Raw genomic sequence first — 123,520 nt, 5'->3', positions numbered from 1 at the left:
CTGCCCTTGTCATGCCCTTTTGATGCATTTCTATCTTATAGTCCAGTGCCCCACCTGTGTTTAAAGGCACTGCCGCACAGACAATGCACAAGAGCCACTGAGCTGCAGTCACAATGAGCTTTGCTATTCAAACAGTACCAGGCTGCTATTCAATTCTCAGTTGAAAAATAAATTCCAGTTTCATGAACCTAAACCTTTAGTCTTGCACAATTGCATGCTCTTCAACTGAGATGTGTTCACAAAGGGATTTCAACGTAACCATACGAATTAGCCTGTTCCATAAAACTGGAGTAGTAGTCCTCAAATAAAGTGGAGTCCAACTTTAAAAGCATTCATATCTTTATTTATATGAACACCCACACCCACACCACAGCTAAAGTCCAGTCCAAGACTATCAGTTTGTATATGAGGAATTGAGCTGAAGCTCAGAGAAATCCATTCCGTCTGCCTAAGGTCACTCAGACAATCAGCAGCAGGGCTTGGATATTGAGGGTGCTTTTCCACTGCTTTCTGAGGTCTCATATTACAAATAGGAACCTTAAATGTAAATAACTCATTTTGCTAGGCAAACAAAAGCCTTGCCCCACCCCCACTCCCCCTCTTTTTCTGTTTGCTTTTGGGCAGTGGAAGCCAGGCTAAGGTACACAAAGTCAAAATTTCCCATCTTGCTTTTTAATTCCTAGTGTCAGTTTGATATAAGTGTTTCTTAAGTACGATAGCTGTGCTATCATATTCCACACTGTTGCATTAAAAACAATAATTTTTTAATTTTGTGCAAAAATGCCCCCAAAATGTATTTTTAGAGGAGATGGACTTTAAAGGGAGCCATTGTTGGTTTGCATGGCTTAAAGAGCTTGCTAATTTCACAGCTGCTGAACCACTTATGAAATAGTGTTGATGAAGTGGAAGTTCCCTGTTCCTTCAGGAGTGTTTATATTTTTTATTTGTGTTAAGGAAGAAATTTACGGTGATCGCCAGTGGAGTTACAAGTAGATAGTATTGATATCACCAACCTGGAACTCAACCTTTTTGTCATTAATAGACACTGTAGGCTTTTTGTTAATTGCAGTGAAGAGAAAGAGCTGCTTAGCAAGTTTCCATTCATAACACCACATTTTGCTACCGATTATGTTATGATGAGGAATGAGTGTAAATCCCTGAGATCTGTTAAAATGTAGATATTTCCAGGAGGGACAACATATTAAGGTTTATTGTTTTCTTATCGATCCTTTCTATCAATTTTGGGTGATGCTTTATCAATAGATAAAGACCTCAGCGTGAGTGAGTCTACTGACCTTTTCCTGTGTCCAGGTTCTGCCAGAAGACAGTAGTGGAGAGAAATGGGTAGGTAGGTGTGGAGACAATTTTCAGAAAGAGACAGCAGGAGGTGAGCTAACCGGTATAAATGGCTCATTGATGATTCAAAGAATAGAACTAGCTCTGCTTGTGGCCTCTAGTTCTGCTCCATTTCAACAACACTGGAAAAGGATTTTGCTTAGAAGCAGGGCATGATGAACCAAACCCTGCCAAAGGTCAGGACCACATCCTCAATCTTTCACGGAACACAAAAGTCTGATTTTGGAAAACTGTTTCAAAGGATGGATCACTCTTGAGCCATCTAGACCACTGAAAACTGTTCTGGAGTCTTTCATGCAATACGCTTGAGTGCTTTTGTATAAAGGGAAGGTCAAATTAATGCAGAGAGGGGGAGAGTTTCGGGGGGGGGGTGAGAGCAGTGGGGGTCTTCAGAAGAATAGCAGGGCTAATTGCATTTTGTTACCTCCTCCTCTGGATGCTGATTACTTCTTTCTTTCTTTTGTGCGGGCAAATCCACTTGGAACTATTTTGGGCTCAGCGTAGGCATGATTTTTTGTTCACTCTGTTCCATACCCCATGGTTTCAGTACTGATGGGTGATTGTTAAAGAATGAAGATAGGAACTAAATGAAAATGGCCTTTGTAAATTAAATGGCTCCATGTGTTTCCATTGTATTATATATTTTCAATAACATATTCATTAGTTATGATGTAAGATATTTTGGGATGTGTCTTGTAATATCAACACTATTTCTTCTATGATTATGACAGTCAATTTACTCTTTGCCTAACAACTTGCCAGGTATACACTTCAGTGTATCCAGTGGGTCTAGGCAGAAACCAGAGCCCAAGTCAGGTAATTCAGTTGAGGGAATTTCATATTAGAAGCTAGTTACAAATGTGTTGAAAGGGCTGGGAAAGCAGATAGGGATGGAGAGGCACCCAGAAAATGACAAGAGTAGGAAACCTTGACCATCCATCCCCAATGCTGGAGAGATCAACATAGAAACTGGGTTAACAGAGCTCTGGAGCTGTTGTCCCTACTGGATCTAGAATGGGAATGATGGAGGAGAAGCAGTGGCTAATGGGGAAGCTTTCCAGATTGGAGAAGGGGGAGAAATACCTTGACTTCTCTTCTTCTGCTAGTATTCCTACTTTTCATCTTTCATTTTTGCTGTTCTAATTCCTCATGGACATTGACAAGTGAGTCAGGAAATGTATTTGGCAGGAATCTGCTTTCCGTGATGCAGACAGACAAAAGAAGGCCAAGGAATGGATCTGAGAGCAAATAGGCAAAGGATCAGCACGTTAAAGCTAGTGCAGTATGCTATATTGCGTTCTGGGTAGCAAAAGGTCAAAGCAGGTCCAAGAAGGCAAAACTAGGGTTTGGGCAGGGCGGGAGGATGGGGTGGGCAGGTGTAATGGGCATTGCGTTCAATACCTATAAACAGAGTCATAAATAGGAGTTGAGCCAACATAAAGGATTAGCATAAATTATAAGTAGAGAAGCATAGAGTAGACTACTGGACATCAGGGGAAACAGGGAGTTAGAGATTTTCAGGATAATTGGGCCTTCTCAACATCAATACACAGGGAAGTAACGAAGGGTCACATAGACTCAGAGAGGTACAATTTCCTAAAAAAATGTAGGATTTCATTCAACTAGTTTGAAATGTAGACATTAAAATACAAAAAAGGAATTTTCTTAATTTCCCCCAGTATCTTTATCATTGTACACTTTTTTATTTGAAGTTAACTGCCACATATGCTTTAAAATTGTATTTCGAAATCACCTATAATAGCTTGTTTAATTCTTATTGCTCTCTTTCTCATGAGAGTAGATTACAAAGAAAAGTTATAACTATTTGAGTTTTCTGATGATTTGAAATCCCTATAAATAGGACATTGTGGGTCAGTACCCAGAGCGTGTATTAGTTTTAGCTGCTGGAATGCAATATACCAGAAATGGAACGGTTTTTAAAAGGTGAATTTAATAAATTACAAGTTTACAGTTCTAAGGCCATAAATGCATCCTAACTAAGATATCCAGAGAAAGAAACCTGGCTCAAGGAAGGGTGGTTTGGGAAGGCACGTGGCTGGTACTGCTCTTTGTTCCTAGTTCTGTTGCTTCTAGCTTCTGATGCCAGTGGTTTCCTTTCTAAGTGAATGTGGCATTCACTTAGCTCCTCCAGGAACCAACTCTGGGTTTCATCTCTTAGCTTAGCATCTGCCAGGGCCAGAGATTTCTTTTCTTCAGGTTCTTCCTATTTCTGTCTCGATCTCCAAATGTCTACATTCATTCTGCCTGTCAGTTCTGACGTAACAGTTCTCCAAGCGTCTGCATCTGCGTCAGCTCTGAGTTCTCTCCAAAATGTTTCCTCTTTAAAAGGACTTTGGTAAATTAATGAAGAACCCACCTTGAATAGGTGGAGTCACATCTCCGTCTAATCAAAAGGTCACCCCCACAATTGGGCACACCACATCTCCGTGAAGATAATCTAATCAAGTTTCCACCCTACAATATTGAATCAAGATTAAAAGAAAAAGCTGCCCCCCACAAGACTGGATCAGGATTAAAACATGGCTTTTCTGGGGCACACAATATTTTCAGACTGGCACAGAGGGCACCTACTTTACTTGTAGAAGTGAAGGCAAAGGCAATGGAGAGTAAACAGAAAAGGAATCATTCAGTCAACGTACACAAGAAAGACTGATGGAATTGATAGGTTAGTCATATATTTTCTGCACTTTGATTATTTATTTATCTTTCAGGGTAGCTTGAACAAAGCATGTCTAATTTATTCCAGGTAGCACCTTATGAGAAAAAGATAATAGGTACTTTAGATAAATAGTTACTTTAGAAGTAATCATAAAAACTCTAACATTAATCTTTCTGACTCCATACAGGCTTATCTCAATAACTGATGAAAATTATCCTTTGTCTTTAATTAATTAGATTGAAAATTTTTAAAATAATTTTTTATTCATCAAGTGCTTTTTGGTGTAATCTAAATTAATATGGAGATTCCTACTTCACTAATCGCATGGGCATCTTACAGTAATTAATGTTTGGCAGAAAGTGATGTATTTTTCTTACTCTTACTCAATAAAAATGTGCATTTTGGAGAGTAATAATAGAGGCATGTAGAATTGCAGAAATATGAGTTCATATAATTATCACCAAAAAAATGAGGCCAAAAGATTTTATGGATATAATGTTGTAGCCATAATTACTTAGGTAATTAATAAAATTTATTCACCTGATAATGTTTAGTGAGCATCACAAATGTGCAGACATTAGAGACCATATAGACAAACCATTGTTCCTGGCTTTAGGGAGTTTCTAGACTACAGAGAAAGCCTAAGAGGTTACTGATAGGGGCTAAGAGAAATGACAGGCAGGGGGCTGCAGGTGGGACAGAGAAGGGAGGTGTCCCCAGATGAGGGATTGTCAGCAAGTCTTCAACCTCAGGACTCCCAGATGTGAGACTCCGGATCTTGGACAGTCCAACCCTAAGCCTTGGCTTCCTGCCCATAGCAAGCGAACCGCAGCCTCTTTTCTCACCTTGAGTTAACCTCATGCTGTTGTACATAGCCACACCTCCTGCTTATCTCTCACTCCCCACTCTCAAGGGCACTCTTTGCAAATTAGAGCCTGCACACTTCATGTCCCACATCAAACAGATCATCTAGTCCTGTGTATAATATTTCTCAGAAATGTCTCTGAACACTCGCCTTCTCTCCATCCTCACTCACTGCCTCTGCTATAGTGCAGGTACTTGCCATTTCTTATTTGTTCTATCACTACTGTCTCCTTCCAGGCCTCTTCACCTCCTGTTTTGACTTCCTCTAATGCTGCTTTCTACTGCTGAAAGTTATCTTTTCAAAACAGGGTACTATCTTTCCTAATGTCCCTGATGGCTCACCATTGGCTACATATAGTGGTTCTCAAAGTTGGATGTGCTCCAGAATCATGTAGAGAGTTTTTTGTTTTGTTTTGTTTTAACACAGATTTCTTCCAAACCAGGAGTGGGGGCTGGGCAGTCTGTGTTTCAGCAAGTCCTACTGTTAGCTCTTGCAGTCAGCCTGGTTCTGGTTGGGGGACCAGGGTTTTGGAACTGCAAAGTGAAGACTAAACTTTTTAACACACAAGGTCATTCACACGCATCCTTCTCTGTATGCATCCTATACCAGAGCCAAGCACAATGGTAACCCATTTCTTAAATGCCCAGAATTCTTAAGGGTCTATGTCATTGCACATTATTTTCTCCAGAATTGCCTTTCACTCCCTTTTCAACCCTGAACGTATTTCCTCATCCTTCTTCTTTGAGGTCTCATAGTGTATTTTAATTTTCCTTGCCTATCTATTTCCCTTACTGTATTTTGTCTTTCTCAAGGGACGGGATAGCATCTTATTCATCTCTTTAATCTTAGCGTCCAGACCTGTTCCTGCTTCATAACTAGCACATAACATAGATGAACGAATGAACAAATTGACAGATGAATGACCAGAACACTAGTTACACTATGATAGAGAGTGTATGAGGCCATTGTACTTTATGAACTGAATAATTATATACCTTCCAATAGACTATATTAAGCATCACTAGGGCAAGTTCATCAGCATTTGGAATGAAAAGAAAACCAAAATAAACAAATGCTATGGCAAAAATATAATGATTACTTTCCCAGTGCAGGAACCATTAAACACTTAGATGAATATAATGTCTGACAGATGTGCAATATTTTAATTTTTCGTTTGGCTTTGTGCTCATTTCTGGACTGGCAATATAAACACACATGCATAGTACATCTTTTTTTTGCTAAGTCAATGGTGTTTTGTTATCTGTTTCTATAGTATCCTCTTTCTTAGTGTTGGTGCTTTTGTTTTTGCTTTTTAAGTTAAAATGGCATGAATACACAACCACTAAGCAAGAAATTAATGATTAGTTATGTTAATTTATAGTACAATGTAAATGTAAATGGCGTTTTTCATAAATTTTGTTTTGTTGTTGTTTGCCTTAAATTCCTTATTCTTTTCTCTGATAATAAAAATTTGTTTTCTTCTCTTTTGACCATCCCTTTTTCACTTTCTGTCCATGTGGTTCTTCCTGGTAGGGATGATTGGTAGGGATCTGACCCAGTCTTGGCCAACTGGAGTCACAGTGTTGGGTTCAGAAAGAACATCCTGGTCTTGGTTCCCAATTCTATTGCTTCCAGCTTCTGATGCCAGTGGTTTCCTCTCTAAGAGTCTGTGGGCCTTCACTTAGTTCCTCCAGGACACAACTCTGGGTTCTGGCTTGGTTAGCATCTCATGGGAAGGCACATGGCGATGTCTGCTCTGCATCTCCAAGCATCCATGTCTAGGCATCTGCTCTCTCTGTTGGCCAGCTAGAGTTTGTCCCATGATGTTCTCTGTGACCATTGAGAATGAGGTGTGCTCTTTGCCCTGGAGTTCATAAACTGTTAGAACAGAAGCCATCTTTGCCACCATGAGAATAAGGCTGCCTGAGAATGAAGCCAACATGTTGGCAAGCAAAGCCAAGAGAGAAAGAGAGGAAGATTCCAGTGATATTTTCAAGCCTCTAAATCCAACCATGCCTGTGTCTAATTAGCCCCCAGGAACTTATTCTTTTGAGCTCCACCCATTCTAAAAGCTATAATTCTTAAACTGGCTTGAGATTGGTTTCTCTTATTTATTACCAAAATATCTTGACCACTAGGACATTAGGCCTGAATATATCAGCATCATTGAATTGATTAATTTTTTTTACAAGAACTGTGTAGATTTTCAATGTAGCTTTTACCTTCTATGACTCTGATGACTCTGTAGAGATACATTTGTCTTTTTTTAATTTTTTTTTATTATGACATATAACATATACACAAAAAAGCAATAAATTTCCAGGTACATTTTAATAAGTAGCTATAGAACAAATTTTAAAGTTTGGTGCCATTACAGTTCCATGATTTTTTGTTTTTCTTCTAGCTGCCCCAAGACACTGGAGACCAAAAGAAATGTCAGTATAATGATTCAGCAGTCATACTTGTTTGTTAAATCCTATCTTCTTTGTTATACTCCTCCTTTCCTTTTTTGGGAAAAATAACATACATGCAAAAAAGCAATAAATTTCAAAGAACATCACAACAATTAGTTGTAGAATAGATTTCAGACTCTGGTATGTGTTATAATGCCACAATTTTAGGTTTTTACTTCCAGCTGATCTAAGATACTGGAGACTAAAATAAATATCAATATAATGATTCAGAATTCATACTCAGTTGTTAAACCTGACCTTCTCTGTATAACTCCACTATCACCTTTGATCTTTCTCCCACACTTTAGAGGCTATGCCCATTCTAAATATTTCATATTGGAAGGGGCTATTGATAATATGGGATAGGAGGATGGAACTAGTTGATGTTCTGGAAAGGCTGGGCCCTCTGTGTTTCAGGATTTATCTGGTCCAGGGAATCATCTGGAGGTTGTAGGTTTCTGGAAAATTATCCTAGTGCAGGGAACATTTGTAGAATCTGTTTAAGTCATTTTTAAGCACTCCACTAGTTTGTTGTGAGATATTAAATAAATCACTTAACGTCTCTAAATCCTAGTGTTTTAGTTTGCTAATGCTGCTGTAATGCAATATACCAGAAATGGATCAGCTTTTATAAAGGAAATTTATTAAGATACAAATTTATAGTTCTAAGGCCATAAAAATGTCCAAAAGGCATCCAGAGAAAGATACCTTGACTCAAGAAAGTCCAATATCTGTCACATGGGAAGGCACATGGTTGGCATCTGCTGGTCTTTGTTCTCAGTTCTGTTGCTTCCAGCTTCTGATGCCAGTGATTTCTTCTCTAAGTGTCTGTGGACCTTCACTTAGCTCCTCTGGGATGCAACTTTGGGTTCTGACTTGCTTAGCATCTCACAGGAAGGCACATGGCAATGTCTGCTGGACTCTGTATCTCCAAACATCCAAGTCTAGGCATTTGTCCTCTCTGTTGGCACTTTAAGCATCTCCAAATGTCTGTGTCTCTGTCAGCTCTGAAGCAACTATTCTCCAAGCATCTAAACTTCCTCCAAAGTGTTTCCCCTCTTAAAGGACTCCAGTAAACTAATCAAGGCTGACCTTGAATGGGCAGAGTCACATCTCCATCTAATCAAAAGGTCTCACCCATAATTGGGCATGCCACATCTCCATTGAAGTAATCTAATCAAAAGTTTCCACCCCACAATATTGAATCGGGACTAATAGAACATAGCTTTTCTAGGCTACATAATAGTTTCAAACCAGCACACCTAGTTTTCTCATTTGCTGAACAAGGGAGATAATATTAAGTCCCTTCCACAAAATTATTATTCTATAAAAATCACTGTTATGCTGTTAGAGAAATTGACTGCTATTTAAAGATAATAATTCCCTAGGCCTAAATAATACAGCAGCATAGGGTGTGTGAGCATAAGGGGTTAGGGGGTGGGGTGGGGGAAGAAAGTTTGATAAACTTTGTTTTGTATAAACCTTAGTCAAATAATAAATTCTGTATTATATCATCATTATTAGCTTCCTCTATAACTGGGAGACTTGTTCCAGAAATGTGAGAACTGTCGCAGGCTGTCAAATATACAAAAGGATGAAAATAGATGATATGTCAGAAAAAATGTATTCACAATCCAGTTTCTTCTCATAAAACTGGAACCAACTGTGCAGTATTAGATTGAAATGAGAACCTTGCACATTTTTCAAATAAGCATTTTGAAAAGGATAGCAGGCCTGAAGACAGAAGTAGAAAAAAGCAATGAATATTTAAAAATCTAAGCTGCTCTAAAACTAGAACCTATTTTAATAAGAACATGATGTGCTAAACTAAACACAATGTGTATATTGGGCCACACTGCAAAGAACTAAGGATGCACTTCCTTCTATTTTTTATTTAAAAAATAAGCAATAGACTATTTCTTGAAAGATGGTTTTCTCTATAAACTGTCGAGTGCACATATTTATTCTTGACTTCCAATTCATCTTCAACTAACGAGTCACTGAAACCTACAATTTACCTGTGTTTTCCCTAACAAATCTGTACATTCAAGTTGGGGTATTAATGCTTAAATTAATAGAAAGCTTAAAGTTCAACAGAATGGACTTGCTGTAACTGAGTTATCCTAAAGGTTTTCTACCATTGACCTTGGATCAATCTATTTGACTGGATTTCCAGTTTCAGTAACTTCTCAGCAATTTCCCCCTACATCATTAGATTTTTTAAATCTCATTATAACAAGACAGACAATACAGAGTTGTACTGAAACAGTTAATATCTCTCTCTCCAATCTTATCCTTCTTAGATTTCCATTGTTTGGTGTAAAGCCTTCCATAGTCTCTCCATGTTTTTACCACATGTAAATATATACACTTTTAGGGCTCTTCCTTCCTTCCTCTGTGCCCCATATGGGGTCTACCCCCCCAATATTAGATCATACTACAAATCAAAGGTCACAAACTGATGGCCTGCAATCTAGATATAGCCTGAAAAATGTTTTATTTGGAAAACATTGGGAAAAAATTTAACATGAAAAACTGGGAGATCTGAGCCAATTTGTAGAATTGGTAATGATATTTATACTACCTGAACTTTCCAGTTTAACATAGTCTTCTCAATTCCCTTTTATTTATATTAAGTTGGCCTTATGTCACATTTAAGCTTATGAGTTTATATCCTTCTGGTATTATTTAGCAACTTGCTTTTTGCATTTATCATTATATCATGGTATTATCAATTAGAATTAGTTTTAGCCACATATAACTGAAAACCCTGAATCACAATGGCTTAAACACTAAGGATTTATTTTTCTCATGCATAAAATAAGGTGGAGGTGGATGGTCTAAGGCTGATATGGCAATCCACAGTCACGAGGAACATGGGCTGCACATGCCTTAGGTTATGGCTTCTGTTCTCAAGGTCAGTCACCAGTCATGGCTGAGGACCTCTCGTCACCTTACCTGTGGGTTTTTTTTTCTTACCTGTGTTTTAAGCAGGAAGAAAGGTAGAAGGCAAAAACCAGAATGGCATTCCTCTTAGTTGAGTCAGCCTCTTTAAAGATATATTTCCAGAAGTTCAATCCAACTACTTGTACTCATCGGCCACAATTTAATCATACAGCCACACCCAGATGCAAGAAGGATTGAGAACTGTAGTTTTTTGAATGGACACGTTAGCAGTTGAAAAAGCCCAGGTACTGCATCAGAGGAAGTATAAATATCAATCTCTGTCATACATCCTTCCAATGTTAATGCAGGCATATGAAAGAGATTGCTAGTTGCCCCTCAAGATCCAGTCTTCCTTTCTTCCAAGCTAAGGGAACCTCTGGGATTTATCTGGCCACAGAGGCATTTGAAGTAAAGGATATATTTCTAAATCTCCTAATTTTTAAATAATCCTTCATGATCATATTTTCTCTCTCTCCAACAGCAGAACTTTTTTCCTTTAGGATTCACCACAAAGGAAATACTGAGTCTAATGTATATGGATTCTAAATTTTAGTATATAGTGTTGGATAACTTTCCAGGAGGTTGTGGCAATTCCCTTCTCAGGAGCACTGTGGCATGTCCATTTTTCCATATATTTCTTCATCAGCATTGGATATATTCTTCTTTTTCTAAAATTTTCTGAATTGCATGGGTGAAAAATGGTACCTCTTTGTTTAATTTGCACTTCCCTTACCACCAGCAATGAAGAGCCTCTTTTCATGTTATTTATCATTTTAAATTTCCTTCTAGGGAGTTTGTGTTAATACCCTTTGCCAGTGTTTCTATTGGATTATTTGTCTTCTAAAAATCATTTTGTATGTTATTTCTAACTATTAGGGATATTAAGCTATATTGTGTGATGTAAATATTGTCTTCTAATCTGTTTAAAATATCTTTAGTCTTTGGAAAGCCCATTGTTTAAATAACCAAATTGTCCCATTAATGGTTTGTGTTTTTTGTTTTACTTATAAAAATGTCCCTCACTTTGAGATTGTACAAATATTTTCCTAAATTTTCTTCTAATATGTTTACAGTTTTGGTTTTTACAACTTGACACATTCGTTTAGTCATTGAATAAATATTTGTTAAGCATTATTATATTCCAGGCCTCCTTCAAATTTCTAATTGGGAGAGAGAAACAAAATCAGTGATGAATAAATAAACAAGACATTTCCTCAGAGAATCAAAACACAGTGAGAGGGTCAAAAGTGATGGGATGAGGCCAGATTGGGTGGTCAGGAGAGGCTTCTCTGAGGAGGTGAGGTTTAAACTGATTGTGAAGTAGCTAATGATCAGGGGGCGAGGCTCAGGGACAGAATGGCCTTGCTGGACAAAGAACAGCAAGAAGGCTGATGTGGCTATTGCATTGAAAGAAAAGAGGAGGTAAGTTGGGAAGGAGGTGGGCACCAGAATACAGAGAAATTTGCTGGCCACACAGCATATGGATTTGACACTATGCTGGAGATTTGTAGTCCATCTGGAATTTGCTTTTATAAATGTGGTGTGTGTGTGTGTGTGTGTGTGTGTGTGCGTGTGTGCGCGCGCGCTAGGATTTCTAACTTTTATTTTCTTTCAAACTGGAAGTCATATTTTAAATGAACTATTCATTCTTTGCAGGCAGTGGGGAGATGAGTGTAATATTCCACAGACTCCTATCTCATTTCCAACATGTTTAGAAAATACAACAATATAAAATATACTTTCAGTTGAAATCATACATATAATGAGTGTAATATTTTTATCCCAGGGAAAGGACCACTGAGTAAAATTTTTCTAGAATTCCCCTTTAGGACCATGGTGAGAGCGGTTTATAAGTTATATAGGAAAGCCAGTTTTATTTCTTTATAGCCACTCAGAGCTTTTGATCAGAACCTGGAGCCCTGGTTGATTACCCATTTTATTCACCGGACTTGGTTCTGAAGAAATGACTTTTAGCCAATTCCAAAAATCAATAAAAAATCAAATCTATCCACAAAAGGCCAAGATTTGCTACCAAAGAAGATATTTAAAGACTGTGCAATAGACTCCAAAGGCAAGCCTAAAGGGGACCTTCTAAAAATATTTTGAGCAATGGTAGCTTTATAAAAGGAAGCACACAGGTCCTATGTGAAAAAGGAGGGGAAGTTTTGGATGCTTAAGTCGATATGGCCAAGTAAAGAGTAAAAACATCATTACTTTTAATTAATCCATATACCTCCTGATCTGTCCATAATAAGATCATTCTATAACATTCTATTTTACAATATGCTTTTTTTTTAAAAGTCAAGTTTACCAAGCTCTGCCAATTTTACAGATGAAGAAATAGATGAAGTGGAAGAGCTTGTTTCAACTCAGCAATCCTGATTCCTAGTCACTGTTCTCTCCACAGATTAAGTTAATGACTAAGGTCACAGAGCTTGTGAGGGCAGGAGCCAAGAGTCACAGTCAGCTGTTCTAACCCCAGCACTTGGACCACTAGGCTACTTGGAGATCGTGACCATTTACTATCTTCCCTTAACCAATGCTCTTTGTGGATCTGATCAGTCTACCAATTTGCAAATAGTCATCCCAGCAGCAAGTACCTAAGTCAGTTTTTTAAAATACAATTTCTCTTTTTAAAATAATGGAGATTGAATGACATGGAGCTTTTGGATACTTTTTAAAATCCAAAGACATTCACAAGTTGGCCTTAAAGCAGAATAATATAGGAAATCTAGTGGTAAGCATTATATCTGGTAAATGAAACAGATCTTATGGTGTTATAGCTCAAGACCTCTGAAAAGGGGTTAAATTGGGTTTCAGTTTGTAGTCTGTTCTTTAGTTTCTCTAAGTTCTTAAGAAAATCACTCCAAATCTCTGGCCTTCTGTATCACTTAAGGTGTTAAATTTCAAGCACATAATGGAAACTAAATAATTTAAGCATTGAGGGATTTACTGGAAGAATACTGCCAAAACTGAAATGCTTGAGAGATTGAAGGACTGGGTTTGGAAGTTGACAAGAAGCAAGTACCTGGTTGTACTGTACTAAAAGGAAATTGGGGAGCTATTAGGTAGAAATGATGCTGGGCAAAGACCCCTGTTCTAGTTTGCTAGCTGCCAGAATGCAACACACCAGAGATGGATTGGCTTTTAATAAAAGGGGATTTATTTTGTTGCTTCTTCAGAGGAAAGGCAGCTAACTTTCCACTGAGGTTCTTTCTTACGTGGAAGGCACAGGATGGTCTCTGCTGGTCTTCTCTCCAGGCCCCTGGGTTCCAACAACTTTCCCTGGGGTGACTTCTTTCTGCATCTCCAAAGGCCTGGGCTGAGCTGCTAGTGCTGAGATGAGGAATGCGGAGCTGCTTGGCTGTGCAACATTGTACTCTCTCATTTAAGCACCAGCCAATTAAGTCAAAGTCACTCATTGCAGCAGACACGCCTCCTAGCCAACTGCAGATGTAATTAGCAACAGATGAGGTTCACGTACCATTGGCTTGTGTCCGCAGCAACAGAACTAGGTACGCTCACCTGGCCAAGTTGACAACTGAATCTAACTAACACAACCCCTGTTTTGGTTTGCTAACTGCGGGAATGCAATATACCAGAAATGAATGGCTTTTAAAAAGGGGAATTTAATAAGTTGCTACTGTACGGTTCTAAGGCTGAGAAAAAGTCCCAATTAAAACAAGTCTATAGAAATGTCCAATCACAGGTATCCAGGGAATGATACCTTGGTTCAAGAAGGTCTATGAAGGTCCGGGTTTCTCTCTCAAGTGAAAAGGCACATGGCAAACACAGGGTTTCTCTCTCATCTGGAAGGGCACATGGCGAACATGGTGTCATCTGCTAGCTTCTTCTTCTGGCTTCCTGTTTCATGAAGCTCCCCAGGAGGGATTTTCCTTCTTCATCTCCAAAGGTCGCTGGTTGGTGGACTCTGCTTCTTGTGGCTATATCATTCTCTGCTCTCTCAGAAGTCTCTCTTTCTCCAAAATGTTTCCTCTTTTATACAACTTCAGAAACTAATCAAGACCCACCCAAATGGGTGGAGACATACTTCCAGCTAATCCAGTTTAACAACCACTCATGATTAAATCACATCTCTAGGGAGATGATCTAATTACAGTTTCAAACATTCAATACTGAATAGGGATTAGAAGAAATGGCTGCCTTTACAAAATGGGATTAGGATTAAAATATGGCTTTTCTAGGGTACATACATCATTTCAAACCAGTACAGCCCCCAGCTCCCAGCCCCATGATTTCTTTTCTTTTCATATCTAACAAGATAATCTCTAAATGGCTTTCTAGCTTTGACTTTCTCTGCTTCTCTGTGTTTGGAGAAGCCCTTTATGAGGGAACTATTTTGGAAAAAGCTTTAGAGCCCACGCAGCCAGAGACCTTTGGAGATGAAGAAGGAAAACACCCCCAGGGGAGCTTCCTGAAACAAGAAGCCTAGAGAGAAAGCTCCATGTTCACCATGTGCCTTTCCAGTTGAGAGAAAGCCTGAACATTCATTGGCCTTCTTGAATCAAGGTATCTTTCCCCGGATGCCTTAGATTGGACATTTCTATGGCTTTAATTAGGATATTTTCATAGCCTTAGAACTGTAAATGTGCAACTTAATAAATTCCCTTTTTAACAGTTGTTCCATTTCTGGTATATTGTATTCCAGCAGCTTGCAAACTAGGACACCTTCACACCTGATTTATCACTTGTAAATGTTGGGAGCAACCATTTGTTCTCCTTCACCAAGACTCATTTCTTTCTTCTTTCAGAGCCAATCTTTTGGCATTACCCCCCCTTTTGGGGAAGTTACCTGACAATGGAGGTGGCAAAGAATCCCCATCTAGCATCTTCTTCTAAACTGTAGGAAAGTTAAAAACAAAAAGAAAAACTATGCATTTAAAAGAAGAACCACTTCTGTTTGACTTCTTGAAAGACAGGCTCTGATAAATGTCTCTCTTCCCCCAACTGGATTAATTCTTTGTTTATTTGCTGTTGAGTAACAGTGGATATGCTGAACCCTAATTGATAAAGATGGTGACTCCTCTAAGTGAGTCTCCAGTGAATGCATCTGACCCCACCTGTATGCTAGCCCTCACATATCTCCATCCCTGAACTCCAGTTGTATTTCTCTTCACTCTTGACCTTGATGGATCCATTTTCTACAAAGCAACCACAAAAAATCCTTGCTTAAATCCCTTTGATGATTTCAAATAGCTTTTTGAATGAACTTTAAAATGCTTAAAACCATCTCCTAGGCTTTTTATTATTTAGCTCTTCCTTATTTCTGATTCACTCCCCATTGTATTTCCCTTAGATCATTTCACTTTGTCTTCTCTAGTTTGTGGAGCAAGTCAATATCTTTCTCACCTCAGGTCCTTGATGCTTGCTGTTCCCTTTTCCTGGAGGGCTTTCCTTTCTCCTAACTCTTTCCCCTAACTCCTATTATCCTCAGGCTTTACTTATCTTTTTTTTTTTTAATTACATAATGCCATTATTTATTTATTTAGGGTCAATAGCATATGACTAACTGGAGAGGTGGTGGAGGAAGGGAGATGGAAGCAAAAGTTTACTTAGGTTCTAGTTTTGTTATGGGAGAGGCTATAGATGCTGATTATATTCAGGCATTAACACAGTAGATAACATTAAATATGTGTGTTAAAGTTTTGTAGGTAACCAGTACAAGCATAAAAATTAGGTATATAGCGAAAAAAGAAAAAGAAAGAAAATTAGGTATATAACTATTAAGCCACTCTTTTGAAAAAATAAGAAAAAATAAAAATATGTTAATGTGGTAACTGAAAACCCAAATTAAATGTTCAAAATTTGCATAGGAGAAGTTCAAACTATAAATAATTATAAGTATGATGGATCAAACTCTACTAGAAGGCAGAAATTTTCAGGGTATAAATAAAGCAAATAAAACAGAAAATCTGGTTCAATGTAAATAACAAGGAATATTTAAAAGAAAAATTACACGGAGTTGAAAATAAAGGGGTAGAAGAAAATATATCAAAATACATCAAACTGTAATGATGTTGCATTATTAATGATAGATAAGTTTCAAGGTAAAAAGCAATATATGAGACAAAATGAATTTTTCTACAGGTAAAAGTATAATTGACCAATAGAACACATTATGGACTTTCAGGCACTTAATAGGATCAAAATATATATGTTACAGAATCTTGACTAGGACTTTAGATTTTGTTGGTTTGTCCAGGTTAGTGTGATGTCCCAATAAATCCCAGAGTGATTTGGACAGTGTATAAAGAAGTATTTGTAAAGTCCCCTTGGGGGAATGGGGAGAAAGGGGGAAATATTCAACTTCCCCATTTGGAGAATTTCTGACATTCTAGCAAGCAGTGGGGACAACCAAAGAGGCCGAGCCCTCAATTTTGGGGTTCCTCCCTATGAAATTTATTCCTGCAAAGAATAGGCTAAGCCTACCTAAAATTAGGCCTAAGAGTCACCCCCAGAAAACCTCTTCTGCTGCAAAGATGTGCCCTCTCTCTCTAAGCTGACACAGCAAGTGAACTCACTGTTCTTCCCCTCTATGTGGGACATGACTTCAGAGGGTGTAAATCTCCCTGGCAACGTGGGACAGAAATCCCGGGATGAGATGGGAACTGACATCAAGGGATCCAGAAAACCTTCCCCAAGAGAGAAATGAGAAAAAAATAAAATATTAGTGGCTGAGAGATTTCAAATAGAGCTGAGAGGTTATTCTGGAGGTTATTCTTATACATTAAATAGATATTCCCTTTTTTATTTTATGGTGTACTGAAGTGGAGAGAGGGAAGTACCTGAAACTGTTGTGCTGTGTTCCAGTAGCCTTGTTTCTTGAAGATGATTGTATAATGATACAGCTTTTACAATGTGACTATGATTGTGAAAATCTGTGTTTGATGCTCCTTTTATCTAGGACATGGACAGATGAATTAAAAATGCACAAATAACAGAGGGAACAACGTTTAAAATAAATTGGCTAGATGGAAATACTAGTAATCAATGAGAGGGAGGGGTAAGGGAAATGGTAAGTACGAATATTTTCTTTTTTCTTTATTTTTCTGGAGTGATGCAAATGTTCAAACAAATGATCATGGTGATGAATACACGACTGTGTGATGATATTGTGAGCTACTGATTGTACACCATGTATGGAATATTTATAAGTTTGTATATTGTTTTATCAATAAAAATATTAAGAAAAGAATTAAAAAAAGAAAATATATATGTTAAAATGATAAAAATGCAAAAGAAAATAAACAAATATCCAATATAGTGTCTTTAGTCCACCTTTCTCATAAATTCATAGGTCTATTTGTAAAAGAAAAGTGTAAATACAGAAGATTTGAATAACACAACACATATATACACAGGTATATATCTGTTTACAGCTATGAGGCTTTGTGCTAAAATCAGGGATTGATTAATCTGGAATTATTAGAAAAATTCTCATTAAAGCAAAAAATAAAATTTAAACTGCTATACTGTAACATTGCACAAGAGACCCTAGACTATGCAATAAGAGAAGACAACACAGTAAGAAAAGCCCATATTGAAAAAAAAATGAACCATTCACTATATAAAGATAGTTGATGGGAAATTAGAAAAATCCAAGCTACTCTACTGAAAAACTGCTAAAACTGATAAGAGCTCACCAAGTTAGCCAAATATCAGGTCAGTATATAAAAAGCAATTGTTTTCTTATAAAATCAACTCTCATTGCATATACATAATGATATATATATATATACATATATAAAAAGATCCCATTGACAACAGTAATAATAGCAACAACAAACAGGTACTGAAATATACCTAAGTGGAAATACGCAACCCTTTAAGGAGAAAATCATGAAACTTTACCCAAAGACTCAGAAAAAGTGGAGGGACAGGCGATCTAAATTAATGGAGCCACACATTTGTTCCTAAAGAAAACATTAAAATACTTAAAGGTGTTGACTATTCTCAAATTATCCTAAAAATTCATTGCAGTCCCAATCAGAATCCTACTAGGATAGTTTTATGCTTTTCTTTGAATTCTTACATGTTGTTTAGATCTTTCAAAATTAGAATATTCAAAAAAAATTAGAATGTACATTAGAAGTGGATAAGGGCTTGACAATCAAGGGGGAAATAGGACTGCAACTACATAATGGAGGCAAAGAAGAGTTTTCCTAGAATACAGGAGATCTTCTAGGGTGTCTCTTAGTACTACCATGCCCTGTGATTACAGTTAATGGAAAACTGCAATAACCCAATCCAGGCAAGAGTACCAATGGCCCAGAAACTTCAGGAATGAAGGTCTGGATCACCCCACTAGGCAAAAAACCATGGCCAGCTTAAGTGCTTGCTGAGGGTAAAGGGAACATGGAATGGGTAGGAGAAGAAGGTAGTGATAAATATGAACTACAACCATGTGACCAGTTACAGAACCAAGGACTGTGATTGTATGAATATTTATCCCTGTTTTGAGTATGTTTGCATTTGCGCATGAGCAAGTATCTTATTTTCCTCTTATGATATGACATAAGTTGTATTGCTCATGTTATAGTATTTAAGTCATAGAATATGAAGTTTAAGAGTGAATTTTACCTAAGGAGTTGCACCTTACTCTGGAGACATGTAGTACATTTCTGGTTGTATGGAGGACAGTTGAGTATTGTTAGGCAAAACATTTGTCTGTTATTGTGTTCTATTTGGAAATTAAATGGGTTTCAATGTGATGTGTATAGCTGCCAGGTTGACATAGGGTGAACTGTTATGGTTAGGTTCTCGTGTCAACCTGGCTAAACGTCCATACCCACTTGTCTGGTTAGGCAACAGACTGTTGCCACAAGGATATTTCATGGGTGGTTGATAAACCAGAAGGCTGGTATATTAAATCATCAGTCAGTTGATTGCATCTGTGCCTGATTACATCTGTGATCAACTACAGTCTCCCACAATGAGTTAATCCAATCAGTTGAAGGCTTTTAAGGAAGAAGAGAAACTCTTTCACTGCTTCTTCTGCCAGCTAGCCTTTCCTGTGGAGTTTGTCCAGACCCTTCATCAGAGCCACCAGCTTCACAGCCTGCCCTGTAGATTTTGGACTCTTCCATTCCCATGGTTGTGTGAGACACCTTTATAAAGCTCATATTTACAGATCTCACCTGTTGGTTTGATTTCTCTAGAGAACTCTTATTAACATACACACAGTACATTTTAGTATTTTTAAATGTTAATTCTGGGATTAATTCTCTGAGGCGTCTGGTTTTTTTTTTAAAAGTTGTAAACCAACTGGTGATATGAGAGATTTTTTTGAGCATTAGCTCTTCTATTATGAAGGTTTGCCCAAGTTGAATGCAAATTGAAGGGTCCTCCCTGTCTTTTCTGGGCACATGTCCTGTTCTGGGCTTGTGCTTGCTAGTGGCTTAGAGGTTCTCATGTTTACAGGAGTTTCAGTGTCTCTCTACTTTCCAGGAGACAGATTTTCTCCTTCTTAGGTGTTCCACCATGGAACTCAAGCCTTTGCCTCATGCTGTTTTGGTCAATGGTTTCTTATACTCCTTTCCAAGTGTGTCTCAAGCTGCTTTTGCCTGGAGGGCAAATTCTGGGAGAGTAAGGTGCACAGTACAGGAGCTGTTTTTCTCAGCTGCAGAGACCCACAAAGGGAGAGCTAGCTGACTTCGAATTGTCCTGGAGAAGTATGATGAGGAGCCAGGAGCTTTTTCCATGGCTCCCCAGAGGTGTGCTTTCTTGAGCTGCCCAGTAAATGTAGCCCTTTAACCTCTTCCACAGCTCTGAGCAATCATCCTGTTTGTCTCCCTGACAGTCTTTGTTTGAGGTTGATTGGAAAGACGGCTGCCCCTTAGTGATCCAAAGCTGTTCAACAAAAGCAGTGATCAGCAATTGGCCCATGTCCACCCTGGATCATGAGGTAGAATTTTTATGTCCTTTTCCGGCACCAGCAAGCCATGGCTGGGGCTAGATCCCATTCTTGCCAGCCAAAAGAGCAGGACTATAACCACTGTGGGAGAGGGGAATTTACTGGTATTTTCTGTAACTCGCCAGTGTCTTCCTCCTGCTCTTCCCTAGATGTGATATAGTGTTCTATAGTTGATACACTGTTCCTGCCTGTATAATAGTTGTTCTGGTGGAGGGACTGATTCCTGGAGCTTCCTATTCTGCCATCTTCCCACAATCAAATATTTACTTAGCTTTTAGAAGCCATTTCCTCAGAGAAGACGTCCCTATTTTCCACTTTCCCTCAATCTCTCATCCTTTCCCCCATTTCTCACAATCTCTGGCTTCCTTTCTATTGCTGTTAACACTTTTTTGGGGGGTGGGGGGCATTCCATAACTGTAAAGTTGATGAGAGCAGAGACTGTTCTTTGCCTATTGAATATTCGGGATCAGCACATTCCACTATAGGGTAGGTGAGCAATAATTACCTGTGAAATGAATGATTGAAAAACCCGCATTTCATGCCCCAGGTCCACCTAACACCAGACGATGTGATCTTCTGGGGCCTCATTTAAGGAAATCCAGGATAGTTTATCAAGATAAACTTGGTGGAGGGAAAAGTTATCATGAAACTTCTAGGTTCCAAAATCTGCACATCAGACCTGGGAACTTGATAGAAACGCAAATTCTCAAGCCCACTCCAAACTAACTAATCAGCAAACTCTGAGGGTGTCGACCAGCAAGCGTGGTCCCTCCAGGTGATTCTGATGAATACAGTTTAAGAACCACTGATTCAGGCTTTCCAGTTTTTCACTTTTATTTTAAAAATTTTTGGTTTTTAATCCCTAATATTATTCTGCAAGTAGAATCTTACTACTCCATATTAAATCCTTTCCCATCGTTCCTTCACAAAGGTCTATCATTGTAGAGTATATTACATAGAACAAATTCTTGGGATGGTTGCCGTCTTTGCAGCCACAGGCCTGCCCTCTGGATAGTCTACAATCTAAAGCCCTATAACAATGTAGAAGTGTAACTGAATAAAAGCTCCGAACAAAGGCAGAGTAACAGCCATGGTGCAAGCCTTTGTTGCTCAGTTTCCTGATTGCTCTACCTTTCTGAAATCCCTTCTCTTCACACGGAAATGCAGCCACTCAAATCCTAAGAATAGTTGTGTGCCGCTGACAACGTTTTCAATTAGGCGATTTTCCCCTGAGCACTGGCGAAGACATTCGGGATTGCGGGATGCACCTCCACATCTTCCCAAATCCAGCACAGGAATTACTGAAACTAAATGGAAGGGTGGAACCGAAAAGCCCCTTCAAGCTTCAGAAGGAGAACTGGTGGCTCGGCACACTTCCTCTACTCTCTTGGAAAACCCGTAGTGGCACTCGCTAGCGTCAGGACGGGAGCCGCGGCCGGTGGCCGGTTGCCCACTGCGCATGCTCCGTCGCCCCGCCCGCTCGGAGCAGGAAGAGGGAGCGCTCGCGGCCTGGTCCTGGCCTGGCCCGGGCGTCGGCACCGGCGGCCATCTTGGTTTCCCGGGGAAAGGCGGTGTGAGGGGTAGAAGTTGTAGGGTGGGGGCAGGAGTGAGGGGGAGGGAAAAGAAAGGGGGAGGAGGCCGCGGCGGGACAGGGCGGGGACTGCCTGCTTGGGTTGCGGAAGTGGTAGCCGCTGACCGAGACTGCCGCCTTCTCGCTACTGCTCTGGCTTCCCAGTTCCACCCGGACGGAGAGGGCAGCCCGGCTGTGAATGGTCAGATAGCCCCCATCTCGCGCCGCCAATCCCCGGCCCCAACCAGCACGGAGCAGACGCCGGCAGTGGCAGCAGCAGGCGAGGAGGAAGATGGCGGGACGGCTGCCGGCCTGTGTGGTGGACTGTGGCACTGGGTAAGGGGGCTGAGAAAGGAGGGAACGAAGGGGCTTGACGACCGGGGGTGGGGAAACTGAGGCGGAGGAAGGAAAAATGGCGGGGGAGGGAGGAGGCCGGAGACTGGGAGATGAATGGTGCGGGGAGGTGCCGCTGCCGGCTGTGTCAGTCGCTGCTCCTTGGGTGGCGAGGGGTGGGGCTCGGAGCCAGGGGGCCTCCCTCACCCGGTCGCTTCACCCTCCTGGGATCTCAGCGGGGGTTCGGGGCTGCTGAATCCCCGGGGAGCGTCTTCCTTCGCGCGACCCGCTCCTACCCCTTTTCCCACCTCGCGGACGCTGCTGGCGGGCGGTGGTGGAGGTGGTCGCCTAGCCTGGCCCTCCCGGGGTTCCTTTGCCTCCGCGCCCCACCCTGCCTGTGGGCGCCGGGACGGAGGGGACAGAGCACGGGGACCCGCTTGGAGGGAGAAGAGAGAAGCGTCCCTTGGAGGTTTTGCAAGATCGCTGAGACAACGCTGCCCCGGGTGTGGGTGGGGATAGGGAAGGATCGGACTCTTAAAATGGGAACCTAGAACGGGGCTTTCATTAGACTACCCACCTCCCCTTCCTTTTCGACTCCCGGTCTTTTCCATCTCCCTTTGCGTCTTTACGGGTGAACCAAGTCACATTTTAATTTGAGGGAGAAAGATGTCATGTGTTACTTCTGCTTCAAAAAAGTCCCTCAGTGAGCAAGCGCGCTACAACTTCCTTAGTTTTGTCAAAGCCTCTTCCTGCTTTCAGTCTTTTATACCCTTATAAGGTAGTTTTTCGTTTCCAACCTGAGCATATTTTATCAGATCTTTGAAAATTAAGCAGGTTTTGAATGGACTGAATTACCGGTGCTAGGTGTTAATTTATGTGAACTTAAAAAAATGTATGTTCCACTGGGGAAGAGGTAAGGGGGACACCAAGGAAAATAAACCATTAAGTTGTATGCTTTCTGTGGTGGTGACTTGAGAAAAAAGGTATAGAGGTTATTACAAAACCGTTGTGCTTAATTTTCAAGGAGTTGATTATGATAAATTTGTAGTTCCCTTTGTATTTTAAAGCGTTCTAGCACAATGTATAGTTAGTTATGTAGAGAATAGACTTTATATTTTTAAAATGTAGACTTTTATGTTAAATATTGAACTATCTTTTTTATTTGTGATGCTGTATTATTACACCTCTTTATTTCTGAAAACAGGCTACATTTTAGGGGATAGGGAGGTATTAAAAGGGAGGATTACCAGCCTTCTGCCCCCCCCCCCCCGTTTATTATTCAGCATATCATTAAAAGTATTGGTGGGCCACTCTTACTTGCTATTATATGAAATTTCATCTGTTTTCAAGCTCATAACTTAATGCTAGTGTGGTAATTTCCAAAGATCCAGCAGCACACAGGGAAACAACTGACATCTTAATATTTTCGCTTGGAAACATCACCTAGTTTAGCGATGGCACTTCTCTGTATTTGTTTGATGGGCAGTTTATTAATGTTAACTTCTTCTTAAGGCAGACTTATTTTCCTGATGAGCATTTTTTTTTCCTCCCTACTTAGCCTAAATTGTGAGTAAGTAGTTTTATGTTTAGGGTCAGTTTTAAAATAAGATTTGGCTTGACAGAGTAGGTTTCTTTTCAGGTGTGTTTTGTTAAAGTGAAAAACACTGCCTCATAATTAATATGTGATGATTTAGGAATAACTGGCGTATCAATAAAAATAATGATTATATCACTGTTGAATAGCATGCCAACATCTTAAGTAATAAATTACTTTTTCTTTCTCCATCTCCACTTTTGAAATACAGTTTTTGTTATCTTTGAAGTAGTATAGTAGGTTAACTGACCTTACGAGACCTCATTTCTGAAAGGGCCATCTTAAATTTAAACAAATGCTGAATAATTAGGAATGGGTTTAGACTATACCTAGCTTATTTCTATTCCACTATAGTACATTTGTCACTGCTCTTCTTTCGGTCACTAGACAAGGAGAGGTAGCTAACTGGACACTCATGATTTGAATGGAACTGATTAGGAGTCCCACTGTCCCTTCATTATCTTTTACCATCTGCTACAGTAAAAAATTCCGCCCTAAGAAATTAATTTCTTTTGGTTCCCACAAGGCATTCTTGGTCTTTCCAGTTGCCTGTTGAATCCAGTTCCTGGAAAGTTACACCTTTGGCTTCATTAATGTATTGAAGATAGCTAGTTGAGATTATGATAAGCATCTCTAAGTAAGGCCTTAACAGGGATTTTTATGTTCCAGAATACTGTGGTCCCCAAATACAAACTGTATTTAATTATCTGTGTGTTCCTTTATGCTTTAGAGAAGGCATTCACCTCTTGAGTCACTAATTACAATTAACCACTTAATGTAAATGAAAAATTATAACCTGAGTCAAGTTGCTCATTCCATTTCATTATATAATTTAGGCAAAAATTGGCAGAAAAATTATTATGAAACTTGTTAGTCTTAGGATAAGAAAAGCTGTGTGATTTAGGAAACATGATTATCAAAACAAAATTAGGGATCCTCCAGCAAAACTCAACATAAGTAAAAGAATTACGTAGGCTCATCATAAAAGAAAATACTTATTTTGAAAAGTATTCAGAAAGAAGTACTCCCTTCACGTTGATACACATTTTCTTTTGGCTTGTACTGGAAAAGCAATATAGAAAATAATTGGGGCACAGAGAAACCCATTCATAGAGCTGGTTGCCTAAAATCTAAATTGCGGAATTTAAGCCTGTAGTGATGAGGAAAGTATATACTTTTAAAAACATTGTAACACTTGAAAGGAAAGAATATATCAAATTACTTTTTGCATGTTTTAACTGAAAGTTCTCCAACACTCAAACCAAATAAGGAATTTTTATGTTGTAGCTCGGCTATAGAGCTTTGCAGTGTGAAGTTCCCTTTTCCCTTTTATGTCTTTTTTATCCCCCTGCATTGGTGAATTATGTCCATTGATTATGCTATCAGTGGTTAATGTAGCTATGTAGTAGAATCTTGGATCTTTGCAGATTTAGAGTGAATTACAGAATTTTCCCGACTGACTTAAACATCTTAGCCATCTTAAAATGTAAACATAAATGTTTTGTTGGAGTTAATGAATGAGAAACTTATTTTATTCATCTTGTGATCAGTTTCATCAGTTGGTAGGGATAGTTTGATCTTGGTCTAAGAGCAGTGGGGAAGAGCTGGGTGGGTGAGAAAAATCATATTGGGAAGTTCATGTTTCTTACATGTATTCTGTTAATAGTATTTTAATAATAATGCTGTTTCTCCAGCCATCTTCAAAGGACAAAAACATTAAAATTCTTATCCCTTGATGGGTCATGTTTTTGCATGCTATTTGAAATAAGTATAATAGACATGTCTTGCGAAGTCAGATTTTTGCTTATATTTACCTAAAGTCTCTCTCTTCTTCCTTTTCTGCCTGCCAGTTTTGTGCTGAAATATGTCTTTGGATTATATATTTAATATCTAATGAACTTCCCAGCCTTATTGTAAAACGCAGTTCAAAATTTTTATTTTTAAGCTCAGAAGGGAAAGGTTCACTAGCTGAGGACCTGCTGGCTAGGCCTTTTATTTGTTGTCTAATTTAATGTTATGGTAACTATTATTTCTGTATTTTACAAGTGAGAAAATCCGATTGGAAACTTTAAATTACTTTTTTTTTGAGGGGGGGGGAGTGCATAGTCTGTGTATCAAATCTGGGTCTCCCGCATGGAAGGTGAGCATTCTACCCCTGATACACCCATGTGCCCTTATATTACTTTTTGAAGGTCTTGACATTAGCAGGTGGTGTGAGTTGCTATTTGGACTTGTTTTTTGTATTTAAGCCCTGTGTCTTTCTCTTGCAATTTAAGGCCCCTGTCCCGACCTCACAGTTGCTTTATTTTTACTCGTGTTTAATCTGCTTATTCCTGTGTGTAGTCTTGTTTTAAGTTTTTTACTCCTAGCTTTATGAATTTGATTTAATTCATTAGAGAAGTTTTTCTGTACACATCCTTTTGACTTGGTTTAGATTCCCCCCCTCCCCCACAGAATATGTGAATACCTAGACCATTTCCTTGTCACTTGGCTTAAAATGAATATCTAGAGAAAATATTTACTCTCTAGGTTTTGTTTATCAGGAAATAATAATAGCTGACATTTATCAAGGATTATTATGATGCTTGTGCTAAATACTTTATGTTATTTCCTTTACTTTTCAAATATATCTGAGAAGTATCTTTATTTTGTATATATATATATATATATATATATATATATATATATATGGCAGGCAAGAACTCTGCCTGTTGAGCCACCGTGGCCTGCCCAAAATAAAAAGATAAAATAAAAATATATTTTTTATTTAAATAAAAAGATAAAATATTTTCTGTTCTTTGCTCCTTGCAAATAAAAAGATAAAATAAAAATATCTTTTTATTTTATTTTTAAAGTAAAAAGATGTTTTATTTTATAAAATAAAATATCTTTATTTTATAGACAGGAAGAATTAGACTTATTTGAGGTTTAGGTAATTGCTCAAGGTATCACAGTAAATAAATGTGGCAGGCCACTACACTACATAGTCGTCTTATATAGAGAATGATCTTGTGCCAATTTTAATAATTTAGATATCTTTGGAAGAATTCATTTATAATATTTTAAAGGCAGAAAGCAGTGTTAAGAACTTAAGGATGGCTTGCAAAAGTGGAAAAAGTGGTATTGTTAAATCAAGGCTCATTATGTACTTAGCAACAGCCCAGGCACTCTTGGAATTATAATGAAAGTGTATAATACAAATGAAAGTGTATAGTACAAATGAAAGTGTATAATACAATCTGCTCTCAAAAATCTTAATGAAATAAGAGCTAAGATGATTTAAAAATTAGAGGAGTGTAGAGATCTGCATTAAATCAGATGTTAGGGTATGTACTTTTCAGATGTAGTAGTCCTGTAGGTTGTAAGGAAAGTTTTATAGGGCACGAAGAGTCTGGCAAGTTTTAGTATGGGTAGGATTTGGTCTTTCCCTTTAAGGCTTTAGATAGATATACAGGAGGGATCATTTTAGGCAGAGAAAGGAAAAATATTTGTAGAAGAAAGGGAAGTGTAGGCACTTTTTTGTGTTTGGCCCTCCTAACATGATACACTGCACTATTCCCTTCATTTGTGAGTTGAGGATCCTGTAATATAATGTGGCTGTAGATTATGTAAGGTGGAAGAGAATTAACACTTATTGAATATCTACTGTGTACCAAGTATATATTATATGCCAGCAAATCATTGATTGCAGAGGAATTTTACTCAGTAAGGAGTAAAAATCCTTGAGTTAAAAACAGGAGTGAAATGTTGAAAATAGGGCTTTTCGAATATTTGAAGAATTGATTGTAGCAGGATCAGATGTAGGAAAGTATTTGTGATGAACCCATGAAAGTTGGCACATAGTAGGAACTCATTAAATCTTTCGTTGAATAAGTTAATGAATAGAGATTAGGGTGTGATTTTAAAAATTGTGTATCAGAAATACTCCATACCCAGTGACTCAGAATCTCTAGGGTCAGACCGAGGAATGTGCATTTAAATAGTCTTTCTAGATGATTCTTAAGTAGCCCACTTAGTGCCAGCTTTGCAGAAATTCTGAAATAGGGTATTTGCCATGGAAATGGAGCAGAAGAGATACATTTGGGCAACATTGCTTCTTTTGTTTAATGGTACTTTTCTTCTGACAATTACATTGTTTTGTACTGTTTTATTTATGGCTAGCAGGGGCTCTGTAGTCAGATCTCTTTTTGAGTTTAAGCTCTATCTCTTTAATAGCTGTATGGAGGTTCAGATTCTGTAGGTCTTATTTTTCCCATCCGTAATTTGGAGATAATGGTATCTGCCTTATGGGTTTCTTTTCTTTTTTTGTTTAATTTTTTGAATTTTAATTTTATTTTTTAAATACAAAAAAAAGAACAAATAGAAACATTCCTATTTTGATCATTCTGTTCACATATATAATTAGTAATTCACAATATCATCACATAGTTGCATATTCATCATCATGGTCATTTCTTGAAACATTTGCATCTATTCAGAAAAAGAAATAAAACAAAAACAGAAAAAAAGTTATATGTACCATACTTATGGGTTTCTTTTGAGATAATACATAAAAATGGTTCTTCATAGAGCCTGGCACGTACTAAGAGCTCAATACATTGCAATTATATAATGATCAGTTAGCTCCCTTTTTATTGAACACAGTGTTGTATGCTTATTTTCCTATCTCCTCCAGTACCTGACTTAACAGTAATTTGTGCAATCAAAGAATATTTTTTTTTTGCTGATTTGGGAGATGTAAAGAAGGTATAGCTAGGACTTTGTAGTTGATTCTAGTGGACAGCAAGTAGGAATCAATGAAGATTTCAAGATTGTGAGTTTGAGTGATTTAAACATGAAAGAAGTTGGGTTTTGAGAAACTGAGTAAAATTGGAATTTGTTGTTGAATTTGAAATGATCTATAATCAGAAATGTCCTTGAGGAAATAAAAAATTCAGGAACTTCAAGAATGAAAATGGAGAGTTGGGAATCATCATTATAATTTGTGAATTGAAAAGCTAATAAATGAGAGAATTAAAGGAGCAAAGAACAGAAAGATTGCATATCAGGTTTCCTCCTTTTGAAAACTGTGGATATATACCCTCCTACAAAGGTGTGTCTGTGGTTCCCTTTCCTTCGACACATAAGAATTGGAGGTAAAGAGCTGTGTGTGGACTTGGAGAAGTCTGGAGCCAGCTTGCACCCTACAGGCTCAACATCTCCCTTCCCGGGTTGGAAAAAAAAATTGTGGATATTTGACCTGGCTTTTGAGCATTTCAATGAGAAGAATGGGTGCACACATGTGAACATTTATAAGTACCTTAGAGTGGTGAATAATCAACTATTCTGACAACCCGTCTCTTTCATCCCACTTTCCAAAAGGCAAAATCCTTAGGAGAGATTAGCTCAAGATAGGCCTAAATTTCCCTCCACAGTGGTTTTCCCTGTCAAGCAGGCTTTCTGTCCCCCAGCAAGTGAAAACAGCTAAATGCTTAGACTAGGGGCGGAAGTGTGGAATGCTTAAAATATAGCTTCAAGCAGTGTATTTCTTAACAAAATTCCAGTATAATAAAAGCATTTGAATGCTCCCCTGTAATTCTTTTGGAGCGTTTAGCTTCTTTTATGACACCACCATCACTAATAGCCACGGATATAAAGAGGCAAGAGCAAAGCCGTAAGTAATAATAATACTAAATTAATGTGCTTTATAGCTTACCAAGCAGTTACAGCGTTCATGAATTATTTTTTAATTTATTTTATTTTATATTTTCATGACTTATTAAATAACAGTGTGAGGTAAGTGATGTTACTGGATTAGTGTTTGAAATTTGGTCTTTCAAATTCATGATTAATATTTCTTTTGTGCTGTTTGTTTTATAACTTTATGTGGACCCTTATATCATAAAACATAGAAGACACCTACATAATTAATACCAGAACAAAAAGACAAATATTATCTTATTTTTTCCACTTTGTAGAATTCTAAAAATTTCATTTCAGAACCTTCAAAATCCATTACAAACAGTTGATTTAAACTGAAGTAGTTTTTACGCACTCATTGCAATCAGGAAAGGAATAGCTTTGAATTTTTGTAGATTTAGAAGTATCCTTTTTCTCTTCTACCTCTCCTCTCCTTCCTACCCCAACACACATTTCAAAATAATATTTTTATCATCTGTTCTGATGCTAAATATTCCGTCTTTAAACATTTTCTCTTTCGTTTAAGAATTCTTGCCCTTTCTAAAAATTAGTACCTTTTTGAAAATTCAGTAAAAAAGAGGAATTAGGCTGCCAACAACTTTATAGTTCAGGATTGGTTTGAAACTATGTAAACATATAAACTATGTTTTTAGTATTGATCCATGCTAGACCACAAGTGTTTGCTTACTTAAAGCTTTAGAGCTTATTATAATTAACTTTTTACAGTGAGCTTTTCTTCTGCTATATGCATTTTTAAATTCAGTTACTTTGAGGTTACAAAAACAGCATTTAATGTATATTCACAAAACTTGCTTTAGTGACTTAAGGGAAATGTCTAATGACTCAAAATTATAAACCTGAAAAAGACGTTGGAGATTATTTAATCCACTCTTCATTTACAAATGAAACCAAGGTCCAAAATTAAGAAATAACCTTTCAGAAGTGTCCCTAGTTACTAATTGACTGCATTGTTGAATTTTCATAAATTTTCTTATGCGTTCACATTTATCAATTATAGTAGAAAATTTTCTAGGTGATGTTGCAGTTAAAGTAGTTTTGCCTGAGGCCTTGTGCAACATACACGTCAGAATTCTTTAGTGTTACTGTTGTAGTTTAGAGGCATACTGTACATACAGCACAAATAAAAAACTAATTTTATATTCCCCCAACATAACATTTTAAACCAATTTTGTTTTTGAGATAATTATAACCTCTGTAGAAACCCTATAAAGTAGGTACTATTATGTAATTTCCGTTTTAAAGATGAGGAAACAGAGAGAGAGTTATGTAATGTGCCCAAATAAATTGTGGGTATAGTTAAATAGAGAATCTAGAATTTGAACTCTGAGAGGGTCTCATTCTAGAGCCCATTTTTATAATGTCCCCTCCTTGGGCTATTATTCAAAAAAGGTGGTGACCTTTTTAACCCAATTTATAAAGCAGTGTTCCTCTTAAACATGCATATCTAAAAATATGTATCTTTAGAACTATTAACTTTTTGTTTAAGATATATAGGGAGGTTTTATTGACCATGGTATTGGTGTGATTAACATGGAATATGTACACTTTATATTACATAGAATTATTTGTTGGCTGTTTGAATATTGTAAGGATAAATATCTAAATTCTGATAAAACTGAAAATTGCCTGTTAATTCAGGCAGCACAATTAAGAAAATGATGTTTAATTACATACAACTTCAAAATGAAAGCATATGCATTTCTGAAGCAGCAATTTGAAATGAGTAATAGTGGACTATCTCTACTGGTGCGTTAAAAAAGTCATTCTTCTCTCACTAATGTTCACACAAAGCACAGAAATGATTAGTCAAAAAATAGAAAAAAGGAATCTATATCTATAAATATTCCTTTGAAAAAAATGTCTTTTTAAAATCATAGGACTTCTGTTGGGTATTTGCTTCCGAAAAATAATAATATATATGATTTCAAGGAAACAGGTAGATTTTTAAGAACAGAATTAAAAAGATAGCTATTTTTGGAGTATGTGACCATTTTGGATGTATTTTATCTAAAAAACCCTCAAAGTTTAGTAGTAAAAGCTTCTGTGTTTCCTGTTTGAAAGTCTTTATTTTACATTGTTGCGTCATAATAAAAAAGTAGAAATGACAGAGTAAAGGAAAGAGACTAGTTAGGGTTTTTTCCCCAACCTTTTGTTTTGTTTATTTGTTATTTATACAAAAGATTTATGGAGACTTTTACTGTTTTCCAAAATACCTTTCGAAGTAGATATAAGCTATCTACTGATTTTGGAAATTAGTCTTTATGGAAATGAGTTCTTTTCCTAGCTTTTACTGTGTATAGTAGTGTAAAGGCATTTTCCTTGATTTCCATGGCCCTGTATATGTAAATGACCTACCTTACTTGTTTCAAGTTGCCTTCCTACCAGGAAAGTTATTTAAAAAACAAAACAAACTTTTGATTTTTAAAAAAGTGAAAACAATAAACAGATTTAATTTTATGTATTATATTATATGAAAACTATAACATTGATAAGTAGAAATGAGAGGTGTTACTGGCTGTTTCAGTAAGAAATCTTGGATGCAAACAACCACAAAATCACTCTGGTAAAAAGGGAATTGTTGACTGGATATGTTGTAGATCATAAAATTGAGACAAAGACAGAAAAACCAGGCTCAGTAAAGAAGCAGAGACTAAGGGAGGCCCTAGGCAGCAGAAGTCACACCATGTTGCAGGAAGTCTGGCCAGAGCTGCAACGACACACAAGCAATATGAATTCCAAACTGTCTTTTCATCTTGTAGTTAGTCAAGATTCAAAGTTCTGACTAAGTTCAGATTGACTGGGTGTAGGTCATGTGTTGTATACCAGCTGACAGGAGTGAAATGGCTAATTATTAGTTCTCTCTTTCTGTAATGGGCTTATGCTTCCTACCAAGACTTAGCCAATGGTGGGACCCTCAGAATAGAAATGGAGATTATATTCCGACAGCAAAAAAAATGACATTGTCCACTTCAGGCAGAAACAGTGGAGATGAGGAAGTATGTTGCCCATTCTCTTTATATAGTCCAAAATTCTTTATTTCAACTTTAAAGCTGCTTGAACCATTAATAACCTTTTGAGTTAACATATTCTTTCTCAAAAGTGTAAGTAAATGTAGGTCCTTCATGTGTTTCACATAGTGTTCAAACCAGACACCTGAAAGATCAATTTTTTCTTAAGAATAATTGGTGATGATAGAAATAAGGAATTTTTCATTAGGATAGAAATGCAACTGATTGTGAAATTGTGGCCTATTTTGGAAAGTAGGACCCAATCGATAGTGCAGTGTAATGAAAGGCTGTTTCTTTAAGTTTTAATTTTTTTTATATTAAGCCAGAGTGATAAGGAATTTGAGCTGCATTCTTTTTTGCCCAATAAAATTATGGGCTATATATATAAAGTAAAAGTAGGAAAGAAGTGAATAGCTTATGCACTGTTTATTTTTCATTGGAGAAAGTAGTCTTCAGTAAATTTCTAGTGAACTGCTTCTATGCAAATGGTACTTTTTTTTTTTTCCTTTGGTTGCTGTACTTTTGATTATAGAGGTCTAGAGGTCCTTGAATTCCATACCTATCAAAAGATGAATAGGATAAATAGGAAATGTTGCCTGCTTTTAGGAAATTCACATGTAAATAATTATGAGAAGTATGGTAAATTCTCTGACAGGTATAACTGAAACTTTTTGGAACCATAGATGAAGGAAAATTTACATTTTCCTGGAAAGATGAAAAAAGGTTTTATGGCAGAGATAATAACTGAAGTGGGCCTTAAAGAATGAATCAAGTATTGATAGATAGAAATAAAACAGGTATACCAGGTAAGAGGACAGTAGCAAGAAAGTGAGAGGGGAAAAGTAAAGGTTGAAAAATAAAGGCTAAGGTGTTAGTATAGTACAGGTAAGTAGTGAAAAGGCCTGATTTTGTATGGTAGGTGTTCAGTAAGTGCTTTTTTTAATCATAGTAAGTGCTTCTTAAGTTGAATTAAAAAAAATATATATATATGTCAGAGCTGTATTATAGAGATCCAGAGGTCCTTGAATTCCACACTCATTTTGGTATTTATGTTGAAGGCACTCTGAAGGCAAACCTTCTTTTGGAGTAGGCTTGGAGTCGCAAGTCGATTTGATGAATTATTGATGGTGATTTATGTTGATAATAATTAGCCAATAGTTATATAGTATTACTATGTGCCAGGCACTGTTTTAATTGCTTTACATATATTAACTCATTTAATACCTGTTCTAGTTTGCAAGCTGCCAGAATGTGATATACCAGAAATTGAATGGCTTCTAGAAAGAGGAATTTATTAAGTTGCAAGTTTACAGCTTCTAAGGCTGTGAAAATATCCAAATTAAAGCAAGGCTATAGAAATGTCCAATCTAAGGCGTCAGGGAAAGATACCTTGGTTCAAAAAGGCCGATGACATTCAGGGTTTCCCTCTCAACTGGAAAGGCACATGGCAAACGTGGTGATATCTGCTAGCTTTCTCTCCAAGCTTCTTGTTCACGAAGCTCCCCTGGGAGCATTTTCCTTCATCTCCAAAGCTCTCTAGCTGCCTGGGCTCTAAAGCTTTTTCCAAAACAGTACACTCTTAAAGGGCTCCAGTAAGCAACCCCATCTTGAATGGGTGGGGATGCATCTCCATGGAAACCATCTAATCAAAAATTACCACCCATAATTGGATAGGTCACGTTTCCATGGATAATCAAAAAGCTCCCACCCAGCAATACTGAATGAGGATTAAAGGACATAGGTTTTCTGTGAGACACCACACATTCAAACTGGCACACTCCACCCTTTGGGCCCCCAAAAAGACATGTTCTTTCCAATATCAAAATACATTCATTCCATCACAATATCACAAAGCATTAAACCATTTCAGTAACAATACAAATATAATACAAAGTCATAAACTGTACAAATCTCATCAAAGTCAGCTATGGACAAGTTCTGTCCGAAGACAGAATTCTCCTCTGGCTCTGGAACTGTAAAGCTGAGGATAATTTATCTGCTGCCAGCATACAAAATAGGGACAGTCAAAGGCTAAATACCCACATTTCCATAGGGAGAAAATGGAAGAAACACAGGGGTCACTGGATCCAAGCAGTTTCAAAAACTTCCATTAGATTTCAGAGTCTGAGAGTTATTTATCATTGGGGCTTTAGAAAGCAGCAGTTCCACCCTTTCAAAGGGCCTGTGCAACGGCCCGCCTCTCTCTGAATGCAACCTTGGGGGACATTGGGGAAACCACCTTTGTCGGCTCCAGCCTCTCCAAGCATCAGGGCTGTACCCTGGCTCTCTGCCATCACCGGGGCACATGCTCAGTCCCTCCATTTGGTGGCAACCAGGCTCTCTCCAATCCCCAAGGGATATGCTCCACCCTCTGCAAGGCCCGGGGCTGCACAGCTCTTCCACTGCAAGGAGATGGAAGTCCCATCCTCTGCCTTTGGCGCATACTCACTCTCTCCATGTGCTTGGGTGGTTCTGTTCTCCTCACCTGTGGTTTCATGATTTTGAACCTTAGATCCCATAAGTCTCAGAAGAGTTCTGCCCCTGAAGTTATTTTACCTTCACTTTGTCCTTTTTCTGAGACTTTTAGTTCAGACTGGCAGTGGTTGTGTTTATATAGATCCCACAGCACTCTTGTTTTCTATGCAATAGGCTTGGGTCATGCCCATCAGACAGAAGGAGTTTCCACAAATCCTTCCTGAACTCCCATCTTTAATCCTGTCTTTTTCTGAAATCGCGGGCTGGTTCCACAGTTACTTAAGTCCTCACATGGAGCACTATTCTCTGTGTTCTCCCTTCCTGGAAGCCCAGAATTTTCTAGAACATCAATTTCTGGTTTCCTTCTACCCAAGAGTTCAGTTCTCAGCTTATCTCTTTCCTTTCACATTTTGCTATAAGCTGCAAGGAGAAACCAGGCTGTACTTTCCACATTTAATTTGGAAATCTTTTCTGCTAAATATCCAGGTTCATGGCTTTTAAAATTTGCCTCCCAGCCAAAGCCAACTAGTCAATTTTGCCAGATTATCTGCCATTTTAAAACAAGGATCACCTTCCTTCCAGTTTGCAGTAACACATGCCTCATGTCTGTGTAGAGCCTCATCAGAAATATCTTTAGAGTCCACATTTCTACCAACAGCGCCTTACAACCCTTCCAAAATCTTCTCCTTACAGTTTAAAAAGCCATTCCAACATGTTTGGTATCTGCAAACTGCAGCAGCACCCCGTTTATCCAGTACCAACATCTGTTCTAGTTTGCAAGCTGCCGAAATGCTTCTGTCTTTGTGTCAGTACCATGCTATTTTGGCCACTGTGGCTTTATAATAAATTTTAAAATCAGAAAGTGTTAATTCTCCCACTTCATTTTTCATTTTTAGGATGCTATTCTATTAGCTATTTGGGGTCTCTTTCCCTTCCAGATGAATTTGGTAACTAGCTTTTCCAAGTCTTTGAGGTATGTTGCTGGGATTTTGTTTGGTACTGTTATGAATCTGTAGATCAATTTGGATAGAATTTACATTGGCTTCATAAAGAGCATGGGATGTCTTTCACCCTATTTAGATCTTATTTGATTTCTTTTTGCAATGTTACGTAGTTTTCTGTGTACAAATCCTGTACATCCATAGTTAAGTTCATTCCTAGATACTTGATTCTTTTAGTTGCTTTAGTGAATGGAATTTTTTCCTTAATTGATTCCTCAGTTAGGTCGTTGCTTGTGTATGGAAATATTCCTGATTTTTACGTGTTAATTTTATAACCTGCCACCTTGCTGAATTTATTAGCTCAAGTAAATTTGTTGTAGATTTCTCAGGGTTTTCCAAGTACAGTATTATGTCCTCTGCAAATAATGAAAAATCTACTTCCTCCTTTCATTTGGATGCCTTTTATTTCTTTTTCCTACTTTATTGCTCTAGCTACAACTTTTCTAGTACAGTGTTGAATAATAGTGTACATAGAGGGTGTCCTTGTCTTGTTCCTGATCTTAGGGGAAAAGCTTTCAGTCTGTCTCCATTGAGTATGATGCTGGCTTCGGGTTTTTCACATATCCCCTTTATCATATTGAGGAAGTTACCTTTTGACGAGTTTTTATCAGAAAAAGATGTTGGATTTTGTCAAATGCTTTTTCAGCATCAATTGAGATGATTATATGATTTTTCCCTTTCGATTTGTTAATGTGCTGTATCACATTAACTGATTTTCTTGTGCTGATCCATCCTTACATTCCTGTTTTAAACCCCACTTGGTCGTGATGTATAATTCTTTTAATGTGATGTTGGATTTGATTTGCTGATATGTTGTTGAGGAATTTTGCATCTATATTCATTAGAGAGATTGGTCTGTAGTTTTCCTTTCTTGTAGCATCTTTACCTGGTTTTGGTATTAAAATGATGTTAGCTTCATAAAGTCAGTTAGGTAGTGATTCTTTTTCCTCAGTTTTTTGGAAGACTTTGAGCAGGATTGGAGTTGGTTCTTTTTTGGAGTGTTTGATAAAATTCCCCTGTGAAGCTATCTGGCCCTGGGCTTTTCCAGAAGATTTTTGAGGACTGATTGAATCTGTTTACTTGTGATTAGTTTGTTGAGATCTTCTGTTTCTTCCTGAGTCAGTGAGTGTAGCTTGTTTGTGTGTTTTCAGGAATTTGTCCATTTCATCTAAGCTGTTGTTCTAGTTTACTAGCTACCAGAAATAGAATGGCTTTTAAAAAAGGAGAATTTAGTAAGTTGCTAGCTTACAGTTCTAAGGCCATGAAAATGTCTCAATTAAAGCAAGTCTATAGAAATGTCCAGTCTAAGGCATCCAGGGAAATACACCTTGGTTCAAGAAGACCAGTGACGTACATGTTTCTCTCTCAGCTGGAAACATGGCATACTTGGCGGCATCTGCTGGCTGTCTCTCTAGACCTTTTGTTTCATGAAGCTCTCTCGGAGGTGTTTTCCTTCTTCATCTCCAAAAGTTGCTGGCTGGCGAACTCTCTGTTTCGCAGTTCTGCAGTGTTCTCTCCTCTCTCAGTATCTTGTGGCTTTCTCTCTTGTTGTTCTCTAGCTTTTTGCCAAAGTGCTTCATCTTCTAAAGAATTCCAGTAAAACCAATCAAGACCCACCTGGAATGGGTGGAGACGTGTCTCCACCTGGAATGGGTGGAGACGTGTCTCCACCGAATCAAGTTTAATACCCACACTTGATTAAGTCACATCTCCATGGAGATAAGCTAATTAAAATTTCCAGCATACAGTACTGAAAAGGAATTAGAAGAAACTGTTGCTCCCACAAGGTTGATTAGGATTAAACATGGCTTTTCTAGGGTATGTAAACCTTTTCAAACCAGCACAGTTGTCCAGTTTGTTGGCATATAGTTGTTCATAGTATCCTCTTATGACATTTTTTGTAATTCTTCGTGGTCTCTTGTTTCTGATTTTATTTGCAGCATCTGTTTTCCTTTGTCAACCTTGCTAATGACCCATTAGCAAGGTTTTTATTGATTTTCTCAAAGAAGCAACTTTTGGTTTTATTGATTTTTTTTTCTGTCCTTTTGTTCTCCCTTTCATTTACCTCTTTAATCTTAGTTGTTTCTCTTCTTTTTGCTTTGAAGTTAGTTTGCTGTTCTTTCTCACATTCTTCCAGGTGAGCAGTTAAGTCCTTGATTTTTACTCTTTCTTCCTTTTTAATATAAGCATGTAGGGCAGTAAATTTCCCTCTAAGCACAGCCTTTGCAGCATTCCAGAAGTTCTGATACGTTGTATTTTTGTTTTCATTCATCTCCAGATAGCTATTGGTTTCTCTAGCAATTTTTTCTTTGACCCACTGGTTAAGAGTGTGTTATGCAATCTCCATATTGAATTGTGAGAATATTTGTGAATATTCTCATTCTTTGGTGATCATTGATTTCCACCTACATTCCATTGTGATTAAGGAAAGTGCTTTGAATAATTGCCATGTTTTAAAATTCATAAAGACCTGGTTTGAGCTCCAGCATATGATATATCCTGGAGAATGTTCCATGAGCACTAGAGAAGAATGTATATCTTGGTGTTTTGAGTTGTGATGAGCTATGTATGTCTGTTAGGTCCAATTCATTTATCAAATTGTTTAAGTTCTCTATTTCCTTTTGTTTTTTTGTCTGGTTGTTCTGTCGATAGAGGAGAATAGTATTCTGAAGTCTCCTACAATTATTGCTGAAATGTTTATTGCTCCCTTCAGTTTTGCCAATGTCTGTCTCATATACTTTGGAGCTCCTTGATTGGAAACATAGACGTTTATGATTGTTATTTCTTCTTGGTGAATTGTACCTTTTACTAATACATATTTTCCTTCTTTGTATCTTATGTTGTCTTTACATTTAAAGTCTATTTTGTCTGATAATAGTATAGCTACTCCTACTTTCTTTTGGTTACAGCTTGTGTGGAACATCTTTTTCCATCCTTTCACTTTCAATCTATTTGTATCCTTGTGTCTAAGATGATTGTCTAGTAAGCAGCATATAACTGGATTATATTTCTTAATCCACCTGCCAATCTGTATCTTTTAATTGGTAAATTTAGTCTGTTAACATTCAAAGTTATTACTGAAAAAACATTTCTTGAATCTATCATCTTATCCTATGGATTTTATTTGTCAGATGTATATATCATTTTCCCTTTCTCTTTCTAGCCTTTAAATTACCCTTACTGATACTCTTCATATGTCTCTTGTTGACATATTCTCTCGGCCTTTGTCTGAAAATTTTAATCTCTCCTTTAGTTTTGAAGGACATTTTGGCTGGTACAGAATTCTTGGCTGGAAGTCTTCCACTTTCAGGATCTTAAATATATCATATGACTGCCTTTTTATTTTTTTTATTGATAAATCTTAACACACAAACATTCCATACATGCTGTACAATCAGTGGGTTATAATATCATCACATAGTTGCATGTTGATTATCATAATCAGTTTTTAGAACATTTACATCACTCCCAAAAAAGAAATAAAAAGAAAAAGGAAAAGAGTCATACATACTATACCCCTTACCTCTCCCTCTCATTGATGAGTAGTATTTCTGTCTACCCAGTTTATTTAACCTTTGTTCCCTGTTTTATTTATTTATTTTTTATCCATATTTTTTACTCATCTGTCCATAACTTAGATAAAAGAAACAAGCTGTTCACAATCAGACAGTCATATTGTAAAAGCTTTATCATTAAACAATTATCTTCAAGAATCAAGACTACTGAAATACAACTCAACAGTTTCAGGTACTTCCCTCTAGCCACTCCAATACACCATAAACTAAAAAGGGATGTCTATATAATGCATAAGAATAATCTCCGAGATAGCTTCTTGACCCTGTTTGAAATCTCTTCGCCACTGAAAATTTATTTTGTCTCATTTCTCTCTTCCCAGTTTTGGTCAAGAAGGCTTTCCCAATTCCTTGATGCTGGGTGCCTGCTCATCCCAGGATTTCTGCCCCATGTTGCCAGGATGATTTACACCCGTTGGAGTCCCCATGTTGGAGGGAGGAAGGCAGTGAATTCACTTGCCGCTTTGGCTTAGAGAAAGAGGCCATGTGTGAGCAACAAAAGTGGTTCTCTTGGGTGTGACTCTTAGGCCTAATTTTAAGTAGCCTATCCATTGTAGGAATAAGTTTCATAGGGGCAGACCCCAAGATCTAGGGCTTGGCCTTTTGATTTGGTTGTCTCCACTGCTTGCAAGAATATTAGAAATTCTCCAAATGGAGTACTTAAGTATTTACTCCTTTCTCTCTAGTGCCCCAAAGGGACTTTGCAAATACTTCTTTATTCACTACCCAGATTACTCTGGGATATACCAGGTTGTCATACTAACCTGGACAAACCAACAAAATCTCCACCCTATTCAAGATTCCATGTACTTTTGGTGTTGGACTAAACTGACCGTACAAGTTAAATTAGGAAATGCACTACCCAAAATACAAATTTTGCACCAAATAAACATCTCTCCCTTTGGTCTCACATGGAAGTTGAAGTTTTAAAATATGGGTAATAACGTTCTTGTTCTAGTTTGCTAGCTGCCTGAATGCAACATACCAGAAATGGAACAGCTTTTAAAAAGGGAAATTTAATAAGTTGCAAGTTTACAGTTCTGAGGCCTTGGGAATGTCCACATTAAAGCAAGTCTATAAAAATGTCCAAATAAAGGCACCAACAAAAGGTTACCTTCACTCAAGGCCGAAGAAGTTCAGGGCTTCTCTCAATTGAAAAGGCACATGGCAAACATGGCGATGTCTGCTAGCTTTCTCTCCAGACTTCTTGTTTCATGATGCTCCCCTGGTAATGTATTTCTTCTTCCTCTCCAAAGGTCCCTGGCTGCTTGGGCTCTCTTGGGCTCTCTTGGTTCTTGTGGCTCTGAAGCTTTTTCTAAAATGCTTCCTCTTTTAAAGGATTTCAGTAAATTAGTGAAGACCCACCTGGAATGGGTAGAGTCTCATCTCCCTCTAATCAAATGTTAATACATGCATTTGAGTGACTCTCATCTCCCTGGAGATAATCTTATCAGGTTTCCAAACTACAGTGCTTAATAGGGATTTAAAAGAAACTGCTGCTTCCACATCATGGATCAGGATGAAAACATGGCTTTTCTAGGGTACATAATCCTTTCAAACCGGCACATTACACCCTCTTGTCCTGTATACAAAATACATTCATTCCATCATAATATCAGAAAACCTTAAACCATTTCAGTAACAATACAAATGCAATACAAATTCAGAAACAATACAAAATCTCATCGAAGTCAGCTACAGGCATGGTATGTTCTAAGGCAAAATTCTCCTCTGGCTCTGGAACTGTAAAACTCAGAACCAATTATTTGCTGCCAACATACAAAGGAGGGACAGTCATAGGATAAATACCCCTATTTCCATAGGGAGAAAATGGAAGGAACACAGGGATCACTGGACCCAAGGAGTTTCAGAAATCTACAGGGCAAACTGTATTAGATTTCAAAGTCTGAGGGTCATTAATCTTTGGGGCTTTAGAAAGCAGCAGTTACACTGTTTCCAAGGATCTATGCAGCGGCCTGCCTCTCTCTGAATGTGACCTTGGGGGACATTGGGGAGACCAGCTTTTTCTCTGTTCCACCCTCTCCAAGGCCTGAGGCTGCACAACTCTTCTACTGCAAGGGGGTGGAAGGCCCATCCTCTGTGTTTGGGGCAAACTCACCCTTTCCATGTGCTTGGGTTGGTCCGTTCTCCTCACCTGTGGTTTCATGATTTCAGACCTTAGATTCTGTTGTTCTCTGAAGTTATTTTGCCTTCACTGTGTCCCTTCTCTGTCCCTCTCAGTCCAGGCTGGCAGTGGTTCTTTTAATACAGATCCAGCAGCACTCTTGTTGGCTTTCTATGCAGTAGACTCAGATCATGTCCCTCAGACAGAAGAAGTTTCTTCAAATACTTCCTGGATAACTCCCATCTCCAATCCTGGCTTTTTCTGAAACGGCTGGCTGGTTTCACATTTGATTAAATCCTCACATGGAGCACTATTCTCTGGGTTCTCTCTTCTTGGAAGCCCAGAATTTTCCAGAACATCAATTTCTGGTTTCTTTATACCCAAGAGTTCGGTTCTCAGCTCATCTCTTTCTTTTTGCATTTCACTATAAGCTGGAAGGAGAAACCAGGCTGCACTTTCCACATTTAATTTGGAAATCTTTCCTACTAAATATCAAGTTCATGGCTTTTAAAATCTGCCTTCCGACCAAAGCCAACTAGTCAATTTTGCTAGATTATCTGCCATTTTAAAGCAAGGATCGCCTTCCTTCCAGTTTACAATAACACATGCGTCATGTCTGTTTAGAGCTTCATCAGAGATATCTTTAGAGTCCAAGATTCTACCAACAGTCTCCTCAAAGCATTCTAGGCTTTCTCTATCAAGCTACTCGCAACTCCTCCAAAATCTCCTTACCATTTAAAAAGCCATTCCAACATGTTTGGTTTTTGTAAACTGCAGCATCATCCCACTATCCAGTACCATAATCTGTTCTAGTTTGCTAGCTGCCAGAATGCAATATACCAGAAACAGAAAGGTTTTTGAAAAGGGTTATTTATTAAGTTGCAAGTTTACAGTTTTAAGGCTGTGAAAATATCCCAATTAAGGCACCAGCAAGAGGTTATCTTCATTTGAGAAAGGCTGATTCAGTTCAGGGTTTCTTTCTTAACTGGAAAGGCACAATGCGAATATGGCTACATCTGCTAATTTTCTCTCCAGGCTTCTTATTTCATGAAACTCTTCCAGGGGCATTTTCCTTCTTAATCTCCAAGGGTCTCTGGGTGCTCTTGGCTATCATGGATCTTGTGGCCTAAGGCTTTTTCCAAAATGCTTCCTCTTTTAAAGGATTTCAGTAAACTAATCTGGATCCACTTGGAATGGGGGGAGTCACGTCTCCCTCTTATTAAAGGTTAATAATACGTACAATTGGATGAGTTTCATCTCTCTGGAGATAATCTTACCAGGTTTCCAGACTAAAAGTGCTCAGTCGGGATTAAAAAGAAACTGCTGCTTCCATATGATGGGTCAGGATGAAAACATGGCCTTTCCAGGGTACATAATCCTTTCAAACTGGCACAATCCTTTACCCTGTATTCTGATTTACCCTGGTTTGATCCAGATCAGCTACATTCATGTCTCTACTCAAAGAAAGATCCCTTTTTCAACTTTTTAAACACTTCCTGCATAGGTTAATGCTGACTTTCATAGCTTCAGAGCTCTAATTCTGAGTCTGAGGTGTCACATAAATAGCCGAAGTTTGTGGGAATGACCAGGTTAATAAAATACAGCTCAGTATCTCAGAATTCAGGATTAACAGTCATAACTCGATACCGCTGCCTTCTCGCCTCCTTCGTGCCAGTTGAGTAGTCCATATTCCATACTGTCTTATGTGGTTTCCTTTGTATATAAGTAGATTGTTTTTTGCTTGCTGCTTTCAGGATTTTCTGCTTCTCTTGAACATTTGACATACTGATTAGTATGTCTTGGGGAAAATTTATTTGGATTTGTTCAATTTGGAGTTTGTTAGACTTCTTTGTTTTGCCTATTTATGTCTTTTGTAAAAGTTGTAAAGTTTTCCCCTGTTACACCTCCACTGATCTTCCTCACCCTTTAGTCTTCTTTTCTCCTTCTGGGACACCAGTGATTCTTAACAGTTGTTCACTTTGTTTTGTCCATCATTTCCATGAGATCCAATTCGAATTTTTCTCTTTTTTGTCATTTGCTCTTTTGTGTGTTCAAAATCAGTTGTCGTGTCCTCTGGTTTGTTATTCTTTCTTCTCTCTCTTCAAATCTATTGTGATGTGTCTATAATATACTTTTGATTTGGTCTACAACATCTTTAATCACTGTGGTATCTGCTATTTTCCTTTTTATTTTTTCAAATTCCTTTTTATGGTCTTCTTGATCTTCTTTATGTCATTTGCCATCCCACTGATTTAAAGTCAGTGTGCCTCCTGGGTTCTGGTGTAGGTATATGCATGGGTTGTGGATTCTGCATTGGTCCCTGTGTGCATTGGGTTTGGGTCACAGAGTTGTGGAGGTGTGATGCGGGGACCATGGAAGTGAGGTGCAGCTCAGGCAGGACTTGGAGTGCAGGAGCAGAGTGTTACGGGGGGGGGGGGGGGACACAAAGATAGGGCATGGCAGGAGGTGAATCAGGATCTGAGCGGATGTGCTGTGACTGGTATGTGGTCAGGATGCAGGTGGGCTTGTGAAGTCTGTGGGTGGTGGGTGTCTGTACAGGGCACAGAAGTTGGGGTGCGGATGTATTCTTGTGCAGGGGGAGGGGTTCAGGGGGCCGGGATGCAGATACATGAGTATGTAGAGGTGGGGCACAGTTTGCTGAGGTTGTGGGACATTTGCAGGGGTGGGTGATGATAGGTGAGTGGCGCCCTGGTGTGTGTGGGCAGGTTCAGGGGGTGGGTAGGGGTTCTCACTTGTGCAAGACAGAGGCTGTGTGGCACAGATGTGAATGAGAGCACCTGCCAGTTGTGGGTGAAGGGTGCTTTTGCTGTAGGGTGGATCAAAGGTGTTCATGTGTATGGGGTAAGGGAGCTGGGGTGCAGGGGTCAAGAGGTCAGTGCACAGATATGTGGGTACCCAGCCATGAGGATGTTGCTATGCTGGTGCATGGGTCAGGGGGCAGGGCCCTGGTGTGCGTGGGTTTGGAGGCCATGACAGTAGTGTGAGCATGCACAGAGCTTAGGGGTGGTGGGGTGTGATTGTGCCTACATGGGTTTGGGGTCGTTGTGGCCCGGATGCACAGGTCAGCACTTGCCCAGAGCTGAGGGAGTGTGCCATGTCATGAGTGTGTGTGCACGGAGCTTGGGGGCTGGCATGGGTGATGGGCTGTATGGGCTGGGTGCAGTTGTGGCTCGGATATGAAGGTGAGTGCCTGCAGTCCGGATGTGCAGATGACTGTCTCCAGGGGCTAGGGGGAGGGAGTGGGGGTTGAGGGGCTGGACGTGAGTACATGGGTCTCAGTAGGGGGAAGGAGAGACTGTGTCCTTGAGCAGGAGAGGTGTGTTGGGTTTGGGCAGGCTTGTATGTGTGTGTGGGGTGGGAATGTGGCATGTATAATGGGGAGGGGCTTACGGTGAGGTGGTTGGAGTGCGAAATGGGGGCGAGTGACTGGGTTCAGATGCATGGAGTGTGGGAAGCATGGTGGGTTGCAGGGTGGGGGTGGCACTTGTGTGCATAGCACTTTTCAAAGAACACAGATTGGCTTACTTCCTTGTCCCTGCCTCCCTGTTTGTGCGCTTCTGAAGCCTTCGGGTCTCTATTTGGAGAGAGACTCATTAGGGTATTTCCACCAGGTGGATAGTTTCTGGTTCTCTGTTTTTCTCAGTTCTTCTGCTTTTTCAACCAGGGCCTCCCTATGTGGTAAAGACAACCCTCCCAGGTCACTTACCCCCTGAATCGCTCTCCTGGTCATTTTTCTGTTACTTCCCCTCTATCTGTTCCTTGGAGCAGATGTGAACTCAGCCTATCCTATTCTGCCATCTTCCTGGAACCTCAATACTTAATTATTTTAGTTGCTGTTATAAGTGAAATTTTTTTCTTGATTTCCCCCTCAGATTGCTCCTTACTAGTGTCTAGAAACACTATGGATTTTTGCATGTTGTGCTGTACCCCACCACTTTGCTTCATTTATTTGTTGCCTCTAGTAGCTTTGTTGTGCATTGTTTTGGGAGTTTCTGGATATAGGATTATGTCATCTATAAAGAGTGAAAGTTTTACTTCTTTTCCAATTTTGGTGCCCTTTTTTCTTTTTTTTGTCTAACTGTTTTGGCTAGAACTTCCAGTACAGTGTTGAATAATTTGGTGACAGTGGGCATCCTTGTCTTATTTCATATTGTAGAGGGAAAGCTATTAATCTTTTACCATTTAGTATAATGTTAGCTGTGAGTTTTTCATTTATGTCCATTATGTTGAGGAAGTTTCTTTCTGTTCCTGTTTTTCTAAGTGTTTTTATCAAGAAAGGATCCTGAAGTTTGTGAAATGCATTTTCTGCATCAGTGGAGATGATCATGTGATATTTTTTCTTTTCACGTTGTTGGTGTTGTGTATTACTTTAATCAGTTTTCTTATGTTTAACCATCCTTGCATACTTGGGGTACAACCTGCTCGATCATGGTGTGATATTATTTTACTGTGCTATTTGATTCATTTTGCAAGTATTTTGTTGAGAATTTTGCATCTGTATTCATAAGAGAAATTGGTCTGCAAATTTCTTTCTTGTGGAATCTTTATCTGGTTTTGGTATTAAGGTCATGTTGGCTTCAAGAATGAGTCAGGTAGTGTTCCCTCCTCTTAAAGTTTTTGTAAGAGTTTCAGCAGGATTGGTGTTCATTCTCTTCATGATTTCTAGAATTTACCTATGAAGCCATCTGGTCCTGGGCTTTTCCTTGTTGAGTCATTGTAGGTTGTTGTGTGTTTCTGGAATTTGTCTATTTCATCTAAGTTGGCCAATTTGTTGACATACAGTTGTTCATAGTATCTTTATTTACTAATTTTTTTTTCCTTTTTGTTCATAGTATCTTTTTATGATACCTTTTGTTGCTGTGGGGTCAGTAGTAATGTGCTCCCCCCCCATTTCTGATTTTATGTAAAAAAAAAATTCTTTTTTATTCTTTTGTCAGTTTAGCTAAGCATTTGTCAATTTTACTGATCTTTTCAAAGAACCAACTTTTGGTTTGCTAATTTTCTTTAGTTATTCTGAATTTCATTTATTTTTTATCCAATCTTTGTGGGTTTTTTCCTTCTGCTTGATTTTAGGTTAGTTTGCCATTCTTTTTCTAGTTCCTCCTGGTGTGCAGTTAGGTCTTTGATTTTAGCTCTTTCTTCCTTTTTAACACAAGTATTTAGGGCTATAAATTTCTTTCTCAGCACTGCCTTTTCTGCATCCCATGCATTTTGATATTTGTATTCTCATTTTCATTCTTCTCAAGATATTTACTGATTTCCTTTGCAATTTCTTTATTGACCCACTGATTGTTTAAGAGAGTGTTCTTTAACTTCTTTGTATTTGTGTATTTTCCAGTTCTCATCCTGTTAATGATTTCTACCTTCATTCCATTATAGTCAGAGAATATGCTTTGTGGATTTTCAGTCTTTCTAAATCTATTGAGAGTTGTTTTGTGACCTACCATGTGTGTATCCTTGTGGTAGTTAGGTTCAGGTGTCAGCTTGTCCAGTTGAAGGGTACCTAGTTCCTTTGCTGTGAACATGAGCCAGTGGCACGTGAAGCTCATCTGTTGCTGATTGTATTGCGGTCTGCTAGGGGGAGTGCCTGCTGCAGTGAATGATGTTTGATTTAATTGGCTGAATGTTTAAATGAGCGAGATCAATGCAGCACAGCCCAAGCAGCTTAGCATACCTCACCTTAGCACTCGCAGCTCAGTACAGGCCTTTGGTGATGCAGAAAGAAATCACCCAGGGCAAAGTTGTTGGAACCCAGAAGCTTGGAGAGAAGGCCTCCAGAAATTGCCTTGTGCCTTCCCGCGTAAGAGAGAACCTCAGATGAAAGTTAGCTGCCTTTCCTCTGAAGAACTATACTTTTTAACTAAATAAATCCCCTTTTATTAAAAGCCAGTCCATCTCTGGTGTGTTGCATTCTGACAGCTTTGGCATACAAAAAAATCCTTGAGAACGACCCATGTGTACTTAAAAAGAATATATAACTTGCTGTTTTGTGGTGCATTGTTTTGTATGTGTTAGTTGGTCTAGTTCATTTATCTTATCACTCAATTCTGTGTGTCCTTATTGATCTTTTGTCTAGATGATCTGTCTATTAATGAGATTGTTGTATTGAAATCTCCATTGTTCTAAAGGTGTCTGTATCTTCCTTCAGTTTTGTCAGTGTCTTGCCTCATTTATTTTGGGGCACTGTGGTTAGGTGCTTGAATATTTATGAAGTTATTTTTTCTTGGTGGGTTGCCACTTTTATTAATATTTAGTGACCTTTGTTTCATATAACAGCTTATGACCTAAAGTCTATTTTGTCCAATATTAGTATAGCTTCCTCAGCCAATATAATTGGATTATGCTTTTTAATCCATTCTGCCAATCTTTGTCTTTTGATTGGGGAGTTTAATCTATTAACATTCAGTGTTATTACTTCATTCATTTTGTCCTTTGCTTTTTTTTCTTTTTTGCATGGGCAGTCACCAGGAATTGACTCAGGTCTCTGGCATGGCAGGCGAGAACTCTGCCCGTTGAGCCACTGTGGCCCGCCCTGTCCTTTGATTTTTGTATGTCATATCTTTTTTTTTGGTCCTTATTGCAACCTCCTATTTCTTTTGTGATGTATCAGGCTGATCCTTTTCTCATTTCTGTTTCTGCAGTTTTAAAATACTTTGTTGTTACCCTGGGATTTTTATTATACAACCTACATTTGTAACTTATTAATTTGAAAAGATACCAGCTTACCTTCAATAGCATATATGTTCTCTACTCTTACCACTGTTTCTACTCTTTGTTTTTGTCCCACTTTACGTTTTTCATGTCCATTATCAGGAAATAATACCCTTTCTTGCTCACTTATATTCTGACTTTTATAGGAATTAAAGAGTAGTGTTGTGTATATTGAGGATACAGTACTATTGGGTTTTGCATTTACCCTTTTTTAGTTACCCTTATTCTTTTTTTTACATGAGCAGGCACTGGAAATCGAACCCGGGTCCTTGGGCATGGCAGGCAAGCATTCTTACCTGCTGAGCCACCGTGGCCCGCCCAACCCTTATTCTTGATATTCATTTCTTCACACTATTCCAAGCCACTCTCTCCTGTCTTTTCCTTTCAACCTGCAGAACTTTCTTTAGTAGTTCTTCTGGGGAAGAGCTTTCGTTAATAAACTCTCTCAGTTTCTGTTTGTGAATATTTTAAACTTTTCCTCATTTTTGAAGGACAGTTTTGCTGGATAAAGAATTTTACCTGATGAAGTTTTTTCTTTCAGTAACTCCAATACCAATGCTGCCTTGCCTTCTTGGTTTCTGATGTGAAATCAGCATTTAGTCTTATTGAAGATGTGTTGAATGTGATAAATAGCTTTTCTCTATTGCTTTCAGATTTCCCTCTTTATCTTTGGCACTTGACATTCGGATTTGTTTGCATCTCAGTGTAGGTCTATTAGGATTTATTCTTTTTGGAGTATCCAAAAGATATACATATTTATGTATATAAATTCTTGGATATACATATTTATGTCTTTGATAAGTGTTAGGAAATTTTCAGACATTATTCATGTGTAGATCTATATTTTCATTTAAAATTTGGTAATTTATATCCTAATGTAATAGAAAAATATATTTGATGTAAGGTTTGAGGCAGATCATTCAAACTAGGGTTGCATTCTTTCAGCTTTAACTTAGTGGTTGTCAATCGTAAGAAATTTTGGAAAATGGGCTATACTAAATCATTAAAATCCCTTCCAACCTAAAATTCTAGGTAAGATCTTTTAATCATTTTATTATATAATTTGAAATTGTTGAAACACTGACAGTCAAATTCCTAATGCCATTCTTCCCTTAATGTAGATTCCAAGGTCGTACACTGTATTGGTCAGTGTAGTGGCTTCAGGATATGCTTCTTTTCTAGCATGATTTTCATCATAGCTTTTTATTCCGGTATATTTGTGAAATATAATTGGTTTCTGTAGGTTCTGTTCCCACTTAATGTTTCAGTATCAGTGGCCTGTTGGTATATTCAGGTAGCTTCTTTGCTGTCAGATGTTTTTCAAAGCAAAAAAGAATATGACCTGTTGAACAAGTGAAAGAACTCTATCACATAACTTTACTAAGGAAATATTTGTGTTTACAGAATTAAAAGTATCTAACATAAGGGATTCTAATACTGTTTCATTGTAGATATAACTGAATTTACTATTTTAAAACATTCTTTTGATAAAAGGATTTCGTTTTTTTTAACAGAAGTACAAAATATAATATAACAAAACTCCATATTTTTGAGTATTACCTGCTAACATTTTATCATTGATTGAATATTTTTGTTTTTTAAAAATGAAATAGCATCATTTATTACCATGCCTAAATCCATTTTCCCCTTCTCCACAGGCAGTTACTACCATGGCAGACTTATAATTTTTTGTGTAAAAGTCATCTGTCCTTTGCCATTCATTCTACCAAATCAGTTTTCAAGATTTTTACCTCCACTGATAGCCAGAGTTAGCATTGTTGGTTTTTTCATTGCTACCATATTCCAGAGTTTCTGTATATTTAACTTGTTTCTCTCATCCGTAAAGGGAACATGTTTGTTTTAGTTTTCAAATTGTTATATTGCCCTTATGAATTTCATAACATTAGGGTTTTGCCTTTTCCATTTTATGAACACTTTTTAAAAACCATTTTAAAAATGAAGGTTCCTTTTTTAAGTGATGCTTTTTTATACATGAAAGCATAAAGTGCACATTCATAATTTCACTGCCCAAATAACTCTGATAAATATGCTTTAAATTAAAATAACATATGTATGTGAATATCATAAAATATCTCTGATATACAGTAAACCTAATAGTGGTTTACTCTTGGGATGGCAACCAGGTGGCTAAGGGATAAGAATGATAGGGAGGCTTACCTTTTAGTACCATTCTGTGCATCAGCTATTAAAATTTTTACCATGGTTATATGTTACTTATTCAAAATTTGTTAATTAACAAAAAAGAATATATGTGAACAGTTGGAAAATTTAAGACAGGATAGTATTAAAAGCAAAATACTCCTTTCTCTCCATCCTGCTACCTAGAGATAACCACAATTTTTTGTTTGTTATATAGTTTTCCATAAGAGACAACATAATACTTATTACAGAGTCATATAACAGAGTTGTTATTGGTGGGTAGTTTTATTTTATTTAAAAGTTGGTGTTTTTTTTTGCGTGGACAGTCACTGAGAAGTGAATATCTTTGCTCTACCCGCACACACAAACATACACATACACACATATAAGTTGATATCACAAAAATATTTGATATAAGAATATTGTGCTAGTTTGAAATGATGTATGTACCCTAGAAAAGCCACATTTTAATCATGATCCCGTTTTGAAAGGCAGCCGTTTCTTCTAATTGCTATTCAGTATTATATGCTTGAAACTGTAGTTAGATTATCTCCCTGGAGATGTGATTTAATCAAGAGTGGTTGTTAAACTGGATTAAGTAGAGGTGTGTCTCCAGGGAGGGTGGGTATTGATTAGTTCTTGAAGTCCTATAAATGAGGAAACATTTTGGGAAATGAGAGATTCAGAGAGAGCAGAGCAGAATGATATAGCCACGAGAAGCAGAGCCCACCATCCAGCGACCTCTGGAATTGAAGAAGGAAAATGCCTTCCAGGGAGCTTCATGAAACAGGAAGCCAGGAGAGGAAGCTAGCAGATGATGCCATATTTGCCATATGCCTTTCCAGATGAGAGAGAAACCCTGATTGTGTTTGCCATGTGCCTCTCACTTGAGAGAGAGACCCTGAACTTCACTGGCCTTCTTGAACCAAGATGTCTTTCCCTGGATACCTTTGATTGGACATTTCATAGACTTGTTTTAATTGGGACATTTTCTCGGCCTTAGAACTGTTAACCAGCAACTCATTAAATCCCCTTTTTGAAAGCCATTCCGTTTCTGGTATATTGTATTCCAGCGAAAGCCATTCCGTTTCTGGTATATTGTATTCCAGCAGCTAGCAAACTAGAACAGATATCTTTGAAATATTTTAAGGTATTCACAAAATGTAATTCCATTTCTATTCTAGTTGGCATAAAAAAAAGATGTTTGAAAGTATTTTCCAGATATTTCAAGGTACAACAAAACAATTTAAGCAATATCAAAAATATTTGGACAAACAAACTCTTCTTAAGGAACTTATTTTAAGTTGAAAGGCATTAGGACTTTTCTGATTTTGCCAAAGGAGTCATACTGTGAAAATTAAACATATCCAAAAAGAATGTTGAAAGTGGTAGATTTGAAGAGGGTTTATGGGGAAAGAAAAAGGACTAGGGTCAAATAAAACAAAAACACAAAAGGAAAATAAGTGTTTATGTATACTAAGATTTACTATGCTTTCTGTTTTTTTTTTTTATTTTTTTTTATTTTATTATTTTTTTATTAATTAAAAAAAGAATTAACAAAACAACTAGAAATCATTCCAATCAACATGTACAATCAGTAATTCTTAATAACATCACATAGTTGCATATTCATCATTTCTTAGTACATTTGCATCAATTTAGAAAAAGAAATAAAAAGACAACAGAATAAGAATTAAAACAATAATAGAAAGAAAAAAAAACAAAAACAAAAAACCTATACCTCACATGCAGCTTCATTCAGTGTTTTAACATAATTGCATTACAATTGGGTAGTATTGTGCTGTCCATTTCTGAGTTTTTATATCCAGTCCCGTTGTACAGTCTGTATCCCTTCAGCTCCAATTATCCCTTCTCTTTTTTTTTTTTTTTTTTTAATTAACGGAAAATAAGAAATTAACCCAACATTTAGAGATCATACCATTCTACATATGCAATCATTAATTCTTAACATCATCACATAGATGCATGATCATCATTTCTTAGTACATTTGCATTGGTTTAGAAGAACTAGCAACATAATCGAAAAAGATATAGAATGTTAATATAGAGAAAAAAATAAAAGTAATAATAGTAAAATCAAAACAAAACAAAACAAAACAAAAACCTATAGCTCAGATGCAGCTTCATTCAGTGTTTTAACATGATTACTTTACAATTAGGTATTATTGTGCTGTCCATTTTTGAGTTTTTGTATCTAGTCCTGTTGCACAGTCTGTATCCCTTCAGCTTCAATTACCCATTGTCTTACCCTGTTTCTAACTCCTGCTGAACTCTGTTACCAATGACATATTTCAAGTTTATTCTCGAATGTCCGTTCACATCAGTGGGACCATACAGTATTTGCCCTTTAGTTTTTGGCTGGATTCACTCAGCATAATATTCTCTAGGTCCATCCATGTTATTACATGGTTCATAATTTTATCCTGTCTTAAAGCTGCATAATATTCCATCGTATGTATATACCACGGTTTGTTTAGCCACTCGTCTGTTGATGGAGATTTTGGCTGTTTCCATCTCTTTGCAATTGTAAATAATGCTGCTATAAACATTGGTGTGCAAATGTCCGTTTGTGTCTTTGCCCTTAAGTCCTTTGAGTAGATACCTAGCAATGGTATTGCTGGGTCGTATGGCAATTCTATATTCAGCTTTTTGAGGAACCGCCAAACTGCCTTCCACAGTGGTTGCACCCTTTGACATTCCCACCAACAGTGGATAAGTGTGCCTCTTTCTCCGCATCCTCTCCAGCACTTGTCATTATCTGTTTTGTTGATAATGGCCATTCTGGTGGGTGTGAGATGATATCTCATTGTGGTTTTGATTTGCATTTCTCTAATGGCCATATGCTTTCTGTTTTTAACTGTAATTAGCAAGGCATTAAAAGAGTAATTTTTTTTTTTTCTCCTTTAGGTATAACAGGGTAGGTTGCAGGGTTTGGGAGTTTTGAAGGTGAACTGGGTATTTGGATAAGTTTGAGAAGGTAGACCATGCATAACCATATAGCATATTAAGGATTGGTATTATTAAGTCATCAAAGTATTTTATTCTTTTAAGTCAGTTAATTACATTAATTGAGTTTTCTACTGTTAAATCAACCTTGACTTCCTGGGATAAATTTTACCTGGCCATGATATATTGTCTTTTTTTTAACGTGGGCAGACACCAGGAATCAACCTGGGTCCTCTGGCATGGCAGGCGAGAACTCTGCCTGCTGAGCCATCGTGACCCTGTCTTTTTAAACATGTTTTTGTATTTGTTTTGTTAAGGGCTTTTGCACTATGTTCATAATGGATATCAGCAGTTGGGGTGGATTACCGCCTCTATTTTCCAAAGAAGTTTACATAAATTAATGTTATTTCTTGCCAGGACAAAACCATCTGGGCCTGAAGTTTGCTTTTCAGAAAGAATATTGATAATGAATTTCTTTAATAACTATTCAGATTTTCTGTTTTGTCTTGCATATATTTTGATAAATTGTGTTTTCAAAGTAATTTGTCCATTAATATCTAAGTTGTTGACTTTGATGTCATGAAGTTGTTTATAATCTTTTACTATCCTTTTCTTTTAACTTTTTTTAATTGTGAAATATAACATACAAAAAAGCAATAAATTTCTAAGTACATTTTAACAAGACTGCAAATCTAAAACAGATTTTAAAGTTCAAAATGGCCTCTAGTTCTACCATTTTTCGTTTATTCTTGTAGCTGCTCCAAGACACTGGAGACCAACAAAAATATCAATATAATGATTCAGTAGTCATACTCATTGTAATACTCTTCCTTATTTTAAAATAATATATATACATAATAGCAGTGAATTTCAAAGTACATTACAACAGTTGTGGAACAGATGTCAGAGTGTGGTTTGGGCTACAGCTCCACTATGTTAGGCTTTTATTTCTAGCTGCTCTAAGGTACTGGAGGCTAAAAGAAATATCAGTATAATAATTCAGCACTCATACTCATTTGTTAAACCCGGCATTCTCTGTATAACTTCACCAATCACCTTTGATCTTTTTACTACTCTTTAGGGGTTGTTGGGCTATGCCCATTCTAACTTTTTCGTGTTGGAAGGGGCTATCAACAACATGGGATAGGGGAATGGAACTAGTTGATGTTCTGGAAGGGCTGGCCCCTCTGCATTTCAGAACTTATCTTGTTCAGAGACCCATCTGGGGGTCATAGGTTTTGGAAAGTTGCCCTTGGTGCATGGAACCTTTGTAGAATCTTATATGATGTCCTAGGTATACTTTCAAGGATTGGCAGGAATGGTTTTGGTTGGGGTTTGGCAAGTTATGATAGGTAGCAATGTTTAACTGAAGCTGGCCTAAGAATAACCTTCAGTGTAGCCTCTCGACTCTATTTGAACTCTATCAGCCAGTAATGCCTTATTTGTTATGCTTCTTTTCCCCATTTTTGTCAGGATGGCATTGTTGATTCCACGGTGCCAGGGCCAGGCTTATCCTTGGGAGTCATCTCTCACATTGCCAGGGAGACTTTTATCCTTTAGTGTCATGTCCCACGTAAGGGGGAAGGCAATGATTTCACTTGCAGAGTTGGACTTAGAGAGAGAAAGGCCACATCTGAGCAACAAAAGAGGTTCTTGAAGTGACTCTTAAGCATACCTATAGGTAGGCTAAACATTTCTGCTACCTACATAAACTTCACAAGAGCAAACTTCAAGATCCAGGGCTTCGCCTATTGATTTAGGTGTCCTTGATGTTTGGCACAGTATCTGGGGTTTAAGAGTTCTATAATTTTTCTCCCATTCCTCTCTTACTATCCTTTTAATGTCTGTACGATCTATAGTCTATAAAATCTATAGTGTTTTTTTCCTATAATGTTGGTGTTTTTTGTACTGTTATTTTCTTGATTAGCTTAGCTGATCTTTACAAACAACTTTTAGCTTATTTTTCCTTTGTTTTCTATTAATTTGACTTCTGCTCTTTACTGTTTAATTCTATTTATTTTGGGTTTACTTTTCAAATTCTAGCTTTAACGTTGGAACCTTAGGTTATTGATTTTAGAGGTTTATTTTCTTTGAACATATGCATTTAAAGATAGATTTCCTTTCAGGCAGTGCTTTAGGTGTATCCTACATTTAACATTTTCATTATTATTTAGTTTGAAGTATTTTCTAATTTGCCTTGTGATTTTTTCTTTGATTCATTTGTTATGTAGAAGTATGTTGTGTTGTTTAGTTTCCAGATGTTTGGGATTTTTGTAGATTATCTAATTGCTTTTGATTTCTAACTTAATTCCTTTGTAGTCATGGAATATGGTCTTTATTATTTGAGTCCTTTTTCATTTGTTGAGACTTGTTTGTGGCCTTGCATATGGTCTAAGTCAGAGGATCCATAAAGGACTAGATAAAAAATATTTTAGTGGGCCATATGTGATCTTTGTCACAATTTTCATTTTTTTTTTAAACAAACCTTTAAAAATGTAAAAACCATTTTAAGCTCATTAGTGGTACCAAAAATAGGCTACATGCGGATTTGACCTGTGGGCCATGGTTTGCTGATCCCTGGTCCGAATTAATTTATCATGTGCACTTAATAAGAATGCTTATTCTGCAGTTTATGTGTATATATTTTATAAATGTCAGTTAGGTCAAAGTGGTTGTTAGTGTTGCTCCTCTGTGCCTTTTCTGATTTTTCTTTTATCGATTGCTAATAGAGGGATGTTAATGTTTCCTACTCTAGGTGTTGAATTGTCTCCTTTAGCCTTTAATCCTGTTACTTTTCAAGTGTATGTTGAAACCTATTAGACACATATATATTTAATATTATTATTTCTTGATGAACTGAGCCTTTTATCATTATGAAATTTTCATTATCTTTGATATTACTCTTTCTTGCAGTTGTTTTATTGGCTATCAGTAGAGCCATTCCAGACTACTTATGCTTAATATTTTCATAGTATACCTTTTTCTATCCTTATTTTTTCAAGTATCTGCATCTTCATATTCAAGGTGCATCTTATGAGAACAAGATAGTTGGGCCTTCCTCTTTTTATTATCCAGTCTGACTCTCTCTGCCATTTAATTGGAGAGTTTAGTCTGATACATTTAATGTAGTAGTGGACATGTTTGGATTTGAGTATGCAATTTATTATTATTAATATTTTAAAATTTATTCCTTCTGTTTTATATTCTCTTTCCTTATTTCTGCTTTTGTTTGGATTTGAGTCTTTTTTAGAATTCCATTTTTAATTTATGTTTTGATTTTTACTCTATACCTATTGGCATTTTTAACTGGTTGATCTAGAGATTATAATATACATCTTTAACAACAGTTACTATTCACAGTTTATGTAAAGTTAATATTTTAAAACTTTATGAAATGGTAGAAATCTTGCAACTCAGTAGGTCTGTTAATACTACCGCACCTGCCCAAGTTTTCTTTTAGCTATAATTTTTATAGGCATTATTTCTATATGCATTATAAATCCCACAGGAGTCTTTGAGTTTTTCCTTTAAACAGTTGCATATATTTTTAAAGATAAAGAGGAAAAAAAAGTCTTTTGTATTTATCCAGCTATTAACTTCCTTCTTTGGTATCATTTCCCCTCAGCCTAAAGAACTTCTTTAGTGTCTCTTATAGTGCAGGTCTGATCAGTATGGGTTTTCTCATATCTGTAAAAGTACCTTATTTCTGTTTCATTACTGACAATTGTTTTTGCTGGCTACAGTTCTAGATTGACATTTTTTTCCTTTGAGTCTATAATGCTCTTCCGCTACTCTCTGGCTCTGATCTCATGAGAAGTTTGTGGTCATTTGAATTTTGTTGTCTTTTTAGTAAGTCATATTTCTCTGGTTGCTCTGAAGATTTTCTTTTATCTTTGATTATTAGCAGTTTGATTATAATGTGTCTAGGTGTTGTTTTCTTTGTACTTATTCTGCATGTGTTTTCTTATGCCTCTTGAATCCTTAAATTTTACTTAATTGGGAAGTTTTTAGTCATTATTTCTTCAAAAAAGTTTTGCTTCCTTTTCTCCCTTCTCCCTCTGTGATGTTAATATGTTAACTTTTTTTAAAAAACCTTTTTATTGTGTAGTATAACATATATACAAAGCAAAGAAATAAAAAAGCAATAGTTTTCAAAGGACTCTTCAACAAGTAGTTACAGGACAGATCACAGAGTTTGTCATGGGCTACCATATGATCCTTTCAGATTTTTTCTAACTGCTCCAGAATATAGGAGGCTAGAGGGCTTAAAAAATATTTTCTTATAATCACAATAGACTTTTTTTGTGAAAAATAACATATATACATAAAAGCTATCAATTTCAAGGCACAGCACCAGAATTAGTTGTAGAGTATATTTCAGAGTTTGTCATGGGTTTCAATTTTACGTTTTGACTTCTAGCTGCTCTAAAATACTGGAGACTAGAAGAGATAACAGTGTAATGATTCAACATTCATATTTATTTGTTAAATCTTGTCTTTTCCGTATAACTCCACCATCACCTTTGATCTTTTTATCCCTCTCTTTAGGGTTGTTTGGGCTATGGCAGTTCTAACTTATTCATACTGGAAGGGTCTGTCAGAAATATGGGATAGGGAGATAGAACTATCTGATATTCTGGAGAGGCTGGGCTAGGTTTCAGGACTTATCTGGACCAGGGACCCATCTGGAGGTTGTAGGTTTCTGGCAAGTTACTCTAGTACACGGAACCCTTGTGGGATCTTATATATTACCCTAGGTGTTCTTTAGGATTGGCTGTAATGGTCCTGGTTGGAGGTTAGCAGGTTATGATAGCAATGAAGCTTGCCTAAGAGCAACCTCTAGAGTAGCCCTTGACTCTATTTGAACTCTCTCTGCTACTGATACTTTATTAATTATACTTCTTTTCCCTCTTTTGGTCAGGATGTTATTGTTGATCCCATGGTGCCAGGTCTGGATTCATCCCTGGGAGTCATCTACCACGTCATCAGGGAGACATTCACCCCTAAATGTCACATCCTACGTAGAGAGAAAGATAGTAATTTTTCACCTGCAGAGTTTGGCTTAGAGAGAGTGAGGCCACATCTGAGCAACAAAAGAGGTCCTCCAGAAGTAACTCTTAGGCATGCCTGTAGGTAGTCTAAGCTTCTATGCTACCTACATAAGCTTCATTAAGAGTAAGCCTCATGATTGAGGACATGGTCTATTGATTTGGGTACCCCTAAAGTTTGACACAGTATCAGGGGATTCCCTGATGGTAAGGTTTAATAGTTCCATATTCTTTCTCCCCTACTTCAGGGGACTTTGCCAATACTTTTTGATTATCTGCTTAATATACTCTAGGATATATCCAGACATTACAATAATCTATACAGGATTAAAGGACCTCTTTCTTATCCTGTGCTCCCTGTGTTTCAGTTGTTCAAATGAGCTATACAGATAGGTTGAATTAAATTATGTACTACATAAAATTTCGGTTCCAGATCAAATAAACCTTTCTTCCATTGGTCTCAGAGTATGTGTGGTTCTAAAATATAGGCACTGTCTTCCTTACCCCTATGTTCTGAATTACTTTAACCACAACCTGTTCAACTTTGTTTTTATCTCTCAATATCAGGTTATATATATAAAACAGCTTCTAGAAATCCAGAAATAATAATCCCCACTCCAGAATTAATGTGTATGTTCTAAAAGCTTGCAGTCTAGGCCCTTGTTTTCTTATAAGCGTTTTCTAAAGGTGACCGTACCATTCTCGTTCTTGTGTTTCTAGCTAATTTTGTCTCACCAAATGTCCCACATGCTCATTCATGTTGTTGCATGCCTCATGATTTTATTCCTTTTTGTAGCAGCCCAATCTTCGTTCATAAGTATACACCATTGTTTGCCAGTGTACTTCTCTGTCAGTGCATCCTTCAGCCACCTGCATTCATCAGGCATCATGTAGATGGCCTAAAGTCCACAGTCCATGAACATTCTCAATTTTAGATCATTTCATTGTTCCCAAGAGAAAGAAAACCAATAAACGTACCCTTGCCAAATAGGAAATCTAAAGCTCCTCTTAATTCTTGTCCTTCTCCCCATTATTTACCTCTGCTGTTGCTGTAGTAGTGCTGATGGTTTCCTTTTGAACATAACTCATAGCATACTATAGCAATTTTCCCCTGTACCCTGGATAGTTTGTACAAGAATATCTTTGATGTTATTCTTGTGAGAAATAATTCATATTTCTATTGTTAATCAGTGGGAAATGTAGGCCTATACAACCCCTTTCAATCTTGTTCATCTTTTATGTATTACTTATAGACCCACTAGAGAGCCACCCTTCATTCCTATCTATTCCTTTACATTGGAGTTCAACCATATTAGACAGCCATTCACCCATCTCTAGCTTCTAGGTATCTCAAAGTCCCCTATATTCTGTAATATAAGCCTTTGATTATACCTTTATGCTGATCATAAAAGTGGAAACATACAGTTTCTATCCTTTTGTGTCTGCCTAATTTCTCTTAGCATTATGTCCTCAAGGCTCATCCATCTTGTCATGTGTTTCAGGACATCAATTTGTCTCACTGCTGCATAATATTCCATTGTATGTATATAACACATTTTGTTGATCCACTCCTCTATTGATTGGCATTTGGATTGTTTCCATCTTTTGGCAATTGTGAATAATGCTGCTATGAACACTGGTGTGCAAATGTCTGTTTGTGTCATTGCTGAAAGCTCTTTTGGGTATATACCAAGTAGTGCTATTGCTGGGTTATAGAGCAACTCGATATTTAGTTTCCTAAGGAACTGCCAAACAGTCTTCCATAGGACACCATTATACATTCCCACCAGCAGTGCATAAGTGTCCCAATTTCTCCACATCCTTTCCAACATTTATAGTTTCCTGTTTGTTTAATTGCCAGCCATTCTTATAGGTGTGAGGTAGTATCTCATGGTAGTCTTGATCTGCATTTCCCTTATAGTAATGAAAATGAGCATCTCTTCATATGCTTTTGAGCCACCTGTATTTGCTCTTCAGAAAAATGCCTATTCCTTTCTTTAGCCCATTTTATAAGTGGGTTGTTTGTTTTGTTGTTGAGTTGTATGATTTTGTTGTATATACAGGAAATTAAATCTTTGTCTGATATGTGATTTCCAAATATTTTCTCCCATTGAGTTGTTTGCCTCTTCACCTTTTTGTCAAAGTCTTTTGAGTTACAGAAGCGTTTGATTTTGAGGAGTTCCCATTAATCTATTTTTTCTTTTGTTGCTTGTACTTTGGGTGTAAAGTTTAAGAAGTTACCTTCCATTACTAGGTCTTGAACATGTTTCCCTACATTTTTTCTAGGACCTTTATGGTGCTAGTTTTTATATTCAGGTGTTTGATCTGTTTTGAGTTAATTTTTGTGTAGGGTATAAGATAGGGGTCCTCTTTCATTCTTTTGGCTATTGATATTGAGTTCTTCCATGCCCAGTTATTGAAAAGACTATTTCGTCCAGTTCAGAGGATTTGGGGACTTGTCAAAAATCAGTTGACCATAGATTTGGTGGTCTATTTCTGCACTCTTGATTTGATTCCATTGGTCAATATTTCTATCTTTGTGCCAGTATCATGCTGTTTTGACCACTGTGGCTTTATAAAGGGTTTTAAAGTCAAGGAGTGTTAATCCTCCCACTTCATTCTTCTTTTTTTAGGATGCTTTAAGCTATTCAGGGTCTCTTTCCCTTCCAGATGAATTTGACAATTAGCTTTTCCAAATCTTCAGAGTAAGCTGTTGGAATTTTGATTGGTACTGTGTTGAAACTGTAGATCAATTTGAGGAGAATTGACATCTTAACTATGTTTAGCCTTCCTGTCCATGAGCAGGGAATGTCTTTCCACCTGTTTAGATGACCTTTGATTTCTTTTAGCAATGTTATGTAGTTTTCTGTGTACAAATCCTTTATGTCCCTAGTTAAGTTCATTCTTAAGTACTTGATTATTTTAGTTGCTGTTTTGAATGGAATTTTTTCCTTCACTGACCCCTCAGCTAGGTCATTACTTGTGTATAGAAATGTTACTGATATTTGCATGCTTATTTTATATCCCACCACCTTGCTGAATTTGTTTATTAGGTCAAGTAACTTTTCTGTAGATTTCTCAGTATCTTCCAAGTATGGTATAATATCATCTGCAAACAATGAGAGTTTTACTTCTTCCATTCTAATTTGGATGCCTTTTATTTCTTTGTCCTGCCTGATTGCTCTAGCTAGAACTTCTAGCACAGTGTTGCATAATCGTGGTGACAGTGGGCATCCTTGCCTTAGGGGGAAGGCTTTCAGTCTCTCTCCATTGAGGATGATGCTGGCTATCAGTTTTTCATATATTCCCTTTATCATATTGAGGTACTTACCTTTGATTCCCGTCTTTTGGATTGTTTTATCAGAAAAGCATACTGAATTTTGTTGAATGCTTTTTTAGCATCAATTGAGATGATTGTGTGATTTTCTCTTGCCATTCGTTAATGTGCTGCATTACATTAATTGACTTTCTTGCATTGAACCATCCTTGCATTCCTGTTATAAACCCCACTTGGTCATGGTGTATAATTCTTTTAATGTTGGATTTTAAAATTGTTGTATTCAATTTACTAATATTTTATTGAGAATTTTTGCATCTGTGTTCATTAAAGAGATAGGCTGTAGTTTTCCATTCTTTTAGCGTCTTTACCTGGTTTGGTATTAAAATGATAATAGCTTCATAAAATGGGTTAGGTACAGTTCCTTTTTCCTCAACTTTTTGGAAAAGTTTTCACAAGATTGGTGTTAGTTCTTTTTGGAATGTTTGATAAAATTCCCCTGTGAAGTGTCTGGCCCTTGACTTTTCTTTGTAGGAAGATTTTTGATGACTGATTGACTCTCTTTATTTGTGATTGATTTGTTGAGATCTTCTGTTTTTTCCTTAGTCAGTGTAGCTTGTTTGTGTGTCTCCAGGAATTTGTCCCTTTCATCTAAGTTGTCTCGTTGTTGGTGAATAGTTGTTCATAATATCCTCATATCATTTCTTGAGGTTCTGTGGTAATGCACCCTTCTCATTTCTGATTTTGTTTATTTGCATCCTTTCTCTTTTTTTCTTTGTCATTCTTGCTAGTGGCCCATCAATTTTATTGATTTTTCTCAAAGAACCACCTTTTGGTTTCATCGATTCTTTGTATTGTTCTTTTGTTCTCCCAGGCATTTAACTCTGCTTTAATCTTTGTGATTTATCTTCTTTTTGCTTTGGGGTTAGTTTGCTGTTCTTTCTCGATTTACTCCAGGTGTGCTGTTAAGTCCTCGACTTTTGCTCTTTCTTGCTTTTTAATATAGGCATTTAGGGCAATAAATTTCCCTCTCAGTACAGCCTTTGTTGCATCCCATAAGTTCTGATAAGTTGTATTCTCGTTTTTATTCAAGTTCAGGTAACTACTGATTTCTTTGACCGATTGGCCGGTTAAGAGTGTGTTAATCTCCATATATTTGTGAATGTTCTCGTTCTTTGGTGATTATTGAGATCCAACTTCATCCCATTGTGATCAGAGAAACTGCTTTGAATAATTTCAGTGTTTTTAATTTATAAAGACCTGTTTTGTGCTCCAGCATATGCTCTATCCTGGAGAATGTTCTATGAGCACTAGTGAAGAGTGTATATCCTTATTCTTTGGGGTACAGTGACCTATATATGTCTATTAGGTCCAACTCATTTATCAAGTTATTTAACTTCTCTATTTCCTTGTTGATCTTCTGTCTGGTTTTTCTATCTATAGAAGAGAGGGATGTATTGAAGTTTCCTACTATTTTTGTTGAAATACCTATCACTCCCTTCAGTTTTGCCAATGTCTGTCTCATGTACTTTGGAGCTTCTTGATTGGGATCATATACATTTATGATTGTTATATCATCTTGGTGAATTGACCTTTTAATTAGTATGTAGTATCTTTTCTCTCTTATTATATCTTTATATTTAAAGTCTATTTTGTCCAATATTAGCTTCGCTATTCCTTCTTTCTTTTGCTTACAAATTGCATGGAAAATCTTTTTCCATCCTTTCACTTTCAGTCTATATGTATCCTTGTGTTTATGATGAGAGTCTTGTAAGCAGCATATAGCTGGATTATGTTTCTTACTCTATTCTGCCAATCTGTATCTTTTAATTGGTAAATGTAGTCCCTTAACATTCTAAGTTATTGAAAAGGCATTTCTTAAATCCACCATCTTATCTTTTTTACTTTATTTGTCAGATCATTTTTATTTTATTTGTATTCTTTAAATTACCCTTAGCGATACTCTTCAATTTTGTGCCCTTCTCCAGACCTCTCTCTTGTGTCTTTTTTTTTTTAGCTGGTAGAACTCCTTTTAGCATTTCTTGTAGGGCCAGTCTCTTGTTGACAAATTCTTTCAGGACTTCTTTGTCTGTGAAAACTTTAATCTCTCCCTCAGTTTTGAAGGACAAATTGGCTTTCAACAGAATTCTTATCTGGAAGTCTTTCTCTTTCAGGAACTTGAATATATCATACCACTACCTTCTCACCTCCAGGGTACTAGTTGAATAGTCTGAACTCAGTCTTATTTGGTTTCCCTTGTATATAGTAGAATGTTTTTCTCTTGCCACTTTCAGGATTTTCTACTTCTCTTCAACATTTGATGGACTGATTAGTATGTGTCTTGTGGAAGGCCTGTTTGGATTCATTCTGTTTCTGGTTTGTATTCTTTGACTTGCATATTTTTGTCCTTTATGAGGGTTGGGAAGTTTTCCCCCATTATATCCTCAACTACTCTTCCTAGCCCTTTACTCGTCTCTTCTTTTGGGACACCAGTGATTCTCGTGTTTGTGCACTTTGTTTTGTCTATCACTTCCCTCAGATCCAATTCAAATTTTTTCCATTTTTTTTTTGCTGTTTGCTGTTTTGAGGGTTCATAGTCAGTCCTGTCCTCTATATCACATTCTTTCTTCTGACTCTTCAAATCTGGTGTTGTATACCTCTTGTATGCTCTTTATTTGGTTGACAAGAGTCTTTAAGCTCTATCTGCCATTTTTCCATTTATTCTTTCACATTCCTCTTTATGCTCTTCTGTCTCCTTGATCTCCTTTATGTCATTTTAAAATTTTAAAGAAATTTAGAAAACTTCCTCCACTCCAGAGCTATAAAGAAATTATACCACATTTTCTTTTAAAACACTCTGCCCCCTTTTAATCTTTAATACATCTGGATTTATCCTGCTTTAATATGTGCAATATGGATTCAGTTTTATTTTTTCAAGCTTACATACTTTTATGTAAAGTATGTAAAGATTAAAAGAAAAGACATAAGGCTCATGATGAAAACAAAGAAATAAAACATTTCTAATTAGAAAATATAATGAAGAATTTTGTAGGCAGTAGTTTGTCATTTAAAGATTTTTGTGTTCAGAAATTATTTTTTAGGGGGCTTATTTAGTACTTTATGGAGGTTTAAAGATAGCATACAGTTGGAAGCAAGGTGTCCTGTTAGGGTATTGTTAGGTAATGATATCTTGAACTGTTTTGGTGACAAATGGTAATGGAAATGAAAGTATTAATATGAGGAATCATATGAAGGAGTAATTGGATATCGGTAAGTGATGGTAAGAGAGTACCATCACTTCCAGTAAGTGATGTTAAGAGAGTAGACTTAGAGTAACAGAGTAGATTTAGATAAGATATCGTGGTTCAGACAGTTGTTGATGGTTTTGTTTTAAACAGTGATTTATTTTAGTATGTTTTAATTAGCTCCATTCACCCACTGGGGAGCAAAGTATACTGTTGGGACTTCTGTAGCTGGTACTTCTAAAAACTGATACTATAGTCTTTTATTTCAGCTGAGTTGCAGTTAGTTTCAATGTGGGAACAGATTATTCATATCAGATGATGGTGATTTTGTTCATTTGAGTAATAAGTTCTAAATTTTTTTTTATCTCCAGAATAGAGTGCATCATGCTGACCTCTATTATATTTATGTTAAGGTGAAACTCTGGGTTGGAAGGATAGAGAGCTGTTTAGCAGTGAAAGTGTGATAAAAATATATCAGAAACAAACTACAAATTTGATATCCTTCTACAGTCTGACATTTTTTTTCTTTTTTAACATGGGCAAGCACTGGGAATTGAACCCGGGTCTCCGGCATGGCAGGCGAGAACTCTGCCACTGAGCCACCGTTGACCACCCCTACAGTCTGACTTTTGTATGTGTGTTAGGGATAATGTGTTTCATAACTATCAGCATTTAAAAGTTTAGATTTCTGTAGGGCCTTATTTGATTATGCGAAAAATGGAAAAGTTGGAGAGAATGGATGTAAAGAATAAGAGTTCACATTTATTGGGTGTGTTTTGTTTCAGGTACTGCTCTAAATGTTTTATGTTGTTGTTTAAGTACTCTGAATTATCTTAAATTACTTCTCTTTATTTTGCAGATTAAGGAATCAAAGCTCAGGACTTATAAAACTTATATTTAAAGAACAAGGATAGTTATCTGGGGAGGTTTTGTAAATTTTCTCAGAGGCAGTGACACTTAACCTGAATTCTGAAAGATGAGTAGGCATTTAGCAATTGCATGCAGGGATGGAAGGAGAGCATCTCACATAGTAGAACTTTGTTAATTGGGGTCAGTGACGTGAAATGAATTGATTTGTTTAGAAACTGTCAACAGTTTTTATGACTAGGGATAGTGATGTGTTGGCAGGGCAACTGGTAGATGTGGTTGGGGTCAAATATTAAAAGGCTGTTGTACCAAAGCAATAGGTGGAGCCCTCAATCTGGGGATTGGTGCATAGGAAACTTAACCCTGCAAAGGATTAAGTAAAACGTATAGATTAAAAATAAATAACGGGGAAAAATTTTAAAGTTAGTAGGATGAAATGCTAGTGATGAATGAAAGGGAGGGGCAAGGGGGTATGGTATGTATGAATTCTTTTCTGTTTTCTTTTCATTTCTTTTTCTGAATTGATGTGTATGTTCTAAGGAATGATCATCATGATGAATGTACAACTATGTGATGATATTGTGAGTTATTGATTATGTATCAGAAATGGAATGATCATATGGTAAGAATGTTTGTTATATGTTCTTATATATAACATATATGTTATATGTTCTTATGCTGAATTAAAAAAAAACAACTAAAGTTTCATAGAAAAAAGGATTTAAAAAATACATGTATAAAATGTACCACACCAATGCGAGGGGCTAATAAATCATGTAAATGTTGATTATATAAAAAAAAAAGCAACAAAAAACCGCTGTTATATGCTTTGTAGTATTGTTTGGTTTTTTCTTTTTTAAACATGGACAGTGGAGAACCCTTAGAAAGGGTATAATCAGAGCAGTATCACATTTCAACAGCTTGTTTTCCTCTTATTTTTGATGGTTTAAACTATTGGCACTCTTGAACTTAGTTCGGGGCTAAAACATCCCTTTTTTCTTTCAAGTTAGAAAAAAATTCCCACAAATACTAAATGTCACAGCAGTTTACTTACCTACCATTTAAGAGCACTTTTGAATGTTGAATACTTTAAATTATTGTAGTTACTTTCTCTTTAAAGCCTGCTCATAGTAGCTTTCCTCAGATAGCTACAAAATGTCCTGCTGTCTCCTAAGTGGTCCCCAACATGGTGTTTGTCAAATTTCAGGTTTTATAGTCTCCAGTTGTCATTATTATTACGATGATGATGTAAATGTAAGAACAGAATGGAAAGCATAGTGGCAAAAAATTCTAAATTGTATTTCCTTTTGAATAATCATGCATTCAAATGGGGTATGAAACTGTAGCAACTAAGAATTGCCTCTCATCCCTGTTCATCATCCACCCAGTCCCCTTCCTTGGAAACAACTAAAATTATTGATTTCTTGTATAGTCTTCTAGAGATAATTTTGTGCCTATGAAATCAAATATGTTTTATATATTCTTACTCCTTCCCCCTTTCTTTAATACAAATATAGCATATTTACATATTGTTCTGTATTGCTTTGTTCAATTAAAGGTAATTTCTGGAGATCATTCAATATCAGTATATATAGAGTTTATATAATTTTTTTATGGCTGTATCATATGGTATAATACAGCTTAGTTTATTTAACTAGTTTCCCTTTTGTTGGACATTTAGGATATTTCCAAGATTTTGCTATTATAAGCAAGACTGTAACAAATGACCTTGTAAATGTTATTTCACACGTATCTACATATCCCTATAGAAACAGTATCTTGAGGTGGCATTTCTGGGTTGAAAGCTATGGGCATTTATAATTTTGTTATACTTTTGAAAGTAGAGCTGTTCCAAATGAATTATATGTTATTTATATATAATTTACTCAAAAATGGAATGTCCTTTATAGCAAAATCTCAGAATGAAATTAAATTCATAATTACTAAGATATTAGTGAAATCTGTCTAAAAGTCTTTTTTTTTTTTGCAGGTATACAAAACTAGGATATGCTGGAAATACAGAACCACAGTTTATCATCCCTTCCTGTAAGTATTTCTTTGATTCCATAAGTGAGCTGATTTAAATATTTTTTCCTCATAATTAAAATAAAAGAAATAATTAGCTCTTCAAGATATGTTTTGCCCCTTTTCTGTATTTCTGACCACCCATTTCAGCTTTCTCTCAAATACCTCTTTAACAAAAATGGGCTAATAATTTACAAAAGCAATTTTTTACTTTGAGGATATTGCTCTTGAGCGTGTCAGTGTTAATGATTAAGTAAGGTTTTTGATTATGGAATTTTTTTTTTAACCTGATGAGTTTTAATGCTATAGGCGCAGTGTTTGAAGAGATTGAATATAAAGAACACCATCCAGTTTCATACCCATACCTCTAGCCCATAAGGTCAGCCTGCTTTTCCGCCATGAAGAAGTTAAAATGGTCCTTGCTCAGATATCTCTGAAGATTGATAGAATGTTTAATCAGTGGGAGGAGATGTAATGGAGAAATTTGGACTTAACAAATGATGATGATTACTTACTCATTATATAGTTATTTCCTTTTAGTTTCTGGTATATTAGAGTAGCTAGAAGGAAATACCAGAAATTGTTTAACTGTAAAGCCCTGATCTTTGATAATGATTATATAGCTATATAACCAAAAAGAAAAGAAAGAAAATAAGTTGCCCATGTCTGTATGGAATTGCTTCTGGATTTTTTATTTTGTCCCATTGATCTTTTTGTCTATCTGTGACAATACTACACTGTCTTAGTTAATTGCCTTTATTGTAAGTCTTAAACTGGGTAAAATGCAATACTAGGGGTCAATAAAAGGAGTAGAGATAAGGGGTATGGGATGTTAGGGGTTTTCTTTTATTAATATTTTGAGAAATACCCATATATGTACAGTCCAGCCATATTTTACAGTCAGTGGCTCACAGTATCATCACATAGTTGTATTTTTCATCGTTAACATTTTTAGGACATTTGCATCATTCCAGAAAAAGAAAAAAACCTCATAATTCCCATACCACTTATCCCTCCCTCTCATTGACCTACAGTATTTCAGTCTACCCAAATTTTACCCTTTATTGCCCCCAGTTATTTTTTATCCTTATTTATTCATTTATTTTCTCATCTGTCTATACCCTGATTAAAAGGGGTATCAGACACAGGTTTTCAGAGTCACATATTCTTATTGTAAAAGTTATATGGTTATACAGTCTTCTTCAAGAATTAAGTCTACTGGAACGCAATTCAACAGTTTCAGCTATTTCCCTCTAGCCACCCCAATATACTATAAAGTAAAAAGGCGTATTTATATAATGTGTAAGAATAATCTCCAGAATAACCAACCTCTCAAATCTGTTTGAAATCTCCCTGCCACTGAGACTTTATCTCATTTCTCTCTTCCCCCTTTTTGTCAAGAAGGCTTTCTCATTCCTATGATACTGGGTCCCAGCTCATCCCTCGGAGTCAGGTCTCATGTTGCCAGGGAGATTTATATCTTAGGAGTTGTGTTCTACATAGGGGAAAGACAATGAGTTCACCTACCAAGTTGGCTTAGAGAGACCATATCTAAAGGCTCTCTGGGGTTGAATCTTAGACATAATTATCAGTAGGCTTAGCTTCTCCTTTGCAGGAGTAAGCTTTATAATGGTAAGCAATAAGTTTGAGGGCTCAGACTATTGAATTGGTTGTCCCCACTGCTTGGGAGAATAACAGAAATTTCCCAGATGGGGAAGTTTAATATTTCCCCCCTTTTCCCCAGTTCCCCAAAGGGACTTTGCAAATTCTTCTTTATTCCCTGTCCAAATTACTCTGGGATAAATTGGGACATCACACTTAACATATACAAAACAACAAGGTCTCATGCTCCATTCAAGAGTCCATGTAGTTAGGTGTTCAAGTAAACTGACTGTACAAGTTAAATCAGATAATGTGCTACCCAAAATATAAATTTTGCATCAAATAAGCATCTCTCCCTTTGGTCTTACACAGAAGTTGAAGTTTGGAAATATGGGCCATGTTATCCTTTACCCAGTATTCTGATTTGCCTTAGTCCTATTCAGATTAGCTTAATTCATATCTCTAGATAAAGTATGAGTGAGTTGTCTGAAGTGAGTCTTCTGTAGACTGCGTATAGATGGGTCCTGTTTTTTAATCCATTCTCTCAGTCTATGTGTTTTGATTGGGGAGTGTAATCCATTAACATTTAATGTTATTACTGTAAAGCCTGCATTTTCTTTTACCTTTTTATCTTTTGAGTTTTTTATGTCATATCTAATTTTTCCTCTCTTTTTACCTGTACTGGTAGTCTTCACTTCTATACTCTTCTTCAGACTCTCTCTCTTGCCTTTTTTTATCTGACTGTAGTGCTCTCTTTACTATTTCTTACAGAGCCAGTCTCTTAGTCACAAGTTCTCTCAGTGATTGTTTGTCTGAAAATATTTTAATCTCCCCCTCATTTTTGAAGGATGGTTTTGCTGGGTATAGAACTCTTAGACAGCAATTTTTCTCTTTCATAATCTTAAATATGTCATAGTACTGCCTTCTCACCTCCTTGGTTTTTGCTGAGAAATCCTCACATAGTCTTATCGAGCTTCCCTTGCATGTGATGGATTGCTTCCTTCTTGCTGCTTTCAAAATTTTCTTTTTGTCTTTGACATTTGACAATCTGATTTGTAAGTGTCTTAGAGTGTTTCTATTTGGATCTGTTCTGTTTGGGGTATGCTGCACTTCTTGGATCTGTAATTTTATTTCTTTAATAAGAGATCGGAAATTTTCAGTGATTATTTCCTCCATTAGTCTTGCTCCTCCTTTTCCCTTTTCTCTCTTGTACTCCCATAACATGTGTATTTGTGCACTTCATGTTGTCATTTAGTTCCCTGCTCATATTTTTCCATTCTTATACCTATATTTTGTGTCTGGGGTTTCAGATGTCCTCCCTTCTACTTCACTGATCCTTTCTTCTGCTTCTTCAAATCTGTTTTTTTTTTCCATCTCTTATTGTGCCTTTCATTCCCATAAATTGTTAATCGTTTTTTTTTTTTAACTTTCACATTCTTCTTTATGTTTGCCTAATGTCTTTATAGCCTCCCTTGAAGTCACTGATTTGATTTTTGATGAGATTTTACATGTTTGTTTGAACATCTTGAGTTAGTTATTTCAACTCCTGTATCTAATTTGAAGTGTTGGTTTGTTCCTTTGACTGGGCCATATCTTCAATTTTTCTAGTATAACTTGTTTTTTTTGTTGTTGTTGGAATCTATGCATTTGTTTTCCTTAACTAGTTTATTGTGCAGGTTGTTTTCTCTCTTTTACCTAAGGTTTTCTTGCTAGATGGCTTTGTTCTCCATCTGTTCTTTGACATTCAGTTCAACTTTTCTAGGCTTCTTGCATAGGTTCTGTTTAACTGATCCAAATTTTTCAGTTCTTGTTTTTCTGTTTCTTGCCATGCCTCTATGGAGCCTTTTCTTTTGAGGAGGATCTTCTCAGATATTACAGACCCCAGTCAGATTTTCCCAGAATAGTATTCAGCATCATTTTTCCCTGAGGATGAGACCTAGCAGGTCATCAGATTTTCCTTTGAAGCCTCTAGAGTCTGTGCTTTTCCTGTTCTGCCCAGCTTGTGGTGCTTGTTTGCCTGTGCCCCAGCTTAAAGTGATGTGCTGCCTTTAATTTCAGCAGACTCTCCCTACCAGAGTTTGGTTGATCCTCTAGAAGGAGGGCTTTGATTGTTTCTGTTTTCCAACCCCTGGTGCCTGAATTCCTTGTGGGAGAGATTCCACTCAAGCTTGGCCCCCATCCCTTTTTTCTTGGGGAAGATATGGCCTTTAAGGCATTAACCCATTTTCACCTGACTTGTACTTTGTGTCTCAGACATGCCTTAGTTCTGTCCTGCCTGGGACAGTTCTGGAGCATGAGAGTGCTGCATTTCTATCCAATGAGCTGTTTAAGAAGTAAAAAAAAAAAAAAAAAAACATTTTTCAAAGCCAGGACCCTTGCTCAGATTTGCAAGTCAAGAGCTTGAGTTGATATGTGGCCTTATGTATCTCCAGGTTCTATGTGCCTGCTTTTCTTGGGGTCCAGATCTTTTCCAGTATTTTGTGCTATCCAACTTTAAAAAAACCTCTTTTTCTTTACCATCAGACCCGCCCCCTCTTTGCTAGGGCAAAAACTCCTAGTTCCTTTAGTCCTTATTCAGGTTTATGTGTTCCAGGGGCTTGTTTTCAGTAGTCAGAATTTGTTAATTCTGTGGAGCTTGGTTGAGCTATTAATAAAGTCTGTTTCCTTTCCTCTTGGGTAACCTGCCTGCTATACCCATGGGGGAGGGGCACCAGCCTCTAGGACTTGGGAAACTTACAGTTAATTCTTTGTGGGGTCTTAACCATTCCATCTGGTTCAGACTGGCATATGCTCTGTGTCTGGTCACTGATGCTCCCCAGCAGTTGTTCTGTACCATTCCTGGGTATTTACGAGCTACCCTGGAGGGCAAACTAAATTCCACACCTCACTATGCTGTCATCTTGCCCTGTCTCTCTCTCTTTTCTTTTTATATCTCTTTGTGTAGTAATGAAATGTCCTAAGTTGGATCATGGTGATGAATGCATAACTATAAGATGATAGTTTGAACCATTGGTTGTGTGCTTTGGATTGATTGTATTGTGTATGAGTATATCTTGGTAAAATTACATTTTGAAAAAAAATGGCTGGGTATAGACAGTGTCACCATCCCTTACTGATGAAAATGGATATTTGATCGGGAAAGCTTGTAGATGAGGTTCAGAGTTGTTTTCATATATCTGTGCTTTCCAGGAGCTTTATAGTGAGCCTTCTGAAGTCTATGCACATTATAAATAAATAATTAGAGAAAATTTCTAACATTCAGATTATATAAAGTACTAGTGTTCCAAAGATATCTGTGTCATGAAATCATTAGATTTTTAAATATTCAAATAAACCGAAAATGTTTAAAGAGAAAAATCCTTCGATAAGTTTTTTCTGCCTTTGAAATTTTTTTTAATAGGTGTTTTGTTTGGTTGTATAGTGGTACCTCATTTTGGTTTTTGGTTGCTATCTAGTAGTGGTTGTTGGATTTCTCTGTTGCTATTCTTCTTTTGTTCTCCTTCTTTCCAGAATTGTCTTCAGAAGAAAAGTGATTTATAATTCATGGTCTAGTTGATATTGAATATAATTTAGAAGAACTATTTTTTTAAAGTAAGGAAATAATACCTGGTATTGAATTTTAAAAATACAGTTTTGTTTAAACTATTTACTACAAGTTGCATTATTTTAACATGTTTTAATATTAAATATTTAATTAATAAGATCTTTGTGAAACAATGCACGTAGAATATACTTCAACATTTAATACTTCTTAAGGGCTCAGTAGATGTTAGGTACTTCTAGTTCATTTCTGTGCATTGACACACAGATTTAATCAAAACATACTTGTCATTGTTTTATATTACCTCAGAATAGTTTTAAGTTTTATCCTAAGTGTATGTACAGTTTCTCTCTTATATTGGTCATTTTACTAAGGATGAATGTAAACTATCAAACTATCACTATCACAGAATAATATGGAGATAATTTAGATTAGCAAAGTTTCTATAAAGTTATTACCTTGGGTATATTTTTTGATAATATTTAGAAGCACAGAGTATTTGAATACCTTTTTTACTTAAAAGACTTGTTATAGTCTAGTATTTTTTTCCCATCAAATGTAGGGGTTGATTGTAGATTTAGAATGTTTTCTTTTCAGTTTTCTCTATTCAGCTCACTAAGAATATAATTGTATTAAATGGAAGTGTAGTGTTTTAGTTTGTTAATGTTGCCAGAATGCATTGTACCAGAAATGGGCTGGGCTTTTTAAAGGGGATTTATTAAGTTATAAGTTTACAATTCTAAGAGCTTAGAAGTGTCCAAACTAAGGCATCCAGAGAATAATACCCTGACTCAAGAAAGGTAATTGGCATCTGGAAAACCTTGTTAGCTGGGAAGGCACATGACTGGCCCCTGCTGGCCCTTTGGCTTCTTTTTTCAAATAGCTTCCCCAGGGGCATTTTCTTTCTGCAGCTTCAGAAGTCTCTGAGTGCTTTGCCTGTCTATGAGCTCTCTTAAAGACTCCTGTAAAGTAATTAAGACCCACCTTGAAAGGTCAGATAGATATCTCTATCTTATCAAAAGGTCCAACCCAAAATTGGGTGTGACACATCTCTATGGAAACAATCCAATCAAAGTTTCCACCCTTAATAATAGGTCTGTCCCCACAAAGATTGGATTAGGAAAAAGAACATGGTTTTTCAGGGGTACACAGCTGTTTCAAACTAGCACATGTAATAACACTTAAATGCCTGATAGACTTAGGTCCATTCAGATAAAAATTATTTTGAATAAAGGACTACTTAAGGAATCAAAACTTCATAGCCAAAATAGAAATAAATAACAATTAAGTTTTAGCTCTAGAACTGTATCCTGGATTATTTAATGTGTTGTTTTACATACATTATTCAAGATTTCCTTTTGTATATGTGATCAAAGTTTAACAAATCTCCGAGCTGGTTATATTAAATTACTAGTCCATAAGAGTATAAATAGGATAGAAAATATGAAAGTTTTTTTTTTTAATTCTCCTTAGAGTTTTCTTTTTCTCATTCTTTAACATGCTTTACTTTTTCATTTCTTAATATTCATCAAGTGAATGTTCACTTCGTAGAAATATAATTTTCTTCATAATCAAAATCTTTTATAATTTAAAAAAGTATAACTGAAATATTCTCTTAGTAGTACTTTTATTTTTAGCTTTTACCACTGGAAACTTCTGAGTGGAAGTTGAAATTTCATTGTGTTAAATGAAAATTCTTACAAGCTTCTTAGGTGGCCTTTGTATATTAGTTTCACAATTTAAGTATGCTAGATGATATTTTCTTTCATAGCACTTTATAGTGGCAGAAGTATAAGTTAAACATTTTTCTCATTTGAAGAAAATGAATTTTTTTGACGTGTCAAAGTATCTTTTTTTTTTTTTTTTTTTTAAGGTATTGCTATTAAGGAGTCAGCAAAAGTGGGTGATCAAGCTCAGAGAAGGGTGATGAAAGGTGTCGATGACCTAGACTTCTTCATTGGTGATGAAGCAATAGAAAAGCCTACATATGCAACAAAGGTATGTTTTATGTGTTGTTTAAATAAGTATAATTTTATTTTACTCATTTGAAGGCCTGATACCCTCAACCTCTTCCCAGTAGAAATTTCCTTTTGATCTCCTCCCAGCCTTGCTTTACCCGCTCTGTTGTGGATTGTTTTCTTGACCCTAAGAAAAGTTTTAGCTCATTCAATTGAGCAGAATTTATTTTTTCACACCCACTGCATCTCAAAGCCCATGATAACATTGGCTTTCTTTTACCCTCCACATTGCCACATCTGAGCCATTTCTTTCCCACCTTTATTCAAGTCTACATCATTTCTCTACTTTTTGAAGCTATGTGGTCTGGAAATAATACCTTCTCTTTTCCCCTTTACCTTTTTCCGTTTCTCCCTCGCTTTGTCTGTCTGCATTGGGTTATAACTTTCATACAGTAAAGTATATAACACTTTAAAAGTACAGTTTGAAAGAATTTTTATGACTATTCTCATGAAAGTTCAAGAAATGGAGCGGTTCTGCTAACCCAGAAGTTTTCTTTGTACCTCCTCATAGTCACTGTCCCCCACCAAAGATGATGCTTGTCATCTTATTTTTAGGCTTTGACTTTGTCTAATTTGCAGATCTCCCCCATTGTACTTCTTTTCTTCCCTTGTCTCATAGTTCATTCATTGTTGAAAAACCTTGTGTGAAAAAACTCATTATGTGCTTGAGAGTATAGTGATAAATAAGAAAGAAAACTTCCTTGACTTCCAGGCTATTATAATGTTGTACAAAGGAAGACAATGAAGAAATAATTTTAAGTGTGATGTGTTAGAAAAAGCAAAGTACAGGATTCTCTGGGAATATAAGTGAGGAGTAATCTACCCTAGTGTGGGGATGTAGGAATGCCCTCTATAACCTTAAATCTTAAGTTGAGGCTTACAGAATAAAATTAGAGTTAGCTGGATAAAGAGTTCTTTTAGACAGAGACAACAGTATTATATGGGAAGACTTTAAAGTAGAGACAGCCAAGAACTGCAAGGCAAGTAACCTTGTAGGATAGAACTGAGGTGGAAAGAAGTGAGGAAGCTGAATAAGTAGGCCAGGAGAACATCAATGAAAAGTGTTGTTAGGCCACGTTAAAGAATTTGAACTCTATTCTATGGACAACATTAATGGGTTTAACTAGAGGAATACTTTCGGTGGTTTAAAGCATAGGAAATTATAGAGCAAATTTCAAGGTATAGTATGGGTTACAGTTCCACAATTTCAGGTCTTCTGGCTTTGCTAATATACTTGAAACTTAAAAGAAATATCTATACACTAGAAAGTAAAAAGAAATATCTGTACAATGATTCAGTAGTCATAATCATTTGTTAAATCCTAACTTCTCTGTTACAACTCCTTCTCATTTGATCATTCTCTCAGTCTTTACTGAAATTTGAACAATTACTATTCTAACTTCTACATGTAATATTGACTTCATGGAGGTATGGAAATGCAACTGGTTGATTTTCTAGGAGAGACTGGTGCCTCTAAGTTATCTGGCATAGAAGAACAATCTGAAATTTTAAGTTTCTGAAAAATAAATTTATTAAGTAAAACTTCCTTAGAGTTTTAGATAGAGCCCTGAGTTTTCTTTAGTTTTCAGGAATATTGTTGGCTGGGGCTTGGCGTACTGTGACAATTTGTAATATCTGGCTGAAACTTGCATGAGAGTAACTTCCAGAATGACATCTCAACTTTCTTTGAGATCTCTTATTTTGTTACGTTTCTTTTCCCCATTATGGTCAAGAAGGCATTCTCAATCCCATAGTGCCAGGACCAGGCTCATCCTTGGGAGTCATGTCCTACATTTTCAGGTTGACTTACATTCCTGAAAATTATGTCCCACATAGTGTGTGTGGGGGGGTGGGTGGGGGGTGGGGTGGTTGGGTAATGAGTTCATTTGCAAAGTTTGGTTTAGAGAGAGGCCAAACCTGAGCAACCAGAGAGGTTCGGGGTAACTCTTAGGAGTGTAAAAGATAAATATATCTTTTTAAAAGGTAACAATCACACCTAAAAACACTATACAATTTCTTGATATCTTCTGATACCTAATTAGCACTCAAATTTCCCAAATTATTTCCTGTATTAGAAATAATATTTTCTCTCTCTATATTAATCTGTTTGAAAGAATTCAGATAATGTCTGTTCATTGGATTTTGTTTGTAAGTCTCTTTTTATGTATAGGTTCTTTCCCTGTTTTCTTTTTCCTCTTTCCTGTTTGTTGAAAAAGCTTGTCTTGTAAAATTTCCTGTGTTCTAGATTCTGCTGGTTATGTCTTTATTGTGTCATTTAACATGGTTCTCTATTTCCTATATATATATATTTTTTTTTTTTTTTATTGTAAAAGGGTAGTTAAATGTAGAGGTCTGATCAGATGTATGTGAGTTTTTCTTTGATAAAAATAAATAAGTGAATATTTTAGAAATAATAAGAAATGGTTAATTCCCAGGTATCAATAAGCTAGTCATAGTAATTGAGGATAATTCCCAGTGCTAGAAGTCTCTTAACTGAGCTTGAGAACACTAAATAAGAAATATTTTTGATCAGAGTTGGCTAGAGAGAAAGAGATAAGTTCAGTTTTGAATACACTGTTTTGAGGCACCTGCGAGATATCTGAGATAGTGTTAGTCAGTCAAATAAATATATGGATCTTGGAACCTAGAAAGAAGCAAGAGAAAGCTGGAGAGAAAGATATCGAAGGTATAGTTGGTCATTGTTACTGGTTTGCTTGTTTTTTGTGTTGTTGTTCTTTCTCCACCTGTTGTCATATGTTCCTCCTCCTTTACCCATGATGCAAATGTTAGTGTACCCCAGGTTCTGTTCTTGGTTCTCTTCTTTTCCTTCACTGAATCTTTTTCTAGTTGATCTTATCTATTTCTTTGTCTGCTACTACAATCTAGGTGTCTACTTTCAATTTCTTGACTATATCTCAAGCTACCTACTGTCAGTTACTATATCTGGCTGTTGAGATTCATATATCCCAAACAGAATTCATTGTATCTGTTCCACCCCTGTATCTGTTCCATTCCTGCTTACCCCAGGACAAGATAAAACACAACTTTTGTATTTTGATTAATGGCATTCTTTACATCCTGGTTTCAAAACTCGAAACCTGTTGATGTCTTTGACTTTTCTCTCATTTTTATAGCCTGAAAAATCTTGAGTTTGACCCATCTGACATTATCCCTACCACAATTGATAATCTTGCTTTTTCTTGCATGACCTCTTAAGGTTCATGTAAGGTTAAGCCTTCCCAAGGCTGCTATAATGATCTAAAAATTAAAGCTGTTCTTTCCATTACTCCTCCTAAAAAAGCTTCTACTGACTCACTGGTTATTATAAAATAAAACGCAAATACCAGGTAAATAATGGATTTTGGGAATCTGGTCTCTTTATCTAGAACTGGTATATCTCACTATACTCTTCTTCAACCCCACGCATTTCTCATTGCTACCTGCAGTGTTTGCCTTTGTATATATCTTTTCCTCCTTTCTATCTAGATATTTTCTGTTCCCCACCTCCTTTCCCAAAACCCCGAAACTAAACTGAGAAAGTTGTTCCTTTAAACTCAGTTGCAGCCTAAGCTCTTCCCTGAAACTTTATATTTTCCCCACAAGCCAAGTGATGTAAGACAAGTCATTTTGTCTTGCAAACTTTTATTTCTTTGAAATAATAACTTACCATGTAATATGTGTTTTTATCTTTCAGTAGACTGAGCTTCTTGTAGGCTGGGTATCCATGTCCTCAGAATTTGAGTCAATAGTTCAGAGAAGGTACACAGTGATAATTCATAAATAAATGAATAATGCTTAGAATATTTAATTTTGTAAACTTCCAGTAATATTATAAAATGTAGTGCAGTACATTTTTTTCCTTCCCTAAAGTAAACTGGGAATAAGTCATTTTATAAGTGTAATTAATGCCTTCAGAAGTGTAATTATAGGAGGCTAGCATAAGAAGTGAATATTAACGATGAATAGATAAGAGGTTTAATGGCTAACTAAATGACTGTAGAATGTTTACATGCTCCTTTATTAATTCATTCACCTTTATTATTGAATATGCGCTATGTGCATGGAATTATATTTTATTCCAGAGGTTTACTTTTTTTCAATTCAGTGATGTTAGTGAAAGTTACTCAGTAACTTTTTCACAGTGCCACTTAGAACAAAATAAGTATCTAACAGTTTTGCTTATTTAAGTAACTAGATCCATTTCTTTCTTTTGCTGGAGAGATGCAAATGTTCAAAAAAATTATCATGGTGATGAATACACAACTATATGATGATATTTTGAGCCATTGATTGTAACCATGTCAAGAATGTTTGTATGTTTGTTTGTTGTTTATAATGAAAGATTAAATAAATCAATAAAGTAGCTAAGTCCAAATAACTTAGTAGTCATTTGTAAAAAATTAGACCCTCAAATTGAAAGGTAATATTTTTATTTCAAGGAAACTATAAACTGTAATTTTCAGAGGCTTAGTTTTAATGGACTGTTTTCCCACTATGACTAAATTTTCAAAAATTCAGAAATACTGGTACCTTCCATCTAGATTTAAGAATTTTTTTTGGCATGGGCTGGCTCCGGGAATCAAGAACAATTTTTAATATTTGGCATACTTTGTTTTTATTGAACCATCTGAAAATATGTTCTAGGAATCATCATTTGCCTCTCGGTACTTAAGTTTCCATTTCCTAAGAATGATCTCCAACATCATTACCATATCTAAGAAAATTCTTTCCTCCTCTGTCGTTCATTAATAAAATCTGATGTTTCCTATATTTTTTGTAGTTTATTTTTGATATTAATAAGGTATAACTGATGGGTTTTATTTATTTGTTTGTTTTATTTTGTTTTTATTTAATAGTGGCCAATCCGCCATGGAATAGTTGAAGATTGGGACTTGATGGAAAGGTTTATGGAGCAAGTGATCTTTAAATACTTAAGGGCAGAACCTGAAGACCATTATTTTCTTTTGGTAAGTACAGATTATGATTTCACTGAGGAAATTTTTGAAGAACTTTAATGAGAATTTTTATATCACACTTCTTGTTGAACTCTGTCATACTTTATTATTTGTTGAATTGTTATGTGTCTAAAAATCTTTGTTATAATGCTGTATATTGTCCTCAGGACTACTCCAGTTGTGTGGTAGTGTATTGAAGCACCAAAGTAGGCACCTCAGAAGTACTTCTGATAATTATATATAATTCTTTTTTCCCCTTATTAGAGAAACTGTGGGTTTATAGAATAATCATACACGTAGTTTCATGGATTCTTTTTTTAAAAAATTTATTCTGTTACCATATATATAGTCTAACATTTACCCTTTTAATCACATTCATATATCTATATTATATGTAGATATAGATATAAAGATATAGATAAATTTCAGTGCTTTTAATTCCATTCACAGCGTTGTGCTGCCATCACCACCATAAACATCTCCATCATTCTGAATGGGAACCCTGTATGTTTTAAGCCTTAATTTTCCATTCCCTATCCCCACCTCTTCCCCTAGTAACCTATCTTCAAAATTTTGACTCTTTTAGTTTTGCATTCTAATTGTTTCAAATCAGTGAGATTATACAATATTTGTTCTTTTATGTCTGGCTTATTTCACTCAGCATAATGTCCTGAGGGTTCATCCATGTGTTGCGTTCATCAGGACTTCATTCCTTTTCATGGCTAATAATATTCCATTGTATGTATATATCACATTGTATTTATCTATTTATCAGTTGCTGGGCACTTGGGTTGTTTCCTACTTTTGGTAATTGTGAATGATGCTGCAGTGAACATCAATGTGCAAATATCTATTCGAGTCCCTGCTTTCACTTCTTTTGGGTATATAACTGGTAGTGGGATTGCTAGATCATATGGTAGTTCTATACTTAGCTTTCTGAGGAACTGCCAAACCATCTTCCATAGTGGTTTTATAATTTTACATTGCCACCAGCAGTGACTGAATATTCCTCTTTCTCCACATCCTCTCTAACACTTATTATTTTCCTTTTTAATAGCAGCCATTCTAAAGTGGGAACTCCTGTCTCATGCTTTGGTTTGCATTTCCCTGATGGCTAATTATATTGAGTATCTTTTCATGGACTTTCTAGCCATTTGCTTATCTTCTTTGGAGAGAGATCTTTTAAGATCTTTTTCCCATTTATTTTGGATTGTCTTGTTAAATTTCAGAATTTCTTTATATATTCTTGATATTAAACCTTCATAAGGATATGTACTTTCCAAATATTGTCTCCTATTGAGTAGGTTGTTGTTTTATTTTCATGGTAAAGTCCTTTGCGGCCCCAAAAGTTTTTGATTTTGATAAAGTCCTGTTTTTCTATTTTTTGTTGTTGTTGCTTATGATTTGGGCATTGAATCCAGGAAACTGTTGCCTAATGCAAGGTCCTGAAGATGCTTCCCTATGTTTTGTAGGAGTTGATAGTTCTACCTTATATATTAAGGTCTTTGATCCTTTTGAATTGATTTTTATATATGGTGTGAGGTAAGGGTCTCTTTTTTCTTGCAAATGGAGATCCAGTTTTCCCAGCAGTATTTGTTAAATATACAGTTCTTTCCCATTGAGTGGTGTTTGTCCCCTTATCCTATATGCTGTATGGCTGGGGTCACATTTCATTCTTTTTTAATGTGAGTGTCCTGTTATTGCAGCACCATTTATTTAATTTTGTATGTGTGTGTGGGGGGGTGGTGGGAAGTGCATGGGCCAGGAATTAAACCCAGGTCTCCTACGTGGCAGACGAGAATTCTACCACTGAACTACCCTTGCACCCCTTTTCAACAGTGTCTTATAGTTGTCTATGTATAAGTCCTAACATTCTTGGTTAGATTTATTCCTAGATATTTTAGTTGCTATTGCTAATGGGATTTTTTTCTTGATTTCTTCTTCCAGTTGGTCACTGCTTATGTATAGAAACAGTTCTGATTTTTGCATGCTGAACTTGTACCCCACACTTTCTGAATGTTATATGTAATCTTTATGATAGGAACAGTAAGGTTTAAAGAGATGGAAGCCTTTGGCACTTTACTTTTTTACTAATTTGTTGTTATTCCATGTGTAATTCTTGGTAACAAGAATATACAATATAAGGTATTTCTTTTTAATATAATGTGTTTTTAAAGCATTTTTCTTATCAGAGCAGTGCATGATTGTAGCTCACATAAGTCAGATGCTGTAAGTCTTAAAACAAAAAAAGCCTTTCTTTTTTTAAAAATTTTTCTTTATTAATTAAAAATTTTTTTTTAAAATGACAAGAAAGAAGCACATTCTTAACATATGATCATTCTGTCCTACATATATAATCAGTAATTCACAATATCATCATATAGTTGCATATTCATCATCATGATCATTTCTTAGAACGTTTGCATCAATTCAGAAAAAGAGATAAAAAAGACAACAGAAAAAAAATTCATTCATACCATACCCCTTACCCCTCCCTTTCATTGATCACTAGCATTTCAATCTAAGTTTATTTTAACATTTGTTCCTCTTATTATTTATTTTTATTCCGTATGTTTTACTTGTCTGTTGAGAAGGTAGATAAAAGGAGCATCAGACACAAGGTTTTCACATTCACACAGTCACATTGTGAAAGCTATATCATTATACAGTCATCTTTAAGAAACATGGCTACTGGAACACAGTTCTACATTTTCAGGCAGTTCCCTTCAGCCTCTCCATTACATCTTGACTAACAAAGTGATATCTATTTAATGCATAAGAATAACCTCCAGGATAATCTCTCGACTCTGTTTGGAATCTCTTAGCCATTGACACTTTATTTTGTCTCATTTCCCTCTTTCCCCTTTTGGTTGAGAAGGTTTTCTCAATCCCTTGATGCTGAGTCTCAGCTCATTCTAGGATTTCTGTCCCATATTGCTAAGAAGGTCCACGCCCCTGGGAGTCATGTCCCACGTAGACAGGGGAGGGCTGTGAGTTTGCTTGTTGTGTTGGCTGGAGAGTGAGACCACATCTGAGCAACAAAAGAGGTTCACTTGGGGGTGACTCTTAGGCCTAATTTTAAGTAGGCTTGACCTATCCTTTGTGGGGTTAAGTTTCATATGAATAAACCCCAAGATTGGGGGCTCAGCCTATTGCTTTGGTTTTGCAGTGAGTTTGCTAGAGAGAGAGGTTACATCTGAGCAACAGAAGAGCTTCTCTTGGGGGTGACTCTTAGGCCTAATTTTAAGTAGGCTTAACCTATCCTTTGTGGGGTTAAGTTTCATATGAACAAACCCCAAGATTGGGGGCTCAGCCTATTGCTTTGGTTTTGGTCTGCACTGCTTGTGAGAGAGAATATCAGAAATTCAACTTAGGGAAGTTGAATTTTCCCCCATTCTCACCATTCCCTGAAGGGGACTTTGCAAATACTTTTTTATTCACTGTTCAGATCACTCTGGGATTTATCGGGGCATCACTCTAGACAAACCAACAAAATCTCATGCCCTATTCAAGGTTTCATGTACTTATGGTGTTCAATTAAGCTGACTGTATAAGTTGTATTAGGAAATGCACTAATCAAAATATAAATTTTGTACCAAATAAACATTTTTTGCTTTAGTCTCACATATAACTTACATTTTTTAAATATTAATTACTATCAATTTCAACACCCTGCAGTTAATGACATTCCTATGTTCTTCCTCATGCAAAAGCAAGTTTTTAAATTTGTACATTTAGTCACTATCATTGTACACTCTAGGCATTCCTAGGTTATACCATCTCAGTCTTTATAGTCTATCTTTCTTTCTGATATCATTTGTGCCCCCAGCCCTCCTCCCTCTATCATTCTCACATTCAGCTTCATTCAGTGTTTTAATGTAATTGTATTACAGTTAATATAACCTCTCTTTTAATTTTTTTCTCTTTTAATTCTTGATTCATATTCCCCAGAGTCACTATTTTCAATTTATTAGGATTTTTTCCTGATGGATAGCTTCTAAATTTAAGTGACATCTTTCTTGTGTTTCCTATTTACTTTTTAAAATAAAATATTAGACAGTGACTGCTAACTTCTATTATGAAACATGTAGAATTTATTCTTTTTCAATTTATATGCCTTCAACACAAATCCCTTTCTTCTCTCCTTTCTAATGTAGTTATATTACAATTTTTGGTTAAATCTGTATTCTATTTATAATATTATATTTCATGAATATTGTTTATGGCAAGATCTCATAGTATTCTCCAGTTTTATGTTTATATATGTTTTTTATCAACATTTTATTATGACAATTTTCAAACATGCAGAAAAATTGAAATAATTTTATAATGAACACGCATATACTATTACAACTTAGACTTTAAAATTGACGATTGCGTTATTGCTTTATGTCATAGGTATTCAGCTGTTTATCCATCCATTAATCCATTTTATTTTTTTAGAATCTTTGCAGATGGGAATCATTTTACCCCAAACACTTGCATGCGTACCATCTAGTAGAGTTCATAATTTTTATTCTTTTTTCCTTTTGTTATAAAATTTATGCACTGTGAAATACACAAATCTTAACCCTACCTTTCTCAGCGTTTTGACCAGTGGTTGACAGATTTTTTTCTCTAAAGGGCCTGTAGTCTCTTTTGTAGCTATTCAGATCTACTGTTGTAGCCTGTAAGCAGCCATAGACGTTATTTAAATGAATGGGCATGGCTGCATTTCAGTAAAATTTTATTTACAGAATAGGCAGTGAACCGGATTAGCTTTGCAAGAGGCAAGATACAGTTTGCCAATCCCTACTTTTGACAGATGTGTACATCCCTGTAACTTTGAAGAAGATAAAGAATATTACTATCAGTCTGGGAAGATTTCTCCTGTTCTTTCCTAGTCAGTCCCAGTGCCCTAGAGTCATTGTTCTGATTTTTTTTGCAGTGTAGCTTAGTTTTGCCTGAACTTGAGTTTCATATCAATGAAAACATGAGATGTGCTTTTTGATAAGACTTCTTTGACTCAACATAACCTTGAGATTCATTCATGTGGTTGCATATATCAGTGATTTTGTTGTTTATTGTTGTTGTTGTTGCTGAGTAGAATCCTCTGTATGAATGACCTCACTTTGTCCATTTTCCTGTTAATGGTCAGCTGGGCTATTCCCAGTTTTTGATTTTTATGGTTATTTTGGCTATTGTGGTCATTCTTGTACAAGTCTTTTGGTGGATATATGTTTATATTCTTTTGTGTAAATATCTACATATGGAATTGGTGCATCTCAGAATAGGTGAAAAAATGATTTATTAAAAACTTCCAGAACTTTAATTTTAGCTATTCTCATGAGTGTGTGAACTTTCTCATTTTTGTTTTAATTTGCATTTTCCCAGTGACTAATGATTTTGAGCCCGTTTCCACATGCTTATTAAATATCTGTATTTTCCTTTGTGAGCATCTCTGATGATATTTTATATAAAACTTTGTTTTCCCTGGAGTTTGTTATTTTATTGCCTTGGGTTTTTAATTTGCTTAATTTTGTGTGTCCACCCAAACTCTTTTAAATAAGGTTAATAAATACATCAGGTAGTTATACCTATTAAATGTTTCATATATGGAAAAAGTTTACTTCTAGTTTTTGTCTTTTTCCTTTCTTTATGATGTCTTTTGAACTTCACAAAAAGATGTATTTGGTAGTGATTTCAAGGTCTTTCACTCTTTCCTGTTTATGATTTGTAATACTTCAAATTAAGTCATTCCTTATTCCAAAGTCAAAAAGACTTCTTTAGTATTAATGTTTAAAAGTTTCATTTTCCACGTTTAAATATATGAGATTACACCAAGGATCATATTGTCAAATCAGTATTGTATGATTCAGAACTCTTACCTAGTTTCAAGATTTAATAATTAAAAAAATTCAATTAATCATATGACATTGGTATTACATGAAGTCCAGGATTGCATGTTTGCCCTCAGGTCCTTTCTTGCCTTATTAAAACGTATTCTGATGCTGATTTAACCTATGAGGTTTGTGAGTGTTGCATGTAGTCACATCACTTACATAGAAGAGAGCTGTATAAACATCTCTATCTTATACTCTTAACATTTACATAGCTTTTGTGACATTTTCCAAGAAGCAGTGCCATAAATCTGTAGAATCTTGATTTATTTACTCTAATCCTAAATATACCAGTTACATTCTACTGAAAGTATTCCATAGATGTGAATTTTTCCACTAGCAAATATCACTGGTATGTTTGCCTGGAGGTCTGTCATTACTGTGTGTATAAGGTAGTTTGGATCATCTTTCTTTAACCATTTTTTCCTGGTCTGATCTGTTGCTAACCCTTTCCTTCCTTATGCTTAATCCATATGAATGGTATGATTTGTGGATTCAGTTTCCTTTTTGTATCTCCATGTGAATAGCCATATTGTTTTAATATATGTCTTCCTTTAGTCTTTGTATTTATCTTTGTACATCTAAGTTTAATGCCTTTTTTGTTTGTTTTTATTCTTAGTTTTTTTTAAGTTTAATGCCTTTTAAATACGTTTTAAATAAGTTATATCACATTTATAATTTGTCTGTAAAGTTATTGAAATAATATATTACCTATTTAAAATATTCTTCAATTCAATAGACTGAACCTCCCCTGAATACTCCAGAAAACAGGGAATATACTGCTGAAATAATGTTTGAGTCCTTCAATGTTCCAGGCTTGTACATTGCTGTGCAGGTAAGCAGTTTCCTATTTATTTATTTATTTTCATTTTCTTTTATATTTAAACTCGATTTAAGTTTTAATCTGGATTAATTTACTCCTAAAAGTGTTTCCCTTTTATTCTGCAAGGGTTTAAACATAACTTTAAAGCAAAACATAGGTCTCTCTTTGAATTTGTTACTTTAGAAACCATATTATAGGAAATGGGAATACTTAGTCTGCAGAAGGGAAATTTTTTTTCCAGCAGTTTTATTAGTATATATATTTGTATATCATACATTCCTTCCAAAGTGTACAATCAGTGGTTTACAGTATGATCATATAGTTTTGCATTCCTTACCATAATCAACTTTATAACAGTTTCGTTACTCAAAACATACAAAAACAAAATCCCATACCCCTTATTCCTTCCCTTCATTATTATTAACATATCTTAGCATTGATGGTTACATTTGTTACTATTGATGAAAGAATATTGATACATTACTGTTAACTGTAGTCAGTAGTTTCTAATAGGTGCATTTCCCCCCATATACCATTCTGTTATTAACTCCTTGAATTAGTAACATACATTTGTTCCAGTTCATGAAATAATATTTCTATCTTTGTGCTATTAAGACACATTTGTCCACCACAGGATTCACTGTGTTACACAGTTCCCCTGTTTTATCTTCTACCTTTCCTTCTAGTGATGTGCTTTACTCTAAATCTCCCCAAAAAGAAAGTTTTAAAGTAAGTTCATGGTCTTTGGATATTTCAGTGTCTTTCATGGGGTACAGAGAAAGGAACTAATATTTATTGAATGTTTGTTCCATGTCAAGAACTTTGCATACATACTCATTTTTTTCTCATAGCATTCATTGTATTCTACTTTCATAAGTTGTTTTTTGATTATTTTGCCTGCAGATATATTCGACCACTCTCTTCTTTGTGCTCTGTATCCTACATACACCTTTAATCATAAAAGCCTGTAATGTTTTATTGTACTTAATTTGTATACAGATCTGTATGGAACTATTTCCTTGCCACCATTCAGGGTCAGAGCTTCACTTTTCTTAACCCCATCGCAAATGCAGTGCTTAGCATATCCAAAGTGTGATAAGTGTATGAATTGATAATTCCTATTAGTTATAGATATTCTTATTTCTTTTTTTATAAAGAGAAAGAAACTGAAGTTTGAGGGCAGCTTATTCATGGCTTAATGGTGAGCTGTGATAACGTGCTGAAGTCTATTTCAGTTTATTTTTCCTTGGGCTCAGGCTAAGTTAATATAATTTTGGGATACACAGGACTAGTACTTTTTAATTACTGGGAAGAATATTTTGGCTTAGGATAGCAGTGAACTCATTAATGTTTATGCAGTCCATAAATTTAAGGGGCTGCCTTATAAGTTCTCTGTTGAAAATATTCTAAGAGTTGTATGCACCTCTCAGTAACCTTTTAGAAGGGAATATATGCCTGAGTTGGAGGCCTTTTTTAGCTCTTAAATCTAAATGAAGTGAGCATTTAGGTGAATTCATTTTCTTTTTTGTGAGTTTTTGTTTCTTATCTTCATTTTAAATGTAACAACTAAACGTTTAATAATACATAGGGCTTGCTTTAAAACAAAAACACTAAAGGTTTTGTTTCATTCTTCTGGAGTCATAATTTGGTGTCTTATTGATTTTATTAGTGATTCCAAAGTGGTCTTAACTTCTTTTGGTAGGTGTTCTGTTTCTGTTTGTGTTGATATTCAGTAGTCAATAGTATATCAACATATCTATAACATGGTGTTCTAATAACATAACTATCCTAGTTTGGGATCTCAGTTATTTATAAAAAACTTAAAAAATGATTGAGAGATAGCCCTGATTATAACTGAGGGCTTTGGACTATTCTAAAAAAGGAAAGATAATTTTTCAAAAGGAAGTCTAAACATTAATGCTCATACTGATATCAGTATTGAGTTTTTCATTGCTAAAGCCTTTAAAAAATATTGTATCGTTCTTTTCACCCTACAGTGATTGTGGTGTGAATTCTGTGTTAAAATAGGATGGTGGCCTAGATATCTTTCTAGGTCTCTTTTGGCTATCATGTTGAAAATAGGTAAAATAAGGCAAGTTTAACTGTACTTTTAATTATTAGTGATCTATCTTGTTTGAGACTTGTGTAATAAGAGATACAGAATTTTAAAAATGAACTAGCTGTGTTAATTTCTTAATTTTATGTTTTTAAAAAAGAATTGTGTTGTACTATGCCAAGGTTTTTCATTGAAAAATATCATTTGAGCACCTGTCCCTTAATCAACTCATATTTTCAAGTGTACAATGGCTTTTTCATAAGTAGAAGAACTTGTTATGTATTCCTAAATGCATGTTATATTTAGAAAATTAGAAGCTAATTTTATCTATAAGAGTGATAAATATTTAGAGCCATTTATGTATTGAGTAACTTGAGTGGTTATGTACTTAATTTGCCTTATTTTCACCTAACTTCACAGTTTGTGACACAGGTCAGACCATGCAAATATAGCTTTAAGTCCTGGCAATATTAGAACTTGTTTTGGTTTCCTAGGCTGTTCAAAGCATACCATGAAATGGGTTGATTAAAACAATGGGAATTGATTAGCATATAGTTTGTAGCTGGGAAAATATCCAAATCAAGGCATCATCAAGGTGCGATGGCTTTCTTCCTGAAGACCAGCTCCCAGTGATCCTTGGCTCCTCTCCCATATGGCAAAGCAAATGGCAGAGTCTTCTGGTCTCTCCCTTCTCTTCTGGGTTTGTTGGTTTCAGCTTCTTGCTTTTCTCGTTTTCTCTCTGTATTCATTCTGTTTATAAAGGACTCCAGCAATAGGATTAAGACCCATTCTAAATGGGGTAGGTCATATCTTAAATAGCCTCATCAAAAGGTCTTATTTGCAGTGGCTCACACCCAGATGAATGGATTAACTTTAAGACCATGTTTTTCTGGGCTTCATTGAGCTCCAAACCACCACAGTGCTATACAAATTCATGTTAATCTGTACCTTTTTTGTGGCTTTAGGAGAAAAGTGGCCCTCACTGAAATATATAAAACTAATAAATATGCCTCTAAAAGCAAATATAAGCCTCTGAGTTTTTATTGATAAAATATAGAAAATAAATAGGAAATAATTTTATTTTATAATAAATTAATTTTGTGTGTTTTTCTCACAGATAATACATTTTAAATTGAGTAAAGTATTTGAAGAAACTTTTTCTTCTAGTAACTCTGTGTTTTTATTTTTGTTTTTTAACCTGTCTTATTTCTTTTTGTTCAAGGCTGTTCTTGCTTTAGCTGCATCCTGGACCTCTAGACAAGTAGGAGAACGGACGTTGACTGGTACGGTAATAGATAGTGGAGATGGTGTCACTCATGTCATTCCTGTGGTAAGGATAGTTTAAAATTCTTGAATAGACCATCAAATAACATATCTGACAAAGTTAAACTACACAAGTTAACGCCACTTTTGAAAACATTAAATAGTATAACTTAAAAATTTCCTGTAACTTGGCCTTTTGTAAAAGTTCATTTATACTTATACTTTGCTCATATTATTTCTATTTTATATATAGAGGACAGTATTTCTTTGCTATAAGTTTGTGCTGTCATTAGGAAAATTGTGAATTGCAGTATGTGGAATGGAAATACATATGGAAAAGAAATTCTTTTTTTTTTTTTTTAACTTTTTTTAATTGTATAGTATACATACAAAGCAAAGAAATAAAAAAGCAGTAGTTTTCTAAGCACTCTTCAACAAGTGGTTATGGGACAGATCACAGAGTTTGTTATGGGCTACTATATGATCCTCTCAGATTTCTTCTAGTTGCTCCAGAATATAGGAGGCTAGAGGGCTTAAATACTTTATCGTCACAATCAACTTTTTTTGTGAAAAATGACATATATACAAAAACTATAAATTTCCAAGTGCAGTACCACAATTAGTTGTAGAACATATTTCAGAGTTTGACATAAGTTACAATTTCACAATTTTAGGTTTTTACTTTTAGCTGTTCTAAAATACTGGACACTAAAAGAGATATCAATTTAAAGATTCAGCAGTGATATTCAATTGTTAACTCCTATCTTCTATGTATAATTCCACCATCACCTTTGATCTCTCCATCCCTCTCTTTAGGGTTGTTTGGGCTCAGGCAATTCTAAATTTTTGATATTGGAAGTGTCTGTTAACTAATATAGGGTAGGGAGATGGAGCTATCTGATGTTCTGGAGAGGCTGGGCTAGGTTTCAGGACTTCTCTGGACCAGGGACCCATTTGGAGGTTGTAGGTTTCTGGCAAGTTACTCTAGTACATGGAACCCTTGTGGAATGTTATATATTACCCTAGGTGTTCTTTACCCTAGAATTGGCTGGAATGTCCTGGTTGGGGGTTGGCAGTTTATGATAGGTAGCAAAGTTTACCTGAAGCTTGCATAAGAGTAACCTCCAGAGTAGCTTCTCAACTCTATTTGAACTCTCTCTGCCACGATACTTTATTAATTACACTTCTTTTCCCCTTCTTGGTCAGGATATAATTGTTGATCCCATGGTGCCAGGTCTGGATTCATCCCTGGGAGTCATCTTCCACATCAACAGGGAGACTTTCACCCCTGAATGTCATGTTCCACGTAATGGGGGAGGGCAACGATTTCACTTGCAGAATTGGGCTTAGAGAAACTGAGGCCACTTCTGAGCAACAGCAGAGGTCCTCCAGAAGTCACTCTTAGGCGTGCCTATAGGTAGTCTAAGCTTCTGTGCTACCTACATAAGCTTCACAAAAGTAAGCCTCATGATTGAGGGCATGGCCTATTGATTTGGATATCCCTAAAGTTTGGCACAGTATCAGGGGATTCCCTGATGGTAAGGTTTAATAGTTCCATATTCTTTCTCTCCACCCTCAGGGGACTTTGCCAGTACTTTTTGGTTATTTGCTTAATATAGAAAAAGAATTCTTAAACATGGAATTCCTTTTCGGTCCAGTTGGTGGCTTCCCTTATCCATAATTAACAAATTTTATAATGGTCCAAAGATCAACTACCTAGCAGTTAGCTGTAAGCACTGAACATGGCTTTTGGGGATTTATTTTATTGAATAAAAATCTTAGGTTATGATTGTTCTTTACAGCATTAAGAAAAATACATCCTTTTGGATTATTTGTCAGAGATAGACTTTTTCTGCCAAGACTTTTATGCTTCTATTTCTTTGTTTGTCATGGGCTTTTTCGTTGTGCCTTATGGATTTAAAATTACTACTAGAATTCATATTTACCAGAACTAGATTGGTATTAGAGTTTATTTACTTATTTATTTTAACTTCTTTTATTGTATAATATAATATATATACAAAGCAAAGAAAGAAAAAAGCAATAATTTTCTAAGCACTCTTCAGCAAGTAGTTTCAGAACAGATCCCAGCGTTTGTTTGGTTTCTCCTCAGATCATGTAAATCTTTTGCCTAGACTTCATAAAAAAAAATGTATAATAATATTTAAGGAATGAAAATATTTTGACCTCTTATTTCTTTATTATTCTCATCCTTTTTTTTTTTTTTTAATGCACCAAGCATTCTGTTTTGAAGATTACATTCTCATGATGACTACTTCTGGATTAGAGTACTGGGTGGGTCCATTCCACTGCAACCCTTCCCCACTCTTTGATGTCATAATAGTATTAGTAATAACTGCTGTTTAAAAAAATGATAGCTTTATTGAGATATAATTTACCTGTTTAAAGGGTACAGTTCAGTGGTTTTTGGTATATTCACAAAAAAATTGAGACTATTTTAAATAGGAGTAGTGTATTCATTAGTAGTCACTCTCCATCCACCTGCCCCAGGTCTCTTAGCCCCTAGCAACATTAAATCTACTTTCTGTTTCTACTAGGTTTGCCTCTTGTGGATATTTCACATAAATGGAGTTGTGCAGTGTGTGGTCTTTTGTGACTAGCTTCTTTCACTTAGCACAATGCTTTTTTGGGTGCATAGTCCAGGAATTGGACCAGGGTCTCCTGCATCAAACACGAGCATTCTATCATTGAACCACCTGTGCACCTTTTAAAATTCATCCAGGATGTAGTATGTTTTAGTACTTCTTTTATTTTATTGCTGAATAATATTCCTTTATATGGTTATACCACACTTCATTCATTGGGGGAGTATTTTAACATCTTAGAAATTAGGATGTGTCCAACATTTGATGGCTTTATGTAGTTTAAGTGGCAGCATATTTTTTTCTTTGTAATGTATAAAATAATTGTTCATCTTAAAATTGAATTTAATGAATGCAGAATATTCTCGTTTAAGCCTCAAAACCAGCCTTTGATCCAAATCGTATTATTTTTTGAGGACCTTGATTTACTGATTTATATAATGTAAGAAGTGGGGCTGGAATTTGAACTTGCATCTGGGACCTTAGTCTTTTCCTTAATATCTACACAACTCTGCAGTAATAGCAGCATCTTGATATTAGTATTAGAATAGGTAATTGGCAAATAGACATTGTCAATGTGAAAAAAACAGATTGAATTTGGTAAGGGTATTGAGAATGAGTGTTTCCGTTCTTTGTTCCACTTTCCTTCTTTTTGTGGGTTCTTTTGAATCAATGGTAATTTTTTACGGTTTTATTTTCTTTATTGGCTCTTAGCTATGCTGTACCTCTTTGTTCTTGTTGTTTGTTTTTGTTGATGGTTACACTAGGGTTTGTAGTAAACGTCTTTAACTTGTCATCATCTAACTTCAAGTAATATTCTACCACTTCATGAATAGGAGCCATATAATAGTGTACTTCCTTATTCTCCCTTCCAATCTTTGTATTAGCTTTGTCATTCATTTTATTTCTGCATATTATAAACTCCTTAATACCTTATTACTTTTTGTTACGAAGTAATAAAAAGAGATAGTAGAAAGAGATGAAATTTCTTTATATTTACTCAAATACTGTTTACAGTGTTCTTTATTCCTTGTGAAGGTCCAAATTTCCAACTGAGATCTTTTTTTAAATAGCCGTTCTGTTTTATTTTAGTTTTTTAATTAAACGTTTTTCTTTTTTTAGAGAACTTGTGGGTTTACGGAACAATCATGCATAAAATAAAGGATTACCATATACCACTCCACCACCACCACTTGCATTGATGTGGAAAATTTGTTACAGTTGATGAAAGTTGTTAAAGTACTGCTATTAATCTATGTCCATGGTTTATGTAGGGGTGTTTTTGCCCCATATTCCCAGCTTATTATTATTATTATTATTATTATTATTATTATTATTATTATTTCATGTATGTCTTATGACACTGGTGTTAGTCAAAAGGTTTTTACAAACACACTGTCAAAGATAAAAGCTATATAGTTATACAATCATTATCAAAGATCAAGGCTATTGGATTACAGTTCAGCAATTTCAGGCATTCCATTTAGCTCTTCTAGTACACTAGAAACTAAAAAGAGATATCTGTATAGTGAGTATGTAGTTATAATCATTTGTCATATCCTAACTTCTCAGTTACACCTCCTCCCTTTCATTTCATCATTCTCTCAATTTTCAGGAATATCTGGGCACTGCCATTCTAACTTCTTCATGTTGAGAAAGACTGTCGGCATTGTGGGCTAGAGGAATGAAACTGATTGATATTCTTGGAGGAACTTGTACCTCTGGGTTTCAGGGCCTATCTGGCATCAAATGAAAACTTTTTTCTTCTGCCTTGAATGACTTCCTATAGCATTTCTTATAGTGCTGGTCTTTTGGCTGTGAATTCTTTACACTTTTGTATATCTGAAAAAGTCTTTATTTCTCCTTTATTTTTGAAAGGTAGTTTTACTTGGAATATAATTCTAATTTGACAGTTTTTTAACTCAGTGTTTTAAAGATGTTCTGCTGTCTTTTGGCTTACATTGTTTCTGACAAGTCTGCTGTCAGTCTTATATTGGTTCCTTTGAATATAGTACTTTTTATTTGTTTAACAGCCTTCAAGATTTTCTCTTTATCCCTAATGGTTTTCTGCAATTTAATTACGCACCTAAATGTGGTTTTCTTCATGTTTCTTCTTCAGGTTTATTGAGTCTCTTGGATGTATGGATTTATAGTTTTCATCAGATCTGAAAAAGTTTCTTCTTTATTTCTTCAAATGTATTTTCTCTCCTTTCTTTATCTTCTTTTCTTTGGAGACTGCAAAGTTTGCAGGTCAATATACTGGAGGAGAATGAGTTGCGTAGAACCTATGTATTAGGCTACATAAAGTCTTGTCGTTTTTTTTCCTGGTCTTTTTCCCCTTCTGTGTATTATTTTGGTTAGTTTTTGTTGCTATGCCTTCAAGTACACTGATCTTTTTAAATTGTCTAATCTGCTATAATCCCATCCAGTGTTTTTTTTTTTTTCCTTTCATATTCTATAGTATTTTCTTCTCTAAAAGTTCTGTTTGTATCATTTTACATCTTTCGTTTCTTCCTTGTGCTTCTGTTTCACTTAGCTTGATCATATGGAGTATGTTTATAATAGCTGTCTTAATGTCCTTGTCTACTCTTTTTGTCATCTCTGGCCTTTTTTTCTGTCTTTCTCTGTTAATTGACTTTCTCTTGGTCAGGGGGTTGTATTTTCCTGTTTCCTTACAAGGTTGATGATAATTTTTGTTTGAATGCAATTCTGAAGTTTTGGAGTCCTTTAAATATTTTAGAGATTTTTTTCCCGAAGACATTAAATTTCCAGGAATCTGTTTAGTTTTCCTTTTAAATATTATTAAACTGGTCTAGAAAATCCTGTAATATAGGGCTAGTTTGTCCTCACTACAGAGGCAATACCCTGCTAGGTATTCTTCTTTATACCTTGTGTTTGAGAAGGCCTTTCAATTTGGTGGGAATATGAGCTATTTCCAACCATGCGGAAGCCCTGGGGATTGTTCTGTCTACTTCTTTCCAGAGGTACTTTCTCTGTCCTCTGTGGGTTGATTAATATGTCAATTACTTGTCAATTTAGGTGTAACTCTTCCCATTTCCAGAGCTTTCTATCTCTATGCAAGTCCTTCTCCTCCAGTATATTGACCTGCAAACTTTGGATACATTGATCCCCATGAACCAGGCTCTGATTGTCTATCTCCTCTCCAAAATTGCAGCCTGGAAACTCTCTTTGCAGTAAGATGGGATCTTTGAATTTGTTTCCCTCCTCTTAGGGGTCAATGCCCTTCTCTACCTGTTGCCCAATGTCTGAAAACTTTTATTTCCTATAGTGTGTTTAGTTTTCTCATAAGGCAAGAGAGTAAATCTTCTAAATATTTTATCATGGCCAATGAGGAAGTCTCTGATAGGCATTGTTAAATAAATTTGCTTTTGCTACATTATTTGTTGTATTGCATTTTATTTATGATTCCATCCCAAAGAATGTAATTATTTGGCATTATGATGGTGCATAGTATGTCTCAGGTTTCTTAAATGGGTACCTACTTCAGTTGGAACTATGATTGCCACTTGTGGGTCAGTATCCAAATTTTCTACAATGCAATCTGAGCTTTTTACTGAAATTATAAAAGATGTAAAAATAAATATTCTATCTGATATAAAGTCTGCTATATAAAACATTTACTAGTTTTATTTTCAAATTCAGTATTTTTTTGGTGTCATTTTAGTCATGATTATAATCTTTTGTTAGAGTAAGTCTAAGTTACTGTATACTGGCCTTTCTTCATAATTTATGTGTAGAATTATAAATTCTATGATGAGTAAAGTTGAGAAGTACAGTTGAGGAATAAAAACTGGAATTCTCCTGGGATAAAGCAAGATTTGAGAATACAAATACATGAATATGAGAAATTGGTCTTCAAAGGTTAACTATTTAGGCTATATTAATTTCAAAACCCTAAAATTAAATCGACTTTTTTTTTCTTTTGGTCTAGGCTGAAGGGTATGTGATTGGCAGCTGTATTAAGCACATTCCAATCGCAGGACGAGATATAACATATTTTATTCAGCAATTACTGAGAGACCGAGAAGTAGGAATCCCTCCAGAGCAATCCTTGGAAACAGCTAAGGCAGTAAAGGTAAAAAGTAGTTGACAAAAATGTAAAAATTAAATCACATTCATAATATTAATATGAAAATTCTTAAGTAAGGAACAGTGCTTAGAAATAATCTTTTGTTAGCCAGTCAAATCATTGCTCTTAATTATATGTTTCTCTTGCAAGTAAATTATTGGGGTTATCAATCCCTTTGTCTGTTCCCTCCTCATTTCATATTTGTGAGCACTAACATACAAGAAAATTTATACCAAAGGACTTTAAATACACATTTTTCTGATTATTTCCTTTAATGAAAATAATGTTTTTACAACATAGTCTTCACGTCTCCATTTCTTTACTCATTCTTTAGTTTAATCTTAAAAGTTTTCTGTTATAAAAATTATTTTAATGTAGTTGATTCATTTGATTATAGAATAAAGGCAGTATTTGGCCAAGCGGTATGACAATAAAAGAAAGATTTAAAAGCCATGTAAAATATTTTAATAATTTGTCTGCTTCATTCACCCTATCAAAATACTTAGCATTACTCTTCATACTTATCATTTACCAATACTCCTTACAAATTTCAGTGGATTTCTCAGATCAGTTTAGAATATATAAAAGCAGAGCAGTCCTGGTAAAGAATAAATTCATTTATGTCTCTCTTCACATGTATAGAGTTTTACATTACTTTTTAGAGATTAAGAGAGAAAATGACTTGATTACTACTTTAGGTAGTAAAGAAATGGTTTATGTGGTTTTCAGAAGTCATCTCAAGTTGCTGGAATAAAAATTAATGTGTAAAAAATTAATATCAAGGCTACTAGTTCAAAATCCTTATTAAAGCAGTGAAGTTAAACATACGTATACACACACCAGTAATTTAAATCTATTCCACGGAAGACTATTGATGGTTGGTCTGGATTAATGTCTTTTAAGGATCACCATCTACATGTAATTCCCATTCCTGACAGTTTGAAAAAAGGTGATCTAACATAAGGAAACTCCTTTGTTTCCCAATATTCTTTCCCTTTATGTCTCTTGATAACAGGTGTAGTTATTTTCATCTATCTTGTGTAGAATTTTTGATGACTAACACTGTAAAATACGTTTTTCTTCAAACGAAAATAAGAGGATGGCACTCAGGCCATAAATTGCAAATAGAATGTTATAACCTATGACATATTTTTGAATTGCATTTTTGGTGAAAGATTTTACTTAGAATATATAACTGAATATGTAATCAACATTGATAGAGTTTAAACTTCATAGAGATAAATAGAATATATTTTCAGCTTTTTTCTTTCTTCATTTACTTAGGCCATAATCAGATTTGTTCTGGATAGAGATTAAGGATCTATATTAATTTGTGTGCTTGTAGCAACTATTATTTATTCTTCAATTCTGTGTGTATTTTGTGTTTTCTCCTCTCTAATACGAACTTCATTATTAGTGAAACAGTATAAAATGTTGGGTGACATTAATGAATGTTTTTATGAAAAAGCATTAAAAAGTAGAAATGGGTTGTTTAACCTCTCAAATCTTTCTCAGTTCATACATGAAGCTAGAAACTATGTGTAGGACATGAGCTGTTTATTTGTATTAAAAATATGATGATAATTTCCTAGCATGAAATTGTCTTACAGTTTGAAATTTTCTAAATTTATTTTCTGAAGGTTTTATTGATTCTAGTTTACTGAAAATTTACCATCCTTACTGACTTTTCCTAAAACAGGTAGAAAAAAAATCACTTTTGTTTCTTTGTTGATTTTTTTAGGAGCGTTATAGTTATGTATGCCCAGATTTAGTAAAAGAATTTAACAAGTATGACACAGACGGGTCAAAGTGGATTAAACAGTATACTGGAATCAATGCTATCTCAAAGAAAGAATTTTCCATTGATGTTGGTTATGAGCGATTCTTGGGACCTGAAATATTTTTTCACCCAGAGGTAAGTTTTCCTAGATACAATTGTTTGGAAATAGAGAGAAAATCAACTAGAAATTGTTCAGAAAGCATTAATCTCAGAAACTTACTTTAGTATACTAAAATAGTCATTTGTCCAGAAATAATCGCCTTTGTTAAACCTGGATAAACAGTTATTGTGTTTTTCATAAACAGAGAAAAACAAAGCTTTTGACTTTTTAATATATATGGGGTTGTGTGGGGTTGTAGGAAGAGGGGAGCCCTTAAAATATATGATCATTTAAAGTAATATATTGTGTGAAAGGTCCTAGAAAGGCTCTTCTGCCTCCAGTTGTGTATATCATGACCATTATAAAAACAGACTTCAATTGTCTGTCATAACAAATATTTAACTAGTAGAAATCAAGTCTTCTGTCTCTATGAAATCTCAGCAGCATAAGGCTATTTGAAATATGCAAAATTAATAATGAAAAATTATTTATTCTAGTAACTTAGTATGAGAAATTTAACTTTAACAAAATGACTAACATTAATGCCTGGTTTTATTCAGTATTAGCAACTGTTATTTTTAAAAAGTATTTATTCAGCAAATATTAAGTGAATATCATTTTAAGAATTAAATGTTCAAAAATTAAAATTGTTTTATCTTGCACTTATGGATGTCAAAGAATTAGTGAGATGAATATCTGAAACGGTATAGTTGCTTTAATTAATGTGTGTGTTTGGGGGGTGGCATGAGGACAAAGAGTATCTGAGTCTCCTTGAGAGAACTAGGGAAGTTTCTTAGAGAAGACCACAGTTGTGTTAGACTTTAAGGATAAATGAGTACAAGCCAGTCAAATAAGTTAGGGAATATATTTCTGGAAGAGGAGATAAGCTGAACAGAGGTCTGGGATATGAGAGAGCTAGATAATAAAAGTATAAAAGGGACGTGGTATTAGATGGGTCCAGATAGGTGTTCATGAACCAGATAATGATTACTATGCTATGCAAGGGAGTTTACCGGATTCTGAGGTCATGCAGAACAGCATAGAATTGGCACAGTCAGATTTTTGTATGGTATTCAAAAAGTCACTGGCATCTTTGGGTTGGATAGATTGGAATAGAGGTTTGATTCAAGTTGGAAACAGGTAATGACTTTATTGCAGTTTTCCAGATGAATAACATTTTAGGGTAGGTCAAGGAGAATGAGAAAGGAGATAAGAAAAAAACAAAAATAAAAATAATCTACAGGACTTAGTAATTGCTTAGATGTGAGAGGAGTAAGAATATGATGATTCCTAGGTTTGTAACTTGAGCAACTGGATGTTATGCCATCCCCTGAAATTACTAATACTGCAGGGGAGGAGTTGGTGAGGTACAAGGAGATGAATTTATTATGCATCTTTAAAATAAAAAGGTTCAGAGATAAACACTTAGGGGTTCTAAGAGTTTTGAATTGGGGCACATATTCTGGAGTGAAGATAGATGTGGTAGTCATCACCATATACTTGGCAAAGGAAGAGATTGGCCATAGTGGGGATGTGGAGTGGGAAGAAGGTGAAGAATGGAGTTCTAGTGTTAGTTCCTGGGTGCGCAACAGTGGCTCAGTGGCAGAGTTCTTGCCTGCCATGCCAGAGACTCGGTTTCGATTTCCCCTACCACCACCCCTCCCCAATAGTGTTAGTTGCTGCAGAGAAGTTATATTGGAGGCAACCTGGGAAGTATTCAGGGTTTGGTCATTGCAGCATGTTTGGAAGTAGTGTGGATGTTCTGGGCAGTGGCTGTGAAAGAAAAATATGATGGCTACTGGGGACTGGTATTTCAGTTTGTAATAACAGGGTTGAGAAATAGTGTTTATTTTTAAGCAGTGTCTAGTGACAGGAGGTAAGGAATTAGTATTAGTACTGGAAAATATGGAAGGGGGGAAGAGGAGCAGATAGGTGGTTAAGGAAGTTCATCATAGTTCATAGTTTTGATTTTTCTGTGAAGGTAGAGTAGAACTGATGTATTGGAAGAAAGGATTTGGCATAAGGTTGAGAGCTTTGAAAGCATGGTGAATTTTATAGTCAATATTGAGGGAAACTGAAGATGAAGAGAGAATCCATATTAATAGTAGTGGGTACCACTGAGATTAGGTACACCAGATTTTTAGTTACACAATAGTGTCTTTTCTCTCACACATTTGCAGGAAAGAGCTAACAACAAGACAGAGGTTAAAGTGTTGTAGTGTAAAGAAGGGAGTGTATATAGGGAGACTGTTTTACTTAGAGGTAGTAAGGACAAAAGACAGGGATTAGGAATCATGTTGAATTGACATGTAATTGTAAATGGGAGAAAAGGAGTATGTACCAGGAGGATGAGGATTGTGGTCAGAGCAGTATACTAGAGTTTAAAAATTTCAAAAGATGCATTTTCTTAGTGAAAAAAAATTTTTGAAGAATTTGTATTCTTCACATGGTTTCAAAAGCCAAATAATACTGACAAGCTGTTCTAGTTCGCTAGCTGCTGGAATGCAATATACCGAAACGGAATGGCTTTTAAAAAGGCGCTTTTAATAAGTTGCTAGTTTACAGTTCTAAGGTCGAGAAAATGTCCCAATTAAAACAAGTCTATAGAAATGTCCAATCAAAGGCATCCATCCAGAGAAAGAAACCTTGATTCAGGAAGGTCAATGAAGGTCAGGGTTTCTCTCTCGTGGAAGGGCACATGGCGAACACAGTCAGAGTTTCTCTGTCATCTGGAAGGTCATATGGTGAACACGGTGTCATCTGCTAACTTCTTCTCCTGGCTTCCTGTTTCATGAAGCTCCCTGGGAAAGTGTTTCGTTTTCTTTCTTCATCTCCAAAGTGCTGGCTAGTGGACTCTCTGCTCTGTGGTGCTGCAGCATTCTCTACTCTCTGAATCTTCTTCATTCTCCAAAATGTTTCCTCTTTTGTACGACTTAGAAACTTCTCAAGACCCACATCCACATGGGTGGAGACATGTAGTCACCTATTCCAGCTTAACAACCACTCTTGATTAAATCACATCTCCAGGGAGATGATCTGATTACAGTTTCAAACCTACAGTATTGAATAGGAATTATTCTGCCTTTATGAAATGGGATTTAGATTAAAACATGGCTTTTCTAGGGGACATACTTCCTTTCCCACACAGGCTTACAATAGAAACAGCAGCTCCTCATCCTCAACTTCTTTATGCTGCAGAGGAACCACTCTTGGTAATTACCTCCAGATTTCAAAATACTATACTTATATTGCTGTTTCTTGATTTCTGTAGACACTCTTTTCCTCAGCCTGCCCCTATGTTAGGATAATTATTGGTTAAATCAATGGTATTGTAGTATTGATAGTGTTATACCCATGACTTTTTTCACAATTGAGGCTATAGTGTAATGTGATTCTTTTTTCTTGTAAAATTTACTTTTTCTTAACTTGTGTGTTGTTTCTTTTTTCTTTTGCACGGGCAGTCACTGGGAATCGAACCCCAGTCTTACAGTTTGCATGATAGACAAGATGTGCATTGTTTCTTGATTTGCTTCTTTTGTGTTTGTTCATTCCTTCTTTCATTTATTTGTGGGTTTGGAATTAATTGCCTGGTTATATAAAATCTGGATGGGAACCTGGGGCTCTCACTGTTCCATGTAGAGAATTTTAATAATTTATTTTTTTAAAGTCCTGTTTTACCTTTCCTTATACAATTTCTTATACCTTCAATTTCAGGAATCTTTTGAAGGTTTTACAGGGTGAAATTGGTTCATTTCTTAATAGTATGCCCCTCTAGTAGCCCTTAGGATGTAATATTGATTGAGTTTTTGTCTTCGAAATAGAGTTTGAAATATTTTATGCATTGTTTCCTTGTCTCTTCTTTTTCTCTTTGGGCATTTGCTTTTTCTTTTAAATTCTTTTGCTGCCATTTTAGTGGGGATTCAGGAGTGGAGACATAACCACCCTTAGCTGGAAGTGAGGGCAAATTTTCCTGTGGGGCATATACATGGAAAGAGTGGCTTAAGTAGAAGTGGATTGAAAGTCACAGATCACTAAAGTTAAGGAAAATGTTTTGAAGTTGACATTTTGGAGAAATATGTTAAAATCCCAAATTGAGGCGGGGCACTCCCCTCAGTCGTCGCCCCTGCCGGTCATCTCACGCACGACAACCTGGTTCCGGAGTCTGGAACAGAACTGAGCAGCCACCATGTCGAGCAAAAAGGCAAAAACCAAGACCACCAAGAAGCGCCCTCAGCGCGCAACCATGTTCCTCACTATGTTTGGTGAGAAATTAAATGGTACAGACCCAGAGGATGTCATCAGAAACACCTTTGCTAGCTTTGATGAAGAAGCAACAGGCACCATCCAGGAGGATTACCTGAGAGAGCTGCTGACAACCATGAGGGGTAGGTTTACAGATGAGGAAGTGGACAAGCTGTACAGAGAAGCACCTGTCGACAAAAAGGGGAACTTCAACTACATCGATTTCGCTGGCATCCTTAAACATGGAGCAAAGGACAAGGATGACTGAAAGAACTTTAGCTAAAACCTTTCAGTTAATTTGTCTTACTCTGTTTTATTTCCAAGACACCCCCCCCCCACCTTCATAGGACCTACCTTTTGCATGCATTTCGCTTCACAGCTCTGTCTTCTTTTTTTCTCTTGAGGTATTTATTCCAGACCTTTCTACCACTTAGCAATTGTATAATCAGACTGGAAATGGGGAGGAAAAAGAGATTGTGTTGAAAAAGATTGTAAATAAAAATCAATAAATGTGAAAGCCCAGGAAAATATATCCGTATTTCTGGTTTTGCTAGATTTTTACATTTTTATATAATAAAAATGCTATTTTAAAATTTAAAAAAAAAATCCCAAATTGAGGCCAAGAAATAGTATTGTGGAAAATCCTGAACGAGGTGCCAAAGTCCTAGATGAATAAGACCATCACCACAGGTAGATAATATCCTGGGTGAAAAGAGGTATGTTGAGCTTCAAAGGAGGAAGCATTTGAGAGGAATATTCTTATAAATTTGCTTTTAGCTAATGTCTTAGCTGTTTTAAAACCTGTGTAAATACAATGATTTGGTTGCATCATCTTGCTTAGGAATGGAATAGTTGGCAGGATGAAAATTTATCTTGTTATTGTTTGATATATCAATTTTTAAAATTAATAAAAAAATATTGTTTGTATACCAATTTTTCTTCACGAGTTTTAAAACTTGAAACATCTTTTTCTCTCTATAACTTCTTTAATTTCTTTATTTTAATTTTCTTTTATTTCTTCTATGAGAAACCTGTTTTTCTTTAAGTTGTATTTTAAAATCAAAGTTATATATATATATATATATATATATATATATATATATATATATGTACATTTTTTTTTAAGTCCTACTTCTGCAAGTTCTAACAAAAACTAGGAATGCTCTACATGCTTCTTTCCCTGTTTTCCATTCCATGGGGGTAACTACTTCAGATGGGTTTTACTTGATTCTTTTGGTGATTGCCTCCATAGTTCTAAATTACTTGATTATATTGCAACTTCAATTTTTTTCAGTTTTAGCTTTTTCTATTAATATCAGACTGGGAAAGTGGAGAATTGCCTTCTCTCTCCTCCTTTGACCCCTACCACGTACTTGTACCCTTCCCATTCCCTTATTATTCCAATTACATTGTGATTCCGTAAGGTCAAAATTCAGTGCATACATATATATATATAATATAAAATATATTTTTAGAATACTTTTAAAAGTATTGAAAAACTTTATAATAGAGTGAGCAATTACTGATTCAAAGCCTTAATGATCAAATGATAAATCTATATCAGGTAAGCAGAATTCTGAGATTGCTTTTGTGCTGTGGGCATATAGTGTTTATATTTTTATGACTACAAAATTTTATTCAGATCTGAGCCATATGAGTCAATCATGAAATCTTTTCCTATCCCATGCTTTGTGTTCCATGGAATTGTTAATAAATTGTTTGCTTACTGTTTCAGTAATTACATTAATTCACCTCTAAACTCCTTCTACCAGTTGGGTAAATATTCTCTTAAGAAATAAAGATGCAGAAGGGTTTTCATCAATTTAAACATTTTGGAGCCTCAATATGTTCCAGTCTGAATGTTCCATTTGCATTGCACCAAGTAGAGTTGTCATACTCCTTCTGAGGATTCTCTTTGTCTCTATCCTTTGTTGGTTCCCTCTTTCCTATATATCTCATGTTTCTTACTGTTCACATCTTTATTTCCTTGGAGATCATTTGCCAGTAGGGTTCCTGATAAAGGGTGCATAGAGAGGGAAAGTTTAGGACCTTGAATTGTACTCACTTGATAATTTGGGTATGGAATTCAAAATTGAAAATAATTTTCCTTCAGCATTTTGAAGCCAATGCTCAGTTGCTTTCTATCATCTAGTGTTACAATTCGGGGGGTGAGGGGGACTGTTCCTAGATTTTACATAGGACCTATTTTCCCTCTTGAGATACTTGTAGGATCTTCTCTTTGTCCCTAGCATTCTGAAATTTTATGATGGCACTCTGTTTTTCATCTATTATGGTGTGCACTTGGAATCTGGAAACTCATGTCTTTCTGGAAAAATATTAAATTATTTAGTTGATCACTACCTCCTTAACATTTTCTTTGTTCTATCTTTGGATCTCCTATTATTTGGATAGTAGACGTTTTATACTGGCCTACTTTAGCTTTCCTATTCTAGTGTTTTTTTGTTTTTTTTTTTAATCTTATCTCTAGGCAATTTGTTCAGTTTAAACCTCTATTGATTGTATTATTTCTGGTAACATTTTTAATTTTCAAGAGCTTCCCTCACCCCTACTTTTTTTTTCCTTTCTCACCCTATTTTCAAATATTGCTTTTCTATGCCTCCTTGTCCCTATTTCATGTTTGCATATCTTCTGGCTCTCTGAGGATATTAAACATAAATTTAAAAAAATTTTTTTTCTTTTTTATATAATCTCTTTCTTCCAAATTGTCTTTTGTTTGTGTTTTGATCCCTATATTTTTTGTGCCAAAGATAATCAGATAATCTGTCTGATAATCCTTGGCAGCGAGAGTGGGGGAGGGCGGGGGGTATAGGATTTGGGGCGTGGGTTGTGTTCCATTCATATTTAAGAAGGGACACTAAGAATCTGATTGGAAGTCTGAACTTTGTAGGTGGGGTTATTGACTCTGGCTTTTCCTTTGGTAGAACGAGCTGTGTGTTTCTTTTCAGGAGTAAAATTTGGCTGCCAGATAGCTATCATGTATGCAAGCTGCATGCCTTCACTTAAAATCCTTCTACTTTCAGTCATTCACCTGCGGATAAGAATCCTGGGATGCCCTGTTTTACTCTCTTTATCAATTTTATCAATTTTCATCATCAATTTTCTCCTGGGTCGAGGAGGAGGCAGCTTTGGACAGGGGATTTCGGACTCTAACGACTTATCAGACAGACTTCCAACCAGTCTTCCTCCCTGTCCCTGTTTTCACCTCAATTTCAGAGCTACTAGATGCAGTCATTTCTTTAAATGTTTGTGATGTGAAACAGCTTGATTCTTGGCTTTCCCTACTTATAATTTAGTAAGGTCTACAAAGTTTTATCCATCTGCTTTCCAGTTCACCAAATTTTGTTACTGTTTCTTCCTCTTCATGTCTCTCCATACTCTGGGGATTAGGCCTTTTACAGTTTTTTCTTTACTATTGCTTTTAGTAGAGTTTTGAGAGAGAGCCAGATTAGATATGTGTGTTCAGTTCCCTCTTTTTTCCTAGCTTAGGCCTTTTTTTTTTAATTGTATGAATTTTATTACTTCTTAACATGTTGAAATATTTTTCCGGAATTTTAAATGCTCTGTGTCTCTTTATCGTTTGAAGGATTTGCTCTGTTTTTTGTTTTGGTTAGAAGAACGTGTGTGCATGTGAGCTTTCCAGTGCTTGAGCAATGAATTAAAATATGTGAAAGAACACGGAAATTTCTTTTTGAATTAAATTCATTACAAATGTTAGAAAGAACTGATAATTTAGAATTAATGGGTTTGGTACTTTGATTTTTCTTAAGAGAAAATTAATTTTTTTTTCTTTTGCCATTGCTATCCTAAATTTTTAAGTTGGACAGGACATTGCTAGGTATAGAAAAATTTGGACTACTGTGTATACTTGGGTATTCTCTACCCCTCTGTTGACAGCCTCTTACATTCTCAGTAGCAATAATTTTAAGACCTAATTAGGGGCAGGTAAAGGCATAACCAATCCTTTTACTGGAAGAAAAGCCTATGTTTGTTCTTATTAGTGACCCTAGGTTAGGCCTATTAGATTTAGTTGTATAGTCTCTAACAATTTATTATTAATTCTTTTTTTTATTCATTTATTAACTAAATATTTGTTTGCTATTTTACTACATTTTATCTTGTTCTCAACTATCTTAAAGGTAGAGAAAGAATTATAGAAAGATTGGTTGTGTGAAAGAGCAAGTGAGTGAGTTATTTTACATAAATACTGAAGATGATGGCTGACAAAGTACAATGTTATGTAGTGAATTTACAGTTTCTGCCTTAACAAGTAGGTAACACTTCAAAGTGAATATCACAGAATTCATTTTTCTGTTAAATTGTTAATATTCCCTATGCAGATTTTTGGGAAATAAGCCTCTTTTCTTTTTATAGATAGGGTAAATTACAGATTGAATTATCAGTTTGGGATCAAAAAAGCATAGTGGTTTGAGAACTAAAGGTTCTGTAGAGATTTCACAATCTAAGGCATAGAATAAAGTTGTCTAAGATCATGAATGTAATCGTGGAAAATAAAATTTTAGGATTTCAATTCTATTTAATCATTGAACTATTCCCTGCTTGCTTATGAATGTATCTATAAATGAACTGTAGAGAACAGCCAAGTTGAGCTCTATTCTCTATTTTTCCTCCTGAATACAATATGTACTTATCCCATAACAAATAAAATACACCTTGTACAACCATAGTTTGGACTTTCGAGGTTCAATTTAATCCACAGTTCTGTACCCCCTATATATTCCTGTTAGGGTTTCATATGTACATTCCTTAGCATGCTTAAAAAAGATAGACTTTGTCCACTGGTTCCTTTTCTCTTATGGTAATAGAAATCCGTAGTACCTTGGCTAGTGATATTTTACTTTATCTAAATTATATTTAATCTAAATTTAAATATTTTGTACCAGTGTGCTTCATCACTTAAGGAGCACTGACTCTTCCTTCATTATATGCCCAACCTCTAACTAATTTAAAACTGATTTTAAAAATTGGGAAAAAACTGACTCATACCTAATAATTATCAATCAAGTTGTAAAATCTCTTTAACAAACAAAGGAATGTTGCATCACCCATAGGGTAAATTGATTTTAAAATGAGAGGTAAAAGGGCGGGCAGTGGTGGCACAGTGGCAGAGTTCTTGCCTTCTGTGCCAGAAACCTGGGTTCAATTCCCGGTGCCTGCCCGTGCCCCACCCCAAAAAATGAGAGGTTAAGAGAGGTTGTTAGTAGTCTATTTTCTAGACAATATCTCAAATTTTAGTCATTCTAGTGAAGTTCACTTGATTATTTTATTTCATTTTTAAAATTAATTAATTTTTTTTTCTTTTTCTCTTTATTCTTTTTGTTCTTAATTGGTTTTTAATACATTAGAATTAGGTTTCTATCTTTTTTGTTTTATATTTTTAATTTTTAAAAAATTTTTGCATGGGCAGGCACCAGGAAATGAACCTCGATCTTTGGCACAGCAGGCAAGAACTCTGCCACTGAGCCACCGTCACCCAGTTTTTACTATTTTTTATTGTGTTAAAATATAAATATAACGTAACATTTGCCCTGTTAACCATTTTTAAGGGTGCAGTTCAGTGCTATTCATTACACTTGCAACATTGTGTGGCTGTTCCCAGTGTTTAGTTCTCAGTTTTTTCATCACCCCCAACAGAAACTCTGTACACTTTGAGGTTTCTCGACCTTTTTAATTTTTCTGGTATGCTGTATGGTAGGGTCACATTTTATTATTTTTCCATGTGAGTATCCCATTATTGCAGCACCATTTGTTGAATTTTTGCTTGTTATTTTTTTCTTTGCATGGTGCGGGGGGCAGAGTACATGGACCAGGAATCTAACCTGCGGCCTCCTGCATGGCAGACAAGAATTCTACCATTGAACTTTCCTTGTATTCCCTCATCCTTTTTATTTTTAAACTAGGAATAATCCCTACAGTGCTTTCCTTTTTTATTTTAAATATATGACCACTTAAACATTTTATTTTTGAAAAGTTTTAGTAAACTGACGTCTTTGTTTGAGAATACAAGTTTGATCATCAGGTCTAGTGTCTGAAAACTACTTTTGATTTTCTTTTCTGTGGTTCCTCTCTCAGGAAATAGTGTGATTTAGAAATCATAGGGCACACATATAGAAATAAATGATGGTGAAGAAAGGAAGCCTTCCCTAATATTTTGCATCATTTCTCTTTGCATGCTGTATATAATGATGTTCTACATTAAATTTGTTTTACTTAATTTCAACCGCATATTTCTTTACCATAGTAATTTTTATTATCAAGCAATTACTTAACCAGTCTGTTTAAAAAAAATTCTAACAAGTATACCATATAAAATAAAACATGCATACTCAGTACTCCTGATAAGCACATGCTAATATTATAACATGTATTATATTGAGATTTTTTTGAAGAAATTAAATATTACAGATGAAGTTCATTCCCCAGATCTTTCAATTTCTCTACTTTCTTTTTATCCTTTTTCCTACCTTCTCTTGAGATACCGCTGTCATGAATTTCGTATATCCAGTATATCCAGTCCATATTTTCTTTTGCATATTTATGTAATCTATAAGAAACGTAATTTTTTTGCTTACAATTTGTGTAAATGGAATCATTCAAAGTCTTTTTTTGATGTTAGCATTTTACCAAATGAATTTTGCTTTTGAGTGTCAATTATTTAGAGGTAATTTGTTTATTTTGACTTTTATGGCGTAACATCATGGTTATACATTTTATTTATTTTGTTCCCTCCTAATGGGCTTTTATGGATAGTTTTTGCTCTTATACACAGGCTGCAGTGACTATGCTTTTATGTACCTCGTCACACATGTGAGAGTTTCTCTGGAATTTGTTCTAAGACGCAGCATTAATAGTCTTTGCAATTTAAACTTTGTTACATACTGCCATATTGCTGTCTTGTCAGTGAATGGTTACACCAGCAGGATACCAAATTTGCCATCTACCCAGATTTTTGCCAGCTTTTTATGTTTGTGTGGCTCTACATTTTTGCTTTCTGATGATTTCAAAATAGCATGTATCATTACTTTGATTTCTTCTGAAATCTCTTGATTCCAACTTCTTTAATTTGAACCAATTACAGATACGAACTTACAGGTTTTAAAAGACTTTTTGTACTTAACCTGGAAACTTTGCTTCTCAACTTTTTATGGTAATTAAATCAATAGTGATTTAATCTCTGTAATAACCAAATTCATTATTTTTCAGTTTGCTAATCCAGACTTCACACAACCTATCTCAGAAGTTGTAGATGAGGTAATTCAGAATTGTCCTATTGATGTCAGACGTCCTCTCTACAAGGTCAGTACTTACAGCAAAGTTGTTATTCAAAGTCATACTACTTAAAAAAAAAAAACTTATTTTCTGTCTTTTATTTAATATTAAGTAAAAAAAAACTCTTTAAAGGTATAATAGAATTATATTACTGTTTGTTATATCTTTAAATTTCACTTCTTTCCTTTTAAATAAAGATCGTATTATTTATTTTTCTCCACTGCTGTAGAACATTGTACTCTCTGGAGGTTCAACCATGTTCAGGGACTTTGGGCGTCGCTTGCAGAGAGATTTGAAAAGGACCGTAGATGGCAGGCTGAAATTAAGTGAAGAACTAAGTGGTGGGAGATTGAAGGTTGGTTTTCTCAGCTATTGGTGGGAATATTATGAGGGTACCTTGATTATTATAGTGGGATGGGAGGGTCTGCCACTTTTTGTTCTTATTTTCCTACTTAGCAGGTATTCTAATGGAAAGTAGTTAATGTTATAGATTCATGTTACTGGTATTTTAGTACTGAGAATCATACTAATCACGTTGATTATGAGTTTTTTTCAGTTTTTACTAAAATACTTAAAGTGAATTGATTACCTTAATAGTCTGTGATTATGGGTATGTTAAGTAGTTGTTTCATTTATAATGACTCATTACAGATCCAGAAAATGAAGAAAAGACATGTTATGTATTTGTTGGTATAATATTTCAATAAAGTAAAAATGCTTAACATGTCCTTATGCTTTCTGTCTGTTTTAAAATGAGAAATGAGGATTTTTTTTTCCCAGTAAAGTCAGCATTATACTAACATATCCAGTGATGTAGGTAAAACTATGTGCCTCTGCCTCCTTCCCTTTATTTTACTTTATAATCATTTTTATAGATTTTCATATCTCTTTATCTGTATTAACATTTGATTTTCTTCTCTATTTCAATATAATTTTTAAGCTTTTAATTTTGAAATAATTTCAAACTCACAGAACAGTTGCAAAAATAATACAAACCCTATACAGAGGACTCTGACTTATCCCCAGTCCCCCATATGTTGAAATCCATTTATCCATCTAGTTAGTTTTCTGAACATTTGCGAGCAGGTTGCACACATCGTACTTCATGAACATAAAATACTTCCTTGTGCATTTCCTATGAACATGGATATTCCGCTTATGTAATCACTTTAAGTACAGTTATCAAGTTCAGGAAATTTAACTTTGATATATAGCTTAAATTCTATATTCCAGTTTTTTCATAAGTCAACATAATGTCCTTTTGGGTCTTTTTTCCTCCATTCTTAGATTGTATTTAGTGTCATATATTGCATTTAATTTTCATTATCTGTTTAGTTTTTTTGCCCTCCCTCTCTCCATCCATCCATTGTAGAAATATATGTACAACATATTTCTTCCCATTACACCCCTACCCAAGCATGCCATTTGGTGGGATTAGTCACGTTTATAGTCTTGCATTACCCTCACCGCCATCCATTACTATAACTTTTCCTACGCCCTAACCAGAAAACTCATACTTACACAGTTATTAACTCCCTATTGTCCCTGCCCCTAAGGTCTAGTAACCTGTACTCTACGCTGTCTCTAAGAGTTTGCACATTCTTTATTTTCTTTGTAGCTGCTATGGGGCTTAAATTTAACATCCTAAATCTATAGCAATCTTTTTAGTTTTGATACCAACTTAACTTCAATAGCATACATAAACTATGATCCTATACCCCTTCCTCCCCCCATCTTTAGGTATTTCTTGTCACAAATGACATATTTACCATTATGAGTCTAAAACTTTTCTCATTACATTTTACATAGTTGCCTTTTAGATCCTACAGGAAGTAAAAGGTGGCATTAGAAATAAAAAATGCAATAATAACTGGCATTTATATTTACCCATGCTGTTATCTTTACTGGAGAATTTTTATTTCTTCATGTAACTTCAGTCAGTTGTGTAAGATCTTTTCCTTTCAACCATCAAACTTCCACAAATGTTTATATTGATATTCTTGATGTGTCCCACAAGTTAATTCATGCTCTCTTCACTTTTTTGAATTCATTCTTTTTTCTTTCTGCTCCTCAGAATGGATGACTTCAATTATCTTATCTTCAGGTTCACCAATTCTTTTTTTCTACCAGTTCCTCCAATCTTCTGCTAACCCCCTTGAGGGAATTTTTAATGTAGGACTGGTCTAGTGGTGATAAAATCCCTCACCTTTTGTTTATCTGGAAGTGTCCTAGTCCCTCCCTCAGTTTTGAAAGACCATTTTGCCGGATACAGAATTCTTGATTGGCAGTTTTTTGCTTTCAGTATTTTATATATGTCTTCTGCCTTCTTGCCTCCATGGTTTCCAGTAAGAAATAGGCACTTAATCTTATTGAGGCTCCCTTTATGTGGCGTTTGCAGTTTAAACAATTCTCTCTATTTTTGGTGTTCAACAGTTTGATTATAACATGGTATGGTATGGTATGGGTCCATTTGGGTTCATCCTGTCTGGAGATTGTTGAGCATCATGAATGTGTATATTCATGTCTTCTGTTAAATCTGAGAAGTTTTCAGCTATTTTTCTTTGAATATTATCTCTGCCCTTTTGTTTCTGAAACTTTCACAAATGTTTATATTGGTATGCTTGAAGTATCCCACAAGCTAATTCAGATTCTCTTAACTTTTTTGAATTCATTCTTTCCTCTTTCTGCTCCTCAGAATGGATGATTTCAATTATGTTATCTTCAAGTTCACCAATTTTTTTTTCTACCAGTTCCTCTAATCTTCTGTTAAACCCCTTGACGGAATTTTTAATGTTACTGTGGTCTTTGGCTAAGTTTTGTTACTTTTCAAGTTTCCATCTCTTTCTTGATATTTTCTGTGTGTTCATCTTTTATTTCACTTATTTTCTTTAGTTTTTTGTCCATGTTTTCCTTTAGCCATTTCCTTTAAGGGCCATTTTTTGTCTTTGTCTGGAATGTCCCAGGTTTGATTCTTCTCATTGATAATTTCTAATGTTTTAACTATCTCCTTTGCTTGGACCTACACTTCTTCTTTACTTTAATGCTATGTAATCTTTTATTGAAACCTGAACATCTTGATATGTGTTATCTCTGGAACTTAGACTCTGAGATATCTGTTCCTTAAGCTTGTATCCATATTATTTTAGATAGAGCTTTCCTCAAATGCCAGGGGTTTAAAAAAGAGGGATGAAAAAATAAAACACTTTGCAGATTGAATTGTGTGAGGTTTTATCCATACAGTGAATTTGGAGAATAGCTCCAGGTGAAATTGGAAAGCCAACCTGATCCTTTCTGTGCATGCCTCTTGCCTTGGGCATGTGCATGTGGTTTTAGGAATTCCCCTGCTTGCATGGATATGAATGTTTCCAGTAAACAGTTTTCTCATGGTCCAGGGCATTGGACTGTATGTCCTACAGCCAGCAAACACTTTTCCCAGGCACCAAGACTTGAGTGCTTTCCAGAACATTCTATAGGAGAGTGTAAGTGAGCTGCCTTCCTTATTCAGGGCAAATTTTGGGACAGTTAATCAAATTGGGCCAGACTTACATGCTCTTAGAATGTGCACAAAGTTTACTCTTCACCTTCCAGGGTCGGGGCCAGGCATATTATGAACGTAGGCAGACTCAGTTGCCAACCTGGTAAGGGGATAGGAAGGGGGCCAGCTAGGGCACAAAGAGATCCTATAGCTTTTAAATGGACTTTTGAGTCAATACTTACTCTGTTGCTTCAACCTTTGAAGTGTTTTCTGGAGTTTTAAAAAACTTTTAATTTTGAAATAATTTCATACCTAAAGAAAAGTTACAAAGTTAGCAGTAAGAATTCCTGTGTTCCATTTACTTACAGTTTTCCAAATGTTAACATTTTATCACATTTGCTTTGTCATTCTTTTCTTGCAAACACACACACACACACACACACACACACACACACACACACACACACACACATATATACACATAAAAACAAATAATTTTTTCTGAACTATTTGAGAGTAAGTTGGGAATATGATGCCCCATTCCCCCTAAGTACTTTAGTGTCTATTTCCTAATAAGAGAGACAGTACAATGATCAAAGTTATAAAAATTTACCTTGAGACAATACAACATGTTATCTGGCTATTGACCTGATTGACATTTCACCAATTGTCTCACAATAATGTCCTTTATAGCAAAAGAAAAAAGTTATTATTTTTCTGCTTCAAGATCTAATCCAGGATCACGTTTCATTAGGTTGCATGTTCCTTTAATCTGGATCGTTTATTTAGTCTTTTTTTGACTTTCATGATCTTCACATTTTTGAAGAGTGCAGGCAGGCCTTTTAGTTTGTAGAATGGCCCTCAATTTGTGGTTGTTTGCTGTGTCCTCATAATTAGATTCAGATTTTGTATTTTTGGCAGACAACCACAGAAGTGATATTGTATCCTTTTCAGAGCATCTTATCAGTAGACACATAATACTGTTTGTCCAATATGTTAACTTTGATCCCTTGGTTAAAGTTGTATCTACCAAGTTTCTCCCTATGATGTTATATTTTTTCCTTTATTTTTAATAAAAATCTTACAAGTTTCATACTATGTAACTATCTTTTTCTCTTCGAGTTTGAACCATTTGTTTTAGTATCCATTGTTGGTTCTGGCCTAAATAGTTGTTACCATGATAGTTGCTAAATGGTATTTTGTAAAGTCTGTCATTTGTTCTGTTTTTCATTTCTCATTTTTCTGTAAAGGAAAGTTTTCCCTTTTCCCTTGGTTTAGTTTCCTGACTGCTGAAGCAAATACTATGCAGAGGACTGGCTTAAGCAGGAATTTATTGGCTAAAGGATAGGAGATGTCCACAGTCAAGGCCTCCTCAAGGCAATGTTTTCTCCCAGAAGACTTTTCTTATTCTAGGGCCAACTCTTCTGTTCTTAGTTTTTTGATCACATAGGCAGCCTCTTCTGGTTGCTCCCACTGGCATTCATTCTCACTCTCTGTGAACTTCCTTATAAGGCCATTAGTAGTAGAACTAGAACCCATCCTGATTCAACTGGGTCACACTTTAACTCAAGTAACCTCGTTAAAAGTTCTATTTTCTATTTACGATGGTTTCATATCCATATGAATGGATTAAGTTAAGAACATGTTTTTTTGGGATATATGTAACTCCAAGCCATCACATCCCTCATTCATTCATTCAGTGATATGTTTTTGGCATTCTTCTATGGGCTATAATCCATTATCATTAATTATGATTCTCAAATTTTCTCACATTTTGCCAGTGGGACCCAATCAGTGTTGCTCTTACCTCTTTTTTGATGCTGCCCTGTCATTGTTTGAGTACTTCCTTACTTTCTGACACAGCAAAATAGTCCATATTCGTCTCATACTTTTTGTGCTCTAGCCATGGAGCAGCCATTTTTTTAAGGTATCCTTTTCCTTTTAAAGGAGAATCCTATTAAGAAATGAAATTGGGATTCTAAGAGTGCTCTTTGCTACTGGGATGTCAATACTTCTAGAACTTCTCAGCAGATGGAGCTAGGAAATGTGTGTATGCACATCTTTATCTAGTTTTCTGTCTATATAAATTAAAAACTACAAATTCATACTGATGCCTACTGTTCCAGAATACCTTAGGGTTTATTCCAGCCTTTTACCTGTCCATATTTGTAATTCCCTTCTCTGACATTTAGAAACCTGGCTGCCATTATCCCATAATGTATCAGTCCTAGAATACATATATATAGTTTCAGAATTGTTATACCATTCCAATGTGAAAATTAGACCTGCTAACTGTACATTTCAATATGTGCTTAGTTTTTAACTTTATCTGAGGGCATATATATTGTTATGTTTACATGTTACTTGGACTTGTCCCTTTCCCCATTTCAGTGTGGTTATGTGTTTTTTTTTAATATAATTAGTTTAATTTGTTTCTCTTATATATTATTTTTTGCCACATACATCCTTCCTTATAAAGATTTATTTTTGAGAATGTGAATTATTCACGTGGTTCTAAAAATCAGAACTGTACAAAATTTATACTCACTGTTATTTCCCTATCATCTATTTTATCCTAAACCTATTCCCCAACTCTCCACAGTGTTCCCACCTCACCTATAGATAACCAGTCACCATTGTTTCTGACTTATGTCTTTTGAATTTAATATAAGTATTTTTATTTAGCACACTTAAGGTTAAATGAAACTTGTTACTTGATTTATTGTTGAAATGATCTTATGTCCTTTTTTAGCCAAAGCCTATTGACGTACAAGTGATTACACACCACATGCAGCGATATGCAGTCTGGTTTGGGGGATCGATGCTGGCCTCCACAGTGAGTGAAATGAAGCTTATTTTACAAATTTATTAATTTTTTTTTAAAGATAGGAAAATTTATCAATACTTTTTGAAAAGCAAGGCAAATTTCTTTAAGTTTTATCTTAACATTTCATGGGTAAGTTTTAAAATTGGTTACATAGGTACATAGTTTTTTTTTTTTTTTTTTTGCATGGGCAGGCACTGGGAATCCAACCTGGGTCTCCAGCATGGCAGGCGAGAATTCTGCCTGCTGAGCCACTGTAGCCTACCCACAGTACATAGCATTTATTGTTATTTTTTTCTGCATGGGCAGTTCCAGAAATCAACTTCTAGGTCTTCAGCACAGCAGGCCAGAACTCTGCTACTGAGCCACTGTTGCCCGCCCTTTTTTTCTGTTTTATTTTTACATGGGCAGGTACCAGGAGTTGAACCTGGGTCTCTGGCATGGCAGGCGAGAATTCCGCCTGCTGAGCCACCGTGGCGTGCCCTGTATATAGTATTTTAAAAAGTAAAATCCTTTGTATTTAATATTCATAGTTTCCTTAACATACTAGACATATACTTTACAATGAGTATTTTATACTATGCCTTAAAATTTATCCATAGGGCAAATTCTTTTAACTCCATGGTTAGTGCATACTTAGAAGATTATTGTTGTTTTCTGTGCAAGCATTTAAAGCATTAAGGGAAAAGTTATCTGTATAATTACATAGGAGCTGTTATCTTTTGAACTGAATAAAGTAACTCTTCTCTTCCCAAATCAAAACATCTTGAAACCCCTTTAAAAGATGTTCTGATCTGATATCATTAGTCTGGTAAATATTGTGTTTTATCCTGGTAATGCGTGCAGTATTAGAAGGAAAGAGCTTTTATCTGAATTATTGACCAACCATAAACCTTGGATTTAAAACCATTAAAAATAGGAAAAGAAAGTTAATTTTCTTTCATAAATAATTGTAGTCATCTTCAATGGTGCTGTATAACCTAGTTAAATTTGTAACTTTATCTTTAAAAAAATGAGGAGACGTGGAACATGACATAGAGTAGTCTGTCTATACCAGGTCTTGAGTGAGGAAACCAGGCTCATCTAGAAGGTTTGGTAGCGTGACTGGGAGTAGTTTTTTTTTTTTTTGATACGTGGTCAGGCACCAGGAGTTGAACCTGGGCCTCTGGCATGGCAGGTGTGAACTCGGCCAGTGAGCCACCACCGTGGCCTGCCCGGAGTAGTTTATTTTGTATCTTTAGTTAATGCTGCTGCTTTAGATTGTTGGTTCAGTGTACAGTGTGGGAAAACTAGGACAGAACAGCCTGGACATTTGAGAATCAACCTTCTATTCCTGAAAATTTCATAATCTGCAAGAGACAGATGTTTGCAGAGGATGGGAGAACTCAAGTTAAATGTATCTGTTCATTTCTGATAGGGATTTTAAGTCAGAGTTGCTTGAATTTCTCAGCTTTGTGTAGGTCCCTTGGATGGACTATGTTAATTTTAGGTTTAATTTTAAAAACTCATTTATTTTAAAGCATATTAAAAGTGGTAGATTTTTGACCATTATAAAAATATATTTTTTCATTTTCAGCCTGAGTTCTACCAAGTATGCCATACCAAAAAGGATTATGAAGAAATTGGACCTAGCATTTGTCGTCACAACCCAGTGTTTGGAGTCATGTCGTAAAATTGACTTCTAGTTATCGGGGCTAGGGAGGTGGGGAAGAGATCATCTTTCTGATTGCCTGTTTTGTCTGGATGGCTGTTTTGAAGTTTTAAGCCTGATTTGACAATAATAAGACCAAACATAATTATACAGGAATATTTTAATAAGTGTATCAACATGCGAATGTAGAGGAAAGCTAAAATGAGTAAGTGTTTTTCTTTAGATTGAATATTTGACTCTGACTCTTATGTGTAACAAAAAAAAGTGGGTTTTAGTTCTTTCTGTGCCCTGATATTTTGTATATTATTGAATTATCCAAGATTTGATGGGGTTTATCGGTATGTAGATAGCTCTATAATGCTTGAATTGTACACTTTTAAGTGTGCAGTGCAAGAGCTTGTTTATATTTCATACTTTTTATACTTTGAAGAAAAAGTCAAAGAAAAACTGTAGTATTTGAGGAAAAAAAGTGACCAAGTAACAGATAAATTCTAAAAGTAGCCTCATGAGACTTGACATACACACTCATGGGATTCCAGTTATTAGGAATTGCTTCCATCCCCTCCACCCTCTTCATGGTTTTCTTTGCAAGTGCTTTTGGAACTAAGAAGCTAGTATTTTGGATTAATTGATGCCTGCTAGTGCTTTCTGATTACTTGCATTCTGTTTCTTGCTTTGAAAGGAAAGTAAAGACAAGACTGTTGGACCAGTATTGCAATTCTGTAGTGTCATTTCTTATTAAGGAAAACAATAATTTGATGATCAGAATTGGTGTATTTAAAGCCTAACACCATCCTAATAAAGGCACAAATTTCTTTTTAATACATGTTTCAAGCTCTTTAATCTCCTTAAAAATTAACTAATAAATCTATTTTCTTCAAACCTCTACAATAGTTTAAAATCACAAGAGTTGGTTAGCAAACTGACTTTTTTATGTTCTCTATACAAATAATTGTGAACTTTTAATATGTTGAGTGCTTTCATTTTGATAACTGGATCTCCATTTGATATTTTCATTTGTATAAGTCATTTGCAGTTTGAAAAATTTTTTTAGGGCCAGTCCCTGACATATCGTGGAAACAATTTTCTTTGCATTTTAAAATATCTGGATCATGAAGAACAAGTGATGAAAATAAATTAAAACTGAATTACCTTTTCTAATGTATTTTTTTTAGAGGCAGTGTACTTCTCCCTTGTGTTTGTTTATTTGATATGATTTCTAATTCTATTAGAATAATGGTATTCACTGAAATCTTAATGTGTGTGGTAGAAAATTTCTTGTGATCTTAAAATTTTTACTGGTTATTTATAGGAGACTAAATTGGGAGATGCTTTTTAGGCTTTTTTTAATTTAAGCATCAAAATCTGCACTTGAATTCCATTATCCATGGAAATGACACATAGGATTAGAATACTTCTATCTACAATAAACAAAGCGTTTTGTTTGTTTTTACTATATAGAATTAGTAAACTTTTCATCTAAGAGAATTGGGATATTTAAAATTTTGTTAATCATTTATGTGAATCTTAATTCTTTGAGTATAGGTATAAAGAACAGACTGAATGTCCTGTTGTAATAGTAGTAGTATCAGTATTTTTGTAATTTCAGTATCAAAGATCTCTTTTTTTACTTGAGAAAGTGTTAAATGAACATTGTAAAAAACCATTCAAACAGTACCAAAGAGTATATAGTAAAAAGCAGCTTTCTTTCCCACCCCAGACTGTCTTGTTCTTTCATTACAAACACTGTTAGAAATGTCTTATGTGACCTTGTAATTTTTTGTGCATATCGAAATGTATATAGCTCCCTTATTTTACACAAATAGGAGCTTACTGTATATACTGTTGCACTTTGCTTTTTCAAATATCTTTTGATACAGAACTATATTGATTAATAAGCATTAAAGATTTCATCCTCCCAGCCCACTGAAATATTGTTAACATTCTTATAAATGTTCTTTTTTTGCCCCCACCTAGGATGATGGTTGAATAGGAAATGAATAAGCTAGAAAAACATGTTTCAAAGCTGTTAATTTTGATCTCAGACATATTTGTACAAAGACATTCTTACGTGTTTAATATGAAAGCATGAATACCAAAATGTTCCTGTTTTGGCTTATTTAGGGAAACAAGAAGACCACAACCTCTTCTGTATGGCTCCTGATAATAGCTTTTGTTCTACTTCTAGGAGAATGCGCTGTATTATGATAGAAACAGTGCTCTTGTTTCCTTACATTTCTCCTGTGATTGTGTACGATTTCTTCAGCTTATAGCAACTTTGGTGTAAATGTATACTTGGTTGGAAATTGGCTAAGATGAATTCAAATCTGTAACACTGATTCAACATTAGGTAGCTTGTTGGAAAAGCAATGAATTGAGACCAGAGATTGGCATTTTTATTCTGGTTCTACTAATTGGTATTATAGCATCTTCAATTTTTCTTGTTGTTAAAATATGGAAAATATATTTGTGTTGCACAAATTCTTTTACTTTTCTGGACCTTAATTCAATTTATCTATAAGAGGTATTATACCTGGTTAGCAGTACAGTATCTAAAAATTGTGAGAATATGACCTAGCCTTTTATTGATTCATTTGGAGTGGTAAATATGTTATCTCTTTTTAATAGACAGGGTCTTTGATCAACTGGGAAATATTAATGGACACAAATAAAAATAGTTGATAGTTATCTAACTTGATGCCTCCTCTTTAGTAAGCAAGTTTTTACAACTTATCTTTAAACATTAATAAATGTCAGATTCTACAAGTAATCACACTGTTCTAATCTGTTTTCATTTCTGTTAACAGATAAGGCAGTTACCTATTCAGATGCCCAATATAGTTTTTCAGTTTGTTTTCAAAACCACTTTAACAAATTGAAATAATAGAATAACTTACTTGTTCTTGAAGATATTTCTAGAAATATCTTCAGAAATATGAAATATGGCAATAACAACTGATTCTGTTCTTTATTCTGTGCTTAATTTCTAAAGAAAAGTCCTAGCGAATATATCTGTGTAAAGAGAAACTTACACTTAACCCTAAAGATATACCAGAATATTTGTAAAATTATTGAAGAAATTATTTGCAGTGTCAAAGTTTATTTGTACCATTTTAAAGAGGGTTGATCCTCTAAATACTGGGCTAATCTTTTACTAATGAAGTCTGGTATTTTTCAGTTTACCAGCCCAACTTGGACTCCTGTGACCCCTACTCCTCTGTCTTTTGTAATCACCAGTCATATATATGTATCTTTTTATAGCTTCTGAAACATCATCTTTAACAGTAAGTTCACAAATTCCTGATTGAAGTTAGTGGGTACTATGTATTAATTAGAATACATACAAACTGGAATATATGCTAATTCTGGGAGTGAAACATCCTCTCATGCAAATTGGAATCCTATATTTTAGAACATATTTCAGTGGAATAGTATTTAGTGTATTTAGTTGGCCCAGGGCAGAATTGTTATCAAAGGTTCTGCAGAGATTTCACATCAAATCCCGAAAATAAGTGCTTTGTTTTTGTATTGGGTCCATACCACATTTGAGTTAACCCTTAGCAAGGATTTTACATCTGTTGGAAGGTTGAGAAGGTTTTAGACTTCAGGGAAAGAGGACTTTCGCCACTTACTTTTGTTAACTTTAATACTGTGTAGATGTTCAGCCTTCTGCATAATTTGTTTTCCAGCATACCAGAACTTTTACCATCTGTTGCCTTGGTGTGTTTTTTTAGTAAAATTTTCACAATAGTAAACACAGAGGAGAGATTTAGCAAATACTTGGTAATGTCCACAGGTTTTCCTGATTTCCAGTATTGCTCCCTGTCTCATACAATAAACGCTACCTCATGATGCACTCTAAAGTCTTGATTCATTTTTATTTTTTTCGCATGGGCAGTCACCTTGAATTGAACCCAGGTCTCCAGCATGGCAGGTGAAAATTCTGCCACTGAGCCACTGTTGCACTGCCCTCTAGAGTCTTTATTTTAAAAATCTTAGCAATTTAGCTGGGTTGAGAAACTCCAGCTATTAACATTTCTGTTTTGTACCCTCACCTTCTTCTTTTATTAAAACAGAAATGCAGAATTGAAATGGGATCATTATCTTTGGTGGAGAGACAACATAATGTTCCCCAACTACAAATCCTCAGCTTATTTAAATAACGTAGAGTCTGAGGATGAAAGCTCTTTTCTGTTCAGGCAAAATTAGTAAGGAGTTCATTTAGGCCTCAATATTCTATTCAGTAGTAATGTTGCGTTTTTTTTTCTACTTGGTTATATTCCACGTGGTTTTATTTATTTAAATCCAAAGATCTTTTGTTAACATAGCAATGAAGAAGCAGAAACATTTTGTGAAACTTAACCTTAAGTGAATACTTGTCCCATGAATCTTTAAAATGTTAAGTTATTCCCTAGAAGCTGCTTTTACATTTTGATTGAAAAGATATAGCACGTAAAATACCCACTTTAGCAGCCCCAAAGAGGCATTAACAGGCATGCTATATTTTTATGCAGAATAAACGCAAAATTCAAATCAAATACTAGATATGTAATATGGTACAGTTTTGCTGATAGGACAATGGTGGTAAAATGTTTTAGTAAGAAGTAAGGGCTGTGTTGCACTTCTCTAAACACTTCCTGGCAAAGCTCTCCTCTACCTTTTGATATGCACGGAACCCTAATATCTGTCTCCCTAATTCATATGGCCTCATTGCCCAATGTCATGCCTTGGCCTTGATAGAATTTTAACAAAAATAAGAGAAAATCTGTGGTTGTCATTGAATTTCTGTATACCATAATCCAGTTCAGCTGGCGAATTAGGAACTTGGGAGCAGAAATGGTATAAAACTTGAGTTAAGGATTATATTAATGTCACTCCAGTGGTCACAGGATCCATAAAAGAATGAGGATAGGAAGGAATGATATTGAAAAAATGAAACTAAAAAAGAAAAATATTATTCTGTTTATTTTGGTTCAAAAATTATTTTTGACTATTTTCCAGTGTTCACATCACTTTTGATGACTTTTTATGCACTACAATAGAAGTAACATGCTGAATCAAAATAAGATTTCTCTTTTATTCAAGCACTAAGTTCTTACTACTAACCCATTGTATCAAGTTTTGGGCCTTCAATCCCAGGTACATTTTTTGACTGTCTACTTCAGCTGTAGTTTAAGCATTGTGCTAGAGTTGGGGATATGAATATGAATAAAACATCCTGGTCTTAGTTTAGAGGCTGGTGCAATAATAAGGGCACTCTCAGAGAGTGAGGAATAGTTTGCCCAGAAATGATTTGAGAGACGTCTGTTACTATGCGTGGACTGTGTTTACATGGAAGTGGTGGTGATGGTGATGTCATTATTGTTTTCAGGGGACA

General features: G+C 35.6%; 1 protein-coding gene, 1 non-coding gene and 1 pseudogene across 2 annotated transcripts; all 3 read left to right on the top strand.

Moving 5' to 3' along the window:
* Window positions 1-21,717: 21,717 nt before the first annotated feature.
* Window positions 21,718-121,999, top strand: ACTR3 (actin related protein 3). Its single transcript, XM_077153582.1, has 13 exons — window positions 21,718-21,814; window positions 21,970-22,140; window positions 67,899-67,954; window positions 74,950-75,074; window positions 79,951-80,061; window positions 86,668-86,763; window positions 90,030-90,137; window positions 96,626-96,769; window positions 98,505-98,678; window positions 110,128-110,220; window positions 110,423-110,548; window positions 116,421-116,504; window positions 118,069-121,999. Exons 2-13 carry the CDS (start codon window positions 22,097-22,099, stop codon window positions 118,162-118,164), a joined length of 1,257 nt encoding a protein of 418 aa, XP_077009697.1. The 5' UTR covers window positions 21,718-21,814; window positions 21,970-22,096; the 3' UTR covers window positions 118,165-121,999.
* Window positions 28,811-28,945, top strand: LOC143678583 (small nucleolar RNA SNORA38). Its single transcript, XR_013173364.1, has one exon. It is a non-coding gene; the product is annotated as a small nucleolar RNA SNORA38 (small nucleolar RNA).
* Window positions 99,264-110,121, top strand: LOC143677553 (myosin regulatory light chain 12B pseudogene; annotated as a pseudogene).
* Window positions 122,000-123,520: the final 1,521 nt, after the last annotated feature.

The sequence above is a fragment of the Tamandua tetradactyla genome, chromosome 3, assembly GCF_023851605.1.
Source record: "Tamandua tetradactyla isolate mTamTet1 chromosome 3, mTamTet1.pri, whole genome shotgun sequence".
NCBI lineage: Eukaryota > Metazoa > Chordata > Mammalia > Pilosa > Myrmecophagidae > Tamandua > Tamandua tetradactyla.
This window is presented reverse-complemented; position numbering and strand designations above follow the sequence as displayed.

Coding starts and splice junctions, on each gene's coding strand:
- ACTR3 (XM_077153582.1), top strand. CDS start 22,097: ATGGCGGGACGGCTGCCGGCCTGTGTGGTGGACTGTGGCACTGG. Junction 110,221..110,422: donor TCAGACGTCCTCTCTACAAG/GTCAGTACTTAC, acceptor CCACTGCTGTAG/AACATTGTACTCTCTGGAGG. Junction 110,549..116,420: donor TAAGTGGTGGGAGATTGAAG/GTTGGTTTTCTC, acceptor GTCCTTTTTTAG/CCAAAGCCTATTGACGTACA.